The 124,949-nt window shown below is 56.8% G+C and overlaps 8 protein-coding genes, 1 long non-coding RNA gene and 6 other non-coding genes across 23 annotated transcripts; 8 read left to right on the top strand and 7 right to left on the bottom strand.

Annotated features, from left to right (window-relative positions):
- Positions 1-30,822: 30,822 nt before the first annotated feature.
- On the bottom strand, positions 30,823-34,358 carry LOC119712301. The gene is made up of 2 exons (XR_005259808.1): positions 34,068-34,358; positions 30,823-33,346 (listed from the first exon to the last, which is right to left on the bottom strand). It is a non-coding gene; the product is annotated as an uncharacterized LOC119712301 (long non-coding RNA).
- Positions 30,856-30,927, top strand: TRNAC-GCA. The gene has a single exon. It is a non-coding gene; the product is annotated as a tRNA-Cys (tRNA).
- TRNAC-GCA lies at positions 31,135-31,206 on the top strand. The gene has a single exon. It is a non-coding gene; the product is annotated as a tRNA-Cys (tRNA).
- On the top strand, positions 31,650-31,721 carry TRNAC-GCA. Its single transcript has one exon. It is a non-coding gene; the product is annotated as a tRNA-Cys (tRNA).
- TRNAC-GCA lies at positions 32,620-32,692 on the top strand. Its single transcript has one exon. It is a non-coding gene; the product is annotated as a tRNA-Cys (tRNA).
- Positions 33,082-33,152, top strand: TRNAC-GCA. Its single transcript has one exon. It is a non-coding gene; the product is annotated as a tRNA-Cys (tRNA).
- A 78-nt stretch (positions 34,359-34,436) lies between the features above and the next one.
- CWC25 (CWC25 spliceosome associated protein homolog) lies at positions 34,437-42,490 on the top strand. Its single transcript, XM_038163322.1, is given in 14 exon segments — positions 34,437-34,524; positions 35,006-35,178; positions 35,962-36,170; positions 36,173-36,191; positions 36,722-36,791; positions 37,313-37,440; positions 37,660-37,733; positions 38,134-38,278; positions 39,631-39,732; positions 40,856-40,910; positions 40,912-41,018; positions 41,780-41,843; positions 41,845-41,868; positions 41,870-42,490. Coding segments are annotated over 14 exon segments (1,215 nt in total). The 5' UTR covers positions 34,437-34,506; the 3' UTR covers positions 41,897-42,490.
- A 714-nt stretch (positions 42,491-43,204) lies between these two features.
- PIP4K2B (phosphatidylinositol-5-phosphate 4-kinase type 2 beta) lies at positions 43,205-66,006 on the top strand. Of its 2 annotated transcripts, none has more exons than XM_038163041.1 (10): positions 43,205-43,491; positions 51,762-51,859; positions 53,236-53,332; positions 55,736-55,888; positions 56,698-56,844; positions 57,594-57,632; positions 57,813-57,926; positions 59,447-59,705; positions 60,226-60,329; positions 61,235-66,006. In XM_038163041.1, exons 1-10 carry the CDS (start codon positions 43,312-43,314, stop codon positions 61,313-61,315), a joined length of 1,272 nt encoding a protein of 423 aa, XP_038018969.1. In that variant the 5' UTR covers positions 43,205-43,311; the 3' UTR covers positions 61,316-66,006. The 2 variants fall into 2 exon arrangements, with proteins under 2 accessions (XP_038018969.1, XP_038018970.1); XM_038163042.1 differs by lacking the exon at positions 43,205-43,491 and adding an exon at positions 49,623-49,673.
- A 277-nt stretch (positions 66,007-66,283) lies between these two features.
- PSMB3 (proteasome 20S subunit beta 3) lies at positions 66,284-69,718 on the bottom strand. Its single transcript, XM_038163149.1, has 6 exons — positions 69,536-69,718; positions 69,145-69,329; positions 68,521-68,628; positions 67,795-67,972; positions 67,396-67,490; positions 66,284-66,755 (listed from the first exon to the last, which is right to left on the bottom strand). The coding sequence occupies exons 1-6, from the start codon at positions 69,701-69,703 to the stop codon at positions 66,707-66,709; spliced, it is 783 nt and encodes a 260-aa protein (XP_038019077.1). The 5' UTR covers positions 69,704-69,718; the 3' UTR covers positions 66,284-66,706.
- Positions 69,719-71,317: 1,599 nt separating this feature from the next.
- Positions 71,318-71,391, bottom strand: TRNAN-GUU. Its single transcript has one exon. It is a non-coding gene; the product is annotated as a tRNA-Asn (tRNA).
- A 2,307-nt stretch (positions 71,392-73,698) lies between these two features.
- PCGF2 (polycomb group ring finger 2) lies at positions 73,699-80,680 on the top strand. 7 transcript variants are annotated; one of them, XM_038163143.1, is made up of 10 exons: positions 73,699-73,753; positions 76,070-76,263; positions 76,469-76,565; positions 77,697-77,752; positions 78,208-78,258; positions 78,341-78,449; positions 78,923-78,971; positions 79,138-79,254; positions 79,484-79,564; positions 80,036-80,680. In XM_038163143.1, exons 2-10 carry the CDS (start codon positions 76,152-76,154, stop codon positions 80,363-80,365), a joined length of 1,002 nt encoding a protein of 333 aa, XP_038019071.1. In that variant the 5' UTR covers positions 73,699-73,753; positions 76,070-76,151; the 3' UTR covers positions 80,366-80,680. The 7 variants fall into 7 exon arrangements, with proteins under 7 accessions (XP_038019071.1, XP_038019072.1, XP_038019074.1 ...); XM_038163144.1 differs by having other exon boundaries at positions 73,701-73,753; positions 76,124-76,263; XM_038163146.1 differs by lacking the exon at positions 73,699-73,753 and adding an exon at positions 73,991-74,178 and having other exon boundaries at positions 76,124-76,263.
- A 1,051-nt stretch (positions 80,681-81,731) lies between these two features.
- On the bottom strand, positions 81,732-83,082 carry CISD3 (CDGSH iron sulfur domain 3). The gene is given in 3 exon segments (XM_038163148.1): positions 81,732-82,458; positions 82,854-83,009; positions 83,011-83,082. Coding segments are annotated over 3 exon segments (393 nt in total). The 5' UTR covers positions 83,068-83,082; the 3' UTR covers positions 81,732-82,278.
- A 1,008-nt stretch (positions 83,083-84,090) lies between these two features.
- Positions 84,091-106,255, bottom strand: MLLT6 (MLLT6, PHD finger containing). 2 transcript variants are annotated; one of them, XM_038163080.1, is made up of 20 exons: positions 106,077-106,255; positions 103,355-103,434; positions 101,474-101,528; positions 100,392-100,501; positions 99,590-99,693; positions 99,119-99,212; positions 98,431-98,538; positions 97,919-98,017; positions 96,524-96,698; positions 95,592-96,182; positions 94,620-94,801; positions 94,200-94,317; positions 91,944-92,010; positions 91,372-91,514; positions 90,907-91,095; positions 90,681-90,769; positions 90,007-90,344; positions 89,467-89,575; positions 87,618-87,935; positions 84,091-87,365 (listed from the first exon to the last, which is right to left on the bottom strand). In XM_038163080.1, the coding sequence occupies exons 1-20, from the start codon at positions 106,183-106,185 to the stop codon at positions 87,321-87,323; spliced, it is 3,123 nt and encodes a 1,040-aa protein (XP_038019008.1). In that variant the 5' UTR covers positions 106,186-106,255; the 3' UTR covers positions 84,091-87,320. The 2 variants fall into 2 exon arrangements, with proteins under 2 accessions (XP_038019008.1, XP_038019007.1); XM_038163079.1 differs by having other exon boundaries at positions 84,093-87,365; positions 98,431-98,535; positions 106,077-106,253.
- LOC119712169 lies at positions 104,147-105,828 on the bottom strand. Its single transcript, XM_038163081.1, has 2 exons — positions 104,705-105,828; positions 104,147-104,664 (listed from the first exon to the last, which is right to left on the bottom strand). The coding sequence occupies exons 1-2, from the start codon at positions 105,464-105,466 to the stop codon at positions 104,506-104,508; spliced, it is 921 nt and encodes a 306-aa protein (XP_038019009.1). The 5' UTR covers positions 105,467-105,828; the 3' UTR covers positions 104,147-104,505.
- Positions 106,256-113,166: 6,911 nt separating the features above from the next.
- LOC119712300 (elongin BC and polycomb repressive complex 2 associated protein) lies at positions 113,167-116,355 on the bottom strand. The gene is made up of 2 exons (XM_038163330.1): positions 115,926-116,355; positions 113,167-115,601 (listed from the first exon to the last, which is right to left on the bottom strand). The coding sequence occupies exon 2, from the start codon at positions 115,279-115,281 to the stop codon at positions 113,308-113,310; it is 1,974 nt and encodes a 657-aa protein (XP_038019258.1). The 5' UTR covers positions 115,282-115,601; positions 115,926-116,355; the 3' UTR covers positions 113,167-113,307.
- Positions 116,356-124,949: the final 8,594 nt, after the last annotated feature.

Below are 124,949 nucleotides of genomic sequence, written 5' to 3'. Positions count from 1 at the left end.
GTTGGCACAGGTGGCAGCTTGTCCCTGGGCGGCATCTTCGGATTCGCGGAAATCCAGCAGGCAGCCGGCCCCTAAGGGCCGAGGGCCTACCTGGTACACAAAAAGGCTTCTGCTCCGGTAAGCAAAACTTACCAGCCCATGTTCCTGGTCTCAGTTTGCAGAGCTCCATGGGCACTCTCAAAGCAGCCCGAGTTGGCACAGGTGGCAGCTTGTCCCTGGGCGGCATCTTCGGATTCGCGGAAATCCAGCAGGCAGCCGGCCCCTAAGGGCCGAGGGCCTACCTGGTACACAAAAAGGCTTCTGCTCCGGTAAGCAAAACTTACCACCCCATGTTCCTGGTCTCAGTTTGCAGAGCTCCATGGGCACTCTCAAAGCAGCCCGAGTTGGCACAGGTGGCAGCTTGTCCCTGGGCGGCATCTTCAGATTCGCGGAAATCCAGCAGCCAGCAGGCCCCTAAGGGCCGAGGGCCTACCTGGTACTGAAGAAGGCTTCTGCCCCGGTAAGCAAAACTTACCACCCCATGTTCCTGGTCTCAGTTTGCAGAGCTCCATGGGCACTCTCAAAGCAGCCCGAGTTGGCACAGGTGGCAGCTTGTCCCTGGGCGGCATCTTGGGATTCGCGGAGATCCAGCAGGCAGCCGGCCCCTAAGGGCCGAGGGCCTACCTGGTACACAAAAAGGCTTCTGCCCCGGTAAGCAAAACTCACCAGCCCACGTTCCTGGTCTCAGTTTGCAGAGCTCCATGGGCACTCTCAAAGCAGCCCGAGTTGGCACAGGTGGCAGCTTGTCCCTGGGCAGAATCTTCGGATTCGCAGGAAATCCAGCAGGCCCCTAAGGGCCAAGGGCCTACCTGGTACACAAAAAGGCTTCTGCCCCGGTAAGCAAAACTCACCAGCCCATGTTCCTGGTCTCAGTTTGCAGAGCTCCATGGGCACTCTCAAAGCAGCCCGAGTTGGCACAGGTGGCAGCTTCTCCCTGGGCGGCATCTTCAGATTCGCGGAGATCCAGCAGGCAGCCGGCCCCTAAGGGCCGAGGGCCTACCTGGTACACAAAAAGGCTTCTGCCCCGGTAAGCAAAACTTACCACCCCATGTTCCTGGTCTCAGTTTGCAGAGCTGCATGGGCACTCTCAAAGCAGCCCGAGTTGGCACAGGTGGCAGCTTGTCCCTGGGCTGCATCTTCGGATTCGCGGAGATCCAGCAGGCCCCTAAGGGCCAAGGGCCTACCTGGTACACAAAAAGGCTTCTGCCCCGGTAAGCAAAACTCACCAGCCCACGTTCCTGGTCTCAGTTTGCAGAGCTGCATGGGCACTCTCAAAGCAGCCCGAGTTGGCACAGGTGGCAGCTTGTCCCTGGGCGGCATCTTCGGATTCGTGGAAATCCAGCAGGCAGCCGGCCCCTAAGGGCCGAGGGCCTACCTGGTACACAAAAAGGCTTCTGCCCCGGTAGGCAAAACTCACCAGCCCACGTTCCTGGTCTCAGTTTGCAGAGCTCCATGGGCACTCTCAAAGCAGCCCGAGTTGGCACAGGTGGCAGCTTGTCCCTGGGCGGCATCTTCAGATTCGCGGAGATCCAGCAGGCAGCCGGCCCCTAAGGGCCGAGGGCCTACCTGGTACACAAAAAGGCTTCTGCTCCGGTAAGCAAAACTTACCACCCCATGTTCCTGGTCTCAGTTTGCAGAGCTGCATGGGCACTCTCAAAGCAGCCCGAGTTGGCACAGGTGGCAGCTTGTCCCTGGGCGGAATCTTCGGATTCGCGGAGATCCAGCAGGCCCCTAAGGGCCAAGGGCCTACCTGGTACACAAAAAGGCTTCTGCCCCGGTAAGCAAAACTCACCAGCCCACGTTCCTGGTCTCAGTTTGCAGAGCTCCATGGGCACTCTCAAAGCAGCCCGAGTTGGCACAGGTGGCAGCTTGTCCCTGGGCGGAATCTTCGGATTCGCAGGAAATCCAGCAGGCATCCGGCCCCTAAGGGCCGAGGGCCTACCTGGTACACAAAAAGGCTTCTGCTCCGGTAAGCAAAACTTACCAGCCCATGTTCCTGGTCTCAGTTTGCAGAGCTCCATGGGCACTCTCAAAGCAGCCCGAGTTGGCACAGGTGGCAGCTTCTCCCTGGGCGGCATCTTCGGATTCGCAGGAAATCCAGCAGGCATCCGGCCCCTAAGGGCCAAGGGCCTACCTGGTACACAAAAAAGGCTTCTGCTCCGGTAAGCAAAACTTACCACCCCATGTTCCTGGTCTCAGTTTGCAGAGCTGCATGGGCACTCTCAAAGCAGCCCAAATTGGTACAGGTGGCAGCTTGTCCCTGGGCGGAATCTTCGGATTCGCAGGAAATCCAGCAGGCAGCCGGCCCCTAAGGGCCAAGGGCCCAAAGGTAATATGCAGGCTTCTCCCCAGGGAAAGAAAACTCACCAGCCCATGTTCCTGGTCTCAGTTTGCACAGCTCCATGGGCACGCTCAAAGCAGCCCGAGTTGGCACAGGTGGCAGCTTGTCCCTGGGCAGAATCTTCGGATTCGCAGGAAATCCAGCAGGCAGCCGGCCCCTAAGGGCCGAGGGCCTACCTGGTACTGAAGAAGGCTTCTGCCCCGGTAAACAAAACTCACCACCCCATGTTCCTGGTCTCAGTTTGCAGAGCTGCATGGGCACTCTCAAAGCAGCCCGAGTTGGCACAGGTGGCAGCTTGTCCCTGGGCGGAATCTTCGGATTCGCAGGAAATCCAGCAGGCAGCCGGCCCCTAAGGGCCGAGGGCCTACCTGGTACTGAAGAAGGCTTCTGCCCCGGTAGGCAAAACTCACCAGCCCACGTTCCTGGTCTCAGTTTGCAGAGCTGCATGGGCACTCTCAAAGCAGCCCGAGTTGGCACAGGTGGCAGCTTCTCCCTGGGCGGCATCTTCAGATTCGCGGAGATCCAGCAGGCAGCCGGCCCCTAAGGGCCGAGGGCCTACGTGGTACACAAAAAGGCTTCTGCCCCGGTAAGCAAAACTTACCACCCCATGTTCCTGGTCTCAGTTTGCAGAGCTGCATGGGCACTCTCAAAGCAGCCCGAGTTGGCACAGGTGGCAGCTTGTCCCTGGGCTGCATCTTCGGATTCGCGGAGATCCAGCAGGCCCCTAAGGGCCAAGGGCCTACCTGGTACTGAAGAAGGCTTCTGCCCCGGTAAGCAAAACTCACCAGCCCACGTTCCTGGTCTCAGTTTGCAGAGCTGCATGGGCACTCTCAAAGCAGCCCGAGTTGGCACAGGTGGCAGCTTGTCCCTGGGCGGCATCTTCGGATTCGTGGAAATCCAGCAGGCAGCCGGCCCCTAAGGGCCGAGGGCCTACCTGGTACACAAAAAGGCTTCTGCCCCGGTAGGCAAAACTCACCAGCCCACGTTCCTGGTCTCAGTTTGCAGAGCTCCATGGGCACTCTCAAAGCAGCCCGAGTTGGCACAGGTGGCAGCTTGTCCCTGGGCGGCATCTTCAGATTCGCGGAGATCCAGCAGGCAGCCGGCCCCTAAGGGCCGAGGACCTACCTGGTACACAAAAAGGCTTCTGCTCCGGTAAGCAAAACTTACCACCCCATGTTCCTGGTCTCAGTTTGCAGAGCTGCATGGGCACTCTCAAAGCAGCCCGAGTTGGCACAGGTGGCAGCTTGTCCCTGGGCGGAATCTTCGGATTCGCGGAGATCCAGCAGGCCCCTAAGGGCCAAGGGCCTACCTGGTACACAAAAAGGCTTCTGCCCCGGTAAGCAAAACTCACCAGCCCACGTTCCTGGTCTCAGTTTGCAGAGCTCCATGGGCACTCTCAAAGCAGCCCGAGTTGGCACAGGTGGCAGCTTGTCCCTGGGCGGAATCTTCGGATTCGCAGGAAATCCAGCAGGCATCCGGCCCCTAAGGGCCGAGGGCCTACCTGGTACACAAAAAGGCTTCTGCTCCGGTAAGCAAAACTTACCAGCCCATGTTCCTGGTCTCAGTTTGCAGAGCTCCATGGGCACTCTCAAAGCAGCCCGAGTTGGCACAGGTGGCAGCTTCTCCCTGGGCGGCATCTTCGGATTCGCAGGAAATCCAGCAGGCATCCGGCCCCTAAGGGCCAAGGGCCTACCTGGTACACAAAAAGGCTTCTGCTCCGGTAAGCAAAACTTACCACCCCATGTTCCTGGTCTCAGTTTGCAGAGCTGCATGGGCACTCTCAAAGCAGCCCAAATTGGTACAGGTGGCAGCTTGTCCCTTGGCGCGGAATCTTCGGATTCGCAGGAAATCCAGCAGGCAGCCGGCCCCTAAGGGCCAAGGGCCCAAAGGTACATATGCAGGCTTCTCCCCAGGAAAGAAAACTCACCCGCCCATGTTCCTGGTCTCAGTTTGCACAGCTCCATGGGCACGCTCAAAGCAGCCCGAGTTGGCACAGGTGGCAGCTTGTCCCTGGGCAGAATCTTCGGATTCGCAGGAAATCCAGCAGGCAGCCGGCCCCTAAGGGCCGAGGGCCTACCTGGTACACAAAAAGGCTTCTGCCCCAGTAAGCAAAACTCACCAGCCCACGTTCCTGGTCTCAGTTTGCACAGCTCCATGGGCACTCTCAAAGCAGCCCGAGTTGGCACAGGTGGCAGCTTGTCCCTGGGCGGCATCTTCGGATTCGCGGAAATCCAGCAGGCAGCAGGCTCCTAAGGCCGAGGGGCCTACCTGGTACACAAAAAGGCTTCTGCCCCGGTAGGCAAAACTCACCAGCACACGTTCCTGGTCTCAGTTTGCAGAGCTGCATGGGCACTCTCAAAGCAGCCCGAGTTGGCACAGGTGGCAGCTTGTCCCTGGGCTGCATCTTCAGATTCGCGGAGATCCAGCAGGCCCCTAAGGGCCAAGGGCCTACCTGGTACACAAAAAGGCTTCTGCTCCGGTAAGCAAAACTTACCAGCCCATGTTCCTGGTCTCAGTTTGCAGAGCTGCATGGGCACTCTCAAAGCAGCCCGAGTTGGCACAGGTGGCAGCTTCTCCCTGGGCGGCATCTTTGGATTCGCAGGAAATCCAGCAGGCATCCGGCCCCTAAGGGCCAAGGGCCTACCTGGTACACAAAAAGGCTTCTGCCCCGGTAAGCAAAACTTACCACCCCATGTTCCTGGTCTCAGTTTGCAGAGCTGCATGGGCACTCTCAAAGCAGCCCGAGTTGGCACAGGTGGCAGCTTGTCCCTGGGCGGCATCTTCGGATTCGTGGAAATCCAGCAGGCAGCCGGCTCCTAAGGGCCGAGGGCCTACCTGGTACACAAAAAGGCTTCTGCCCCGGTAAGCAAAACTCACCAGCCCACGTTCCTGGTCTCAGTTTGCACAGCTCCATGGGCACTCTCAAAGCAGCCCGAGTTGGCACAGGTGGCAGCTTCTCCCTGGGCGGCATCTTTGGATTCGCAGGAAATCCAGCAGGCATCCGGCCCCTAAGGGCCAAGGGCCTACCTGGTACACAAAAAGGCTTCTGCTCCGGTAAGCAAAACTTACCACCCCATGTTCCTGGTCTCAGTTTGCAGAGCTGCATGGGCACTCTCAAAGCAGCCCGAGTTGGCACAGGTGGCAGCTTGTCCCTGGGCGGCATCTTCTGATTCACGGAGATCCAGCAGGCAGCCGGCCCCTAAGGGCTGAGGGCCTACCTGGTACACAAAAAGGCTTCTGCCCCGGTAAGCAAAACTTACCACCCCACGTTCCTGGTCTCAGTTTGCAGAGCTCCATGGGCACTCTCAAAGCAGCCCGAGTTGGCACAGGTGGCAGCTTCTCCCTGGGTGGCATCTTCAGATTCGCGGAGATCCAGCTGCCAGCCGGCCCCTAAGGGCCGAGGGCCTACCTGGTACACAAAAAGGCTTCTGCTCCGGTAAGCAAAACTCACCAGCCCACGTTCCTGGTCTCAGTTTGCAGAGCTGCATGGGCACTCTCAAAGCAGCCCGAGTTGGCACAGGTGGCGGCTTGTCCCTGGGCGACATCTTCAGATTCGCGGAGATCCAGCAGGCAGCCGGCCCCTAAGGGCCGAGGGCCTACCTGGTACTGAAGAAGGCTTCTGCCCCGGTAAGCAAAACTTACCACCCCATGTTCCTGGTCTCAGTTTGCAGAGCTGCATGGGCACTCTCAAAGCAGCCCGAGTTGGCACAGGTGGCAGCTTGTCCCTGGGCGGCATCTTCGGATTCGCGGAAATCCAGCAGGCAGCCGGCTCCTAAGGGCCGAGGGCCTACCTGGTACACAAAAAGGCTTCTGCCCCGGTAAGCAAAACTCACCAGCCCACGTTCCTGGTCTCAGTTTGCAGAGCTCCATGGGCACTCTCAAAGCAGCCCGAGTTGGCACAGGTGGCAGCTTCTCCCTGGGCGGCATCTTTGGATTCGCAGGAAATCCAGCAGGCAGCCGGCCCCTAAGGGCCAAGGGCCTACCTGGTACACAAAAAGGCTTCTGCTCCGGTAAGCAAAACTTACCACCCCATGTTCCTGGTCTCAGTTTGCAGAGCTGCATGGGCACTCTCAAAGCAGCCCGAGTTGGCACAGGTGGCAGCTTGTCCCTGGGCGGCATCTTCAGATTCACGGAGATCCAGCAGGCAGCCGGCCCCTAAGGCTGAGGGCCTACCTGGTACACAAAAAGGCTTCTGCCCCGGTAAGCAAAACTTACCACCCCACGTTCCTGGTCTCAGTTTGCACAGCTCCATGGGCACGCTCAAAGCAGCCCGAGTTGGCACAGGTGGCAGCTTCTCCCTGGGTGGCATCTTCAGATTCGCGGAGATCCAGCAGGCAGCCGGCCCCTAAGGGCCGAGGGCCTACCTGGTACACAAAAAGGCTTCTGCCCCGGAAAACAAAACTCACCAGCCCACGTTCCTGGTCTCAGTTTGCAGAGCTGCATGGGCACTCTCAAAGCAGCCGAGTTGGCACAGGTGGCAGCTTGTCCCTGGCGAATCTTCGGATTCGCGGAGATCCAGCAGGCCCCTAAGGGCCAAGGGCCTACCTGGTACACAAAAAGGCTTCTGCCCCGGTAAGCAAAACTCACCAGCCCACGTTCCTGGTCTCAGTTTGCAGAGCTGCATGGGCACTCTCAAAGCAGCCCGAGTTGGCACAGGTGGCAGCTTGTCCCTGGGCGGCATCTTCGGATTCGTGGAAATCCAGCAGGCAGCCGGCCCCTAAGGGCCGAGGGCCTACCTGGTACACAAAAAGGCTTCTGCCCCGGTAGGCAAAACTCACCAGCCCACGTTCCGGGTCTCAGTTTGCAGAGCTCCATGGGCACTCTCAAAGCAGCCCGAGTTGGCACAGGTGGCAGCTTGTCCCTGGGCGGCATCTTCAGATTCGCGGAAATCCAGCTGCCAGCCGGCCCCTAAGGGCCGAGGGCCTACCTGGTACACAAAAAGGCTTCTGCTCCGGTAAGCAAAACTTACCACCCCATGTTCCTGGTCTCAGTTTGCAGAGCTGCATGGGCACTCTCAAAGCAGCCCGAGTTGGCACAGGTGGCAGCTTGTCCCTGGGCGGAATCTTCGGATTCGCGGAGATCCAGCAGGCCCCTAAGGGCCAAGGGCCTACCTGGTACACAAAAAGGCTTCTGCCCCGGTAAGCAAAACTCACCAGCCCACGTTCCTGGTCTCAGTTTGCAGAGCTCCATGGGCACTCTCAAAGCAGCCCGAGTTGGCACAGGTGGCAGCTTGTCCCTGGGCTGCATCTTCGGATTCGCAGGAAATCCAGCAGGCATCCGGCCCCTAAGGGCCGAGGGCCTACCTGGTACACAAAAAGGCTTCTGCTCCGGTAAGCAAAACTTACCAGCCCATGTTCCTGGTCTCAGTTTGCAGAGCTCCATGGGCACTCTCAAAGCAGCCCGAGTTGGCACAGGTGGCAGCTTCTCCCTGGGCGGCATCTTCGGATTCGCAGGAAATCCAGCAGGCATCCGGCCCCTAAGGGCCAAGGGCCTACCTGGTACACAAAAAGGCTTCTGCTCCGGTAAGCAAAACTTACCACCCCATGTTCCTGGTCTCAGTTTGCAGAGCTGCATGGGCACTCTCAAAGCAGCCCAAATTGGTACAGGTGGCAGCTTGTCCCTGGGCGGAATCTTCGGATTCGCAGGAAATCCAGCAGGCAGCCGGCCCCTAAGGGCCAAGGGCCCAAAGGTAATATGCAGGCTTCTCCCCAGGGAAAGAAAACTCACCAGCCCATGTTCCTGGTCTCAGTTTGCACAGCTCCATGGGCACGCTCAAAGCAGCCCGAGTTGGCACAGGTGGCAGCTTGTCCCTGGGCAGAATCTTCGGATTCGCAGGAAATCCAGCTGCCAGCCGGCCCCTAAGGGCCGAGGGCCTACCTGGTACACAAAAAGGCTTCTGCCCCAGTAAGCAAAACTCACCACCCCATGTTCCTGGTCTCAGTTTGCAGAGCTGCATGGGCACTCTCAAAGCAGCCCGAGTTGGCACAGGTGGCAGCTTGTCCCTGGGCGGCATCTTCGGATTCGCAGGAAATCCAGCAGGCAGCCGGCCCCTAAGGGCCGAGGGCCTACCTGGTACACATAAAGGCTTCTGCCCCGGTAAGCAAAACTCACCAGCCCACGTTCCTGGTCTCAGTTTGCAGAGCTCCATGGGCACTCTCAAAGCAGCCCGAGTTGGCACAGGTGGCGCTTGTCCCTGGGCGGCATCTTCTGATTCACGGAGATCCAGCAGCCAGCCGGCCCCTAAGGGCCGAGGGCCTACCTGGTACTGAAGAAGGCTTCTGCCCCGGTAAGCAAAACTTACCACCCCATGTTCCTGGTCTCAGTTTGCAGAGCTGCATGGGCACTCTCAAAGCAGCCCGAGTTGGCACAGGTGGCAGCTTGTCCCTGGGCGGCATCTTCGGATTCGCGGAAATCCAGCAGGCAGCCGGCTCCTAAGGGCCGAGGGCCTACCTGGTACACAAAAAGGCTTCTGCCCCGGTAAGCAAAACTCACCAGCCCACGTTCCTGGTCTCAGTTTGCACAGCTCCATGGGCACTCTCAAAGCAGCCCGAGTTGGCACAGGTGGCAGCTTCTCCCTGGGCGGCATCTTTGGATTCGCAGGAAATCCAGCAGGCATCCGGCCCCTAAGGGCCAAGGGCCTACCTGGTACACAAAAAGGCTTCTGCTCCGGTAAGCAAAACTTACCACCCCATGTTCCTGGTCTCAGTTTGCAGAGCTGCATGGGCACTCTCAAAGCAGCCCGAGTTGGCACAGGTGGCAGCTTGTCCCTGGGCGGCATCTTCTGATTCACGGAGATCCAGCAGGCAGCCGGCCCCTAAGGGCTGAGGGCCTACCTGGTACACAAAAAGGCTTCTGCCCCGGTATGCAAAACTTACCACCCCACGTTCCTGGTCTCAGTTTGCACAGCTCCATGGGCACTCTCAAAGCAGCCCGAGTTGGCACAGGTGGCAGCTTCTCCCTGGGTGGCATCTTCAGATTCGCGGAGATCCAGCTGCCAGCCGGCCCCTAAGGGCCGAGGGCCTACCTGGTACACAAAAAGGCTTCTGCCCCGGAAAACAAAACTCACCAGCCCACGTTCCTGGTCTCAGTTTGCAGAGCTGCATGGGCACTCTCAAAGCAGCCCGAGTTGGCACAGGTGGCGGCTTGTCCCTGGGCGGCATCTTCAGATTCGCGGAGATCCAGCAGGCAGCCGGCCCTAAGGGCCGAGGGCCTACCTGGTACTGAAGAAGGCTTTCTGCCCCGGTAAGCAAAACTTACCACCCCATGTTCCTGGTCTCAGTTTGCAGAGCTGCATGGGCACTCTCAAAGCAGCCCGAGTTGGCACAGGTGGCAGCTTGTCCCTGGGCGGCATCTTCGGATTCGCGGAAATCCAGCAGGCAGCCGGCTCCTAAGGGCCGAGGGCCTACCTGGTACACAAAAAGGCTTCTGCCCCGGTAAGCAAAACTCACCAGCCCACGTTCCTGGTCTCAGTTTGCACAGCTCCATGGGCACTCTCAAAGCAGCCCGAGTTGGCACAGGTGGCAGCTTCTCCCTGGGCGGCATCTTTGGATTCGCAGGAAATCCAGCAGGCATCCGGCCCCTAAGGGCCAAGGGCCTACCTGGTACACAAAAAGGCTTCTGCTCCGGTAAGCAAAACTTACCACCCCATGTTCCTGGTCTCAGTTTGCAGAGCTGCATGGGCACTCTCAAAGCAGCCCGAGTTGGCACAGGTGGCAGCTTGTCCCTGGGCGGCATCTTCTGATTCACGGAGATCCAGCAGGCAGCCGGCCCCTAAGGGCCGAGGGCCTACCTGGTACACAAAAAGGCTTCTGCCCCGGTAAGCAAAACTTACCACCCCATGTTCCTGGTCTCAGTTTGCAGAGCTGCATGGGCACTCTCAAAGCAGCCCGAGTTGGCACAGGTGGCAGCTTGTCCCTGGGCGGCATCTTCGGATTCGCGGAGATCCAGCAGGCAGCCGGCCCCTAAGGGCCGAGGGCCTACCTGGTACACAAAAAGGCTTCTGCCCCGGTAAGCAAAACTCACCAGCCCACGTTCCTGGTCTCAGTTTGCAGAGCTCCATGGGCACTCTCAAAGCAGCCCGAGTTGGCACAGGTGGCAGCTTGTCCCTGGGCGGAATCTTCGGATTCGCGGAAATCCAGCTGCCAGCCGGCCCCTAAGGGCCGAGGGCCTACCTGGTACACAAAAAGGCTTCTGCCCCGGAAAACAAAACTCACCAGCCCACGTTCCTGGTCTCAGTTTGCAGAGCTGCATGGGCACTCACCAAGCCGCCCGAGTTGGCACAGGTGGCAGCTTGTCCCTGGGCGGAATCTTCGGATTCGCAGGAAATCCAGCAGGCAGCCGGCCCCTAAGGGCCAAGGGCCCAAAGGTAATATGCAGGCTTCTCCCCAGGGAAAGAAAACTCACCAGCCCATGTTCCTGGTCTCAGTTTGCACAGCTCCATGGGCACGCTCAAAGCAGCCCGAGTTGGCACAGGTGGCAGCTTGTCCCTGGGCAGAATCTTCGGATTCGCAGGAAATCCAGCAGGCAGCCGGCCCCTAAGGGCCGAGGGCCTACCTGGTACACAAAAAGGCTTTTGCCCCAGTAAGCAAAACTCACCAGCCCACGTTCCTGGTCTCAGTTTGCAGAGCTCCATGGGCACTCTCAAAGCAGCCCGAGTTGGCACAGGTGCCAGCTTGTCCCTGGGCGGCATCTTCAGATTCACGGAGATCCAGCAGGCAGCCGGCCCCTAAGGGCCGAGGGCCTACCTGGTACTGAAGAAGGCTTCTGCCCCGGTAAGCAAAACTCACCAGCCCACGTTCCTGGTCTCAGTTTGCACAGCTCCATGGGCACTCTCAAAGCAGCCCGAGTTGGCACAGGCGGCAGCTTGTCCCTGGGCGGCATCTTCGGATTCGCGGAAATCCAGAAGGCAGCCGGCCCCTAAGGGCCGAGGGCCAACCTGGTACACAAAAAGGCTTCTGCTCCGGTAAGCAAAACTTACCAGCCCATGTTCCTGGTCTCAGTTTGCAGAGCTCCATGGGCACTCTCAAAGCAGCCCGAGTTGGCACAGGTGGCAGCTTGTCCCTGGGCGGGCATCTTCAGATTCGCGGAATCCAGCAGGCAGCCGGCCCCCTAAGGGCCGAGGGCCTACCTGGTACACAAAAAGGCTTCTGCTCCGGTAAGCAAAACTCACCAGCCCATGTTCCTGGTCTCAGTTTGCAGAGCTGCATGGGCACTCTCAAAGCAGCCCGAGTTGGCACAGGTGGCAGCTTGTCCCTGGGCGGCATCTTCAGATTCGCGGAAATCCAGCAGCCCACGCAGGCTCCTAAGGGCCGAGGGCCTACCTGGTACACAAAAAGGCTTCTGCCCCGGTAAGCAAAACTTACCACCCCCACGTTCCTGGTCTCAGTTTGCAGAGCTGCATGGGCACTCTCAAAGCAGCCCGAGTTGGCACAGGTGGGCAGCTTCTCCCTGGGCGGCATCTTCAGATTCGCGGAGATCCAGCAGCCAGCAGGGCCCCTAAGGGCCGAGGGCCTACCTGGTACACAAAAAGGCTTCTGCCCCGGTAAGCAAAACTCACCAGCCCACGTTTCTGGTCTCAGTTTGCAGAGCTCCATGGGCACTCTCAAAGCAGCCCGAGTTGGCACAGGTGGCAGCTTGTCCCTGGGCAGAATTCTTCGGATTCGCAGGAAATCCAGCAGGCCCCTAAGGGCCAAGGGCCTACCTGGTACACAAAAAGGCTTCTGCCCCCGGTAAGCAAAACTCACCAGCCCCACGTTTCTGGTCTCAGTTTGCAGAGCTCCATGGGCACTCTCAAAGCAGCCCGAGTTGGCACAGGTGGCAGCTTGTCCCTGGGCGGCATCTCTTCAGATTCGCGGAGATCCAGCAGGCAGCCGGCCCCTAAGGGCCGAGGGGCCTACGTGGTACACAAAAAGGCTTCTGCCCGGTAAGCAAAACTTACCACCCCCCATGTTCCTGGTCTCAGTTTGCAGAGCCTGCATGGGCACTCTCAAAGCAGCCCGAGTTGGCACAGGTGGCAGCTTGTCCCTGGGCTGCATCTTCAGATTCGCGGAGATCCAGCAGGCCCCTAAGGGCCAAGGGCCTACCTGGTACACAAAACGGCTTCTGCCCCGGTAAGCAAAACTCACCAGCCCACGTTCCTGGTCTCAGTTTGCAGAGCTGCATGGGCACTCTCAAAGCAGCCCGAGTTGGCACAGGTGGCAGCTTGTCCCTGGGCGGCATCTTCGGATTCGTGGAAATCCAGCAGGCAGCCGGCCCCTAAGGGCCGAGGGCCTACCTGGTACTGAAGAAGGCTTCTGCCCCCGGTAGGCAAAACTCAACCAGCCCACGTTCCTGGTCTCAGTTTGCAGAGCTGCATGGGCACTCTCAAAGCAGCCCGAGTTGGCACAGGTGGCAGCTTGTCCCTGGGCTGCATCTTCAGATTCGCGGAGATCCAGCAGGCAGCCGGCCCCTAAGGGCCGAGGGCCTACCTGGTACACAAAAAGGCTTCTGCCCCGGTAAGCAAAACTCACCAGCCCACGTTCCTGGTCTCAGTTTGCAGAGCTCCATGGGCACTCTCAAAGCAGCCCGAGTTGGCACAGGTGGCAGCTTGTCCCTGGGCAGAATCTTCGGATTCGCAGGAAATCCAGCAGGCTCCTAAGGGCCGAGGGCCTACCTGGTACTGAAAAAGGCTTCTGCCCCGGTAGGCAAAACTCACCAGCCCACGTTCCTGGTCTCAGTTTGCAGAGCTGCATGGGCACTCTCAAAGCAGCCCGAGTTGGCACAGGTGGCAGCTTCTCCCTCGGCGGCATCTTCGGATTCGCAGGAAATCCAGCAGGCAGCCGGCCCCTAAGGGCCGAGGCCTACCTGGTACACAAAAGGCTTCTGCCCCGGTAAGCAAAACTCACCAGCCCATGTTCCTGGTCTCAGTTTGCAGAGCTGCATGGGCACTCTCAAAGCAGCCCGAGTTGGCACAGGTGGCAGCTTGTCCCTGGGCGGCATCTTCAGATTCGCGGAGATCCAGCTGCCAGCCGGCCCCTAAGGGCCGAGGGCCTACCTGGTACTGAAGAAGGCTTCTGCCCCGGTAAGCAAAACTTACCAGCCCATGTTCCTGGTCTCAGTTTGCAGAGCTCCATGGGCACTCTCAAAGCAGCCCGAGTTGGCACAGGTGGCAGCTTCTCCCTGGGCGGCATCTTCGGATTCGCAGGAAATCCAGCAGGCATCCGGCCCCTAAGGGCCAAGGGCCTACCTGGTACACAAAAAGGCTTCTGCTCCGGTAAGCAAAACTTACCACCCAATGTTCCTGGTCTCAGTTTGCAGAGCTGCATGGGCACTCTCAAAGCAGCCCAAATTGGCACAGGTGGCAGCTTGTCCCTGGGCGGAATCTTCGGATTCGCAGGAAATCCAGCAGGCAGCCGGCCCCTAAAGGCCAAGGGCCCAAAGGTAATATGCAGGCTTCTCCCCAGGGAAAGAAAACTCACCAGCCCATGTTCCTGGTCTCAGTTTGCACAGCTCCATGGGCACGCTCAAAGCAGCCCGAGTTGGCACAGGTGGCAGCTTGTCCCTGGGCAGAATCTTCGGATTCGCAGGAAATCCAGCAGGCAGCCGGCCCCTAAGGGCCGAGGGCCTACCTGGTACACAAAAAGGCTTCTGCCCCAGTATGCAAAACTCACCAGCCCACGTTCCTGGTCTCAGTTTGCAGAGCTCCATGGGCACTCTCAATGCAGCCCGAGTTGGCACAGGTGCCAGCTTGTCCCTGGGCGGCATCTTCGGATTCGCGGAAATCCAGCTGCCAGCAGGCTCCTAAGGGCCGAGGGCCTACCTGGTACTGAAGAAGGCTTCTGCCCCGGTAGGCAAAACTCACCAGCACACGTTCCTGGTCTCAGTTTGCAGAGCTGCATGGGCACTCTCAAAGCAGCCTGAGTTGGCAGAGGTGGCAGCTTGTCCCTGGGCTGCATCTTCAGATTCGCGGAGATCCAGCAGGCCCCTAAGGGCCAAGGGCCTACCTGGTACACAAAAAGGCTTCTGCCCCGGTAAGCAAAACTCACCAGCCCACGTTCCTGGTCTCAGTTTGCAGTGCTGCATGGGCACTCTCAAAGCAGCCCGAGTTGGCACAGGTGGCAGCTTCTCCCTGGGCGGCATCTTTGGCTTCGCAGGAAATCCAGCAGGCATCCGGCCCCTAAGGGCCAAGGGCCTACCTGGTACACAAAAAGGCTTCTGCCCCGGTAAGCAAAACTTACCACCCCATGTTCCTGGTCTCAGTTTGCAGAGCTGCATGGGCACTCTCAAAGCAGCCCGAGTTGGCACAGGTGGCAGCTTGTCCCTGGGCGGCATCTTCAGATTCACGGAGATCCAGCAGGCAGCCGGCCCCTAAGGGCCGAGGGCCTACCTGGTACTGAAGAAGGCTTCTGCCCCGGTAAGCAAAACTTACCACCCCATGTTCCTGGTCTCAGTTTGCAGAGCTGCATGGGCACTCTCAAAGCAGCCCGAGTTGGCACAGGTGGCAGCTTCTCCCTGGGCGGCATCTTCGGATTCGCGGAAATCCAGCAGGCAGCCGGCTCCTAAGGGCTGAGGGCCTACCTGGTACACAAAAAGGCTTCTGCCCCGGTAAGCAAAACTCACCAGCCCATGTTCCTGGTCTCAGTTTGCAGAGCTCCATGGGCACTCTCAAAGCAGCCCGAGTTGGCACAGGTGGCAGCTTGTCCCTGGGCGGAATCTTCGGATTCGCAGGAAATCCAGCAGGCATCCGGCCCCTAAGGGCCGAGGGCCTACCTGGTACACAAAAAGGCTTCTGCTCCGGTAAGCAAAACTTACCAGCCCATGTTCCTGGTCTCAGTTTGCAGAGCTGCATGGGCACTCTCAAAGCAGCCCGAGTTGGCACAGGTGGCAGCTTGTCCCTGGGCTGCATCTTCAGATTCGCGGAAATCCAGCAGCCAGCCGGCCCCTAAGGGCCGAGGGCCTACCTGGTACTGAAGAAGGCTTCTGCCCCAGTAAACAAAACTCACCACCCCATGTTCCTGGTCTCAGTTTGCAGAGCTGCATGGGCACTCTCAAAGCAGCCCGAGTTGGCACAGGTGGCAGCTTGTCCCTGGGCGACATCTTCGGATTCGCAGGAAATCCAGCAGACAGCCGGCCCCTAAGGGCCGAGGGCCTACCTGGTACTGAAGAAGGCTTCTGCCCCAGTAAGCAAAACTCACCAGCCCACGTTCCTGGTCTCAGTTTGCAGAGCTGCATGGGCACTCTCAAAGCAGCCCGAGTTGGCACAGGTGGCAGCTTGTCCCTGGGCGGCATCTTCGGATTCGCAGGAAATCCAGCAGGCAGCCGGCCCCTAAGGGCCGAGGGCCTACCTGGTACACAAAAAGGCTTCTGCCCCGGAAAACAAAACTCACCAGCCCACGTTCCTGGTCTCAGTTTGCAGAGCTGCATGGGCACTCTCAAAGCAGCCCGAGTTGGCACAGGTGGCAGCTTGTCCCTGGGCGGCATCTTCAGATTCGCGGAAATCCAGCTGCCAGCCGGCCCCTAAGGGCCGAGGGCCTACCTGGTACACAAAAAGGCTTCTGCCCCGGAAAACAAAACTCACCAGCCCACGTTCCTGGTCTCAGTTTGCAGAGCTGCATGGGCACTCTCAAAGCAGCCCAAGTTGGCACAGGTGGCAGCTTGTCCCTGGGCGGCATCTTCAGATTCGCGGAAATCCAGCTGCCAGCCGGCCCCTAAGGGCCGAGGGCCTACCTGGTACACAAAAAGGCTTCTGCCCCGGAAAACAAAACTCACCAGCAAACGTTCCTGGTCTCAGTTTGCAGAGCTGCATGGGCACTCACCAAGCCGCCCGAGTTGGCACAGGTGGCAGCTTGTCCCTGGGCGGAATCTTCGGATTCGCAGGAAATCCAGCAGGCAGCCGGCCCCTAAGGGCCAAGGGCCCAAAGGTAATATGCAGGCTTCTCCCCAGGGAAAGAAAACTCACCAGCCCATGTTCCTGGTCTCAGTTTGCACAGCTCCATGGGCACGCTCAAAGCAGCCCGAGTTGGCACAGGTGGCAGCTTGTCCCTGGGCAGAATCTTCGGATTCGCAGGAAATCCAGCAGGCAGCCGGCCCCTAAGGGCCGAGGGCCTACCTGGTTCACAAAAAGGCTTTTGCCCCAGTAAGCAAAACTCACCAGCCCACGTTCCTGGTCTCAGTTTGCAGAGCTGCATGGGCACTCTCAAAGCAGCCCGAGTTGGCACAGGTGGCAGCTTGTCCCTGGGCGGCATCTTCAGATTCACGGAGATCCAGCAGGCAGCCGGCCCCTAAGGGCCGAGGGCCTACCTGGTACTGAAGAAGGCTTCTGCCCCGGTAAGCAAAACTCACCAGCCCACGTTCCTGGTCTCAGTTTGCAGAGCTGCATGGGCACTCTCAAAGCAGCCCGAGTTGGCACAGGTGGCAGCTTGTCCCTGGGCGGCATCTTCGGATTCGCGGAAATCCAGCAGGCAGCCGGCCCCTAAGGGCCGAGGGCCTACCTGGTACACAAAAAGGCTTCTGCTCGGTAAGCAAAACTTACCAGCCCATGTTCCTGGTCTCAGTTTGCAGAGCTCCATGGGCACTCTCAAAGCAGCCCGAGTTGGCACAGGTGGCAGCTTGTCCCTGGGCGGCATCTTCGGATTCGCGGAAATCCAGCAGGCAGCCGGCCCCTAAGGGCCGAGGGCCTACCTGGTACACAAAAAGGCTTCTGCTCCGGTAAGCAAAACTCACCAGCCCATGTTCCTGGTCTCAGTTTGCAGAGCTCCATGGGCACTCTCAAAGCAGCCCGAGTTGGCACAGGTGGCAGCTTGTCCCTGGGCGGCATCTTCAGATTCGCGGAAATCCAGCAGGCAGCAGGCTCCTAAGGGCCGAGGGCCTACCTGGTACACAAAAAGGCTTCTGCCCCGGTAAGCAAAACTTACCACCCCATGTTCCTGGTCTCAGTTTGCAGAGCTGCATGGGCACTCTCAAAGCAGCCCGAGTTGGCACAGGTGGCAGCTTCTCCCTGGGCGGCATCTTCAGATTCGCGGAGATCCAGCAGCCAGCAGGCCCCTAAGGGCCAAGGGCCTACCTGGTACACAAAAAGGCTTCTGCCCCGGTAAGCAAAACTCACCAGCCCACGTTTCTGGTCTCAGTTTGCAGAGCTCCATGGGCACTCTCAAAGCAGCCCGAGTTGGCACAGGTGGCAGCTTGTCCCTGGGCAGAATCTTCGGATTCGCAGGAAATCCAGCAGGCCCCTAAGGGCCAAGGGCCTACCTGGTACACAAAAAGGCTTCTGCCCCGGTAAGCAAAACTCACCAGCCCATGTTCCTGGTCTCAGTTTGCAGAGCTCCATGGGCACTCTCAAAGCAGCCCGAGTTGGCACAGGTGGCAGCTTGTCCCTGGGCGGCATCTTCAGATTCGCAGGAAATCCAGCAGGCAGCCGGCCCCTAAGGGCCGAGGGCCTACGTGGTACACAAAAAGGCTTCTGCCCCGGTAAGCAAAACTTACCACCCCATGTTCCTGGTCTCAGTTTGCAGAGCTGCATGGGCACTCTCAAAGCAGCCCGAGTTGGCACAGGTGGCAGCTTGTCCCTGGGCTGCATCTTCAGATTCGCGGAGATCCAGCAGGCCCCTAAGGGCCAAGGGCCTACCTGGTACACAAAAAGGCTTCTGCCCCGGTAAGCAAAACTCACCAGCCCACGTTCCTGGTCTCAGTTTGCAGAGCTGCATGGGCACTCTCAAAGCAGCCCGAGTTGGCACAGGTGGCAGCTTGTCCCTGGGCGGCATCTTCGGATTCGTGGAAATCCAGCTGCCAGCCGGCCCCTAAGGGCCGAGGGCCTACCTGGTACTGAAGAAGGCTTCTGCCCCGGTAGGCAAAACTCACCAGCCCACGTTCCTGGTCTCAGTTTGCAGAGCTGCATGGGCACTCTCAAAGCAGCCCGAGTTGGCACAGGTGGCAGCTTGTCCCTGGGCTGCATCTTCAGATTCGCGGAGATCCAGCAGGCAGCCGGCCCCTAAGGGCCCAGGGCCTACCTGGTACACAAAAAGGCTTCTGCCCCGGTAAGCAAAACTTACCACCCCATGTTCCTGGTCTCAGTTTGCAGAGCTGCATGGGCACTCTCAAAGCAGCCCGAGTTGGCACAGGTGGCAGCTTCTCCCTGGGCGGCATCTTCGGATTCGCGGAAATCCAGCTGCCAGCAGGCCCCTAAGGGCCGAGGGCCTACCTGGTACTGAAAAGGCTTCTGCCCCGGTAAGCAAAACTCACCAGCCCATGTTCCTGGTCTCAGTTTGCAGAGCTCCATGGGCACTCTCAAAGCAGCCCGAGTTGGCACAGGTGGCAGCTTGTCCCTGGGCGGAATCTTCGGATTCGCAGGAAATCCAGCAGGCATCCGGCCCCTAAGGGCCGAGGGCCTACCTGGTACACAAAAAGGCTTCTGCTCCGGTAAGCAAAACTTACCAGCCCATGTTCCTGGTCTCAGTTTTGCAGAGCTGCATTGGGCACTCTCAAAGCAGCCCGAGTTGGCACAGGTGGCAGCTTCTCCCTGGGCTGCATCTTCCAGATTCGCGGAAATCCAGCAGGCAGCCGGCCCCTAAGGGCCGAGGGCCTACCAGGTACTGAAGAAGGCTTCTGCCCCGGTAAGCAAAACTTACCAGCCCATGTTCCTGGTCTCAGTTTGCAGAGCTGCATGGGCACTCTCAAAGCAGCCCGAGTTGGCACAGGTGGCAGCTTGTCCCTGGGCGGAATCTTCGGATTCGCAGGAAATCCAGCAGGCAGCCGGCCCCTAAGGCCGAGGGCCTACCTGGTACTGAAGAAGGCTTCTGCCCCGGTAAGCAAAACTCACCAGCCCACGTTCCTGGTCTCAGTTTGCAGAGCTGCATGGGCACTCTCAAGCAGCCCGAGTTGGCACAGGTGGCAGCTTGTCCCTGGGCGGCATCTTCGGATTCGCAGGAAATCCAGCAGGCATCCGGCCCCTAAGGGCCGAGGGCCTACCTGGTACACAAAAAGGCTTCTGCCCCGGTAAGCAAAACTCACCAGCCCATGTTCCTGGTCTCAGTTTGCAGAGCTCCATGGGCACTCTCAAAGCAGCCCGAGTTGGCACAGGTGGCAGCTTGTCCCTGGGCGGCATCTTCCGATTCGCGGAGATCCAGCAGGCAGCCGGCCCCTAAGGGCCGAGGGCCTACCTGGTACTGAAGAAGGCTTCTGCCCCGGTAAGCAAAAACTTACCACCCCCATGTTCCTGGTCTCAGTTTGCAGAGCTCCATGGGGCACTCTCAAAGCAGCCCGAGTTGGCACAGGTGGCAGCTTGTCCCTGGGCGGCATCTTCGGATTCGCGGAAATCCAGCAGGCAGCCGGCTCCTAAGGGCCGAGGGCCTACCTGCTACACAAAAAGGCTTCTGCCCCGGTAAGCAAAACTCACCAGCCCACGTTCCTGGTCTCAGTTTGCAGAGCTCCATGGGCACTCTCAAAGCAGCCCGAGTTGGCACAGGTGGCAGCTTCTCCCTGGGCGGCATCTTTGGATTCGCAGGAAATCCAGCTGCCAGCCGGCCCCTAAGGGCCGAGGGCCTACCTGGTACACAAAAAGGCTTCTGCCCCGGAAAACAAAACTCACCAGCCCACGTTCCTGGTCTCAGTTTGCAGAGCTCCATGGGCACTCTCAAAGCAGCCCGAGTTGGCACAGGTGGCAGCTTGTCCCTGGGCGGCATCTTCGGATTCGCAGGAAATCCAGCAGGCATCCGGCCCCTAAGGGCCGAGGGCCTACCTGGTACACAAAAAGGCTTCTGCTCCGGTAAGCAAAACTCGCCAGCCCACGTTCCTGGTCTCAGTTTGCAGAGCTGCATGGGCACTCACCAAGCCGCCCGAGTTGGCACAGGTGGCAGCTTGTCCCTGGGCGGAATCTTCGGATTCGCAGGAAATCCAGCAGGCAGCCGGCCCCTAAGGGCCAAGGGCCCAAAGGTAATATGCAGGCTTCTCCCCAGGGAAAGAAAACTCACCAGCCCATGTTCCTGGTCTCAGTTTGCACAGCTCCATGGGCACGCTCAAAGCAGCCCGAGTTGGCACAGGTGGCAGCTTGTCCCTGGGCGGCATCTTCGGATTCGCAGGAAATCCAGCAGGCAGCCAGCCCCTAAGGGCCGAGGGCCTACCTGGTACACAAAAAGGCTTCTTCTCCGGTAAGCGAAACTTACCACCCCATGTTCCTGGTCTCAGTTTGCAGAGCTGCATGGGCACTCTCAAAGCAGCCCGAGTTGGCACAGGTGGCAGCTTGTCCCTGGGCGGCATCTTCGGATTCGCGGAAATCCAGCAGCCAGCAGGCTCCTAAGGGCCGAGGGCCTACCTGGTACTGAAGAAGGCTTCTGCCCCGGTAAGCAAAACTCACCAGCCCACGTTCCTGGTCTCAGTTTGCACAGCTCCATGGGCACTCTCAAAGCAGCCCGAGTTGGCACAGGTGGCAGCTTCTCCCTGGGCGGCATCTTCGGATTCGCAGGAAATCCAGCTGCCAGCCGGCCCCTAAGGGCCGAGGGCCTACCTGGTACACAAAAAGGCTTCTGCTCCGGGAAGCAAAACTCACCAGCCCATGTTCCTGGTCTCAGTTTGCAGAGCTGCATGGGCCTCTCAAAGCAGCCCGAGTTGGCACAGGTGGCAGCTTGTCCCTGGGCGGAATCTTCGGATTCGCAGGAAATCCAGCAGGCAGCCGGCCCCTAAGGGCCAAGGGCCCAAAGGTAATATGCAGGCTTCTCCCCAGGGAAAGAAAACTCACCAGCCCATGTTCCTGGTCTCAGTTTGCAGAGCTGCATGGGCACTCTCCAAAGCAGCCCGAGTTGGCACAGGTGGCAGCTTGTCCCTGGGCGGCATCTTCGGATTCGCGGAAATCCAGCAGGCAGCCGGCTCCTAAGGGCCGAGGGCCTACCTGCTACACAAAAAGGCTTCTGCCCCAGTAAGCAAAACTCACCAGCCCACGTTCCTGGTCTCAGTTTGCAGAGCTGCATGGGCACTCTCAAAGCAGCCCGAGTTGGCACAGGTGGCAGCTTGTCCCTGGGCGGCATCTTCAGATTCACGGAGATCCAGCAGGCAGCCGGCCCCTAAGGGCCGAGGGCCTACCTGGTACTGAAGAAGGCTTCTGCCCCGGTAAGCAAAACTCACCAGCCCACGTTCCTGGTCTCAGTTTGCACAGCTCCATGGGCACTCTCAAAGCAGCCCGAGTTGGCACAGGTGGCAGCTTGTCCCTGGGCGGCATCTTCGGATTCGCTGAAATCCAGAAGGCAGCTGGCCCCTAAGGGCCGAGGGCCTACCTGGTACACAAAAAGGCTTCTGCTCCGGTAAGCAAAACTTACCAGCCCATGTTCCTGGTCTCAGTTTGCAGAGCTCCATGGGCACTCTCAAAGCAGCCCGAGTTGGCACAGGTGGCAGCTTGTCCCTGGGCGGCATCTTCGGATTCGCGGAAATCCAGCAGGCAGCCGGCCCCTAAGGGCCGAGGGCCTACCTGGTACACAAAAAGGCTTCTGCTCCGGTAAGCAAAACTCACCAGCCCATGTTCCTGGTCTCAGTTTGCAGAGCTCCATGGGCACTCTCAAAGCAGCCCGAGTTGGCACAGGTGGCAGCTTGTCCCTGGGCGGCATCTTCAGATTCGCGGAAATCCAGCAGCCAGCAGGCTCCTAAGGGCCGAGGGCCTACCTGGTACACAAAAAGGCTTCTGCCCCGGTAAGCAAAACTTACCACCCCATGTTCCTGGTCTCAGTTTGCAGAGCTGCATGGGCACTCTCAAAGCAGCCCGAGTTGGCACAGGTGGCAGCTTCTCCCTGGGCGGCATCTTCAGATTCGCGGAGATCCAGCAGCCAGCAGGCCCCTAAGGGCCAAGGGCCTACCTGGTACACAAAAAGGCTTCTGCCCCGGTAAGCAAAACTCACCAGCCCACGTTTCTGGTCTCAGTTTGCAGAGCTCCATGGGCACTCTCAAAGCAGCCCGAGTTGGCACAGGTGGCAGCTTGTCCCTGGGCAGAATCTTCGGATTCGCAGGAAATTCAGCAGGCCCCTAAGGGCCAAGGGCCTACCTGGTACTGAAGAAGGCTTCTGCCCCGGTAAGCAAAACTCACCAGCCCACGTTCCTGGTCTCAGTTTGCAGAGCTGCATGGGCACTCTCAAAGCAGCCCGAGTTGGCACAGGTGGCAGCTTGTCCCCTGGGGGCGGCATCTTCGGATTCGTGGAAATCCAGCTGCCAGCCGGCCCCTAAGGGCCGAGGGCCTACCTGGTACTGAAGAAGGCTTCTGCCCCGGTAGGCAAAACTCACCAGCCCACGTTCCTGGTCTCAGTTTGCAGAGCTGCATGGGCACTCTCAAAGCAGCCCGAGTTGGCACAGGTGGCAGCTTGTCCCTGGGCTGCATCTTCAGATTCGCGGAGATCCAGCAGGCAGCCGGCCCCTAAGGGCCGAGGGCCTACCTGGTACTGAAGAAGGCTTCTGCCCCGGTAAGCAAAACTCACCAGCCCACGTTCCTGGTCTCAGTTTGCACAGCTCCATGGGCACTCTCAAAGCAGCCCGAGTTGGCACAGGTGGCAGCTTGTCCCTGGGCAGAATCTTCGGATTCGCAGGAAATCCAGCAGGCCCCTAAGGGCCGAGGGCCTACCTGGTACACAAAAAGGCTTCTGCCCCGGTAAGCAAAACTTACCAGCCCCCATGTTCCTGGTCTCAGTTTGCAGAGCTGCATGGGCACTCTCAAAGCAGCCCGAGTTGGCACAGGTGGCAGCTTCTCCCTGGGCGGCATCTTCGGATTCGCGGAAATCCAGCTGCCAGCAGGCTCCTAAGGGCCGAGGGCCTACCTGGTACTGAAGAAGGCTTCTGCCCCGGTAAGCAAAACTCACCAGCCCATGTTCCTGGTCTCAGTTTGCAGAGCTCCATGGGCACTCTCAAAGCAGCCCGAGTTGGCACAGGTGGCAGCTTGTCCCTGGGCGGAATCTTCGGATTCGCAGGAAATCCAGCAGGCATCCGGCCCCTAAGGGCCGAGGGCCTACCTGGTACACAAAAAGGCTTCTCCTCCGGTAAGCAAAACTTACCAGCCCATGTTCCTGGTCTCAGTTTGCAGAGCTCCATGGGCACTCTCAAAGCAGCCCGAGTTGGCACAGGTGGCAGCTTGTCCCTGGGCTGCATCTTCAGATTCGCGGAAATCCAGCAGGCAGCCGGCCCCTAAGGGCCGAGGGCCTACCTGGTACTGAAAAAGGCTTCTGCCCCGGTAAGCAAAACTTACCAGCCCATGTTCCTGGTCTCAGTTTGCAGAGCTGCATGGGCACTCTCAAAGCAGCCCGAGTTGGCACAGGTGGCAGCTTGTCCCTGGGCGGAATCTTCGGATTCGCAGGAAATCCAGCAGGCAGCCGGCCCCTAAGGGCCGAGGGCCTACCTGGTACTGAAGAAGGCTTCTGCCCCGGTAAGCAAAACTCACCAGCCCACGTTCCTGGTCTCAGTTTGCAGAGCTGCATGGGCACTCTCAAAGCAGCCCGAGTTGGCACAGGTGGCAGCTTGTCCCTGGGCGGCATCTTCGGATTCGCAGGAAATCCAGCCGGCCCCTAAGGGCCGAGGGCCTACCTGGTACACAAAAAGGCTTCTGCCCCGGTAAGCAAAACTCACCAGCCCATGTTCCTGGTCTCAGTTTGCAGAGCTCCATGGGCACTCTCAAAGCAGCCCGAGTTGGCACAGGTGGCAGCTTGTCCCTGGGCGGCATCTTCCGATTCGCGGAGATCCAGCAGGCAGCCGGCCCCTAAGGGCCGAGGGCCTACCTGGTACTGAAGAAGGCTTCTGCCCCGGTAAGCAAAACTTACCACCCCATGTTCCTGGTCTCAGTTTGCAGAGCTCCATGGGCACTCTCAAAGCAGCCCGAGTTGGCACAGGTGGCAGCTTGTCCCTGGGCGGCATCTTCGGATTCGCGGAAATCCAGCAGGCAGCCGGCTCCTAAGGGCCAAGGGCCTACCTGGTACACAAAAAGGCTTCTGCCCCGGTAAGCAAAACTTACCACCCCACGTTCCTGGTCTCAGTTTGCAGAGCTCCATGGGCACTCTCAAAGCAGCCCGAGTTGGCACAGGTGGCAGCTTCTCCCTGGGCGGCATCTTTGGATTCGCAGGAAATCCAGCAGGCATCCGGCCCCTAAGGGCCGAGGGCCTACCTGGTACACAAAAAGGCTTCTGCTCCGGTAAGCAAAACTCACCAGCCCACGTTCCTGGTCTCAGTTTGCAGAGCTGCATGGGCACTCACCAAGCCGCCCGAGTTGGCACAGGTGGCAGCTTGTCCCTGGGCGGATTCTTCGGATTCGCAGGAAATCCAGCAGGCAGCCGGCCCCTAAGGGCCAAGGGCCCAAAGGTAATATGCAGGCTTCTCCCCAGGGAAAGAAAACTCACCAGCCCATGTTCCTGGTCTCAGTTTGCACAGCTCCATGGGCACGCTCAAAGCAGCCCGAGTTGGCACAGGTGGCAGCTTGTCCCTGGGCAGAATCTTCGGATTCGCAGGAAATCCAGCAGGCAGCCAGCCCCTAAGGGCCGAGGGCCTACCTGGTACACAAAAAGGCTTCTTCTCCGGTAAGCGAAACTTACCACCCCATGTTCCTGGTCTCAGTTTGCAGAGCTGCATGGGCACTCTCAAAGCAGCCCGAGTTGGCACAGGTGGCAGCTTGTCCCTGGGCGGCATCTTCGGATTCGCGGAAATCCAGCAGCCAGCAGGCTCCTAAGGGCCGAGGGCCTACCTGGTACACAAAAAGGCTTCTGCCCCGGTAAGCAAAACTCACCAGCCCACGTTCCTGGTCTCAGTTTGCACAGCTCCATGGGCACTCTCAAAGCAGCCCGAGTTGGCACAGGTGGCAGCTTCTCCCTGGGCGGCATCTTCGGATTCGCAGGAAATCCAGCTGCCAGCCGGCCCCTAAGGGCCGAGGGCCTACCTGGTACACAAAAAGGCTTCTGCTCCGGGAAGCAAAACTCACCAGCCCATGTTCCTGGTCTCAGTTTGCAGAGCTGCATGGGCACTCTCAAAGCAGCCCGAGTTGGCACAGGTGGCAGCTTGTCCCTGGGCGGAATCTTCGGATTCGCAGGAAATCCAGCAGGCAGCCGGCCCCTAAGGGCCTAGGGCCCAAAGGTAATATGCAGGCTTCTCCCCAGGGAAAGAAAACTCACCAGCCCATGTTCCTGGTCTCAGTTTGCAGAGCTGCATGGGCACTCTCAAAGCAGCCCGAGTTGGCACAGGTGGCAGCTTGTCCCTGGGCAGAATCTTCGGATTCGCAGGAAATCCAGCAGGCAGCCGGCCCCTAAGGCCGAGGGCCTACCTGGTACACAAAAAGGCTTCTGCCCCGGTAAGCAAAACTCACCAGCCCACGTTCCTGGTCTCAGTTTGCAGAGCTCCATGGGCACTCTCAAAGCAGCCCGAGTTGGCACAGGTGGCAGCTTGTCCCTGGGCGGCATCTTCGGATTCGCGGAAATCCAGCTGCCAGCAGGCTCCTAAGGGCCGAGGGCCTACCTGGTACTGAAGAAGGCTTCTGCCCCGGTAGGCAAAACTTACCAGCCCACGTTCCTGGTCTCAGTTTGCAGAGCTCCATGGGCACTCTCAAAGCAGCCCGAGTTGGCACAGGTGGCAGCTTGTCCCTGGGCTGCATCTTCAGATTCACGGAGATCCAGCAGGCCCCTAAGGGCCAAGGGCCTACCTGGTACACAAAAAGGCTTCTGCCCCGGTAAGCAAAACTCACCAGCCCATGTTCCTGGTCTCAGTTTGCAGAGCTGCATGGGCGCTCTCAAAGCAGCCCGAGTTGGCACAGGTGGCAGCTTCTCCCTGGGCGGCATCTTCGGATTCGCAGGAAATCCAGCAGGCATCCGGCTCCTATGGGCCGAGGGCCTACCTGGTACACAAAAAGGCTTCTGCCCCGGTAAGCAAAACTCACCAGCCCACGTTCCTGGTCTCAGTTTGCAGAGCTGCATGGGCACTCTCAAAGCAGCCCGAGTTGGCACAGGTGGCAGCTTCTCCCTGGGCGGCATCTTTGGATTCGCAGGAAATCCAGCAGGCATCCGGCCCCTAAGGGCCAAGGGCCTACCTGGTACACAAAAAGGCTTCTGCTCCGCTAAGCAAAACTTACCACCCCATGTTCCTGGTCTCAGTTTGCAGAGCTCCATGGGCACTCTGAAAGCAGCCCGAGTTGGCACAGGTGGCAGCTTGTCCCTGGGCGGCATCTTCGGATTCACGGAGATCCAGCAGGCAGCCGGCCCCTAAGGGCCGAGGGCCTACCTGGTACTGAAGAAGGCTTCTGCCCCGGTAAGCAAAACTTACCAGCCCATGTTCCTGGTCTCAGTTTGCAGAGCTGCATGGGCACTCTCAAAGCAGCCCGAGTTGGCACAGGTGGCAGCTTCTCCCTGGGCGGCATGTTCGGATTCGCGGAAATCCAGCTGCCAGCCGGCTCCTAAGGGCTGAGGGCCTACCTGGTACACAAAAAGGCTTCTGCCCCGGTAAGCAAAACTCACCAGCCCATGTTCCTGGTCTCAGTTTGCAGAGCTCCATGGGCACTCTCAAAGCAGCCCGAGTTGGCACAGGTGGCAGCTTGTCCCTGGGCGGAATCTTCGGATTCGCAGGAAATCCAGCAGGCATCCGGCCCCTAAGGGCCGAGGGCCTACCTGGTACACAAAAAGGCTTCTGCCCCGGTAAGCAAAACTTACCACCCCATGTTCCTGGTCTCAGTTTGCAGAGCTCCATGGGCACTCTCAAAGCAGCCCGAGTTGGCACAGGTGGCAGCTTGTCCCTGGGCTGCATCTTCAGATTCGCGGAAATCCAGCAGGCAGCCGGCCCCTAAGGGCCGAGGGCCTACCTGGTACTGAAGAAGGCTTCTGCCCCGGTAAACAAAACTCACCACCCCATGTTCCTGGTCTCAGTTTGCAGAGCTGCATGGGCACTCTCAAAGCAGCCCGAGTTGGCACAGGTGGCAGCTTGTCCCTGGGCGGAATCTTCGGATTCGCAGGAAATCCAGCAGCAGCCGGCCCCTAAGGGCCGAGGGCCTACCTGGTACACAAAAAGGCTTCTGCCCCGGTAAGCAAAACTTACCACCCCATGTTCCTGGTCTCAGTTTGCAGAGCTCCATGGGCACTCTCAAAGCAGCCCGAGTTGGCACAGGTGGCAGCTTGTCCCTGGGCTGCATCTTCAGATTCGCGGAAATCCAGCTGCCAGCAGGCTCCTAAGGGCCGAGGGCCTACCTGGTACTGAAGAAGGCTTCTGCCCCGGTAGGCAAAACTCACCAGCCCACGTTCCTGGTCTCAGTTTGCAGAGCTGCATGGGCACTCTCAAAGCAGCCCGAGTTGGCACAGGTGGCAGCTTCTCCCTGGGCGGCATCTTCGGATTCGCAGGAAATCCAGCTGCCAGCCGGCCCCTAAGGGCCGAGGGCCTACCTGGTACACAAAAAGGCTTCTGCCCCGGTAAGCAAAACTCACCAGCCCACGTTCCTGGTCTCAGTTTGCACAGCTCCATGGGCACTCACAAAGCAGCCCGAGTTGGCACAGGTGGCAGCTTGTCCCTGGGCGGCATCTTCAGATTCGCGGAGATCCAGCAGGCATCCGGCCCCTAAGGGCCGAGGGCCTACCTGGTACACAAAAAGGCTTCTGTCCCGGTAGGCATAACTTACCACCCCACGTTCCTGGTCTCAGTTTGCAGAGCTGCATGGGCACTCTCAAAGCAGCCCGAGTTGGCACAGGTGGCAGCTTGTCCCTGGGCGGCATCTTCGGATTCGCGGAAATCCAGCTGCCAGCCGGCCCCTAAGGGCCGAGGGCCTACCTGGTACTGAAGAAGGCTTCTGCCCCGGTAGGCTAAACTCACAAGCCCACGTTCCTGGTCTCAGTTTGCACAGCTCCATGGGCACTCTCAAAGCAGCCCGAGTTGGCACAGGTGGCAGCTTGTCCCTGGGCGGCACCTTCAGATTCGCGGAAATCCAGCTGCCAGCCGGCCCCTAAGGGCCGAGGGCCTACCTGGTACACAAAAAGGCTTCTGCCCCGGAAAACAAAACTCACCAGCCTACGTTCCTGGTCTCTGTTTGCACAGCTCCATGGGCACTCTCAAAGCAGCCCGAGTTGGCACAGGTGGCAGCTTGTTCCTGGGCGGCATCTTCAGATTCGTGGAAATCCAGCAGTCAGCTGCCTGCCCCAGGTCTCAGGGCCCCCAGGCCACTGTGCTGGTCTTGTCCGTGGGAAAGAAATCGCACCACTCGAGCTGCCTGGTCTCCATTTTCCCGTGGGATGCTGCTCTGTTGAGTTGATGTCCAAGATTTCTCCCCCTGCAATGCTGCCAGCATCTGACCCTGGCCACAATGACTCCACTGTGCCCAGCAGTCACAGCCTGTGTCCCAGCCTTGTCTTACCCAAGCCTCTCTTTCACCACCGGCCCTTTTCAAACCCTCTCCGCTGCTGTTCTAAAACTCTGCATTTTCATCGAGCATCTCCTCTGATCCTGACCCTGAAAATACTCTCAGATGTCCTGAAATAGCACTGAGAAACCCCTGACAAATCTCTAAAAAACAAAATAAAACTCATGAGAAACCTTTTAGAATCCCCTATATATCCTTAGAAGTTTTGGAAAAACCCTGGAAAAAAAACTGCTCAGCCTCCCAGCCCCACCTGCTGCTCTCTAACCCTCAGACGCCTTCCCTACCTTTGTGCAGTGGCTCTGTTGTCCCCTGAGGGTTCTGTCCTTGTCCCGGTGTCAGGGCTGCTGTCCTGTCCCCCTGGGAGGGTTCCGCTGCGCTCTCGCTGTTGGGGTTGCTGTGTTGTGCTGCTCTTGGGGGCACAGGCTGTTGTTGGGGGGGCTGCTTAGGGAGAGGTGAGGGCTGGGGGGACAGCTGGGGCACCTGTGCCCTAACTTGCCTCCGAAGCTGTCCCCTGTAGCCCCGATCTCCACTGGACTGCCCGGCCCTCAAGCCCTCTCCCTCTGCCCCCCAGCCCTCAGGCTCCGTGTGTCACCCTGAATGCCTCTCCTGCGCCCCTCAAGCCCCCCCTCAGGCTCTGTGTGTCACCCTGAATGCCTCTCCTGTGCCCCTCGAGCCCCCCCTCCGGCTCTGTGTGTCACCTGAATGCCTCTCCTGTGCCCCTCGAGCCCCCCCTCAGCGACCCCCAGCTCCTGTGTGTGACCCTCACGCCCTCTCCTTTGCCCCTCAGCCCCCAGCTCCTCTGTGTCACCCCCCAGCTGCCCCTGCCACCCTCAGCCTCTCCGTGTGTCACCCACTGTCCCCTCTCCCTGCCTCCTCTGTCACCCTTGAGCCCCCACAGTGCCCCTCAAGCCCCCCTCAGCCTCTGTCGGGCCCTGGAAGGACCCTGAAAAGCCCTCTGAAGTCCCTAGAAAAGCTGATTTTTAAAACTTCCTAAAAACCCCATGAAAACCTAAACAGCCTCAGAGCACCCTTAAAATCACCAAAAACACCCTTTTAATTGTTGGGTTCTAGCCCCCGGATTGTGGTGACTCCGAAAGATGGAAAGGTTTCTTCTTTAATCCGTGCCTTCGAAGAAAGACTCAGTAGTCTTCTGTTGTCTGTTCTCAAGGTTGTTATTTGTTTGGTTATCCTGGGAAGGTTCTGGACTGTCCCAGGGAAGGTTCTGGAGCTGTCCCACCATCAGGGTGATCGCCTGCACCTGCAGGGAAGGTTCTGGGGCCTGTCCCAGGAAGGGTCCCGGGGCTGTCCCCCATCAGGGTCGCTGCCTTGTGCTGCTGTTGGGGGAACACTGGTGTTCTAGGGGTGCTGTTTAGGGTGAGCTCAGGGCTGGGGTGAGGGCTGCTGCCCCTGCACCCTAACTCCCCGGTACCCAGTGTCCTTTGTCCCCCTAACCCTCGGTGTCAGCTCTCCACCTGCCCCCCAGCCTGCAATGTCTGTGTTTCGCCCCTCAGCCTCTGTCATGCCCTGAAAGGACCCTAAAAACCCCTCTGAATTCCCTAAAAAGGCCCTAGTTTTCAAAAAGTCCTAAGACCCCACAAAAACCTAAAAATAGCCTCAGAATACCCTTAAAATACACTAAAAATACCCTAGTTATAAAAAAACCCCTGAAATACCCCTAAAAATCCCCAAGGAACCTTTAAGAAGGTCCTAAAATACCCTAAGTCGTCTTAAAGGAGCTCTAAAAAATACCCAAAAAATCCTTAAAATGCCCTCATAAGACCCTAAAAAACTTTGAAATCCCCTCAAAAACCCTAAAAGTATATATTGGATCTGGGCTGGAATCCAGAGTGGGGGAAAACCGGGACTGGATCAGGATGGGATATGGTAGGGGAGAACACCCAGACTGGATTTTAGCCAGCATACAGAATGGGAGGAAACCTGAACTGGATCAGCCAGGACATGAACGAGGGAATCCCAGACTGGATCAGGAATGGGAAATGGAATGAAAGGAACCATATTTTCCATCTTTTATCCCATTTAACTCCCTGTACCTTCAGCAGGGACATTGAGCTGCACGGGAGCTGCCAAGGACAGGGATCCATCCCACAGAGGGAAAAACTCTCTTTGCTGAGAAATGTTTTTAAATGTGCCTGGTGCAGGCACTGTGGCAGGGGGTATAGCTCAGTGGCAGAGCATTTGACTGCAGATCAAGAGGTCCCTGGTTCAACTCCAGGTGCCCCCTCTTTTGCTGCTTTTCCACCCTTTTTTATGTACTACGCATTTCTAGAAGTCACTTTGGAGTAATTAACCTTAATTTGCACACTGAATGATGTGTTTAACACTGCTGCTCCATGGATTCTGCAGCAGGAGCCAAATCCTCAGGAACAGAAAACTTGGGGATTTGGGAAAAAACATCTTTGAAATGTTTTATATTGCCACAGACAGAACAGGGGGAATAGCTCAGTGGTAGAGCATTTGACTGCAGATCAAGAGGTCTCTGGTTCAACTCCAGGTACCCCCTCATTTCTTTCTTCTTTCCACCTTCCTTTTGCCAAAAATCTGCCACAGGAGAAATCCATGGAGAGCTCTGAGCTCGTGGGGTGCTGGTTTGAGCTCCAGCACGCAAGGAACAGAGACTCTGCTGGAAAAGTTTTGGGGTTGTGCTCTAACCACTGACTGTCTGTGTGTGCTCTTCCCTGTGCTTAATTCTCTGTAATCACCACCAGAGTGTCTTTTTTTATCTTATTTATTGAATTATTTGATTGATTCTATTTCTTAATTCTTTATTTTCTTTATTGAATTGTATTTAAAATTTCATTTTTACCATCATTTATCATGTTTAACCCCTGTAGCTTTCCCAGGCACTCCCTGGAGCTGTCAAGGAAAGAAATCCAGCCCCTGGACAGCAAAACTTTTTCTTTGCTGAGAAATGTTTTTAAGTGTGCCTGGTGCAGGTGCTGTGGCAGGGGTATAGCTCAGTGGTAGAGCATTTGACTGCAGATCAAGAGGTCCCTGGTTCAACTCCAGGTGCCCCCTCTTTTGCTGCTTTTCCCCGGGGGTTTTGGGGGGGTTCGTCACTGGGATGGCAGCTCAGCCTCTTCCCCTGCTCATTCTTTTTCCAGTTGCAGACGCAGATGGAAGCTGGGGGGAAATGTCAGAGACTCCAGGGAGGTTCAGAGCGTTCATGGGACAGACTGGGACTGGGAAGGGATGGGAATAAACCACCCAGGACTCCATTTTCTTCAAGATGGAAAAAGCCCATTCTTCATTCACATAACTAATAACGTTATGTTTTATACATTTTATATAATTTTATACATTTAATACTATTTTTATACAGTTTTACAGACCTCGTGTGTGACTCCAGCTGGTCAGCAGCTTTCCTGACAATTATTGGTTAGTAACAAGCTGTTACTTGGTATTGACTGGTCACTTAAACTCCCAGTGGGTACATGCAGGAAAAGTCATTTGTGAGACATAACTTTCATTTTTCTAACACTGTAAAACCAGTTTATACGGGTGAAGGTTGTTTTTTCACTCAGGAATAGATTGGTATGGTGACCTACTGCTCGCAGAGCATTGCTTTCATATGGCAGCCTGCAAGGTGCTAGCTTCCCTTAGAAGAAATGACAAGATAACAGAGCAGTCCTGATTTTATGAGGCCTTTCTCTTATAACTTGTCCACTTTTTTCCACTTCTAATAATCTTTCCACTTACATTTTTTTTTTATAATTTCCATTTTTTCTTATATTTTTTCCCAGGAAGGAAAGGAGCTGGGGAGGAACTGGGCCAAGGCCTCGTGTGGGAGTGCAGTGAGTCTGTGGCTGCTGCTGCCCCACGGATTCTGCAGCAGGAGCCAAATCCTCAGGAACAGAAAACTGGGGATTTGGGAAAAAACATCCTTGAAATGTTTTATATTGTCACAGACAGAACAGGGGGTATAGCTCAGTGGTTAGAGCATTTGACTGCAGATCAAGAGGTCCCTGGTTCAACTCCAGGTGCCCCCTCTTTTTTTTCCACTTTCCACCTTCCTTTTGCTCAAATCTTTCCCAGAACACGCGTGGAGAGCTCTTGCAGGAGCTGCCAGCTGGCTCTGTGCACTCAGCATTGGTTCTGAGCTCCAGAATGCAACCCCTGAGTGCTGGGGAAGCGCAGGGGTTGTGCTGTGTGTGAGAAGCACTCCCTGTCTGTGGAGCTTTTTTGTGTTTTAAATTGACTGCAGGCATCAGATCGACCAGAATTTCTCCTTTTCAGCACCATTTATCACATTTAATTCCCTGTAGCTTTCCCAGGCACTCCCTGGAGCTGTCAAGGAAAGAAATCCAGCCCCCGGACAGCAAAACTTCTTCTTTGCTGAGACATGTTTTTAAACGTACCTGGTGGAGGTGCTGTGGCAGGGGGTATAGCTCAGTGGTAGAGCATTTGACTGCAGATCAAGAGTCCCTGGTTCAACTCCAGGTGCCCCCTCTTTTGCTGCTTTTCCACCCTTTTTTCCTCCACAAATTCCTGACACACAATCCACGGAGAGCCTTTCTTGCCCCTCTGAGGTGTTGGAAATCACTTGGTGATGTTTTGCCAAGCCTGAACTGCCATTTTGCCACTCTGTTCTCCTGAGTTTTGCAGGAAACACACAAACTTGACAGCTGCAGCTCGAGTTTTTCCTGTTGGAGTAATTACCCTTAATTTATACAGCGAGTTTTATTGTACTACGCATTTCTAGAAGTCACTTTGGAGTAATTAACCTTAATTTGCACACTGAATGATGTGTTTAACGCGTGCTGAGCTGCTTCCTCCAGGCTCTGAGTCCAGGCCAGTCCGGTTGGGTGGCTGCAATGCCACAGCTCATGGTCTGGGCAGCCCCGGGGCTCGAACCCGTGACCCACGGCCCCGCAGGCGGCGGCGCTGCCCCTGAGCCACGCCCCGGCCGCGGGGAATGGGGGGGCGCGGGGGGCGCGGCGGGAGGGTGGCGCAGGGGCAGCGCGCTGGGCTGGGAACCGCGAGGACACGGGTTCGAAGCCGGCCTGGCTTCAGAGGGGAGTAGCCAGATTCTGTCCTGGGAGATCACAAGCTCCAAACTGGGAGATCAGGGCAGTTATCCCGCGACATCAGTGCCGGTATGCCGGGAGATCACCGGCTCTATTCCCAGAGGTTCGCCAGTTCTGTCCCGGGAAATCTCCAGCTCCGACCCGCCCCGGCACAGATCGTTTGTTCTGCCCCCCCACGGACTGGGAGGTCAAAGGTTCTGACCCAGCCCGGGCACCGCCGGAGGTGACGGCCGGAGGGCAGGCCGTGTGTCGCTGCCCGCCCCCTCCACGCGTCGCTGTGACGGGCACAGCCTGACAGACTCGTCCCGTGGCTTTGGGTGCTTTTGGAATTACTCACTTCATCATTTCCAGGCGTTTCTTTGGCATTGCTGCAACTAGCCTCATTTGAAGCAGGCTCGCATCTTGTCTGAATTCCCCGGCAGCGCCCAAGCCCAGGCTGGACGGGGCTACCTGGCACAGTGGAAGGCGTCCCTAGCCATGGCAGGGGTGGGAATGGAGAGCTTTGGGGTCCCTTCCCATCCAAACTATTCTGGATCCCATGAAAACACCCCCCCACCCCCCCCGGCCCGGTACCGAGGGGCCTCCCCGCCGGTTCTTTCTCTTCCTCCTCTTCCCGCACCGGCCCTACTGCGCGCCGCCATCTTTCCCGCCGCCTCAGGGCGAGCCGGAAGTGACGCACTGAGGAGGAAGACGCGCAGACCCCGAGCGGCGGCGCACGGTGGTGACGTATTTCCTGTCCCGGTAGCGGCGAGGGACGCGCTCGCCCGGCGGCCGCGATGGGGGGGGGAGACCTGGTGAGGGGAACGAGGGAACCGGGGGGAACGAGGGAACCGGGGGGGGCTGCGAGGGGCCGGGGAAGCGTGAAGGAGGTTGGGGGGCTGACAGGAGGCGGGCGGTGAGAGGGCACTGAGGAGTCTGAGGGGGCCGGCAGGGCTGGGTGGGACCGGGAGGGGGCTCAGAGGGTTCGGCTGGTCTGTGGGGGCGAGAGGGGCCGGGAGGGGAAATGGAGGGGGCTGAGCGGGGTCTGAGGGCAGACAGAGGCGCCAGTGGGGGCTGTGGGAGGGGGCTGAGCGGGGGGTTCGGAGGGGTCCTGGGGGGCTGAGAAGGGGCTGAGAGCCGCAGGGCCGGGAAGTGCGGCTGCCCCGGGACTGAGGCCGCTCCCGGGGCCCGCGGGAACCGCGGGTCCGTTCTCTGGGCCCGGCTGCCGGCATTGCTGGGCTGCCCAGGCCCCTCGGTGCCGGTGCCTGTCCCAGTGCCAATCCCCTCTTTCCGCAGAACCTGAAGAAGAGCTGGCACCCGCAGACGCTGCGCAATGTGGAGAAGGTGTGGAAGGCAGAGCAGAAGCATGAGGCCGAGAGGAGGAAGATCGAGGAGCTGCAGCGGGAGCTGCAGGAGGAGCGGGCGCGGGAGGAGATGCAGCGCTACGCCGAGGACATGGGCACCGTGCGGTGAGGGCACGGGGACACGGGCACAGGGACACGGGCACCGTGCGGTGAGGGCACGGGGACACGGGCACCGTGCGGTGAGGGCACAGGGACACGGGTACAGGGACACGGGCACCGTGCGGTGAGGGCACAGGGACACGGGTACAGGGAAATGGGCACCGTGCGATGAGGGCACAGGGACACGGGTACAGGGAAATGGGCACCATGTGGTGAGGGCGCGGGGACACGGGCACAGGGAAATGGGCACCGTGCGCTGAGGGGACAGAGACATGGGGACCATGTGTCACAGCACAGGGACATGGCCACCATGCAGTGAGGGCACGGGGACGCAGGCACTGTGCAGTGAGCAGGGACACGAGGACATTGGCACAGGGACACCTCCCACTGTCCCAGTGCTCCCAGTGTCCAGCCCGGCCTGGGGCACTGCCAGGGATCCAGGGGCAGCCACAGCTGCTCTAGGGTTTCTGCTCCATCCCCTCCCCTCCTTGCCAGGGAGGAATTCCTTCCCAAAATGCCATCCCACCCTGCCCTTTGTCAATTCAAACTCATTCCCTGTGTCCTGTCCCTCCAGCCCTTGTCCAAACCCCTCTCCAGCTCTCCTGGTGCCCCAGTCAGGCACTGAATGACCCCAAGCGGGTCACCCCAAAACTTTTCCAGGCTGGACAGTGCCATGCCTGTGATCCCAGCCTTGGGGCCGTGTCCCCCAGCTCCAGCCCCAGGCCGCCCCTGCTCACCCTCCAGCACGGCCCTGCAGCAGCAGGGTCAGTCGCGGGTTTTTTGGCACAGGAAGCGCGAGGAGAAGCTGGAGTGGATGTACCAGGGCCCCGGGGGCATGGTGAACAGGGACGAGTACCTGCTGGGGCGCCCCGTGGACAAGTTCATCCTGGACAAGGTTGGGGACAGGGACAGCGCTGGGGACACGGGGCTGCTGCCCGGCTCCATCTTCGCCAGGGCCGGGGCCAGCTCCGTGCTGGACATGGCCACCAAGATCCGCGAGGACCGCTCTTCATGATCAGGTGGGGAGAAACAAGGGCCCTGCAAAGACTGCCACTGAGCCTGGATCAGAAACAGCTACATTGGTTAGAAATTAACTTGCATCAAAAGCACTTAAACTGACTAGAAATATTACATTATACTGTCAATATATATCCTCTAATATGTATATCTCTCCTATAAATGTCCTAATATATATATACTCTATGTCCTTTAAATATATTTACATTATCCTCTACCAAAAACAGTTCAATTGATTATAAATATTATATTATCCTATAAACAAATATCCTAGAATCTACAAATATCCTATAAATATATCCTACAAATAGATATATTATCCTGTATCAATAGCAGTTGAATTGATTAGAAATGATCCTGTATCAAAAGCAGTTGAATTGATTATAAGAAAAGGGGGAACTCCTCCTCAGTTTTGCTGAATACACAAGATTTCTCTTTATTCCTGCTTTCTCTGTTTTTAGAGCTTGCACTGCTGGATCCTCTCTGTGCAAATGTGATTGAAAAAAACTGATTTTTTTTCCCCTTGCTTTAGGAAGAGGGAGGAGGAAAAGAAAAGAGAAGTTTTGAACAATCCAGTGAAAATGAAGAAAATCAAAGCCTTGGTAGGTGTGAGGCAGGGGAGGAGCAAAAATCAGACTTTTTATTGTCCGGGACAAGGAACCAAGCTCTGTTTGCTCCTTAAACTCCTCAATTTTGAGAGAAAATCTCATTAAACGAGATTTTACATGCCTATAAATTTAAATTTTTATATCTATACATTTAAGTTTATGTATCTATGCATAGCAATTTATAAACGGCTATAAATAGGCGCTTCCCCTTTTCTTGTAATCAAAAATTCCCATTTATAAATTGCTATAAATTTATATATCTCCTTAAATGAGATTTTCTGGCTTGAAATTTATAAATGGCTGTAAATTTTTATAAGTATCTCTACATTTTTATAAAGATATTTCTCTGGTAAGCACTGCAAAGACATTTTTTACACCTTTAAATAGGAAAATCATACAAATGTCTTTAATTAAAAAAACAAATTTAGAGATTTTTTTGGCTTCAGCTTTTGTGCTTTTCCATGTGGAATTCTGGTGTTTTCCCTGTGGTGCTGAGGGAATTTTTTGCTTTGCAGCTGCAGAACAGTTTGGATAAAAAGGAGAGGAAGAGGAAGAAGGAGAAGAAGAAGAAGCACAAGAAGCACCGGCGGCACAGCTCCAGCAGCTCCAGCTCCAGCTCTGAGGAGGAGAGGCCCAGAAATAAGTGAGTTTTACTTTTTTTTTTTTGCCAAAACTACCTCCGTTCCTGCTTGTTTTTCACCTGCTCTCTCTCAGCTTTTTCTTTCTAATTAATGCTTTTAATTGAGTGTTTCATTAAATTCTTCCTTCATTGGTTTTGCATCGTTAATGTGTGCTAAAAATTGTAAAAATTGATTTATTCTTGCAATTTGCTTTCTTCAAAAGGAGTTTATTTTCTTTCTAGGTCTCAGAAGAAGGTGGATGATTCTTCCTGGAAGTCTGCTCCTTCCAAAATCCCAGGATATGGATTGCAGGTACACCCTGGAAGGGAGAAAACAGGAGTTTTGGGAATTGCTGCAGCAGCTGGAACAGGAATGAATAAATTTTAGATTCAATTTGGAGCCATCTAAGCCTTGAAATTCAAATTATTCCAGATTTTTGCTCAGAATTTGGGATAAGGTTGTTCAGATGCTCCTCATTGTTCATGGAAAGGGTGGGAAGGGACATCAAAGCCCATCCTGTCCCGTGGGCTCCCACTGTGCCAGGCTGCTCCAGCCTGTCCTGGGACGCTTGCAGGCATCCCGGAGCAGCCACAGCTCCTCTGGGAATGCCACCCCGGGGAGGGATTCCCTCCCTCAGCCGTGCCAGCCCCAGAGCTGCGGGCTGTGCCCTGTGTGGGGCTCTCCCAGCCCTGAGCTCCCTCTGCTTCGCAGGGCAGGGACCCCGCGGCGGGGCCGCGCTCCCCGGGACTCCCCGGGCCCGCACAGGGAGCGCTCCCGGAGCCCGTCCCGCTCGCCCCAGAGGCATTCCAGCAGGAGGAACCCCCAGAGGAGCTCAGCATCTCCCTCCCGGCACGGCAAACTGTGAGTGGAGGAAGGCATGGGAGTTCCCTGCAGTCCCGTGGGGTCTCTGCTTCCCGTTTCTGCCTCTGTCGGGGTCGGGATTGAAGGCACTGGAGAGGATAGCTCGTGTTCAGACTCAGGTGTTTGTTGTTTATTATCAATGTTACAGTCTCACAGCAATGAGTTCTGCAGTCTGTCATCAGCAAGGCACAAAATGGCCAACCAGCTGCTCTTAAAAGTCTTTTAAGGCTAAACTATCCAATTAAGAAATGACACCTAGATTATTTTCACTTCTAACCCAATAACTGATTGCGTGAAGCCTGCAATGTGGACTTTCCTGTCCAGTTACAAACCATATACCCATGAAGAAGGAAGAAATAAGAAGGTGAAGAACAACCTGCTTCTGCCCTAGAACTTCCATCTTGCTTCATATTTATTACTATATTCTAGAACCCAAACTCTGATTTTCCACTCTGTGATGTTACACACTTCTAACCAACTCCACACCACAGTCCCAGTGTGGGATCCATTTTGGAAGCCTTTTCCACAGCCGCAGGTCAAATGCAGTGTTCTCTTGTCTGTGCCTTTCAGTTTAAAATTTAAAAGTTTGAAATTCTCAGCAGCCAGGGCTGCAACACAATGCCATCCCCGCTGTCCCATTTCTGCCCTGGAGCTGTCTGGGTGCTCCCAGGAGGGGACAATCCCAGTTTGGACTGGAGACACCCTCTCCAGTCACACCCCTGAGGTGTTGCTGTGAATAGGGCTTGCTTGGGCTCTCAACTCCCTTCAAACTGCTCATTCAGCAGTGTTAAATTACTTAATACAGACAGTTATAAAAACAGGTATTAATTGTTGATAGAATCCCTGTTCTCTTCAAACTGATCATTCAGAGCTGTTAAATTGCTTTTATTTAATACAGATATTTTTACAGATATTTGTTGTCTTTATTTAAGGCAGATAATTTATCATTCAGAGCTGTTATTTATCATTCAGATTATTTATTTATTTATTATTCAGATTATTTATCATTCGGAGCTGTTAGATTGCCTTTATTTAGTGCAGGTATTTGTTGATAGAATCCCAGTTCTCTTCAAATGGATCACTGGGCTGTTAAATTATCTTTATTTATACAAATAAAATTATAAAAGCAGGTAATTTATTTGCTGATGAAATAATTAAGAAGAAAATTCAGAGTTTATTCAGTTTAGGATTGTTCCTAGAGTGGCCAGATAACAGCCCTGCAGCTGTGGGAGCCACCTCAGCCTCAGGATGTGTTATAACACCCAGTAATGCTTATAAATGTTTATAAATTTGATCAAGATGGAATCAAATGTGAATTTTGGTGCTAATGAGGCGCGATTTTGGGGTTGCAGGCACAGCAGCCGGGAGGAGAAGGGCAGAGCCAGGAGCCCTTCCCCCAAAAAGAGCTTCCGGCGCCAGCACCCCCCCGGGCTACACCAGGTCAGTGGGACCCTGTCCTGTCCCTGTGCTGGGGGGGCACCTGGGCACCAGAATTTCCTCTGGTGGCTGGAGTGGGACAGGTGGAATACCCAGGAAATCACACACAGGGGCCTCAAGGCTCGCCTGGTGCTGCTGGCTGGTGGGTGGCACCTTCCCACAGCAATGCTCGTGGTGCTGCTTCTCCTGCAGGGCAGGAATGGGAACTCTGGGACTCCTGGAGGGTTAATTTGGGGGGGATCACCATCCCTGGGTGTGCTTAACAAAGCCTGGGGGGTTAATTGGGGGGGATCAGCATCCCTGGGTGTGCTTAACAAAGCCTGGGCTGGCACTGGGTGCCAGGGTTTATTGAGGGGGTTGGGGCTGGGCTGGACTCGATGGTCTTGGAGGTCTCTTCCGAGCCAGTGATTCTGTGAATTCTGTGATTAGGTGGTTCTGTTCCATCAGGAAAAAAAAAAAAAGGATCCTGAGAGCGTGATCTTGGAATTTAAACCAATTAGGAGATCAATTAAATCTGAGAGAGATTAAAATTAAATTCAAGAGGGAGAAAAGAGCCTCCTCCTGGGATGTGGGGAGGTGGAATATTTTTAAATGGTGGACACTTCAAAATGTCCTCACAAGCCTGGCTGCCAAAGACAAACCTGTGTTAAACCCCCCTCATCTGGGGGATTGTGAATCAGCTTTGGGTGATCTGAACCTTTTCCAACCTGAACAATTCTACCATCCCAGAGTGAGGAAGGTGAGGGGCTTGGGGTGCTGCTGGTTCACAGAAAAATCTCTCCACAAGTGTTTTCCTGTATAGATTATGTCCTATGGGCCTTTGACCTCTCTTGTGGCTACCCTCAATTACTCTTATTTTGATACTTGCATCAAAATAAATCCTGTTCTCATTAGAGATATTAAAGGCTGGTGGAAGTTCTCTAAGTGCTGGTTCTGTTCCCTCTCAGAATCTGACTAAACAATCACTGATTTTGCTTTTTTAATTAATCTCACTCCAGCAGGTGCTTCACTTCAGTTTATAACTGGGCAGAATTTTGTCTCTGCCAGACTCTGGATGTTGTGAAAATGGTTTCATGGACTGTGTGTCTCTTTCATGGACTGTGTGTCTCTTTCATGGACTGTGTTTTTCTCTCCAAACAGGAAGCTCTCTCCTGAGGAGCTGGAGCGAAAACGTCAGGAAATGATGGAAAATGCCCAAGTGGAGGGAAGAGGAGAGAGCCAACAACCTCAGGAAGCACCGCAGGGAGGAGGAGCTGGAGAGGGAGCTGGAGAAACTCGACTCCAGGGATGGGAAATTCTTCCAGTGAGTCTTTTACCCCCCTCCTCATCCAAGGGGAATTCAGCTTCTGAGGGATGGCCTTGGTGTCTGGGGTGCTTCAGATGCTGGGATTGCACATCTCCCCTGTGCCTGGCAGAGCTGCTGTTCCCAAATTTTCCCCTCAACCCAAAAAAAATGTTTCTTGCTGATTGGGAGTCAGACCCAAGCTGGGCATTGCTGATGTTTTGCCACTCTGGGAGTGTTTTGTATGCAGATAATAGTTTAGAAATAATTTTATAAATTATATATTATATTTATTTTAATTTATTTATTTTTATTCTAATTAATATTAATGTATTTATTTATTATATTTATAAATATTTATCATATTCTAAATTATTAAGAATAATTTAGAAAATCCTCTGGTTTTGGGAGCATGGGAGATTGAGGCCTGCAAGTCCCTGTGAATCCGTGGGACTGCATTCTGTGTTTGGCAATAAAACCTCTGAGCACAGGTAGGAGTTTAATTCCTTGTGCTCGTGGCAGCAAAGCCCTGAAGCTGCCCAGAGCTGGGATCACAAAATTACAGAATCCTGGAATGGTTTGGGTGGGAAGGGACCTGAAATCCCATCCAGTGGACAGGCCACCTCCCCCTGCGCCAGGCTGCTCCTGGGACACTGCCCCCGGGATCCAGGGGCAGCCCCAGCTGCTCTGGGAATTCCATCCCATTGTCCAGTCCTCTAGCCCAAAGCTGCTTCTCCTGCAGCCAGGGTTGTGATTGGTGTCTCTGCTCCCGTTCCCTGCAGCCGTTTGAAGCTGGAGAGTGCCTCCACCTCCAGCCTGGAGGATCGGGTCAAGCGCAACATCCACCTCCCTGCAGAGGACTCCTGCAGCCCCTGGAGAAGAACTTTATGCAGAGGTGAAGCCTGTGCTGGCCCTGCCCTGGGCAGAGCTCAGTGGATGTTTGTTCCCAGAGGTGAGAGCTCTCCAGGAACAATTGCAGCTCCCAGAGGGGATCCTGGAGCTGAGCCCTCGGAGCGCTCTGCACTTGGGGCCTTTGTGTTCCATTTCTAACCTGTTGCCAGAGCTTCTCCTCCTCTCCCCACCTGACTGGTGTCGCTTTTGTACATTATTACCGAGCTCTGCTTCCTCCTGTGCCAGAGCTGAAGATCTGTTTTTGTTAATCCTTAAAATCCAGAGCAGAGCCCATCCACACGTGAGGTAACCCCATGGAATTGGGACAGAACTGCACCAAGTCTGTTGCACAGTGTCACCCTTTGCACCCACACCTCACAGTGGGGTGTCTGTGGCTGGCGTTTGGTGGCGTTTGGTGAGATTCATTTCATTGATCTCTGACCCAAAGGAAGCAGTTTCTGAGGGGGAAAAAAGGGAATGAGCAGAGCCTAGCTGACACAGCAAACATTTCTCTGGGATTTTGTAATGTAAGTAATGTGTATATGTACAGCAGTGTAGATTTATTTTATCTTTTTAATTAAGAAACTTCTCTGTCGTTTGTTAAATGTCCTTCGTGGTGTGGCGGCATGGGAGGGGCAGGGCTGTGGGCGGTAAGGGTCGGTGATGGGTTCGGGAGGCCGCAGCAGCCCCTCCCGGGTGTGTCCAGCCCGCAGGCCCGCGCCCCGGGGCCGGGGGGGGTCCCCGTTGTCCCCCGGGGGTCCCGGCGGGGGTCCCCAAGCGGCCGCGGGCCCTTTAAGCGACGGCGCGTGACGTTTGTAACAGTCCATTCATAATTCCAGCCGCCTCGCCGCTGATTGGTCCGTTACCAGCGGGGCGTGGCCCTGGCACCGCGTCACACCAATTGGGCGAGACCATCTCCGGGAGGAGAGAGGAGGAGGGAACGGGGCTTTTTTCCCCTCTGTCTCTTTCTCTCTCCGTTATCCGTCTCCCTTGTTCCCTCTCACAGCCCAGTGCGTGCCGCGGCTCTCCCGTTCCTGCCGCAGCCCGAGCCGCGGCTCTCCCGCCGCCAGCGCCCACCGCTCCCCCGGCTCGGGCGGGACATGGCACCTCCCGCTCCCCACCCCCCTCAGCCCGCCGCCATCTTGGCGCCTCCTCGGCGCGGGCCGGAGGGGGCTTGGCCGGCCGCGCCGGAGCGAACCACCGCGGGGGCGGCGGGGGGGGGGGGGGGGAACAGGGACCGAACCACCGCGGCGGCGGCGGGGGGGGACGGGGGGCAGAGCCGGCGAGGGGAAAGCTTCACGGGGCCGGGGCTGCCGGGCCCGGGCGGTACCACTCTGCGGGAGGGGGGGGCGAGCCAGGCCGGGCGGAACCATGCGGAGGCGCTGGTAGGGGGGCGCGGGGAGGGGGGTCGGTCGGGTCCGCCATGGCCGCGAACTGCGCGGGGGCCGCGGGCACGGCGGCGGGAGCCGTGGCCGCCGTGGGCTCGGCCCTGAGCGCCAGCAAGACCAAGACCAAGAAGAAACACTTCGTGTGCCAGAAGGTGAAGCTCTTCCGGGCCTCGGAGCCGCTGCTCAGCGTCCTTATGTGGGGGGCGAACCACACGGTGAGAGCGGGCGGCGCGGCCCCCCCCACCACACCCCAGACCCCCCGCCCCTCAGAGCCGGGAGCGGGGGCTTCGTCCCCTCATCCCCCTCAGCAATGCCCGGCCCCCCTCAGATCCGACCCTTCCCGCTCCCCCTCAGGCTGGGCCTTTTCCTTCCCCTGCAGAGCAGCTTTTTCCCCTCATCCCTCCGCTGAACCGCAGCCTTCCCTCCCCCGTCCATCCCCCCTGATCCAGCCCCTCCCTGGGCTCTGTGGTCCCTTTTCTGCTGGCCCTGTGTCCCCAGAGCTGTCCATTTTCGCGGGACTGGGCAGGGGGGACTGGTGCCTTTTCGGGTGATGTTGCTGTGGCACAATCCCCCCTCTGGCACTGGGGGTGGACGCGAATTTGGCACCCCACAGCCCTGTCCCCTGTGCCAGCCCCCCGGGTGTCCACCAGGACTGTCCCTATGGCTGTCCCAGTGAGGGTTCACCTGTGTCACAGCCCGGAGGGGGACACTGCTGTACCTCGCTTGGTCAATGTGTCTCCCATCTCCATCCCCCAAAAATGAGGGGTTTGGCCCAGGTTTGTCCCCTATGATTGCAGGACTCTGGCCATGCGTGTCCTTTTGGCTTCAGTTCCTCTGGGACCAGGTTGTGAGAGGGTCCCTTGGGAATGTACGTGATGGCTCAGCTCTGATCCACCTCCTTTGGGAATTCCTTAGACCATCCTGTGTTTTCTCTGGAAACTTCTCCTGGGTTTGTGATGGCAGGCATGAGGATCGATCTTTGGATGTGGCTGCTGGGTGTTGTTCTTGGTGGCCAAAGAAGCCAGAAGCCTCATTCCTTCCTCAGTTAATCCACTTTTAGCACTTAGACACACCTATTTCTCCAGTGGATTAGTGGATGTTTCCTAGAGAGTGAAAGGGATTCGGGCTCAATTTTTTCCCAAAACAAATAACACATCAAGAATTAAAAAAAAAAAAAAAAAAAAATCCTCCTTGCATTCCTGGCCTGCCTGGCTGGAGCGAAAGCTTCCAAATGTGGTTCAGCACTGTTCTGGCTTTGGATGGCACAAAGGCAAAGGATGGCACAAAGGCAAAGGATGTTCCAAGTGCTCCCAGCCTTGCCCAGGAAGCAGGATAATGACTTTATTCAGCCTTTGATCAGTGGTGCCGTTAGCAGCCCTGAAGAAATGGAAATTGTGGGATTTTTCCAAGTTTCAATCGTGGCCTCATAGTGATGGTTTACTTGCTGGCAATTGGCCTTTTTTGGGGTTTTTTTTTGTGTTGTTTTTGTTGTAGCTGTCTGGGCAGAAGGAGCCTGGCATGAATTTGAGGCCCTGGATGAGGACAGAGTAACTTTGGGAGCACTTGGCTGTGAGGTATTTGGGCAAAGGGAGGAAGGCGAGCTGACACTAAGCTGGTAATGAGATTATATCGGATGTGTATTAGGAAGAAATTGCTGCCAGGAAGGAGCTGAGGGCCTGGGAAAGGGGGTGAGAAGAGTTCAACTGTGGCCTTCCTGACCTTTGGAAAGGCGTTTAGGATTTCCCAGTAAATCCCTCTACCTCTCTGCCACACTGGGGTGAGGGTTTGGTGGCAGCTGTGGCTGGGAGATGATCCCAGTGCCTTGCTTAGGTGGGAATTGGAATTAGGTGCCTCCAGCTGAGGGGTTTGGAAATCATTTTGGGAATACCTCTATGCTTTGTTGGAAATCCTTTAATTTGTTTAATATTTGCTGCTTTGGATGAGGAGGGGTGAGTGAGGAGGCTCTGGGCTGTGTCCCATGGAGTGGGAGGAGAGGAAAACAGCTTCAGCACAGGCCCGGGGCTGTGCCAGGAAGATCCTGTCAGATTTGTTTGGATCTGGGGTGAACTTTTTCACGGAGAAATCAAACAAACAACCATTTTGTGCAACATGCTGCAGAAATCCCCGTGGGCCCCCTCTCCCAGTCTGGAACAGCCTTAAGGAGGCTGCTGAGCACAGGCAGGGCTGGCTCTGGAGAGCATCAGGAGCACCCCAAGAGCAGGAGCTGCCTTCTGGAACGCCCCTTTGGAGCGTTTCAATAACGGGTCCTGGTGGTCCCAGCTGGGGGTGGGATTGGGCTTGGGGTGGGGCTGCTGTGAGCGGGGCCAAACGGGGGTGGTATGACTCAAACAATTTGAATTTTGGACCAGAAAACCACGGAGGGGAGGGGAGAACTGCTGTGAAAGTGGAGCCACGGTGGCTCAGCCTCGATTTCTGAGTTTTCTGTCAGACTCTGAATCCAGCAGACGTGGGGATGGTTCCTGGGGAAGCTTCTCCTGCTGTTGTCATGGCATTGGGAGAGGAGCTGCAGCTCCTGGGGGTTGGGTCTGTGTGTGGTGCTCCAGGTGTGTTTTCCCATGCCCTGGATGGATCCACGTGCACGGGATGGGAAGGTTGGGACGGTTCTGGAAGGGAGCAGCCACCTCCCAGCCAGAGAGATGAACAGAGTGCTGTGTGATGCTCTGGGAGCCATGGAAACAGTTGTAAGGTGCTGCTGATGGAAGGCTCTGGGATCCTAGGGAGGGGATTTGTATCCTGTCTGTAGGGGTGGAAGGCTCTGGGATCCCAGGGAGGGGATACGGATCCTGTCTGTAGGGCTGTGATGCTGCTGCCAGTTCCTCAGCTGGAGAAGATTCCAGTGGCTCTGGCTGCTGGCCGGGGAAAGGCACGAACATCCCGTTCTTGTGGGAATGGGGAGATCTGTTGGCTGCAGGGATCTGGCCCGAGGCAGCTCCAGAGGCTCCAGTTCCTGGCTGGAGCAGCAGCCATCTCCCAGGCCCTCAGGAGCACTGCCAGCAGGAGCAGAGCTCGTTAGTATTCCAGGGAAACAGCAGTGCTGGGAGGGGAGCACGGCGCTCCCTGCTCTGCAGCCTTGCCTTCCGTGCTGCCAGAGCAGCATCTGCCACATATCAAACACTCAGATCCCAGAAATTGCTCCTGGCACGGTGGGAACAGCCTGGATCTGTCCCTTCCCAGCCCGCTTCTAATTGACCTCTGGAGAGAGCAGCATATGGCCAGGGCTGTGCCAACCCCTGGAATGACCCAGGGCCTGGCTGCCAACTGCTCACCCTGAAAAGGAGCCCTTTTCAGTTCAGATCCCCATTGCAGGAGCCCTTTTCCTTTTTTGGGGTACAAAGGGGTGTTTTCCTGGGTGGTTCAGTGAGGGGAACAGGGCTCATTTCCCTGCTCATTTCTGCTGACTGCCATGACCATGGGCTGGTTGTTGAATATTCCCATTCCTCAGCTTTTTTTGGGCCGAGGGACGCATCAGCTCTGCCCACCTGTGAGAGGACTGGGGGCATGGATGCTTCCCAGTGACCCTGAGGCTGACAGGCCTGGGGACAGGAGGGTGGCACTGCCTGATCCCTGTCATGCAGCCAGGAATCCTTTCCAGCAGCTTTCCAAGCACTTTTTTTTTTCTGGAATAGATGTGTTTGCTCTCACCAGGGGATGCTTTTTTTTTTTTCCGTCTTAAAGCATCCTGGTGTCCCCAGAGGAATTATTGACTGCAAGATTCACTCTTCCCTCACTTTGCATGGGGGGTTGTTAGCGTGGATACTGATTAATCATGCTCTAATTCATGGAAAACAGGGTTTTTCCCTCAAACCATCACCCAGTTGCTGCTCTGTGCTAAGCAGCAGCGAAGTTTTGCCACAGCTGTGGGTTTGTCTCCATGCTAAAATGATTTTCCCATGTGTCTTTCATCTCCTTCCCCAGTGCATAATAAAGTTTAACTAATACTCACTGAGATGCCTGATTGGAAAGCTTTGAGGGGAACAAAGTATCTTTATTTTCCTGATCAAATTCCTGTCGCAGAGAATCCCTGAGAGTGGGCTCACACACTCCATCAGCTGCATCTTGTTAGTAAACAAATTGCATTTTCCCATCAATTTACTAATGCTAATTGCCACTTTGAGGCTACAGTCAGGTTTTGAAACAAAATTATGCCTGGCCCGTTCATCCCAACAGCTGTCCCTGAATGACATGGAATATTGATATTGATGTGGCTTTTATTGGGAAAGGAATTTGCTTTGGTGGCGAAGAGAAATCTTCAGAACCAGAGTCCTGCGTGGTGCTGCTGGAGAATTCCAGTGACCAGGAAGTAAAAACTTGGCAGAGACAGAGGGAGGAGATGTTTTTGCAGCCCTGCAAAGCTGGATTGTGCTGAGGATGAAGGGTCTGTGCAGTGGAAGAGGTTTTCCCTCCCTCACCTCCTGCTTTTGACCCCTGATCCTTGTTGGCGTCCAGCTGCTTTTCCCTCTGCTCCTCTGGGATTGGGCTGCTCTGATCCCTCTGTCCTTGTGGGGTGGCTCTGCACATAGGGAATTGCTCCTTTGTTCTCCGGACTTGGCGGAACCAGGGAAGAACGGGCAGGGTGTCTGTCCCAGCGGGTTTGTCTGGGTTGTGCCTGGGTCGGAAATGCTGAGAGCCCCCGGGGCGTGTCCGAGCCCTTTGTGGGGCCCGGGCGCTGCCACCCCCCCGCTGTGGCTGAGCGGGAGGGGCAGGAGCCCTGCCCTGTCTCTGCCGAAGGAGCTGGCACGGGCAGAAAGCACCTCTGCATGGGGCTCTCGGCCTGGGCTCGTCCCTCTCAGGGGTCTCTGCTGGGGAGGTGGAGAATTCTGGGCAGGACAGGAGTGAGCAAAATCGGGTTGATTTTCCAGGGGATTCGGGGGCAGATCTGGGCCACAAAGTGAAGTGGGTTTGAGGGCAGATCAGCGTTGAAAAATGAAGTGGATTTGAGGGCAGATCAGGGCTAAAAAGCTGGAAGCCTCAAGGGAACCCAGCATCGCTCTGGGTGTGGCAGCAAATCCCTGAGCCGTTCTGTCCCCACTTTGGGGACCTCTGATGTGGCAGAGGTGTGGCGCAGCCTGCTGCTCCTGTGCCTTGCGGTGGCTGTGATGCCCAAAATAGCCCGTCAGGGCCTAGGTGTGTTTGTGGTGCTGCTGCACCTCTGCCCTCTCTCCCTGCCTCCTCCAGAACCACACCCAGCATCTCCCTGGTACCCACAGCCCCAGAGATCCTGCTCCAGGCAGAGTTTTCGGGTTTTGTCCTTTTTGGGCACAGATCCCTGGAAATGTGCTCCCCAGGAGCTGAGCACCTCTCTGCCATGCACCTTGCTGTGACCTTGCATAAATACCCCGGGACACACGCTTACACACACTCTGCTATATTTAATTTGCTGCTCCACGCCTCTCCCCGGGGAGAAGGCAAGAGAGCAAACATGTGCCAGGCATTTGCCACGTTGCTCCCTCCAGGAGGCTGCTCAGATTCCCCAGGGATGAGCCCGAGGAGAGGATCCCTCCAGAGAGGTGATGGGTGCTGCTGGCCAGGCTTTCCTTTGGGAAGGACTGCTGGTGTTTCAGGATTTGGCTGGATAATCCTTGGGAAGGGGGTTGGATGCTGAGGGTTGTGCTGTGAGAAGGGTGGGGTTGGGATATCCCTTTCCCGAGGTGTGTGGGGGCTTTTTGATCCTCTCCTTTGGGAAAGTGTCAGGCATGGGTGTTGCTGTGGGAGCACACGGTGCTGAAACAACAAAAAATTAAATTTCAAAAACCTGACGTAGCAACAAAACTAAACTAAACAAATCCGTGTTTTCTTCCAGACTGGTGCCAGGAGCGGAGGCCCAGTGGCCACTGCCCCAGAGCTGCCTTGGGGGTGGGCAGTGCTGGGTCTAAAAATGACCAGTCCAGCCCTTCATCCACATCCTGGTGCCCAGCACAACCCCATTCCTTCTCCAGAGCCAGAATCTCAATTCCAGCCCTTCATCCACATCCTGGTGCTCAGCACACCCTCCTTCCTTTTCCCTGTCTCCTCCAAAGCCGAATCCCAAAGCATCCAGCCAGCCCTGCTGGAAGGGGGGAAAGGCTTCCACCGGGAGGATTTTTTGGGCTCTTTTATCTTGTGAGGAGTGGTGGCAGCTCTGAAACGATCCAGAGCTATCCCGATGCACCGTTTCTGCCACTCAGGAGCCTCGCAACAGGTCCCGCACTCGCTTTGAGGTTTGTGCCGTGGCAGAAACCAGGGCACCCAGCGAGGCCTCGGAACATTTGTGTCTGAATTGCTGCCAGCGAGGAGGCAGCCTCCGAATCGCTGTTCCCTCTCAGCCGTCAGCACGCTTCCTCCGCTCGGCAAGGAGCTGATAATGGCTTGTTTGTGCCTTCCCCACGGCGGGAAGAGGGCTGGGAGCAGGCTGGGATGGGAGCAGGCGTGAGGCAGGAGCTGTCAGGCTTCCCCTCCTGGCAGACAGCAATAATTAGTGGCTGGAGGCAGCGCCTCTGTCTCGGTGCAGAATGAGCTGTTTTCTCCTCGCCCCGAGGGGAAATCTCTGCGTGGGACTCTGATGCAGCTCCCTGCAGTGGCTGCGAGCTGGGAGATCCCTTCCTCAGCTAGAGTCTGTTCCCTTTTCCCTTCCCTCTGGCTCCAGGGTTGGCTCCGTGCAGGATCGAGCCCAGCCCGGGGGCCATCGGCCTCTCCCTGCTCGGGGATGCTGCCGGTGGGGATGTGTGCCATTATTTATTCATTCATTCCTTTGTGCAGCGTTTTCCATGCATCCCACAGGGTTTGTGGCAGCACTGTGATGCCTTGGGCCGGATACCTAGAACAGAGGCTAGACAGTTGGAGAATAAAGTAGGTATTCATTAAAGGCTTTAACAGATAACCTTGGGCAGTGCAGAGGCTACACCTGAGATGGATGACAGTCACGAGTTTCTCGGGATATCAGGGATTAATTGTCCAATTACAGCTTCCGGTAATGAAGTCACAGTCCCCCAGTTTGCTCTCCCCCTCTTGCACCCATTAATTTTTGTTCGTACTTTTCAGGCCTGAGGCTGTGCTGGTGACTTTGGTTCTCAGGCCTGGAAGGATTGTTTTGCCTGATCAAACTGTGATGAGAGCTTACCAACACTCTGTATGGAGTTCAGAGTTATACCCTAATCCAGTGCAGGATCTGAAAAATGTAAAAGCTAAAATTTAAGGCATCAGCTGGGTGCTGCAGAGCAGAGCTTTGCAGAGCTCCAGCTCCGCTCCCTCCCAGAGCCGCGGCCGCTTCGCTTCCCGCTTCTGTCTGTTGTGTGGGATGGCTGGCTCTGAAAATAGCCACCTTCCCTCCTGGCACTGGGATATGTCTTTCTTCCCAATCTGACGTGTGTTAAATCTGGTATGGATTTTCTTGGTAACGATGGAGAAAGGCGGGATAAACACGGGCTGCATGGAATTGGCTCCTGGCACGTCCCTGGGGCTGAATCCTGCGGAGCCCAGCAGGGATGTGGCAGCGCTTTGGGCAGGGCTGTGTGTCCTGCTGCACGCAGGGAACGGGGAATCCCAGAGCTGCATCCCTTTCCTGAGCCAGCAGGGAAGTTTTCCAGCAGCTTTCCCAGTGTGCTGGGAGTCACTTGACCTGCTGGAGGTTTTGGTGCTGGGAACAGCCCACAGAGCTGACTCGCAGCCAAACCCTGCTGGTGCCAGCGTTGTCTGCCTCCCTCTCCTGCACTACCTGCTTGGCACAGCAAGTCATGGGAACAGAGCTGGGATGGAATTGCTTCCTGAATCCAGGCTGTTACCGGGTTTCAGTGAGACGGGGCTGTGGGAGTCCCTGGGAGGGGATGCCACTGTGACTGTCCTCAGAAAAGGCAGCTCAGAAACCTCTTGATTCTGGCACAGCCTTGTCAGTGACTGGAGCAGGGCAGCCAGACACAGTCCAGAGGGGGATCTTTATTGGTATCATTATATTATTATTATTATTAATAATGCTGGCACTGCTGGGTGCTGCAGCACGAGCCCACCTGTACAATAGTAGCTGAACATTCATTCTTCTGCTTCTCAGTGTTCCTGTGGCTGCCACACATGACTAAGGAGCAAAAACAATCTAGTGAGTGACTCATCCTTCCAGAGGAGGTGGGATGGGAGCAACAGGAGACAGCCAGCATGGAAACAGCATCCACGGGGAGCTGTGCTGGGCTGCAGCAGAGGCTTTGGTCATCCTTTGTAGCATTTTATGTTAAAACATAAAATCTGCTGGTTCTTGGCCTGTGGTTTTGTCTGGGTTCTCAGCTGTGTCTTGGATGCTCAGTGGAAGGGGAAAGGTTGTCTCAGGAGGATTCACCACATCGTGGAACAAGGTGCTGCTGGCCTGTCACCACAGTGTTCCCCAGCTGCTTCTGTCTGATGGGTCACGGTGCCCCAAACCGTCCCCTGGGTGTTGGGCATCCCTGCAGGTCCCCAGGGCAGTGGGACCTGGGTTTGAGTCTCCCTTTCCTCTCTCTTGCAGATCAATGAGCTCAGCAATGTTCCCGTCCCTGTCATGTTAATGCCCGATGACTTTAAAGCCTACAGTAAGATTAAGGTGGACAATCATCTATTCAACAAGTAAGTAGGAGCTTCCCAATCTCTCTGTGGTCAGAGCTCTGTGCTGTGAGGCAAACTGGCCTGGGGGAGACTTCTGGGTTGTTCCCAGCTGTACTGCCAGGAGGATCCATGCCCTGTGTCCTGCCTGGACCCTGGAGAGGCCACAGTGTGGTCAGTCTGTCACTGAGATACTCTGTGGTGGTTGGTTTCCATCCTCTGAGGGATTAAACAGTTGACAGGAGGCAGATCTGCAGCTGTGCTGTGCTCATGGAGTCTCTCTGGAGTTACCCCTGTCTCCTTTTCCCAAAAAATCCATTTTTGGAAGATATTTTGAAGTCATGGTTGTGGCTGGTGCTCAGATCTGTGTTCTTCACGTTGGCTCTGCAGGGCTGCAGTGCTCCCTCATTAATCCTTTGTTTCCCCCAAGTTTCACAGGGATCAGCTTTGCAGAGTGGGAGGGGATTGGGAAGTTTGTCTCTCCTGGCAGGTCCAACGTGCAGGATCTGCTCTCCCCCTTCTCCTCCAGAGAAGGTCTGAGCTCCCCACATGTCACTGCCAGGGTTTCTCATTGAGAAGGAGCTGCCAGATTCTCCCACTGTGTCCAGGACCAAACTCTGCTTCTCTCCCTGGGCAGGATCAGGGCTGTGGGAGGAGCAGATGCAGCTCCCTCAGTGACAGGGAATGCTGTCAATGTCCCCTGTCCCGTGCCTGGGAGCGGCAGAGCCAGGCTGGAGCCGATCCCCCTCTGCTGGGTGCTGTGGCTGAGCTGCTCTGTGGGGCCTTGACCCTTCTGGTGCTGTGATGGGAGCTGAACCCAGAGCCCCTCTGCTCCTGCAGCTCTGCCTGCTGTGCAGGGACAGCGTGTGCAGGGACAGCTGTGCGACAGCTGTGTGACAGCATGTGCAGTGACAGCATGTGCGGGGACAGTGGTGGCAGCATGTGCAGTGACAGCTGTGTGACTGCATGTGGGGGGCAGCTGTGTGCAGGGACAGCTGTGCGACAGCTGTGTGACAGCATGTGCAGTGACAGCATGTGCGGGGACAGTGGTGGCAGCATGTGCAGTGACAGCTGTGTGACTGCATGTGGGGGGCAGCTGTGTGCAGGGACAGCCGTGTGCCAGTGTGCCAGTGCCACCGAGGAGGGCACAGGCAGGACGGCTCCCTCAGAGTGGCCTGTGACAGGGTTGCCCTGGCAGCCTCACAAGCTCCATGCTCCCATCCCATCCCCGTTAGCCAGGATCCTGCCGAGTTCCCCGGCAGAGATGGGTTTTGTGGGCATCCAAAGCAAGGAGCTGCCCTGCCAGGGGTACAGCAGGGCTGGGATGTCCTGGGGGCTGGCAGGGAGGGGGAGCCAGCGTGGCACGGGGTGGCACTGCTGATATCTCTGCCCTGCCCTAGGGAGAACCTGCCAAGCCGCTTCAAATTCAAGGAGTATTGTCCCCTGGTGTTCCGGAACCTCCGGGAGAGATTTGGGATCGATGACCAGGACTACCAGGTACCCTTCTCTTCTCTTCTAGGACAGAGCAGCCACCCTGGCAGAGAAACCATGCTGCAAACGTTGCTGCCGGCAGCTTTTCTGGGTTTATATCCAGGTTTGAGTGGTTCCACCATAACCACAGCAGTGGAGGGGATCTTGCTGTGCCAGGCACAGGGCAGTAGGAGGAGAAGGTGATCCCTGCTCCCAAGGCATGAAACGGGGGCACAGGTGGCTGTGGACAGGCAGGAGCTGGAGGATAGTGGAGGATAGTGTGGAATATCTGCAAGGAAAATGAGTGTGTAGTGTTTGTACAGATCCAGGTGAATCTGCTGCTTTCAGCCAAGTGTGTGTTGTTGAATTGGGTGTATCAAAGTGGCTCCTGCTTTGGGATCCATCCCCTAATGCCAGAGGGGCTGATTTTCTTGGAGAGGAGTCTGCTGTTAACACTGCTGGGCTCAGCTCTGGGGACAGGGAGATGTCACAGCTCTGGCTGCTGCAGCAGGGCCGCCCTTCCTCAGCCAGCTCTGAGCCCTGGGCACGAGGAGCTGAGCAGAGGCAGCTCAGGGCTGGGAGATCACACGGAGCAGGGCCAGGGAGGCCATGGTGGCCACGTGGCCCCAGGCAGGCTGGGTGTCACGGAGCTGGAGTGTCCCCAGCACATGATGACAGAGCGGGCACGGCGCCACGGGCATCCCCTGGAACACTCTGACTGCAGAGGCACGTGGGGGAGTGCTGCAGCCTCCCTGCTCCTTCCACGTGCTCCCTGCCTGGTGGGGAGAGCAGCTGGAGCAGGGCTGGTCCCACACTGCCTCCTCTTGTGCCCGTGTCACACCCCATTGTGATGACACCCTCCCCAGGTGTGACCCACACTCTCTGTAGTTCATAATTTACACTCCCCCTCGTGTTCTGAGGGATTGCTTCCCCCTTCTCAAAGCTTTCAAAAAGCTTTGGCTTTTTTTAAAGTGCCCAGCTAGAACAGAAAACGTTAATTGAGCTAAACTCCTCTGGGTAAAGTGTGATGGCTCGAGTGGGAACGGAGCCAGGAGGCTGAATTTAACACCCCAACTGTGGGAGAGGTGGGAGTGACAGGAAGGGAGCTGAGTGCTGGGAGTTTGGTAATGCTCTGTGTGGTCACGATTTCTGCTTCCCAGCTCCAGAAGAAAAGCTCAGTGGTTTTGAGGTGAGGGCTGATTAAACTGCCTGGCACCGACCCCTTTGCAAATGTCAGCGAGCAGCAAAGGGGATTTTTCTGTTTGCCTTTATTTTCCTGATGCTCTCTAAAGCCGTTGGCAGCAGCAGAGTTTTTCCCCTGCTTCATTAAAGTTTTAAAAGCTTTAAATGCTTCATTCTGAAAGGAAACCTCTGGGCACACTTGCAGCATGACGTGGTAAATCTCTCTCTCAGAGCAGGCTCAGCTGCAGGCTCCCTCTGCTGCCAGAGCTGAGCGAGGGGGGCACAGCAGTGCCACTGCCACCTAAAAAAAAGCCAAATAATCCAGCCTGAAACACAATGTCCAGCCCAGAAATGCTGGGAAACTTAAGGATCACTGTTGCTGCTGCTGTGTTTCATAGCCCTCCCTATCTGTGATAAAGAAACACTGGTGAGAGGTTGTTGGTTGACAAAATGACTTGTGAGCAGGTGGAGGGGACAGGTGACAGCTTGAGGTGTGAGCAGCAGTGGCTGGGGCTGAGGGAGGAGCTCACAGCAGGCCCTGCTGCCTGGGGAGAGGCAGCAGAACAAGGAGCTGGTGTTGTGGCTCAGGGAATTGATCCCTGCTCTGCAGTTTTCCTGGGATTTTCCACCCCTGCTGCACTGTCTGGTTGCTAAGGGTGGAGACAGGGATCTAAAGGCAGATGCTGCTGGTTGTCAGAAGAACAACCAAGCTATTTATACTCATCTTGTACGTCCAGGAGTAAGAATAGAAGAGCCTGAAGGTGGCTTTTGGTGGACGATGACCTGTGAATATTCCCCAAACACTGAGATTTTGGCCAGACTAAGCTGCTTTTTGATGGAAAAGCCAACAGGCCATTTCAGATGTTTTGGTCTAGTTTTCCTTAAGCCTTAGGAATATCCTGACTGTTCTTAAATCCCTGAGAGGAAATGCTGAGAGCTCTTGGCCTGTGTATCCTACACCTCTAAAAACACTTCAGTAAAAAACACCTTCCAAAAACACACCCCAGGTGTTGGAGGTAAAACCTGCCAGCAAATCACAGAGCCAGCTGGAAACCCTAAAAACACGTCCGGACTTTTTTACCCTCAGCAGCCCCAAAGCCAGAGTTCACAGCCAGAGTGGTTGGCTGAGCTGTCCTGTGGGGCTGGCCCTAATTCCCAGAGCTGCTCAGGGGTTCCTGTGGGGCCAGCCCTGCTGCTGAGGGAGGTGGCAGCTCCTGGCCCCGTCCCCACGCCGTGTCTGTCCCCCAGAACTCGGTGACACGCAGCGCCCCGGTGAACAGCGACAGCCAGGGCCGCTGCGGCGCGCGCTTCCTCACCACCTACGACAGGAGGTTCGTCATCAAGGCGGTGTCCAGCGAGGACGTGGCAGAGATGCACAACATCCTCAAGAAGTACCACCAGGTACGGTGAGTCTGGAGCCCCCCGTGCACACCTGGGGATCTGCTGGGGTCTGGAGCTTGGATTCACAGCTGGCAGAGCTTGCACGGAGGTTTTGTGGGAAAAAATGGTCCTTAGGGTCTGAGGGACAAAAATCTGAGGGACAAATGTCTGAGGAACAACCCAGCAGCTGTTTGTGGTGCTGAGCCCCTTCCCAGCTCATCCTGGCCCTTGTGTCAATAAATGATGGATCCCCTGGTAGATCAGAGCTGCAAACAGGCTCCTCATTCCCTGCCTCAGACCTTCCAGAGGAGCTGGAGGGGAGCTGGGAAGTGGGGTCACAGTGGGACAGCTGGAAATGTCCTGGTCCATGTGCTGGTTCCAGCCCATCTGCTCTGCAGGGGTTCTGAGCAGGGGGTGTTTAGCAGGCCCTGAGCTCCAGGCACAGCGAGGTAACCACGAGAAGTGAAGCTGGGCAGTGCCAGTGCTCCAGCTCCAGGCTGGACACACGCAGGGTCACAGGATCCCGGGACTGGGAGGAGCCTTGGGGATCTCCCAGCTCCACACACAGAGAATCACAGAATCCCAGGACTGGGAAGAACCTTGGAGATGTCCCCAGCTCCCTGTCCTGGGCAGGATGGCACTCCCTGGGCCAGCTTGCTCCGGGCATGGGACTCTCCCCATCCTCACTCCTTTCCTGGAGACCCCAGGAGCTGTTCCAATCCTCCTTTCCTTTCCCATGGGTGCTTTGGCTGCAGCACCTCGCCGAGTTTGTGTCCTGTCAGAGCTGGGCTTTGTGTGACACAGCTCTGTCCCTCCCTGCTGTCCCCCAGTTCATCGTGGAGTGCCACGGGAACACGCTGCTGCCCCAGTTCCTGGGCATGTACCGGCTCACCGTGGACGGGGTGGAGACCTACATGGTGGTCACCAGGAACGTCTTCAGCCACAGGCTGACCGTGCACAGGAAGTACGACCTGAAGGTGAGGCCCTGGGGGCTGGGGTGAGGCCTTCTCCAGCCTGACCCAGAGCAGAGGCTGGGCAGAGTCACAGAATAAAGCAGGGATTTATTCAAAGGATCTCCTCCATGGATCCACCTTGGGCAGCACAGGAGCCCAGCCCGGGCTGGACCCAAGGTGAACCAAAATGGTCCCAAAATGCACGAGCACTCCCAGGGTCTCTCCCTTGGCTCAGTTCTGCTCCGTTTGCACCTTGCAGTTCATTGCCCAGTTCCAGCTGGACATGCGCTCCCATCCCTCTTGTTTTTCTCTCTCCAGCCCACGCTGTTTGTGCTCCTGGGCTGAGGTTTGGCTCACTGGTCCTTGGTCCCAGCTGGAGCAGGAATTGTTTTGTCTCCCTGCTCTGTGCAGAGCTCCCCATCCCATAGTATGTAGCCCATACCCACACACTAAAGCAGCGCAGATTCTGAAAAACATAAAAACTAAAACCTGAGGCATCGCAAGTTCTGGGGGTTGGGCCTGGAACCCCCCTTGGCAGGGTCCTGGGCTTTGGGGTCTGCTTAGGGGATCAGGTTTTGGGAGACTGTGCGTGGAGGTTCAGTGTTGGTTCATTCCCCCATCCCAGGAGATCATCAAAAGGGGGTTGAGCACTGATTTTAAAAATGTTTTGATTGTTTTCCTGCATGGAGAAATTAAATTATGTCAGTTAATTCATTGGGAATGTGACCCAGAGTGCAGTAGTGATATTTTCTTTTTTTTTTTTTCTTTATTAGGGCTCAACAGTATCCAGGGAAGCAAGTGATAAAGAGAAGGTATGGAGCCATCCCTGGCTAGCCTTTCCTTTCTTCTGCTCTGCCTGATGCCCTTTGCATCCTCAGTGAATTTGGGCACCCCAAAAGCCCAGATGAGCAGAGGCTGTTGCACCCACACCCGTGTGCCAGCCCTCCCCTGGCAGCAGGCTGGGCAATTTCACCTCAGGCTTCTTGTTGCAGGCCAAGGATCTCCCAACGTTCAAGGACAACGACTTCTTGAATGAGGGTCAGAAGCTGCATGTTGGAGAAGAGAGTAAAAAGCACTTCCTTGAGAAGCTGAAGAGGGATGTGGAGGTAATTTCCTGGGAGAGCTCTGCTCTGTCTCCCCTCACTGTGTCTGCCACAGTAGCAGGCCCCCAGCCTGATGGGTTTTTATTGGAGCTCTTAGAGAACCTATCACACTTGAGATAGCTCTGCTGCTTGGAATGGCATAAAATTACCAGGATGGCTTTTGAGGTATGTTGGAAACAGAAAAAGTTTTAATAAAAGGCAAAATAACAAAGTTCCTTCAGAGAAAAACTGAGTTAGGGGCAAGAGATTCTTGCTCTTGATAAACATGGTAGCCCTAGGTTTGAGGTGAAGTCTCAAAGGTCCTATGAGGTGTCTTTTTACTAAATGGAGGAGAGAAATTTCTGGGCTTTTTTCCTTTTTAAGCAGACAAAGAATAATTTAGTTACTCTGTCAACAGGGGGCACATTCCTACACCAGCCAGGTAATAATTAGCATTGGCTCCATGACTCACAGAAGGCTGATCAATTTCTTTATTATATTCTATTATTATTGCTTTTATAGACAGTTAAAATACAGGTAGACCTAATTGGTCCTCCTGTCCAAACTCCATCACCATTGCCTAATTAAGAAACCACCCTTTGGGAAACAAATCTCCTTAACACATTCCACACGTTCACAATTGTGGGAATCTTTAAAACCAGAGGGTTTTGGGAAAGCTGCAAAAGGCAGGCCTTAGAGACAGCAGAACTGCAATTAGAGCTAAGCAGTAACTATAAGATTTATTAGCAGAAAAATTATACAAGGATTAGAAAAGTAAGGCCAAACAGAACAATGGTCTGTGTATTAAAGCTTGGCTAGAAAAACTCCCTAAGCTACAGGAAAGTAAATCTAGAGAGGTATTAGGAAGTTCTAAGGTTAGTAGTGGAGCTCTGTGCATTGGATCCTAAGGCTTACAAGCAGGTATTGTATTGGAAATAAGCAAGCATTGCTTTAACCTAAGGTACGTGTGCTTGTAGTGCTTGGATAGAACCACTGTCAACGTTCTTTTGCTTTGTGTGATTGTCAAAGAACTTTTAAAGTAAGTTGTTACATTGAGTTCTTTGTCTCCTACCAAAAATGTGAGCTGCTGGCATCTTCCCATTGTCATAACCATGCAGTGAGACTGATACTGAAAAATAAACGGCTGGAGATGTGTTCCTCAGCAGTCTCATCCCATTTGTGATTTGTACATAGCCCCCAGCCAACAATACACAACAACAGGTGGAACAAGTGAAGATAAGTGTTATTTACCATTCTTTCCCCTAATCTTCTCACAGCCTTTCCCCAGAAAGGCCTGGGAAAGTTGTCTGTTGCTCTCTGAGCCAGAGAGCTGCTGCCACAGGCATCCTCCCTGCTGGCTCCGGGGCTGCAGACAGACTCCTCCTGCACAGCCTGGTGCTGCTGGGGGCAGGGAGCCTGTGCAGCTCCTCGGGAGTCTCAGGAGGGTTCAGCTCCCAATGGCAGCCCCTAGGGAGGCACTGCAGGGTAGGGCTGAGCCTTCCCACCCTGGCTGGCTGCCAGGTCTCACTGCTGCCTCTCCCCAGTTTTTAGCCCAGCTGAAGATCATGGATTACAGCCTGCTGGTGGGCATCCACGACGTGGACCGGGCCGAGCAGGAGGAGATGGAGGTGGAGGAGCGGGCAGAGGACGAGGAGTGCGAGAATGACGGGCTGGGGGGGAACCCCATCTCCTCGTACGGGACCCCCCCCGACAGCCCCGGCAACCTCCTCAACTACCCCCGCTTCTTCGGGCCCGGGGAGTTCGACCCCTCCGTGGATGTGTACGCCATGAAGAGCCACGAGAGTGAGTGGGGGGAGCTGTGGGGGAACTGTGGGGAGCTATGGAGGAAGGATGGAGGGCAGGGAAAGGGAAGGTGTCCCCAGCTCAATAGGGTGGCTCAGTCCTGGCAGCCAGGGTGACACCCCTGGGGTCACCTCTGTGTCGTGGCAGCCAGGGTGGCACCCCTGAGGCCACTCCTGTGTCCTGGCAGCCAGGGTGGCACCCCTGAGGCCATTCCTGTGTCCTGGCAAACACTCTGAGCTTCCCAGCAGGGCTTGGGAAAAGCCCAGCCTAGCAGGATGTGGAATCAGGGTGTTGCTGAGGTTGGAAAAGACCTTAAAGGTGGAGTCCAGGAGGCAGGAGGGCTGTCCCTGCTTTGCTGGGTAGTCCCTGGTGGTGGCTGGAAGGGGGTGTCTTTGGAGGACGGGGATGAAGCTTGGTGTGCCCGGGGGTTTTTTGGAGGGGGGGGGGGTGCAGTTGGCTCTGCCCAGGGGGACTGAGCCCCTCTGTTGCCCTGCTGGACTGAGCCCTGCTGTGCCCCCAGGTGCCCCCAGGAAGGAGGTTTATTTCATGGCCATCATCGACATCCTCACGCCCTACGACACCAAGAAGAAAGCTGCACACGCTGCCAAGACAGTGAAACACGGGGTGAGCCTGCCTGGGGGTGTGGGCTCTGGGGCTTCTGCTCTGCAGCATCTCCGGGGGTGGAAGGTGTCCCCTGACACTGATTTTCCTGCCAGGGTGGGAATTCTCCAGTCCCTGTGCTCAGCACTGCCCTCCGTGTCTCCTCAGGGTTAGGTTTTCCCTCTGCTTGCTTGGGATAATTTGTATTTCCACCCCAGTTTGGGAGGTGCTGGAGGGATGGACTGGATGAAGGGTCATTCCTGGGTCCTGACACACCTGGGTCGCTGCTGTGGTCCTGGCAGCCAGGGTGACACTCCTGGTGTCACTGCTGTGTGCTGGCAGCCAGGGTGACAGCCCTGGGTCACTGCTGTGTCCTGGCAGCCCCCCTGAGCTCCCGGCACCGCTTGGGAAAGCCCAGCTCAGCAGGACATGGAATCAGGGCATTGCTGAGGTTGGAATTGCCTTTAAGGTGGAGTCCAGCCCAGCCTACACCCCGGGGAGTTTGTGTGGAATCCTGGGATGTGCTGGGGTGGAGGGGACCCATCACAGACCCCAAATCCCACCCTGGCAGCCCTGAGGCCTGACCATTCCCTGGGGAGCTGTTGCAGAGCTCACATCCCCTCTGGCTGAAAAACCTTTTCCTGAAATCCATCCTCACCCTCCCTGACCCTGCTCTGGGAGCTCTTTGTGCTCCTAAACCTGTGAGCCACGAAGGTTCACAGTGCCCTGACCGCACGTGCAGCTGGAGCTAATGTCGTTTTCCTTGGGGATCTCTCCAGACCTGCTGGGTTTTCCCTTAGCCATGGATCCTCCCCAGCAGAGGGGCTGTGCCCCTGCCCCTCCCTGCCCTCCCTGACCCCTCTGACCTCCGTGACCCATTCCTGACCCCTCCCTGTCCCCCGTGCCCCTGACGCGCTGTCTCTCCTCAGGCCGGGGCCGAGATCTCCACGGTGAACCCCGAGCAGTACTCGAAGCGCTTCAACGAGTTCATCTCCAGCATCCTGGCATAGGGGCCCTCCTGCTGCGGGGCTGCGGGCGGCCTGGGGGCTGCTCCCGCGGCCGGGGACAGCGCAGACGCTGCAGCAGCACCGGGGCACGCCCGTGTGACAAAACCCATCCTCATCCTCGCTGCGCCCGCTGCGCCTCTGGATTTGGCCTTCCCGAAGTGCCCAGATCTCAGATTTGAGGGCTTTTCCAAACTAGCCAAGTGCATTGTTCCGGCACTGCTCTTTCTGCCCAGTGACGTTTTCTCCTCTCTGCTGAGGGGCTGGGACAGTGTGGCACTGTCCCCAAGGTGTGGCACTGTCCCCAAGGGGTCACGTTCAGCAGTGCCTGACTCACAAACCACTCCTTGTTTTTTGTGTTGTTGTTGTTGTTGTTTTATTGGACTGGCTTGGCCAGAAAAAGGAAAAAAAAAATACCCTTTTATTTCCCTCTCGGTAGGAATTGGAAGGAAAATAGCTCACCATTTCAAGGATGGAAAATATAACTGATAAAAAGCAGGAGTCACTGAACTTAAGGTAAATTCAGACTGGGACACTTTATATTTTTTTGGTTAATTTAAGTAACGAAAAAAAAGGAAGAAAAACAAACAAACCACTTTTTTGTAACTGCACTTGATTTACAAGAAGGATGAGGGAAATGAACATCTACCAAAGATGATGTGTGAAAAAATAAAAAGCTATCACTCCTAAAAGCTAAAAACAAGCAGAGAACTGAGAGAGGCATTGACCAACCTCAGCTCATTACGTGCTCGGACCTGGGGTGATTTTAATTGGCCAGCTCTGAAGATTTCCGTAAAAGAAAAGGAAAAACAACATTTTAAAAAAGGCATTTTTGTACCTGTAGATCCAGGCTAAGATTTTGGGCCACTTCCTCAGCCAGGAATGGCTCCGAGGTCACCATCGCCATCCTGCCAGTGTTAATTAGCTAATTAATTATTCAGTCTTCCTTCCCCACCTCACCTGCAACAGGTACTTGAATCTGTGTCCTGACAGAGGTTGCTGGGTTGGTTTTCTTGTGTTTTATTTTTTTAAAATGTGACTTGCACAGAAGGAATTGGCCTGGCTGCCAGGGGGGAGTGCTGGGAGCTGGGCTCATCCTGCTCCAAACCCCCTGAGCGACCCTCCAGGAGTGGAAATGGTTGAACTCTCACACCAGATTTCTTTTCCAGCCCCCGCTGAAGGATTTTGGGACTGATTGGAGTGACTGACATCATCCTGTTTTGTCTCCTTTAACCCTTTCACAGCCAAGCTCGGCAGCCTGGCTGTGGGTTTCATTGCTCTGCTGCACAACAGAACTTTTGGTTCTTTATTTTGGGATTTGTTGTTTGGTTTTTTGGTTTTTGGTTTTTTTTTATTTTAATTTCCTTTCTCTTTTTGAGCAGGATTTAGAGTTTTGAACAAACCTCTTTGCAGTTGAAACATGTTGCTTAATCTGCCTTGGAACTGTTTTTCACACATGCCTTTGTTCGGGGAATAAGCTGTTGGGAGTGTCTGTCCTGTGCTGTAACAGTTCTTGCTGTGTGGAATTTTGGTCCTTTTTGAGACATAACTGGTGCTCATCACGTCCTGGTAATTCCCCTAAAGTAACCCTGCCTCTGGGCTGGATTCTGAATGTGGGGTTTGGGGTTTTTTTGGTTTTATTTCCTCTTCATCCCCTCCCATTTCCCCTTCCTGACGTGAATCTCCCCACAGGTCTCACCTTGGCAGGGGCTGAAATTGAAGCCCCTGAGGGTGCACTGTAAATAGAATTTTGGAGAAATGAAAAATTAGGGGTCCTGATGGGATTTGAGGATTTTTGGTCGTTCCCTTTGGCGTGGCACAAATTCCTGCTGCCCCTTTGGTGTGGGAGGCTGGAGGGGTCTGAAGGCGTGGAGCTGGAAAAGCCACGACCCAAATGCAGCTAAAAATACTTTAAAAAAGAAAAAAAGGGAGGACTTAGAGGGCATCATCAGCTTCGTTTTGTGGGCATTATATTGGTTGCTTCTCTCTTAATAAGCACTTAAGTTTACTGCTAATTAGGAATTAAACACCAATCACTTTTTATTCCTGACAGTTTAAAAAAAAAAAAATCTGCATTGAATCTGCAACTTTGACCTGGTAAGTTTGCCCTTCTCCTTTTGGGAGTTGTTTTATCTTGAAATCATCTGTTAAAAAAAAAACATAAATAGATAAAGAGGAGAAAAAAGGGGGAGGAAGAGAGCAGGAGGTGGATGAACACCACAGAGCAAACCCAGAGAAAGGGGAGTGAAAATGGCAAAAAAATTCCTTCATTGAATTCCAGAATAATGAATAAGGAATCAAATCAAAAAACAGGGAATTCCTGCAGAAATCCTTACAGAGCTCTGACAAAAATTGAGAGCAGGGAATATTTTCTTATTCCAGACTCCTGCTGGGATTAAATTTGGCTGTTCCCGTGAATCTGGGGGGTCCCACAAAGATTCTGCCCCTTCTGTCCAGTTGCCATATTGTGTATTAAAGTGATTAAATGCAATTTTCTCACCTAATGATGTATTAACCAGGTATGTAACTTTGTTTAACAGAAGCATTTTTGTATATTGTTTACATTTGGAGAAGTAGCATTACCTTTAAAATGCTAATTTTTGTTTCTAGACAGTATTTTTTATTACCAGAACAAGAAGTGAAGCTGCAAATATTTTGATTTGTTTTTAAAAGGGACTTTTTCTTTGTTTGTTTTCTTTTCTTTTTGTTTTGCTTTGTTCTGTTTTGTTTGGTTGGCTTTTTTTTCCCTTTTAAATCTTGTTTTAGGTCACTTTTTTAACTCAAGTATTAAAAAAAAAAAGAAAAAAAAAGGAAAACCCAGCCCTTTCAATTCTGGTTTTACAGCTGCTTGTGCTATTTTGTCGTCTGGTTTTGGTGTGGATTTAGTTCTAGTTTTTGCTGAATGTAGATATTCCTGTCCTTAGCATGAACCCTGCAGAACACATTTAACTGACAGGATTTGCAGCAGAATTCAGGAATTTTTTTTGGCCAAAAAAACCCAAAATTTGGTCCAGTGGAGCTCCAGATCATCAGTGAGCAGCATCTCCCCCTCTGCAGTGCCTGAGGCAGGAGGAGCTGCAGGATCCACATTCCTGAGGGAGTTAAAAACCCCAAAATCTGCTTTGAGCTGGGAATTCCTACCTTCCCTGCTGGGAGAGGGGAGGCAGAGCCAGCTCTGCTGCAGAAGTGCAGTAAATGCACTGCAGGGCTGGCTCTGCTGCAGAAGTGCAGTAAATGCACTGCAGGGCTGGCTCTGCTGCAGATGTGCAGTAAATGCACTGCAGGGCCGGCTCTGCTGCAGAAGTGCAGTAAATGCACTGCAGGGCTGTCTCTGCTGCAGATGTGCAGTAAATGCACTGCAGGGCCAGCTCTGCTGCAGACGTGCAGTAAATGCACTGCAGGGCCAGCTCTGCTCTGGAAGTGGAGTAAATGCACTGCAGGGCCAGCTCTGCTGCAGACGTGCAGTAAATGCACTGTAGAGCTACTGGGGTGGGAACTTCAGGGCTCCCCAGGGCTGGGATTTGGGGACAGCCCCAGGAGCTGGGGGAGCCTTCCCTCGGTCCCTCCTCAGCCCTGCCTGGCCTGGGCTCCATCCTGAGCCACAATCATGGAATTGATTGGGAATTCACGCCATGGAATTGATTGGGGATTCACCCCGTGGGGACAAAATTCATCCTGTAGGGACAAAATTTACCCCACTGGTCACAGAATTCATCCCATGGGGACAGAATTCACCATGTGGGGTTGGAATTCCTTCAATCCCATGGGGATGGAATTCACCCCACTGGGGGCAGAATTCACCCCTTGGGGCAGCAGGGGGAGGCCACATTCTCACAGTCCCAGCTTGGAACCTGGATCAGCACAATCAGCAAGGAAATCTGAACTACTTTGAGTCTTATTTCCTTTTTTTGGTTTGTTTTGTTTGTTTGATTGATTGTTTTGGTTTTTTGGGTTTTTGTTTTTTTGTTGTTGTTGTTGTTGTTTTTTGGGAGGCAATCCCTGCTTTCCCAGCCGGGGCAGGCTCAGGGTGGTGAGGAGGTTGTGGTGGTGGATATTCCCAATCCATGACTACTATGCAGTCCTTTTCCAGGCCTCCCTTCAAGCTGCACCTGGAATTTCACCCCCAGCTGAAGGATTTTCCCCCAAAACCAGGGGCGTGTCCCCAGCATGGCCACAGCCCCGAATTCCCAAATGTCCCCTTCCTGCAGAGCCCCTCCCAGTGTCCCCCTCTGCCCCTGCCCCCTGTCCTGGCTCTGTGGGATGGATCCCATGGATAACTGGGATGGCAGAGCTCTGGACGCATTTTTAGTGGAAACCACTCCAAATTTCTGCTGCCCAAGCAGCTGGATGGGAGTGGAGAGAGCAGATTCCACACACAGGTCACGAGGGTGGGCAGGGCTAATCAGTGCAACTGAATTGAAAAGAAAAAAAATGTGAATAAATTAAGTTTAATCTAAAAACTAAACAAAATAAAAACCTAAAAAAACTTTAAAAAATTAAAAAGTAAAAAAAAAAAAAAAAGAACATTCTAGGTTTTTTCACTGCTGTTTTTTAAATAGGAATTTGAAGTCCTCTGTGCTTGTCTGTTTGCTAGGAGCAGTTTGAGACACTGTTACTGTTTTGAAATGCATGCATGTTACAAGATGAGTCTCCAACCAGAGAAAAAAAAAAGAAATAAAATTAAACCTTTGTGTACATCTGGGCCCTCCCTGCTCTGCTCTTTGAGGGGTCACCCTCAGCTGCTCCTCCAGCATGGGGAGTCCTGGGGGGGGACAGAATGGGGGAAAACTGGGAAAGGGGCAGGGTTTAAATGGGATTTTGGGAAGGAATTCCCTGTGGCTGATCCATCCCTGGAAATGTCCCAGGCCAGGCTGGAGCACCCTGGGACAGTCACAGTGTCACTGTCACTGGATGGGCTTTGAGGTCCCTTCCCACCCCAACGATTCCATGATTCCACAAACCACACCAGCAGAAGCCTCTTTAAATGAGATTTTACCCAGTGCTGGCTGCCAGAACAACCAGGCCTGGCAGGAAAAGCCGCCCCATGCAGTTCAGGGGGAAGGGAAGCTCTGCTGCCACCTCAGACCTCCTCCTGAGGCTCCAGGGGTGGGAACTCAGCCCTCAGGGTGGGAATTCTCCAGCCCCTGTGCTCAGCACTGCCCTCCGTGTCTCCTCAGGGTTAGGTTTTCCCTCTGCTTGCTTGGGATAATTTGTATTTCCACCCCAGTTTGGGAGGTGCTGGAGGGATGGACTGGATGAAGGGTGACAGCCCTGGGTCACCGCTGTGTCCTGGCAGCCAGGGTGACACCCTGACCCTGCTCAGAGGCACCAAAAGGGAAGTTCAGGGCAGAGTTTTATTTTAAAAAGTCCCGAGGGGCACAGAGCAGCTGGGCTGGGCTAATCCATGCGAGCCTTCAGGGTCCTGGTGGTGATCTTGTCTTTCTCTCTGGAGGGAGAAAAAGAGGATTTTATTTACTGCTAAACCCAGGTTTAAACCCTTCCTAGAGCTCATCCTGCCTTGGGAAGTCCCAGGTGCAGGTGCAGGACCTCAGGAGGTTGTGACAATAAATAGACCCTTCATTGGGGGAGCTCCCAGGCTTGGGGTGCTGCAGGGGCAAAATGGGATCTTCCAAAGGCAGCTGGTGACAGAGGTGGGAGTTGGGTTAATGCTGCATCCATGGGGACACAGCTCCTCATTCCCCTGGGAATGCTGGGAGTTAATGCTGCATCCATGGGGGACACAGCTCCTCATTCCACTGGGAATGCAGCCTCGGAATCCCTGAGCAGCAGGACTCAAAATTCCAGGATTGCATCCTCAATCCCACAGGAATACAGCCAGGGAATTGAGCAGAGGGACTCAAACTCCAGGAGTAATTTCTTGGTTCCAGCAAGGAACTGCACCAGCAAAATCAAACCCTGGGAAGGGACAGAGCCTGGCTGAGGAGGGGAAGGGCAGGCGGTGCCCAGCCCCTGGATTTGGGGAGCCCCGAGGGAAGGAAGGGCAGGCAGTGCCCAGCCCCTGGATTTGGGGAGCCCCGAGGGAAGGAAGGGCAGGCGGTGCCCAGCCCCGGGCTCCCGGCACTCACATGACGTGCACCACCACGCCCATCCCGGAGATGGCGTCTCTGTCCACGGCGTTGAGCATGGCCTGCGAGATGGTCTCGAAGAGGTGCTCTGGCTCCTGGGGCACACAGGGGGAGCACAGGGCTTCACCCGGGCTGCAGATCCCCCGAAAAATTCCCCCAAACCACCCAAAACCCTGCCAGCTTCCCCTCTCAGGCTGTGGAAGGCACAACTGGAATGAAGCCCCTTCCCAGCTCAGCGACTCCAGCGAGCACGGGAGGGAGAACTCCAGAATCCACGGATCCCAGGAGATCCCAGGTGACCCCAGGAGATCCCAAGTAGGGGATCCCAGGTAACCCCAGGCTATCCCTGATGACCCCAGAAGATCCCAGGCTGTCCCAGGAGGTCCCAGCCCCACTGACCATGTCGGGCTCCCACAGGGACTCGCACATCCCGTACATCTGCTCGGAGCAGGTGCCGCTGACCACGAAGTCGTCGGTGACCATGGGGCAGCCGATGAGGTCCAGCGAGCAGATGAAGGGCTCGTGGCTGAGCGGGTCCAGCCCCGCGATCACTGGCTCCGTGTAGTAGGGACCAAACCTGGGGACACAGCTGGGCTCAGCACAGCCCTGGGGACAGGGACAGCCCCGGAGGGACCACAGGGACATCCCAGCCCAGGACAATCCCCAAAATCCCAGCCTGTGCCCGGCAGCGGTGTCTGAATGCTCTTGGAGCTCTGGCAGCTCTGGGGTCGTGACCATTCCCAGAGCTCACCCTCCCTTCCCTGAATTTCCAACCCAGCCATTCCCTCCTCCTGGCCCAGTCCCCACAGCTGGCCCCATTCCGAGCCCTGATGCAGTCCCACATCCCTCAGAAATGTTTTCCAGGCACAGAATCCATCCCACAGCTCCCTTCAGGGAGAGCCCTGCCATGGTTTTGGCACAGCAGACCGCCCTGAAGCAGCAGGAGTTCGTTCTGCTTTGACTGCTGATTCTGTTTGAGACAATTTGGGGAGCAAACGTCACCCCAAGAGAACAAAAATCTGCTCAGGGAGGGGGTGGTGACAGCAGGAAATGATCCAGACTCCTCTGGCCACCCCAGCACGCTCAGCCCTCCCTGGCAGCACACAGAAATTTCTGCAGTTTTACCTCCGCTCGTAGAGCAGGTTGGACACCATGCTCATGAAGGTCTGGGGCTTGATCTGCCTCCCTTCCTTCAGCTCGTAGAGGTTCAGCCTAAACTTCAGCCTCTGGGCCCTGCAAGAGATCAGAGCTGGGCTTAGAGCACCGCAGGGCCCGGCAGCTCCCCTCAGCCCGGCCTGGACCGACAGCAGCCCGAGGGCTGCACACGCAGCCCAGCTGAAACCGTGTGAGCAGAAGTGGAATTTCAGGGGTGAAAGCTGAATTTTAGCAGTGAGAGTTCAGCTTCAGGAGTTAAAGTTGAATTTTAGCAGTGAAAGGTGAATTTTAGTAGTGAAAGGTGAATTTTAGTAGTAAAAGCTGCATTTTACCAGTAAGAATTCAATTTTAGCAGTCGAAGTTCAATTTCAGCAGCGCAAGTTGCATTTTAGCAGTGAAATCTCAACTCTAGCAGTGAAATTCCAATTCAAGCAGCGAGATCCCAGCTCCAGCAGCGATGTGATCCCAAACCACATCAGGCCGCTTCACTCCCGACCCTCTCCCAGCAGCAGAGCCGGGCCCGGCGGCAGCGGCGCCGCTCCTTCCCAGCGGCCACCGCCCCACATCCCCCGCCCGCGCCGGGCCCTCACTCACACGGTCTGCACGTCCGTGGCCAGCCCGGCCAGGCCGATGTAGAGCCTCTGGCCCATGGGGAAAATCTTCTGGAAGTCGGTGGTCACGGTCTGCGCCTGCACGCCGAAGCGCCGGTCCGCGGCGATGGCCACGCAGCCGCGGCCCCGCATGGCCATGACGGCCCCGCCGTTGTAGGACATGATGGACTGCAAGAGCGGCGGCTCAGCGACACCGGAGCGGCGCCGGGGTGCCCCGGTACCGCCGCCCCGCCCTGGGATTCAGCCCCGCCGCTCCCCAGGGCCTCCCCTCGCGGAGCGGCCTCGGGGCACGCCCGGTACCGCCGCCCCGCGCTGGGATTCAGCCCCGGCCGCTCCCCAAGGCCTCCCCTCGGCGGTGCCGTCCCGGCTCTCACCATGGCTGCGGCTGTTCGGTCGCCGCTCGGTCGCCGCTGTGTCACCGCTCCGCTCCCGGCCCGCGCTCCGCCGCCGCCGCTCCGGCCCCGCCGCGCCGCCGCCGCTCCCGCCCCCAGCGCTCCCCATTGGTCACTGACACCGCCTGTCCCGCTCCCACCGCTTCCCATTGGCTGCGACCACCGCTGGTCCCACCCTCACCGCCTCCCATTGGTGGCCGCTGCCGGAGGTTTCGCCTTCCGCGCTCGCCATTGGTCGCCGCCGGCGCCTGGAGCAGGAGCGCTGCTGGGGATTGGCGGGAGCCGCCGGGGCGCGCGCAGTGATTGGCTGAGGCAGGGGAGGGTGGGCGGGGCGGGAAAGTGACGAGTCACAGTGAGCGCGCGAGGCATGACGGGAGTGCGGGGGGGAAACAGCTGGAAATGGGAACGGCTGGAAAATGGGAACAGCTGGAAATGGGAAAAACTGGAAAAATGGGGACGGCTGGAAAAATGGGAAAAGCTGGGAAAATGGGGGAAAACTGGGGAAATGGGGGAAAAACTGGGAAAATGGGAAAAAAACTGGAAAAATTGGAACAGCTGGAAAAATGGGGGAAAAAGCTGGGAAAATGGGGGGAAAACTGGAAAATGGGGGGAAAGCTGGAAAAATGGGGAAAAACTGGGAAAATGGGAACATCTGGAAAAATGGGAACAGCTGGAAAATGGGGGGAACAGCTGGGAAAATGGGAACAGCTGGAAAAATGGGGGGAAAACTGGAAAAATGGGGGAAAGCTGGAAAAATGGGGAAGAAGCTGGAAAATGGGAACGGCTGGGAAAATGGGAATGGCTGGAGCAATGTGGGAGCAGCAGGGAAAAGGGGGAGCAGCTGGAGAAATGGGGGCACAGCTGGATCGGGGCCGGGCTGAGTAAATGGGGGCACAGCTGGATCCGGGGGGGCACAGCTGGATCCAGGGGGCACAGCTGGATCTCCGGGGGTGGGACACAGCCCCGAGCTCGCCGATCCAAAGGGGATTCTCCCAAAAATGTCCTCGGGAAGCGCCGGCACAGAGTGGGGGGTTGGGGTCACTCTGGGGCGCGGGCAGAGCCCGGCCCGTGCCGGGTGTTAAACCCCATTTCAACCCCGAGTTTAAACCCTGTCTTAAACCCTGTTTTAAACCCTATCTTTAAACCCTGTCTTCAAATCCCGTTGTCAAAGTGCATTCCTGAGGGGTTTTCCGACGCAGAAGGTTCCTGGCAGGAGCCGGAGCCCGGCGGGAGCAGAGCCGGGGGGGATCCCCGGGATGGATCCAGCGCGGCCTCGAGCCCGGGGTGGAACGGCAGTTCCGGCCTTTTGGGAATTCCAGCGGTTCGGGAATTCCGGCCTTTTGGGAATTCCGGCAGCTCGGGAATTCCGGCCTTTCAGGAATTCCGGCAGCTCGGGAATTCCGGCCTTTCAGGAATTCCATCATCTCAGGGAAGAGGAAGGGAATTTGCAGGAGTTTTCAGGGAGGGGACGCTCGCTCTGGCAGCCTCGGGGGCCCCTTCAGCTGAATTTTGGGGCAAAATGCGGGATTTGGATGGAAACGGGAATTGGGGCGCGATTTTAATATCTCCGAACGCCCTCGAGGGAGCAGAGCGGGGGCGGCCTGGGGACACCGGGAGCTGCTTCTCCAGCCCGGAGGGAGCCCCGGGAGCGGATCACTGCCTCCGGAACGTTCTCCGGGTCCGGTTCCGTCCATCCCGGGCCGCTCGCCGGGGCTGGCACCGGGAAAAAAGGGACGAGGAGCGGCGGCGGCAAAAGAGCGGCCCCGTCCCTGGGTGGGCTCGAACCACCAACCTTTCGGTTAACAGCCGAACGCGCTAACCGATTGCGCCACAGAGACCGCGCTGCCAGCGCCCCGCGCCAGCCGTACTCGGGGTGGGGACGGAGCGGGACACCGGGAATACCGGGAATACTGGGAATACCGGGAATGAGACACCGGGAACACCGGGAATGAGACATCGGGAATACCAGGAATGAGATACCGGCAATACCGGGACACCGGGAATACCAGGAATACCAGGAATGAGACACCGGGAACACCGGGAATACCGGGAATACTGGGAATACCGGGAATGAGACACCGGCAATACCGGGACACCGGCCATACCGGGAATACCGGGAATACTGGGAATACCGGGCATGAGACACCGGGACACCGGGAATACTGGGAATACCGGGAATGAGACACCGGGAATACCGAGGACACCGGGAATACTGGGAATACCGGGAATGAGACACCGGGAATACTGGGAATGGGACACCGGGAATACCGGGACACCGGGAATACTGGGCATGAGACACCAGCGACACCGGAAATACCGGGAATACCGGGAATGAGACACCGGGAATACCGGGAATACTGGGAATGAGACACCGGGAATACCGGGAATGAGACAACGGCAATACCGGGAATACCGGGAATGAGACACCGGCAATACCGGGAATACTGGGAATACTGGGAATGAGACACCGGGAATACCGGGACACCGGGAATGGGACACTAGGAATACCGGGAATACCGGGACACCGGGAACGGAAACGGAATACCGGGAATGGGAACGGGACACCAGGAATAGGAACGGGACAGCGGGAATACCGGGAAAGGGACCGGGACACCAGGAACGAGAGCGGGAACAGGATACGGGGAATGGGAGACCGGGAATGGGAACGGGACACCGGGAACGGGATACGGGGATAGGATACCGGGAACAGGACAGCGGGAATAGGGAACGGGGACAGGACACCGGACACCGGCCCCAAGCACAGGGACACGCGACACCGGCACCGACCGGAGCCAGCACCGGGACACCGGAACCGGGGCGACCGAGCACTGAGACCGGCTCCGGCTCCGGCAGGCACCGGCCCCGCCGTCCCGGGAACCGAGACAGAGGCACGGACAGCGGCTCACCAGGAAACCCCGGGCACGGGGCCGCCGGGACGGGCCCGGGCTGCGAGCGCCGGCGGCGGGCGGGGCGGGAGCGCCGGTAACCCCGGGCGTGCGGGAGCCGCGCTCGCTCCTCCTCCTGCCCCTTTCCCCCTCCTTTATTTCCTTCCCGGCTTTTCCTTTTTTTTTTTTTTTTTTTTTTTTTTCACTCTTCTCTTTTCCTGCCTTTTTTCTCTCTCCCCTTCCTGTTCCTCTCTCTTTCTTCCTTTCCTTTTCTCCTGCTCTTTTTTCTTCCTTTTCCATTTTATTTATTTTTTCTCTCATCTTCCCGGTTTTCTTCCCTTCCTTCCCCTCGTCGTTTTCCATCTTTCTCTCCATCTTTCCATCTCTTATTTCCCTCCATTTTTTCTTACTTTCCTTTTTTCCTTCCTTTCCCCCTGATTTTCCCGTTCTCCCTTACTTTCCCTAATTGTTATTTTCCTTGGTTTTTCACCTTCCTTTTCCCCCCTTCTTGTCCATTTCCCCCATGTTTCTAATTTCCCTCTGCTTTTCTTCTTTTTCCCTCCTTCTTTTCCATTTTTTCCTTTTCTCTAATCTCCCTCTGTTTTTCCTCCCTTTCTTTTATTTCCTCCCTTCCCCTCTCTCATTTTCCCTTTTCCTTTTTTTTCTTTCATTTCCCCCCTATTTTTCCTATTTTTCCCTTTTTTTTTAATCCCCCCCTCTCCAATTTTCCATTTTCCCTCTTGAAATTCCTTTTATTTTTTTTTTTTTCTTCCTTTTTTCCCCCTCTTCCCTTTCCTTCCCCCGAGGGTCTCGCTTGTCCCGGGTCACAATTTGGGGCCAAAACGGGGTCCCCAAGTCGGGGGGACACCGCGCCTGGAGCTTCCCCCGGGCACCGCATTTTGGGGCCATTCCAGCGGTTTTTGGGGCTCTCTCGTTTCTCCCCCCGGGGGTCTCCGCGATCACCGGGGCTGGGGGTTCCGGGGGTCCCCCCAACCTCGGCCCCTCGCTCCCCTCCTCCGCAGCCCCCCAAAGGAATGAGGTCACGTGAGGCGGGCGGGGCCTGGCGGCGGCTGGAGGTGGGAAAAAATAAAATAAAATAAAATAAAATAAAATAAAAAGAGGAAAAAATAATAAAAAAGAGGAGGAAGGAGGAAAAAAAAAAAAAAGAAGGAGAAAAAAAAAAAAAAAAGGGAGAGAGAGTGGAGGGAAAAAAAAAATAAAAAAGGGCCGCGGCCGCAGCGCCGCCCGAGCCGAGCCGAGCCGAGCCGCGGGAGCGGAGGGGCGGCCGCGGGGCCGCCGCTGCCGCCGCCACCAGGTAGGGACGCGGCCCCGGTGTCCCCCCCCGGCCCGGGCCCCGCCGCGGCCCCCCCGTCCCGCCGGCCCCCAAGATGGCGATGGGCGCCGCCGCCCCCGCCCGGTGCCCCGGGACCCCCCCGGCCGCACCGGCAGCGCCCGCGGAGCCCCCGCAGCGCCGGGGGGCCCCGCCGCGCCCCCGCACCGCGCCCGGCGCGCCGGGACCCCCCCGGGGCGGGCGGAGGGGCCGGGCCGTGCTGACAGCCGGCCCCGAGCACAACGGGGACGCCCCGGGGCCACCGGGGCCGCCCCACCCCCGGCCCCACCGCGCCCGGGCGGCCCCGGAGGCGGCGGGAGCTGCCGGGGGCGCGGCCGGGCACCCCAGGGCACAGCGCGGGGCCGAGGCCGCCCCGGTGTCCGTGTCCCCCCCGTGTCCGTGTGACCCCCGTATGTGTCCGTGTGTCCCCCGTGTCCGTGTGTCCCCCGTGTGTGTCCGTGTGTTCCCCGTGTCCGTGTGTCCCCCGGCTGTCACGCCCCTCGGTCCCGTCCCGCCGCCGCTCCCGGTGCCGCGTGCGCGTGTCCTTGTCCCCGCACGCTTGGTGGTCGCTCGTGTCCAGCGGGGCTCCCTCCCCGTCCCCGCAGCTCCGGTGCCGCGTCCCCCACGCCGGGGGCGGCCGGGGGGTCCCGGCGGGAGCTGCCGGGGGTGGCGGGGCCGCGCTCCGGGGCTGTCCCCTCGCGTTCCCGACGCTGTCCCCTTGCGTTCCCGGCGCCCCGGGCCCCGTGGGCGCCGTGCGAGGCCCGGGCCGTGCCGGGGGAGCCGTCCGGGGGCATTTCCCGAGCCCCGCGCTCGCCGCCGCCGCTGGGGGTCCCGCGGGGGGGGGGGGGGGGGGCGAGTTGGCGGTGACTTTGAAACGCCCTTCCCCGCCCGTGCCCGGCCCGGGGGGCTCCGAGGAGGGGGGCACCGCGCCGGGCCACCGCCCACGGAGACAAAAGAGCCCGAAATTCTCGGCCGGGGGTGCGGGAGCCACCGGCGGGACCGGACGGCCCGGGGGCTACGGCGGGGCCGGGGTTCCGGGGGGCTCGGGGGGCCGGGGATTTGTTCCCCCTCTCCCCGGCGCGGGAAGCCGCTGCCGATGTCGCCCGGGTTATTAGAACCGGTTCGCGCCGGTGGCTCTGGCTCCCCCCTCCCGCCGAGCCCCTGGGGCCGCCATCGGCGGCTGCGAGCCCCGAAAGCGGCGGAATCCTCCCCAAAACGCAGCCCTGGCTCCCCGGTGCCCGGCGGGGCTGCCCGGTCCCGCGCGGGGGGGACGGGGACAGGGCACCGCGGGACCCCCGACACGGGGAGGGGCTGGCAGGGCCCCCCTCCCTCCCCTGGGCCTGGGGCAGCGCCCGGGGGAGGGCGCTGGGCTGGGAGGGGGGTCTGGGGCTCCCCAACCCCCCCGGGGCTCCTGAGCCCCCTTGGCTGCTGCCCCTCCAGCGCAGCGGTGTCCCCATCCCGCTCCCAGCGATGTCCCCATCCCTGTGGTGTCCCCATCCCGGTCCCAGCGATGTCCCCATCCCTGTGGCACCTCCATCCCAGTCCCAGTGGTGTCCCTGTCCCTTTGGCATCCCAATCCCGGTCCCAGTGACATCCTGTCCCTGAAACATCCCAGCAGTGTCCCCACCCTTGGTGCGGGTGTTCTGTAGCCCGTACGCGTCCCTGGGTGTCACTCTGTGTCCCTGCGTGTCACACGTGTGTCGCTGTGTGTCCCTGTCTGTGTCCCCGTCTGTCACACGTGTGTCCCCGCCGCCGTGCGGGGCCGCCGCCGTGCCCCGCTCATCTCCGTGACCCCGGGGCTCCTCGTCGCCTGTCGCCTGGCCTCGGGTGGCGGTGACAGTATCCCGGCCGCTCTCCGAGTGTCGGGGTTGCCACGGAAACAGCGGCGATCCCGCTGGAACCGGGGAAGCGCCGGTGCTCCCGGTGTCACGCGCGCCCGCCGTGCCCACCGGGCCCCGCTGGCTGTCCCTGCCCGCGGGAGGTGGCCGACACCGGCCTGGGGGGTTTTCTGTAGGAAACCCCATGGAATTGTGGTGGAGGTGCCTTTTCCCTGGGTCCAACCCAAAATGCACTTTTTTTGGGGTGTGTGTGCACAGCCACAGGTGGGGGTCTGCTGACAGGGGGGATTTGTCTCTGCTCGGAGGTGTCCCGGCGTGTTGGGGACCCACTTGGGGACACCCAGGGACCCCCAGGGGTGAGGCAGAGGGGGCTGGGCAGCTCCTGGAGCCGGGGGTGGCAGGGGAGAGGGGTGGCTGCAGGGCCGGGAGTGACAAGTGACAGTCCCCACCGTGTCCCCTCCAGCGGTCCCTGCAGGTGCCATCCGCGCTCTGAGGGGACCGCGGGGGTTTCCCGCAGGGAGGGTCCGCCCTGGGGCAGCTCCAAGATGCACAGGACCACCCGGATAAAGATCACGGAGCTGAACCCACACCTGATGTGCGCCCTGTGCGGCGGCTACTTCATCGACGCCACCACCATCGTGGAGTGCCTGCACTCCTGTGAGTGTCCCGCGTGTCCCCAGGGGTCCCCTGGGTGTCCCAAAACCCCCCGGTGACCCCTCCCACCGTGCCCACCCTGTGCCAGGCCCCGTGGAGCTGCGGGGGGCTGCGCTGGGCAGGGGTCTTGTCCCCAAGCTGGTGCGGGGGTCCCAGGGGCTCTGTCCCCTTGTCCCCCCGCTCACAGAGGGTCCCTGTGTCCCCACAGTCTGTAAAACCTGCATCGTTCGCTACCTGGAGACCAACAAGTACTGCCCCATGTGTGACGTGCAGGTGCACAAAACCCGGCCCCTGCTCAGCATCCGGTGAGCCTGGGGGGCTCGGGGGGCTCCTCTGGGGGGGCTCCTCTGGGGGGGCTCAGGGGGCTCCTCTGGGCCGGCTCGGGGGGCTTGGGGGGCCCCTCATGCCCTGTCCCTGCTCCAGGGAACAGCCCCAAGCACCTGGAGCAGGGAGACCCTGGGGCAGGAGCAGCTCCATCCCAGTCCCACTGGTGTCCCAGCCCTGCATTGCCCAGCTCTGTTCCTGACCCTAAATCCTGCAGCAGAGGGCATTTGAGGAGCTCTCCAGGTGGGAGGGGGAGATGCCACCACAGAGGGAACAGCACTTGGGGACATCTGTGTGGCAGCGGGAAGATGGTGGGACGGGTGCCCTGTGACCATTGCTGCAGGTCCTGGAGCCCATCGGCCCATCCATCCATCCATCCATCCATCCATCCATCCATCCATCCATCCATCCATCCATCCATCCATCCATCCATCTATCCCTCCATCTATCCATCCCGTGTCCCAGGGGTGGCCCTGGTGGCACTGCCAGGTCCCCACAGGTGACACGGTGCCCGTGTGCAACTCCAGCTCCAGGGAAATCCATCCCAGCTGTGAAATCGGTTGCCATGGAAACCACGCCCGGCTCCGATCCATGCCCAGCACGTTTCCATCCCGGGTTTTTTTTCACCTTTCCCTGTTTCTGTAGTAACACTTTTTGCCGCCCTTTTTTCCCGTTTTTTCCCGTGTTTTCTGGCTCGCTTTGAAATATTTACACTCCCAGGCTCCTCCCGAGTCTCCAGCTCTGCCTGCGGGGACGGAGCCACTGCTGTCCCCGAGCCCTGGGGGTGCTGGCACCTCCATGTGGTCCCAATGTGGGGAAAAATGTTGGAAAAACTGGAGAAAACTGGGAAAGCAGGGAAAAACCTGGAAAAACTTGGAGATTTGAGGCTTTGGGATGAGGAAGTGGGGATTTGGGATGGGGAGCTGGGGATTTGGGGATTTGGGATGGAGGGTTGGAGATTTGAGGCTTTTGGGTGGAGAATTGGGGATTTGGGGTTTGGGATGGGAATTTTCCGGAGGGGAGCTGGGGGAAGCAGAGGCCCCGAGGTGCAAGGCACAAACTGCTCCCAAATCCCGCTGATTTCTCCCACTTTTCCTGTTTCCCGCCTCCAGGTCAGACAAAACCCTCCAGGACATCGTGTACAAGCTGGTCCCAGGGCTCTTCAAAGGTGCAGCCAAGGATTGGGAATTTGGGAATTTGGGGTGTTTGTAACGCTCTCCCATCCCCCTGAATTCCCGGGATCTTCCCAGGGATTTCCCATTCCCACAGGGACAGCAGGACACATGGACAAGGCACCCATCCCAAACTTTGGGACAATCCGGGATCAGGAGCTGTGGATTTGCTCCAAGTGCCTCAGGAATGGGGAGAAGTTCAGGATTTGGGCTGTGGGGACCCAAAACACCTCAGGATTGGGTGCCACCCCGGGATTTATGGGATATCTCCTGCTGCAGCTCCCACGGGAATTCTCTGGGCATTTAGGGGTGTCCCCTTGCTGTCACTCCCCAAGCTGTGATGCTGTCCCCACTCATGTCCCTGTCCCTGTCCCCATCCCTGTCCCTGTCCCCATCCCTGTCCCCATCCCTGTCCCTGTCCCCATCCCTGTCCCTGTCCCTGTCCCCACAGATGAGATGAAGAGGAGGCGCAATTTCTACGCTGCGTACCCAGTGGCTGAGGGTGAGTGTCACATGTCACAGGGTCGGTGTCAGTGCCACACTGTCAGTGTCCCGGTGTCCCAGCCCGTGTCCCTGTCCCGCAGTTCCCCTGGGCTCGCACGAGGAGCGTGGCGAGGTGGCCGAGCGGGACCAGGGCGCGGGGCCCGAGGATGAGATCGTCAGTCTGTCCATCGAGTTCCACCGGGACTGCAGGTACGGCCCGGGGCTCCCGGTGCCACCCTGGGCCCTGGAACCAGCTACGGCTCCCTGTCCCCATCTGGAATCCCAGCAGTGCCATCCCTGATCCCGGATCCCAGCGTGATCCCAGATCACAGCCCTGTCATCCCTGATCCCTATCCCTGATCCCAGCGTGATCCCAGATCACAGCCCTGTCACCCTGATCCCTATCCCTGATCCCAGTGTGATCTCAGACCCTGCCACTGTGTGATCCCTGCTTCTGCTGCTGGCGGCCTTGGGGATGTCCCTGGCTCTTAGGGCAGCATTCCAGAGAGATCCAGAGGGATCCAGGGGAGTCCAGAGGGATCCAGGGGGATCCAGAGCCCTGGCAATGCCCAAGATGTGCCGGGGTGAAGCCCTGGGTGTCCCCCATGTCACCCTCCGTGGGCCCTTCCCGGGGTTTTTCCCTCTCCCCCTTTCCCCAATCCCTGTCCCGTGTCCCTCCGCAGGGAGGAGCAGAAAGGCGCCGTGGAGAACGGGGACCTGGACAAGGACAAGGTGAGCAAGGGGTGGCACCATGCTGGCACAGAGCCCTCTGTGCTCAGCTGCCTTGGGGGGTCCTGTGGGGCACAGGGGACACCCCAAACCCGGGACACCCCAAACCCGGCTCCCCCCAAGGCCGGGTCCCCCCAAGGCCGGGTCCCCCAGAGCCGTCCCTCCCCAGGCGCCGCCGTGCCCGCCGAGCCCGGGGCTGCGGTTCCTGCGCTGCCCCGCGGCCATGACCGTGCTGCACCTGGCCAAGTTCCTGCGCAACAAGATGGACGTGCCCAGCAAGTACCGGGTGAGCAGCGCCCCGGAAACTTCCGGAAGGCTTGTTTGGGAACGGTCGGGAATGTTCCGGAATGTTCAGGAATGGTTGGGAACGTTCGGGAACATTCAGGAATGGTTGGGGCTGGAGCCTTCCTTTCCTGGGGTTTGGATCCCTCCTTTCCCGGGGTTTGGATCCCTCCTTTCCCTGGGTTTGGATCCCTCCTTTCCCGGGGTTTGGATCCCTCCTCTCCCGTCTCCAGGTGGAGGTGCTGTACGAGGACGAGCCCCTGAAGGAATATTACACCCTGATGGACATCGCCTACATCTACCCCTGGAGGAGGGTGAGGAAACGGGGAAAACCGGGAAAAGCTGTGCTGGGAATACTGGGAAAACCTGTCCTGGGGAAACAGGGAATATCTGTGCTGGGAATACTGGGAAAATCTGTTTTGGGGGAGGGATAAACCAGGGAATATCTGTCCTGGAAAAATCCATCCTCGGGGAAAAGTGGTGAAATTGGTCCTGGGGGAGCTTTTCCCATCACAAATCCCAGAGCGGGGGGATTTTCCTGACAGGGGCGTTCGCTCCCCGGTGGGGGGGGGGGGGGCGGTGGGCGGTGGCAGTGCCGGTGTCCCCACGGTGTCCCTGATGGGATGGGAGGTGGCAGTGCCGGTGTCCCTGCGGTGCCCCTGATGGGGTTGGGGGGTGGCAGTGCCGGTGTCCCCGCGCTGCCCCCGCGGTGCCCCCGCGGTGCTGGCAGTGCCGGTGTCCCCGCGGCGTCCCCGCGCGCTGCCAGCCGTGCCCCGTGTCCCCAGAGCGGTCCCCTGGCACTCAAGTACCGCGTCCAGCCCTCCTGCAAGCGGCTCAAGCTGCGCCCGGCGCTGCCCTCCGAGGGCACCAACACCAGCGGCGCCTCCGAGTGCGAGTCGGGCAGCGACAAAGCGCAGAGCCCCGGGCTGGCATCGCCCCCCGCCCTGCCCGGCCCCGGCCACGGCCCCCCCGGGCCCGCCCTCAATGGCTCCGCCGCGAACTGTCACCCGCTGCCACCCAGCTGCCACCCGCTGCCACCCAGCTGCCACCCGCTGCCCCCCGCCCGCGGCCGCAAAAGCGCCCTGAACGGCAGCGCGGGCTCGGCCCTGAGCTAAAAACCTCCGGGGGCTGCTGAAAACCCCCCTGGGACTCTGGAAAATCATCCTGGGACTCCAGAAAATCCTTCTGAGACTCTGATAACCCTCCTGGGACTCTGGAAAATCCTCCAAGGACTCCGAAAAACCCTGCAGGGGCTGCTGAAAATCCTCCTGGAACTCCTGCAGACCCTCCAGGAATGCTCAAAACCCCCCAGGGATTCCTAAAAATCCTCCAGGGATTCCTAAAACCCCTCCAGGGATTCCTGAAAGCCCTCCAGGGATTCCTGAAAGCCCTTGCAGACCTCTATAAATGTGGGTGTACATAGGGACAGAGCAGAGTTCTACGGAATTATTTTCTAATTTAAAAATGTGGAGAAGATGCAGAAATGGCGGCAGATATTTTTTAATGTGTTTTGGGTTGGTTTTGTTTGGTTTTTTTGTTTGGTTTTCGTTTGGTTTTGGGGTTTTTTGTGGGGCTTGAGGTTTGGGTTAGACTCGTGGAAGCTGCATGCCCCCCCTCTCCCCATCCCACCCCTGGAGCTGGGAGCTGCCACATCTCCAAATTCCCAAATTCCCACATTCCCAAATTCATAAATTCCCACATTCCCAAATTCCCACATCCCCATGTTCCCAAATTCCCACATTCCCACATTTCTGCTTTTCCCGGAGATTTTTCCCTCTCCTCCTCCTCCCTCCCCGCTGGGGCTGTGGCCGCACAGGTGAGGGCCAAGCACAGAACCCAAAACCCCCCTCAGCCTCCCCGGGCTCTGCTGTGGGGTTTCATTTCCCATTTTTGGGGTTTCTTTGGGTTTTTTTCCAGGTTTCACACCCCAGCCCAGAGATGCCAGCTCCAGCAGCTCCAGCTGTTCCCAGATCTCATCCTGGGCATTTTTGGGGGGATTTTTTTCCTTTCCCTGTGGGCTCTGCCCTTCTGCACAGTAAATTTGGGGGGTTTTGGGGGTATTTTCCTCCAGCTTGGTAGTAGCAGCACAAATCCCCCGGAATATTTTCTCTTTCCGAGGTCCTGATGGCTCCAGGGAAATTTAGGGGCACCCAAAGGTTGGGATGGAGCTGCTCCCTGCTTCCCATGATCCTGATTTTTTTTTTTTTTTTGGTGTCTCGCCCTTCCCAGCCTCTCCTCCTGCCCTCACGGTGCATTTGTAATAAAAGAAAATAAAAATAAAAATCAGATTTCGGCGCCTTTGGCCAGGAGGCTCCGGAGAGGGGCGAGCGTGGGAAGGGAGCAGAATCCTGCAGGGAATGAAACAATTCCTGAATGGAATCAGCCCTTCCACTGCCCGGCCTGGGGACACTGCAGGGGCATGATTTGGGCTCGGGGTGTTTTGGTGTCGGGTTTCCCTCTCAGTACATCCCAGACCACTCAGTGTGTTCAGATCACGTTTATTGTCCTGGGAATGATCCCAATCCTGGGAATGATCCCAATCCCTGAGAATAATCCCAATCCCTGGGAACGATCCCAATCTCCAGGGCTTGTCCTTGGTTCAGCCTTTGCAAACCTCGGGTCCAGCTTTGGAAAAGAACAAACAGCACAGGGGCAGCTGCCCAGAGCCTCCTGAGAGATCCCGCAGATCCCACAGAGCCTCCTGCCAAACCCCACTGGCCTCTGCATCCCAAATCCCACAGATCCCACACAGCCTCCTGCCAAACCCCACTGGCCTCTGCATCCCAAATCCCACAGATCCCACACAGCCTCCTGCCGATTTGGGGTCATTCCCACCAATCCCACTGTCCAGGGGCCGATTTGGGGTCGGCAGGTGAATCCCTGCAGCCGGGGCGGCTCCCGGTGCTCCGGAATTAGGATTTCATTGGGGTTTGGAGCCTCTCTTCCCCCCGAGTGGCTGCGCAGGGGTCGGGAAGGGGATCCCGGTGCTCCCGGTGCTGCCAGTACTCCCGGTGCCCCCGAGCCCCGCTCAGGCTCGGGGGGGCAGCGGCGCCGCCTGCACCTCGTCCCCGCGGTGGGAGCCGTCGCAGTACGGGGGGCTCCGGGTGCGTTTGCAGCCGCAGAGCAGCGCGGGGCCGCTTTGCGCAGGGGTGAAGCGCAGCGGGGACAGCCCCGGGGCCTCCTTCTTGTGGGCACCGTCACAGAAGGGCTGCGGACAAACGGGGACGGCGTCAAGGAGGGGTTTGGGGCGGCCGGATGCTCCCCCGGGGCCACCGTGACCCTCCAGAGCCCCCCGGGGGCTCCCAGTCCCAGATCCCCCGGAGCCCCCCGGGAGCCACGGCGGAACCCCCGACCCAGGAACCCCCGGACCCTCCCGGGCCCCCCGGTTCTCCCGGGGCTCCAGTTCTCCCGGCCCCCCCACTGCTCCCGGGACCCCGGTTGTCCCGGCCCCCCCGGTTGTCCCGGGACCGCGGTTCTCCTGCCCCCCCCGGTTCTCCCGGGCCCCCCGGTTCTGCCGGGACCCCAGTTCTCCCGGGCCCCCCGGTTGTCCTGGCCCCCCCGGTTGTCGCGGCACCCCCGGTTGTCCCGGGCCCCCAGCCCGACCTGGCGCTTGCTGTGCCCGCAGGCGCACCAGCCGTAGGTTTTCCCCGCCTGCAGCTCCACCGGGAACGGCTCCTTGGCGGCGATCACCGGCTGCGGGGGGGGCGCGGAGCAGAGCGACGGGACCCGCGCCCCCCCCGAGGGCTCCCGGCACCGGCGGCCGCCCCCCCGCCGCCCTCATCAGCGGAACGAGCGCGGCCGGTCTGGGCCGCAGCATGGTCCCGGTGCTGCCGCTCCCGGTGCCGCTCCCGGTGACCTTCCCCGCGGCTCCTCCTCCTCCCGGCGCGGCCGGAAGAGCCGGGCGGGCTCGGCGGGAGCGCGGCTGCTCCGTGCGGGGCCGTTCCCCCGCGCACCGGGGCCGTTCCCCCGCGTACCGGGACCGTTCCCGCTGCTCGATCTCAGTGCCGGTTCCCAGTGCCGGTCCCGGTTCCGCTCCCAGTCACGATACCCGATCCCACTCCGGTACTCGCTCCCTGTTAGAGATCCTGGCTCCACTCCCGGCACTGGTTCCGGTCCCGGTGCTCCATCCCAGTGCCGATCCCGGTTCCCGGTCCCGGTTCCAGTCCCGATGCCCGATCCCACGGCACGGTTCCGGTCCCCGGTCCCGGTGCCCAGTCTTGTTACCCGCTGCCAGGGCCCCAGTCCCGGCCCAGGTCCCGATCCCAGAGCAGGGTCCTGGCTCCCAGTCCCAGTTCAAGTTCCCATTCCCGGTGCCCACTCCCACTGCCCCACATCCCACCCTGTCCTGATCCCGGTGCCGCTCCCTTTCCCGGGCAGAACACCTGGCTCAGGAGCACATCCCCCCTCTCTGTGCCTCAGTTCCCCCCCTGGAGCCCCCCGGGCTTCAGCCTCGGCCCTGGGAATTCCCAGAATCCTGGCTGGGAGCGGCTTTTCCAGTGGGAATTCCAGGAATCCCAGCTGGGAGGGCTTTTCCAATGGGAATTCCAGGAATCCTGACATGGGAGTGGCTTTTCCCACGGCTCCAGACCCGATTTTGGGCAGGAAAGGGGCCAAAGCAGGGGCTGCACGAGCCCGTGGATTTGGAGCTGCCAGTGAATAAATCCTCGGAAAAAAGGAGGATTCAGGAGCTGCTCACCAGCACAGCAAGAGAATTTGGGATTTAATGGGGACCATCACCGGGGTTTTTTTGGGAAAACTCCTCCTTTTCCCACTCATTCTCACCTCCTGCATCCTGAGACCGTCCCTGGCTTGGGATTCCTCCACACATTCCCAGCACCGGCAGGGAATTCCCATTCCCATTTAAATTTGCCCCCCTTATCTTTATTAAAAACCTCTTCACAATTAATATCAATATTATTTATTATAATAAAGACCAGTCAAGCAGCGTGAAAAAAATATATCTTAGCTACATTACCTTAAATTGCCAAAAATATACACATTTGTCTCTTTCATTTAATATTAAAAAAAAACAAAAACTAAAAACAAATAAAATAAAGAAAAAACACAAAAGGACACATGCAACGATCCTAAATGAGAGCATCAAAACGGGTAAAGAAACGTACCCCAGTGCAACTGAAACACGGATCATCTTTAGCTTTTCCTTGTTCTCCTTGCCCTTCCCCTGCTCTCCCGGTTTTGTTTTGTTTCCACAGGGATTCACCGGGAATTTCCCAGCTCCCCCTCCTCGCTCTGCCCAAGGGACATTTGGGGCGGCTGGAGGCGACAATTCCCGGGGCTGGGAGCCTTTGGAAGGTTGGGCACAGGGAGAGGTGTAAGTGCTTTCTGTCTCTGATCCCCAAACTCTGGAATTCCTGGGGAGCTGGAGGGATCCAGATCTGGGAATTCCTGGATCCAGCTCTCAGAATTCCCAGAGGTCCAGAGGGATCCAGCTCCCCTGGTCATGATCCTGCCTAAAAACCCCCAAATTCCCAGATTTCCTTCCTCTTCCAAAGCCTGGGCTCCCCAAACACTCCCACAGGAGCCAATTCCAGCATTTCCAGCCTCTGGGCTCACCCCTAAGTGCCTCTCACTGACCCCTTTGGTGTCCTGGGCTTGTCCCGGGATTTGGGCACCGACCCCAAATCGGGGGACGATCCAAACTCGGATTTTGGGTGTCCCGGGGGATCAATTCCCTTCCCAGCCTCCCTCCCTGCTCCTCGCACCGTCCAGATCCCCCAGGGTTGGATTTTGGAAGAACTGGGACATTTGGGCACAACTCTGGGGTCTTTGGGGGTGCAGACAGGGCTGGAGGCCACAGGCAGCACCGCGGGGATTTGGGATCCCAGGACAACGCGGGGATTTGGGATTTGCAATAAAAAGCAAAAAATAAAATAAAATAAAATAAAATAAAATAAAATAAAATAAAATAAAATAAAATAAAATAAAATAAAATAAAATAAAATAAAATAAAATAAAATAAAATAAAATAAAATAAACCCAAACCCTGGCCACGCCCAGCTGGCAGAGCCCCCTGCCCATCCTCCTGCTGGCCCAAACTGGGATTTGGCTGTTCCCAAATCCCGAGGATCTGCGGGATGGCTGGTGCAGCCACCCCACACCAAAACAGGCTGGGGGACAGCCCCGGAATTCCGCACTTTAGCCCAAATTTGGGACTAAATTTGCTTTCACCATCACTGCCAAGCCCGAGGCTCCTCAGGAGGGAGGCGGGGGGACCTGGGGTCCCGTGCCAGGGGTGTCCCCGTGCCAGGAGGATTTTGGGTGGCACCTCCAGGGGTGCCGACAGAGGGGGAATGATCCAGCTCGGGGTGGGGGGAAAAAGAGAAAAATCCAAAGGAATTTCAAAGTGCAAGAAGGGAATTGTGCTGGAGCAGGTTTGGGGACGGGGATCCCAAAGGATGGGGCTCCCCAACAGCTTCCTAAGCTCGTTATAACCTCTGGATAGATAAATCCCATTATATATTTAATATATATTTCTATTTCTGAGCAGCCAGCGGCTCCGCCCAGTTCAGAGCTCCAAGCTGGGAGCAGAAGGGGTTTGGTATTATTATTTTCTTTTTTTTTTAACAACCCTCGTGGTGTGACTCTTAGGAAAAAACAAATAAAAATAAAATTAACTTTAAAAAAAGGAAATTCAGGGGAGGATTTCACCTGGGCCGAGCTTTGCCAGCACGATCAGCGCAGCCCCACTGCTGATAACGGGAATAGTGCAAAGCAGGAGGGGCAGTGGGGCTGCGCTGAACGCGGCACGAAGGTCCCAAAATTTGGGATTTGGGGCTCTTCCAAAGGAGTTTCCATCAGCTGGAGCATTCCCAGGAGCTCTGGATTTACCCAGGGACGAGGGAAGGAGCGGCATTGGTGCGTTTGGTGTTGGTGTTCCCCTTCCCAGAGCTGCTCTGACTGTCCTTCCTTCCTTCCTTCCTTCCTTCCTTCCTTCCTTCCTTCCTTCCTTCCTTCCTTCCTTCCTTCCTTCCATCCATCCCAGCTCAGAGGAAGCCGATTCCTGGTGGATATTCCAGGCTGCAGATGGAATCAAGGGCAGAAGGTGGGGAGCGATGGAAGCTCTGCCATCCCAGGCTCAGGACTGCGGTCACTGTCCCGTTCCTTGGAGATCACTCTTCCCAGGACCAGCGGAGGAACGTGGTTTTGTGGGAATGATTCGTGGTGGGTGGGAAAACGCAGGGACCGGATTTGGGATTCTCCTCCCCACAAAGGTTTTCATCTCCAAACACTGGTCCAGGAATCCTCTCCCAGGTCCAGGAGCTCCCCGTGACCTTGGACAAGCCCGGCTGTGGCCCCTTTTCCAGCTGAGACGTCGGCCTTTGGGAATTCCAGGAGGGAAGGACAGCCCCGCCCCTCCGGCAGCTGGCACAGGTGACAACGTCCTCCCAGGTGGTGCCACCTCCTGCCCACCTCTGTCCATCCTCATCCGTCTGTCCTTCCAGGCTGGATCGGCCTCCAGCTGGAGCAAAGCCCAGTGGGAAAAGCAGGGAAACCTCAGCTTGGGAATTCCTCTGCATGTCCCCACCTGGGCACGGCCACCACGTCCTCCCCTGGCAGTGCCACATCCAAGGTCACATCCTTGGACACCGCCAGGTGACATCACATCCATGCCCAGCAGTGCCACGTCCAGTGCTGGCTCTTGGGACACTGCCAGGTGCCACCCTGTCCCTTCTCCAGCAGTGCCACATCCACGGTCACATCTCAGGCACCTCCAGGTGCCACCACGTCCTCCCTGGCAGTGCCACATCCAAGGTCACATCCTTGGACACCTCCAGGTGCCACCACGTCCTTCCCCAAGGCTGTGGGGGGCTCTGGTGCCCCGGGGGCTCCCCACGCTCCTGCAGGATCCGCTGGAGTTCCCTCCGGCACGTGGAGCAGGGGACAGGTGACCCCACCTTCGCTCCTGGTGGCACCGGGGCTCGGTGACGGCCGCTGTGGCTCCCGAGGCTCCTCCCGGGCTGCTCCTTGGGAGCGCCGGTGCCGCTGGTGCCGCGGGGAAGCCGCGGTCCCCGGGAGAGGATTGGCTGCGGGCTCGGGGCCGGGGGGCTCCTAGCCCTTGTCCTGCGCCAGGGGAGCACCCTTGTCACCCAGGGGCTGTGGGGACAAACGGGGACACGGCTGGATCAGCAGGGACACGGGCTGGGGGGACGGGGATTGGGGGACAGGGACTGGAGGAAGAAGGAATTGCATCCTTCCCCAGCTGTCCCCAAGCTGTCCCCATGCTGTCCCCAAGCTGTCCCCAGACTATCCCCATGCTGTCCTCAAGCTCTCCCCAGCCTGTCCCACCCTGTCCCAACCCTGTCCCAGCCTGTCCCCAGCCCCGGCCCGTGCCAGCCCAGTACCCACCGCTCCTTTTGGGGCGCTGCCGTCGGGCTGCAGGCTCAGGAAGGGGTTGGGGGCCATGGCCGGCCCCGAGCCCAGCGGGGGGGTGGCCTGGGGGGCCAGCAGGGCCCCGCCGGGGTTCAGCTGCTGCGGGGACAGCGAGGCCAGCAGAGAGCCACCGCTGGGCGCGGCCGAGGTCAGCAGCGCGCTGGGGCTGGCGTGCAGCGGGGCCGAGGTGGCGGCCAGCAGGGACAGCTGCGACGAGCCCGACATCTGCAGCCGCTGCAGCTCCCGCTTCTGCTGGATCTGCTGCATCATCTGGAACACCAGCGCCTGCTGCTCCTGCGGGAACGGCCGGGACACGGCTCAGAGCGGGGACAGAGCGGGGACAGAGCGGGGACAGAGCAGGGACAGAGCGGGGGCAGAGTGGGGACAGAGCAGGGACAGAGCGGGGACAATGCCCTCTGCAGGACGGGACAGAGAGGGCACAAAGAGCTCTGACCCAAATCCCCCACAGTTCCAACACATCAATGCAGCAATTTCAAATCTGTGGAATTTGCCCTCCCAAAATCCCAAATTGGCTCTGAATTCCTTCCTGAATCCCAGGTGAGCGGGCCCCGGGGGGAGCAGGCTCAGGGCTCACCTGCATCCCGAGGGATGCCCTGAAATCCGGGGAAACCTCCCTGAAATCCAGGAAAATCTCCCTGAAATACGGGAAAACCGCAAGAATCGCTATGGCAACCATCGACCCGCGCGGCAGCCGGAGCTGCCATTGTCCTGTCCCCGCGGGTGACACGGTGACATCAGCTGCCCTCGGAAATTGGCTTTTCCCGGGATATAAAAATAGCCTGACCCAGAAATGCACCCAGAGAGCGGGCTGGGCTCCTGGGTGGAACGGGCACGGCTCAGCCCTGCCGACAGCGCTGGTGGCACTCCCGTGTCACCCCAGGCGGGGTGGGGACAGCGCCGAGGTCTCTGCAGGGCCAGGGGCTGGGGTTTGTCACCTCAGGGACCTGTTTGCCACCTCTCCACCTCCATTCCCGGGACAGGGGGTGCAGGCAGGGAGCCAAGAACCCCGGAGCAGCCGCCTGGGCCTCTTGGTGACCCCAAAACCCTGAGCCACGCTTGGAGCCCCCCGGCACCTCCCGCTCTCCATGTGGACGTGCCCAGACAGGGCTGAGCCGCCTGGGATTGAAACAACTCAGGTTTTATCTCTCTCTAAACCTCAGCAGGGTCCTTGGCACGTTCTGCCTCTCCCCTGGGCCCAGGACACCTGGGAGCCTGGGGCCAGCCCGGGATCCAGCAGGATTTGCATCCTGGGATCAGTCAGGATTTGTATCCCGGGATCCAGCAGGATTTGTATCCTGGGATCCAGCAGGATTTGTATCCCGGGATCCAGCAGGATTTGCATCCTGGGATCCAGCAGGATTTGTATCTCAGGATCCATCAGGATTTGCATCCTGGGATCCGGCAGGAGTTGCATCCCGGGATGACTCCAGGAGGGAACGGCTCTCCTGGTTTCCCCCTCCCGATTTCCTGGAGCTCCCACCTTCTGGCCCCCTCAGGATGTGGCAAACTCAGATTAAGCTCAGATTAAACTTCTTTCCTTTGGCACAAAAAGAGTCCAAATCCCAACTCGCCTCCCTGGGAGCTGCCACACCCCTGCCTGGAGCTTTGCTCCTCGGAATTTGGGATGCTCCCCCATCCCAAATTCCCAAACCAGCTCTGAATTCCCTCGCCCAGCCCACGGTGGGTTCAGCCTCAAAAGGCTCAGAGGATTCGGGGACAGGAGGGAACCTCTGGTTTTAATTTCAGATTTTCCTCTCTGCTCTGAGCTCGCCCCAGCACCAGCAGCCTCCCCTCCCTCCCTTACCGGGTTAAGGGGCTGGGAAGTCAGGAGCTGCTGCAGCTGCTGCAGCTGCTGCTCGTGCTGCTGCAGGACGTGCCGCTGCTGCTCCGTCAGGGGACTCAGGCTGGCCACGCTGCGGGAACACACAGACACACGGGCGCTAAAAAGATTTCCTCCCATGCCCAGCAGCGTCCCAGGCGCAGGAGTGAGGGAGGGACACGTTTGTGAGAAGCACATTTGGCAGGAGCTGGGAAATGCCTTGGCTGAGCTCTCCAGCTCTCTGCGGGAACACGCTGCAGGTAAGTTCACCAGGAACACAGGGATAATTCCACAGTTTGTGAAGGACCAGGGGTCCAGTTTAGTGGCTGCTAAAATTCCTGCTGGTCCCCTCCCTGTGGATACAACACCTGGGATCACCTAGGAACCCTGGCCACTAAGCCAGGCTCCCCCAAGCCTGGCCTGGGGACAGCTCTCCAGAGCGGTCAGCGCGGCCAGAGCCGCTCCCTCCCTCCCTCCCTCCCGGAGCTCAGCTGGGCTGGGGCGGGCAGGGCCGCCCATCCTCACCTGCTCAGGCCGCTGGAGAGCTGCAGCGCCGGGGGCGCGCTCGGAGGCGGGGCGGGCTGCGCTCCGTTCAGGCTCCCCAGGATCCCGTTGAGGGGCATCTGCTGGGCTCCGGCCAGGCTGCCCAGCAGGCCGTCCACCATGGGCACCGCCGAGAGGCCGTGGCTGGCCCCCGAGGCTCCGGCCAGCCCCCCGCCTGCCACCCTGGCCAGGCCGTTCACCTGCTGCGCCCCGGGCAGGGGCAGCGAGGCGGGGCTGGGCTGCAGCATGGGCAGGGGTGGGGGCGTGCTGTGGAAGGACAGGGAGGAGCTGCTCCTGCTGGGACAGCCCGAGTGAGGGTCCTGGGGGAGAAACGGACACAGAGCATCGGGCTGGGGCGGCTGCCCCGGGCAGCTGGGGTGGGAAGGGGGGGCTCGGGTGGCTCGAGCCTGAGGGGTCCCAGAAATCAGAGGGGTCCCAGAGCTCGGGTCCAGCCCTGCTGGATGTCCAGGATCACCTGGAAGAGCTCTCACCTGGCGCTCCCGCTCTCAGCTACTCTACCCAGCCCTGGGCGCTGCAGGGAGAACCTGATCTCTGAGCCTGGGCTGGCAGGCTGTCCCAGCTGGCTACCGAGCCCTGGGGCTGCTGCGCCGCCCCTGCCCGAGGCCCTGCCCGGCCGCTGGTGGCCCCTGCTGTACCTCGGAGGACGTGGAGAGCGAGTTCTCGATGCCGAAGCTGTTCTTGCACGGGGGGCTCTTGCTGATGCTCAGGGAGTCACCGGTGCAGACTGGGAGGGGAGAGGGGTGAGGGAGCAGAGTCAGGGCTGGACCCTGAGGTGGCCGTGGGACAGATCCCCCTCGCTGTGACCCCTCGGCCACCCCCGGGGCACAGGGACGCGTCAGCCCTCAGCCCCGGTGCCCTCACCATTGGCGGGCAGGATGTACTGGGCCTGGCTGCCCGGGCCGTTGCTGCTGGTGACCACGGGGAAGGGGACGGACAGCTGGACATTGAGCAGCTGCAGCCGCTCCTTCTTGGCCGTCAGCGTCATGATCTGCTCCTGCAGCCGCTGGTTCTCCTTCTGCAGCGAGTGCAGCGCCTTCAGCATCTCCACAACTGCGGGGGGGCGAGGGGGGCAGGGACAAGATGGGGGAAAAAAGGGAGGAGAGAGGAAGGGGGATCACAGGATTCACAATCAAACCCCAGAGCGGGAGGGACCGGCCCCACAGCGCTGCCCCAGCTCCTCCCCCTGACACACACTGGGGCTTTGTCCCTGCCCGGCTCCGCTGCCCGCGGGCACAATCCCGAAATCCCAGCGGCTCCCACGCCGAGAGCCCGGGAGCTGCCCCCGAGAGCCCGGGAGCTGCCCCGCCGCCCCCCGGCCGCACTCACTGTTCACCCCGGCCTCGCCGTTGCCCTGCTTCTCCAGGAGCTGCTCGATGTTGGGGGTGGCCTGCGGGACATTGTCCAGCTGCCCGCTGCTGCTGCACGACACGGTCTGGTCGAAGAGGGTCGGCAGGCTGCTGATGGGGGACCTGGGGGGGCCGGGGGCGTCAGGGGGGCCCTGCTCTGCTCGTGGTGCCATTCCCTGCTCCATCCCTGCTCCCACAGCTCCTCTGCCAGGTCCCGAGCGGCCGCAGCCCCCCAGGCTGAGCCTCCTGCACTGCGCTTCAGGTGAGCCCCAGGTGAGCTCAGTCCTGGCTGGATCCGGGTCCTCCCCTCCCATCCCATCCTATCCCATCCCATCCCCTCCCCTCCCATCCCATCCCATCCCATCCCATCCCATCCCATCCCATCCCATCCCATCCCATCCCATCCCATCCCATCCCATCCCATCCCATCCCATCCCACCCCACACCCCGAGGAGCGGGGCAGGAGCTGTTTCTGTCCCCGCCAGGCTGTGCCCCTGTCCCCGCTGTCCCCGTGGTGTCCCCGCTGTCCCCGCTGTCCCCGGGGGCACTCACATGGAGGACAGGCTCTCCTGCGGGGACGTCCCTCGGCAGCCGAAGCCGCAATCCTCCAGGTCGGGCTCTGCGCGGGGACAGGGACAGAGGGCCCGGGGTCAGCGGCGCCCGGCACGGCCGGAGCCCGGTGAGTGCCCGGTGTGCGCCCGGTGAGCGGCTGCTGGGGGGCACCGGGTGGTACCGGGCGGCACCAGAACCGAGCGGTACCGGGAAGTACCGAACCGCACCGAACCGCGCCGAGCAGCACCAGTGCCGAGCCTCACCGAGCAGCGCCGAGGGGCACCGAGAGGCCCCGGGCAGCACCGGACGGGACCGGGCAGCACCGGACGGGACCGGGCAGCACCGCACCGAGCCGCACCGGCCCCGCGCTGCGCACGGCGGCCCCGCCGGCGCCTCCCCCGGGGCGGAGCCGCTGGCACCGCCTGGCACCTCGGCACGGTCGGGGCGGTCACCGCGGCAAGGTCACCCCGGCCGCTCTGCCGCCGGGCCAGGCGGAGCTCTGCAAAGCCCGGAGCCGGTTTTCCCGGAGCCGCCGGGGGATGGGGCCGCAGGGAGGGAGGGACAAAGCCCGTGCCAGGCGCTGCCCCCGGCCCCGGCTGGATCCAGTAACCCGGGGGATCGGCTGTCACCCTGCGGGCAGCGACAGAATCCGGTTGGAGCAGAGCTTTACGGTCAGCTGGGATTGAGGATCCTTCCCCCAAAGCCAGCCCGGGTCCCTGGAGATTTCCAGGTGCTCCCCAAGGAGCTTCAAGGGAATCATGGAATGGTTCGGGTTGGAAAAGCCCTCCAAGGTCAGGAGGGCAATCATTAACCCAGCCCGGCCCCTCTCAGCTCTGCCGTGTCCCCAAGTGCCACACCCACGTGGTTTGGAACACTTCAGGGATGGGGACTTGTTCCAGTGCCTGACCACCCTTTCCACGAGGAAATTTCCCCAAATGTCCAACCCAAACCTCCCCTGGCCCAGCCTGAGGCCGTTCCCTCTCCTCCTGTCCCCATTCCCTGGGAGCAGAGGCCAACCCCCCCGGCTGTCGCCTCCTGGCAGGAGTTGTGCAGAGCCACAGGGTCCCTCCTGATCCCCCTTTTCTCCAGGATAAACATTCCCAGCTCCCTCAGCCGCTCCTGGCACTCCAAACCCTTCCCTGGCCACGCTCCAGCCCCTCCATGTCCCTCTTGGGAAGATCCCAGAACTGCCCCCAGGATCTGAGGCGTGCCCTCAGCAGTGCCCAGCTCAGCTCTGGCATCCAGAACCTTCCTCCAGAGCCATCCCTGTGCCCCAGGAAATCTGGGATGGGGCTGCTGTGCACATGTGCAGGATATCTGCCATTCCAGGGATAATCCAGATAAATCCCATATTTATCTTCCCCTCCCTGGAACGCTCGCTCCCCTCGCCCTGGGCCCTGTCAGATGTGGTGGCTCCAGCCCCAGCTGCCTCCCTGCCCCTCCTCTCCTTCCCCACACATTCCCACGGGCAGGAATCCCGGGAATCTCCTGCAGGGAATGCCGGGATTCCCAGCAGGATGGGAGCCCGGAACAGGGATTTCCTGCTGCTGGGAATGAGCAAACCCAGCTGGGGCTCGGCAGCTCCTCCAGACAGGGCTGGGGGATCCTGGCTCCCTCATCCCCTCGGGAATGTCCTGCTGGGACACTCTTCCAGGCAGGAATAATCCATGTTACATATCCATAGTTCCTGGATGTGGCCGGAATCTCCCAGTACAAGATCCTGGAGCCGCTTCCAGGGCTGGAGTTGGCTCCAGGAGAGCTGGAGAGGGGCTTGGGACAATGGGTGGAGGGACAGGACATGGGGAATGGGTTTAAACTGGGATAGGGCAGGGATAGATCCCAGAGAAGCTATGGCTGATCCATCCCTGGAAGTGTCCAAGGCCAGCTTGGAGCACCCTGGGATAATGGGAGGTGTCCCTGCCCACCTGAAGGATGATCTTCAGGGTCCCTCCCAACCCAAACCACGGGCACACATTCCCCAGGAACACCCAATTCTCCAGGAACACCCATTCTCCAGGGGCACTTGTTATCCAGGGACAGTCATTCTCCTGGAACACCCAATCATCCAGGGATATCCATTCTCCAGGGACACCCCGGAGGTGCTGCTGGCAAACACGCCATCCCTGTCCCCACGTGGCAGCCCTGGCTGTCACCCCGAGGGACAGCAGCTGGAAAATCCGGGAGTGCAGCGGTGGCCTGTCCTGGCGGGAGAGCCCTCAGGAATGCCACCTCGGAAATACCTGGCAGCTCACGTACCTGCCCGGCTGCTCTCCGGCTGGCTCAGGAGGGGGTTCAGGGACAGCCCGGACGTCAGCGGGCTCCCGAAAATGTGCGAGGAAGGGAGGCTGAAGGTGGAACCCGCCAGGGAAAACACCTGCACGGGAAACAGGGAAATATCCTCGTTACTGCAGCTCTTCCCGGCTCCTGCGTTAAAAATACCTCCTGGATGTCTGGCGAGAGGCTCGGCACGTTCCCAGCACTGGCTGGGAGCCAGGAGCCCTGGGAATGGCGTGGATCCAATGGCTCTTCCCGGTGGAAGTGCTCCCAATGCCGAGCGTTCCCAGTCCCAAGTGTTCCCATTCCTGAGTGTCCCCAGTCCCGACTGTCCCCTGTCCCCGTGTCCCAGTTCCTGTCCCCATTCCCTGTCCCCAGTCCCGAGCCCCGGGCCGGGCTCACCTGCGTGGTGGAGCCGGCGGCGGAGGAGGCGGCGGGGATGGAGCTGGCGAAGGGCGAGCGGCTGAGCTGGGGCAGGGCGGCCGAGCCCTGGTGCGGGAGCAGCCCCGAGGGCAGCGGCGTGCTGCAGACCGCCCGCAGCGCCGCGCCCAGCGGGATCGGGTCCTTGTTGCTCGTGTAGATCCCTGCGGGAGAGACATTCCAGTTCATCCCGCTAATCCCCGGGGGGAGAAGATTCCAGTTTATCCCACCTCTTCCAAGGGAGAGGAGATTCCTTCTGATCCCACCTTTTCCAAGGGTTATTGGAGCCACCACTCCCTCCCCTTTTCCCCCCTCCCTCCCTTCCTTCCTGTCACCCTTCTCCAACGGGTTACGGAACCACCATTCCCTCCCCTCTTCCCTCTCCCAAGGGTCAGGGAGCCAGGATTCCATCCTGTCCCTTCTGCCAAGGGTCAGGGAGCCACAACTCCCTCCTCAGGTCCTGCTCCAAAGGGTCCCTCCTCACCCTTCCCCTCCGGAAGCAGCGGGAAGGGATTGGGAACAATCGGGACTGGGAACACTCAGGATTGGGAACACTCGGGATTGGGAACACTGGGATGAGAAATTTTGTTTTTATAAAAGAAGGGTTAAATTGAACTGCTCCGGAGAGTCCCTAATTTGGGGTCATGGAATATTCTCCTTTATCCAGCTGGGAATTCCGCTCTGGCTGGACGAGTTGGAGCAAACAGGGTTTGGGATGTTCAGATCTGCACCCCAAATTTCAGGAAGCTGATCCAGGGGAGATTCCAGGGTGAAGGAATGGCATGTGGACTTTTATGGATTCGAGGGACAGACCCCTGTGCAGGCAGGTCTGGACATAGCTAAATGTGCTGGAAAAGGCTGGAAAAGCTGAAAACGGCTGGAAAATTCTGGAAAAGGCTGGAGAATTCTGCTCAAAGGACCTGAGCACACCTGAGTCCCTCAAGGGGGACCCACCTGAGCCCAGCAGCGGCGACTCCATGCTGAGGCTCGGCAGACTCCCGGGGTGGCTGAAGCTCCGGGAAGAATTCCCGACGCTGGAGCTGACGAGGGATCCCCCGGAGAAGGGAGAGGAGGAGGTAGAGGTGGACCCAGCCAGCTGGGCCCCCAAAACCTCTTTGCCTTTGCCCGCCTTGGGCCTGCCGGGGCCGTGCTTGTTCTTCTTGTTGCCCTTGTGCTTCTTCTCCTTGAGCACCTCTCCCTCCTCGGCGCCCAGCGACGGCATCCGCTTGTGGCCGCTCCCGGCGGCGCCCGCGGTGCCACCCGCGCCACCCGCGGGGCCACCAAGGCTGCTGGAGGCTTTGTAGTCCACGGGGGAGGCGTCGCGGGCCCGCGGCTGGCCCACGGCCGAGGTGGAGAAGCGCATGATGGAGCCGAAGCCGGAGAAGATGACCTTCTGCTCGAAGACGTCGGCCTTGGGGCCCTCGGAGAGCGGCGAGCAGTGCGAGGACGAGCTGGAGCTGGCGGCCTTGCGGAACTTCTCGTCCTCCTGCTCCAGCTTGGGGAAGGGAGCGAAGTCCTGGGAGCCGGGCAGGCCGCAGGAGGAGCCTGGGGACACGCGGGGTCAGCGGGGGCGGCCCGAGGGGCAGGGGAGGGGTCCCGGTGCTTCATCGCCCTCCTCCTCCTCCTTCATCTCGCTCCTTTTCTCCTTCATCCCTTGCCTCTGCTACTTCATCACCCTCCTCTTCCTCCTCTTTAATCCCTCTCCTCTTCCCTGTCCTTCATCACCCTCCTCTTCCTCCTCCTTCATTGCTCTCCTTTCTCCTCTCTCCTCCTCCTTCCTCTTCCTCCTCCTTCATTCCTCCCCTTTCCTCCCTCATCCCTCTCCTCTTCCTCCTCCTCCGTCCCCCTCCTTCCTCCCTCTCCCTCCTCCTCCTCCTGCCCCTCACCAGACGTCTGGAAGGTTCCTCCGGCCGGGGCCGTTCCGAAGCCTCCGGAGCTTTTCCCGCTTCCCGTCTTTTTCCCCTTGTGGCTGCTGCCGTGGCTGGAGGATTTCCTGCCCTTGGCCTCTGCCCGGGCCACCTCTGAGCTGTCCTTGGTGGCCTCGTGGTGGCCACCGGAGCCCTGGGAGGGGACAGACGGGGGGTGACCCCAGGGAGCAGAGCTGGCTGCAGCCAGGGATCCTTTTCCCGATTTTCCTAATTTTCTCCCTCCGGAGTGGGAATTTCCTCATCCTTTGGATGGGACTGGAGATTCCCCATGAGAATTTCCAGGGAATTTCTTCATCCTTGGGATGGGATCAGAGATTCCCTGAGGGAATTTCCTCATCCTCAGGATGGGACAGAAGATTCCCTGCGATCCCTGCAGCCATCCCAAAGCTCCGGCTGGGAATATTCCCAGGGGCTGGAGCAGCACCAGATGTTCCCAAATTCCAGCTGAGCTGCAGGAGCCAGGGGAGACAGGAGGGGGTAGAACCCGGGCAGATGCCAGGAAATCCAGGATTTTGGGATGAGAGGGAGAACTGTGGGAATTCAGCCAGCGGGGAGAGAGGGATGAACCCAAACCCAGATCCCTCAAATCCCAAATCCCATCAAATCCAGAGCCAAGGGATCCGAATTCACTGGTTTTAGGTAACATTACAACCAAAATTAAAAATACTCCTGTAATTATGGGATGGCCCAAAATGTGGGACCTTCCTGACATCCCTGACCCTGGCCGAGCCCTCCTTGGGATAAATCCTGGGATCCAAATCCATCCCTGGATTTAATCCCCCGACAGCTGCAGGCACCAGATGTGCCCGGAATTTGAAGGGATGGGACCGGGGGAATTCCAGGGGGAGAGCAGCAGGAATTGGGATTTTCTCCTGCCAGCCCCAGATGTGGGAATTAAACCCTCCTGGATTTATGGGCTCAGCGGGAGAAATTGTCCTGATTTTTCCTCAGGAAGGGAAGGGAAGGGAAGGGGAGCGGGGCCTGGGGGTGGGAATGGCCTGGTGAAAATGCCCTTTTCCCTGTTTCCTGTGTGGATTTTCCTTCCCCTTTTCCCAGTTTTCTGTGTGGATTTTCCTGCCCCTTTCCCAGTTTTTTTTTTTGGCTGGATTTCCTGGGTGGATTTTTCAGTCCCTTTTCCCAGTTTCCTGGGTAGATTTCCCCACCCTTTCCCATTTTCCTGGATGGATTTTCCTGCCCCTTTTCCCAGGTTTTTTTGGCTGGATTTTCTGGGTGGATTTCCCTACCCTTTCCCATTTTCCTGGATGGATTTTCCCACCCTTTCCCATTTTCCCGATGGATTTTCCTGCCGTTTCCCATTTCCCAGAGGATTTTCCCGTCCCAGGGCCCCGGTACCTTCTCGGCAGCCACGGCCACGGGCGCTGGGGGGAGGCTGCTGGGGGACTCCGGACGCTTCTTGTGCTTCTGCTTCGGCCTCTCCTTGTCCTTGCGGCTCTGGAAAAAAACAGGAACCTCTGGAATGCCGGAATTCCCAGCACTGGGAAGGGCAGCGCCAGATCCCATTAAGAAATTTAAATAAATCCCCATTCCGGCAGTTTTCCAGGAGCAGATCCCATAAACAAATCCCTATTCCCATTGTTTTCCAGTGGCAGATCTCATTTAAAAAATCCAGATAAATCCCCAATCCCACAGTTCTCCAGTGGCAGATCCCATAAAGGAATCCCATTGGTTTCCAGAGGCAGATCCCGTGCAGAAATCCAAATGAATCCCCATTCCCACAGTTCTCCAGTGGCAGATCCTGTGAGCAAGTCCAAATAAATCCATATTCCCATTGTTTTCCAGCACCAAATCCCATAAAGAAATCCCAGGGATTTGGGGAATTTGGGGAATTTTGGGGATTTTCTCACCTTTTTGGGCCGCTCGTGGTGGGACAGGTGCTTTTCCTGGGCCGGGGACGCCGAGCGGCTCCTCCTGCCCGGGAGGAAGGAGCTGCTCCCGGAATGGCGCGAGGTCTTCTGGGGGAAAACGGGAGGGAAATGGGAAAAAAGGGGGAGAACAGGAAAAAAAAACAGAGGGAAAGGGAAAGGAAAGTGGGGAAAAGGGGGAAAAAAAGAGGGAAAAGGGAAAAAAATGGAAAATGGGGAAAAAATGGAAAGGGGAATAAAAAGGAAAAGGGAAAAGAAAAGGGAAAGGGGAAAAAGGAGGAGAAAAGGTAATAAAAAAGAGGGAAAAGGGGAAAGAAAAGAGGGAAAGGGGAAAAAAAAGAAGGAAAAGGGGAAGAAAAGGGGAAAGGGGAAGAAAAAGAAATTAAAATAAGCCCCTAAATAAATGCAAAGTCCCCAAATAAATAAAAAGTCCCAAAATAAATGAAAGTTCCCTAAATAAATCAAATTCCCTGAAAAAAATCAAATACACCAAATTGAATAAAAATTCCTGAAATAAATGAAAATTTCCAAAATAAATAAATAATTCTCTAAAGAAATAAAAATTGCCCTCAAGAAATGAAATTCCCGAAACAAATGAAATTCCCTGAATAAATGAAAATTCCCTAAATAACTGTGAATTCCCAGAAGCCCTGGAATTCCCGGATCTCACCATTTTGTTGAAGTGGTATTTGCAGTAGCCGCAGTATTTGACATTGTCGACCTCCAGCACCTCCTCCTCGCACAGGAGCCCGGCCATCTGAGCACTGATCCCGGGAAAATGGGGAAAATCCAGGAAAATATGGGAAAATGGGCGGGAAAGCAGGGAAAAATTGGAGGGAAAACAGGGGAAAAGCACCGTGAAAATCAGTGGGAAAACAAAACAAAAAAAAACCCCCAGGAAAATCCGTCAGATTCCACAGGTTCCAGCGGAATTCCCTAACTTTGGGAACACCCTGGAAAAACCCAGAAACACCCGGAAAAACCTCCTGGGTGAGGAGGAAGAAGAGGCAGCTCCAGCCCTAAATAACCCCGTGGGGGGATCAACCCCAAGCCCACAGCCCTCGGGGACCGAGACCCCAGACCCGGGGCGGGGCGGGAGCAGTTGGGGCCCATTCCAGAGGGGAATTCCCGGGAAGCTCACCAAGTGACGTGGAAGGCCTGGCGGCAGCCGTGGCGGTTGCAGGCCATGCAGGCCCCGGAGGCCGCCTTGCTCTCCCGCCCTTGCTCCTCGCAGATGTAGCAGGTCTGGGATGGGGGGACAGAAAAGTGGGAAGAGCCGTTTTTCCCAAGAGGAAAAGCCTGCAGGGATTCCCAAATCTCATGGAATGTGTTGGGCCGGGGGCGTTTTGGAGCTTGGCGGGTTCCAGCCCTGCGCCCCACGTTCCACTCTCCCGGGGTGTCCCGCTCCTCGGAAGGGATTTCTGGGGTCTCAGGGAAATTTTGAGGGATTTCTGTGAAAATTCCGGGGTATTCCTCGGTGGGATGCACAAAACTTCTCCTTTTTCCCCCGAAACCCCAACTGTCCCATGGAATTCCACGGATCCAGTTGGCTCCAGTTGATCCACCATGAAATTCCTCAGATTCCCATTTTCTCCCCCAAAAACCTATCCAAATGGGGAGGATCCAACAAGGAATTCCATGGATCCAGCTGGCTCCAGTCATTTCACCATTAAATTCCGGAAATTCCCATTTCCTCCCCCCAAAAATATGGAGGATCCAACACGGAATTCCGTGGATCCAACCAGTTCCCGTCGTTCCGCCAAGAAATTCCTCAAATTCCATTGATTTGGGGGGGACAGACCGGGCAGAGCAAAAATGTCCTGGCAAATCCAGGGATTCCCTTGGTTTTTAACAGAATTTGAGCAGCTGTGGGGTTGGGATAACCCGGGAAGGAGCCGTGGGGGGACGGGATGATCCCGAAATCCCGAAATCCCGGATTTCACCTTGTTGAAGCGGTCGTGGGGGACGTACTGGAGCACGATGGGCTCCATGGTGAGCACGTTGGCAAACTGCACCTCGGGGATGTACAGGGCACACACCACGTGGGCCCAGCCTGGGAAAGGAAGGGAAAACGGGAATTCAGTCCAGGAATCCCAAAAAAAAGTTCCATGCCAAAAAATCTTCTGTCCCAAAAACCCCATGCCAAAAAAACGACACGTCAGGAACATCTCCATTGCAAAAAAACCTTCATCCGAAAAATATTTCCATGCCAAAACAGCCTCCATTCCCCCCCAAAAGATCTTCTTTGTCCCCAAAAGATCTCCATCCTTAAAAGCTTGTGTCTAAAAAGCCTCCATCCCAAAACCCCTCAATCCCAAAAAACCTCCATCCCAAAAATACCTGTGTCAAGAAAACCTCCATCCCAAAAAACCCCATCCCAAAAAACCTCCATCCCAAAAAACCCTTAATCCCAAAAAACCTCCATGCCAAAAAAACCTCAGTGTCCAGAAAACCTCCATCCCAAAAAACCCCATCCCAAAAAACCTCCATCCCAAAAAACCCTTAATCCCAAAAAACCTCCATGCCAAAAAAACCTCAGTGTCCAGAAAACCTCCATCCCAAAAAACCTTCCATCCCAAAAAAACCCATCCCAAAAAACCCTCCATCCCCAAAAACCCCTTAATTCCAAAAAAAACTCAATGCCAAGAAGACCTCTGTCTCAAAAAAACCTCCATCCCAAAAAACCCTCAATCCCAAAAAAACTCCATCCCAAAAAACCCTCAATCCCAAAAAACTCCATCCCAAAAAACCTTCATCCCAAAAAATTCCATCCCAAAAAACCCGCAGGAAAATCCCGCATGGAAACTCCTCTGGGATGGGGCCTGGATCCCACCGTGATCCCACTGGTTGGGAAATTCCTGTGGGATCACCCCCAAATTCCCACAGTTCTGGGTTTGTTTTGAGCCAATCCAAGCTCAGCCAGGGGGAAAAAAATCCCTTTCAGAGGAGAATCCATAAAGGGAATTTTCTGGGAAAAAGAGGGAGGGTGGAATTTGGGGTTTTCCAGGTGGGAATTCCTGCTCACCCCCGTTGTCCGTGCGCTTCAGGGCTCCGTCCTTGTGGGGACACAGCTCGCACCTCTGGAAGGAAGAAAAAACACCAAAATTACCCAATTTAATCGATAAAATTCAAATCTAATAAATAAAATCCATCCAATTGCTGCTATAAAATTCAGATTTCCTCAGATTTGATTAGGTTTAATTGATGGCATTGAAATTTTACCAATAAAATTCAAATCTCATGGATAAAGTTGAAATTTAACCAATAAAATTTGAATTTCAATTCAAATTTAATCAGTAAAACTGAAATGTAATTGAATTTAATGGATTAAATTGAAAATTAATCAATAAAATTGAAATAGGATCCCAAAAATGTAAATTTCATTGATAAAATTAAAATTAAATAAAATTTAATCTGTAAAATTCGAATTTAATCTATAAATTTCAAATTTAATCAAATTTAATCAATAAAATTCAAATTTCATCCATTTAATTTGGGGTTTAGGACCAGAAAATCCCCGATTCTGCCCCAAAAAGGAGCTGCTGCCAGAACAGGGCTGTGGGATGTGGACCGAGGAGATTTTGGGGGAAAAAAACACCTCAAAAAAGCCCTAAAAATGGATTTAAATGCCTGGGAAAAGTTTTGCTTTCGGGGCTTTTTTAGGGCCGGTTTTAGGGGCTGTGGCTGAGGAGCAAAACCGAAAGTGGTGACTCAAAGTAAAAAAAAAATGGAGTTTTTCTCTCTCTCTGCTGCTTCCTTCCGCTTCTCGCGAGGCTTTTCCCCTCCAGCTCTGGGGGGAAATTTTGGTTGTGGGGTCGTGGTTGGGTTTGGTGCCACCCCAAATCCAGGCTGAGAGGGTCTGGGGTGTTTTAGGGGTGCCCCAAAATGGGGTGCAGGAAAATCTCCCCTGTGGCTTCATTTTTTGGGGTGTTTTTGGATTTTTAAAAAGGGCCCCAAACCCGTGAGGTTTCCAGCTCGTCCTTTACAGGAACGGCTGAGTTGGTCAAATAAACCCAACCTCAATAAAAATGGGATTTTTGGGGGGAAAATCCGGCTTCTGCTGGAAGCTTTGGGATGAGGGGGCCAGGACAGGGCAGGGCATCCCAAAAACCCCAAATAACCAAGGAAAACCCCAAGGACTGTGGGATGGGTGCGCTTGGAAGGAGATTAAAGCTCATCCAGGGGAAATTTCCGTGATCCCAAGCTGGCTCCAACTCGGATTTGGGAAATTCCAGGAGATGGAATTGATAAATCAGGGACTGGGGGACAAAATCGGCCCCATTTTCCAGGAAACCCAGAGAAAATTCCCTTAAAATTGCAGGAAAACCCCACGAAAATTCCATGAAAACCCCATAGGAACGCGAGGAAAATCCCAAAGAGAATTCCATGAAAATTCCATGGAAACCCCAGGAAATCTCCATGGAAACCCCATGAGAACCCAAGGAAAACCCAAGGAAAATTCCACGAAAACCCCACGAGCCCTGATCCGTTCCCCCCGCCCCTCCTCCACCATTTTCCAGCCCAGGAGAACTTTGGATTCTCCAGGTGAGGAACCTCAAGGATTTCAGATCCTCTTAAATACCCATAAATGCTTTAAAACCTCCTTTCCACCCCAAAAATACCACAAAAAATCCCACAAAAATCCCACAAAAATCCAACAAAAATCCCGCAGTTTTGACAGCTCAACATCATCTCAGCCAATCCCAATTTTCCCTTTTCCCAAAAATTCCCGCGGATCTGGGCCAGGAAAACACCTTTGAGGGAAAGCCCCATTCCATCTTTGTGGGAAAATGGCATTTTTTGGGAAAATAACTTTTTTTGGGGAAAATTGAGATCTTTAATCCCAAAAATCTCAGAAAAACCCAAAAATCTTGGAGAAGCCCAGGCAGGATCTCTCCCGACTCACCACCCGGGCGGCTCTTTCCTGGGATTCGCATTTCCGGCAGAACCAGGGGCCCGTGGGAACCTGGACAATTCCATAGCAAGCTGGGAAAAAAGGCAAAAAAACCCAAATTAAACCATTTAAAATCCATTTATTTCTGATTTCTCGGGGGTTTAAAAATGTTTGGAGCAGGCTGGAAACAAACAGGAGGAAAATCAGGGAGAAAAACGGGATCAGCACCGAGAAACTGTGCAAAAAATGCAAAATAAATAAAATTAAAAAATTTTTTTAAAAGTAAAATATCAAGGAAACATGGGTGGTAGATGGAGCCTCCCAAAAAGGGTCAAGGGCATTTATAAATTGTATTTTCTGCTCTTTTTCTCCTCTTTGGGACGCAATTTTTGCATTAAAAATCCAGGATATTCACGGAACCATCTGATGGGAAACAAGGGCTCGGTAAAGGAGTTAAGGACATTAATAATTTCTATTTTCAGCTCATATTCCACATTTTTTCCTGGTTTTTTCCCTGTTTTTCCCTGGCAGCCCCCGCTGGCTCCAGCTGAGCTCGCTCTTGGCGCTCAGCCCAGGCTAAAGATGGACCCGGGGCTTCCCGGGAATTTCACTCTCCCTGTTTACTTCCCACTTTTCTTCCCTGTTTTACCCCATTTTCCCCTGATTTCCCCATTTTCCCTGCTTTTCCCCCATTTTTTCCCTGTTTTACCCCATTTTTCCCTGTTTCGCCCATTTCCCCCTTTTTTTTCCCTGTTTTCCCCTCTTTTTTCTCCCTGTTTATTTCTTGTTTTCTTCCCTGTTTTCCTCTGTGTTTTCCCTGTTTACTTCCTGGTTTTCCCCCTGTTTTCCCTGGGCTTTTCCTCTATTCCTCCCTATTTTTCTCCCTGTTCTCGCTGTTTATTTCCTGTTTTTTCCCTTGTGCAGGATGAGCCCCAGGGCTCCTTTTTGGGGTTTGAGCTATTTTGGGAATAAAAACCTCCCCAAAGCCGCAGGGGCTGGGCCGGGCTCCAAAAGGGGAATCACCACAGCCCGCAGGGCCCCCAGAAACCCCAAATGAGCTCCTTGAGCTCCCCGCAGGCACAGGCCGAGGCTCCAGCGGGGCTCGGAGACCTCTCCTGACCCTCTGGAGCTGCTCCCGCACCTCCAAAACTCTCCTGGAAAGTTCACAGCTCTTCCCGATGCCCTGGGACCGGTCTTGAAAATCTGGAACTGCTCCTGACCCCTAAAAGCTGTTCCTGACCCTCTGGAGCTGCTCCTGCGCTTCTAAAGCTCTTCTGGGAATCTGGAACTGCTCCCGGCCCTCTGAACCTGTTCTCGAGTATCTGAGACTGTTCTCGAGTATCTGAGACTGTTCTCGAGTATCTGAGACTGCTCCTGCCCCTCTGGATCTGGTTTTGAAAATCCCAAACTCTTCCTGACGCTCTGGAGCTGCTCTTGAAAATCTGGAACTGTTCTTGAACATCTGGAACTCAATCCAACCCTCTGGAACTGTTCCTGACCCCCTGAAAACTCTTCCTGAATATTTGGAACTCTTCCTGCACCTCTGGAATTGTTCCTGCCCTTCCGAAACTGTTCTGGAATATTTGAGACCGTTCCTGCCCCTCTGGATCTGGCTTGGAAAATCCGAAACTCTTCCTGGGACTCTGGGACAGCTCTTGCCTCCCTCAAACTGTTCCTGACCCTCTGGAACTGTTCCTGGCCCTTCAAAACTGTTCTGGACACAGGGACAGGGACAGGGACAGGGACAGGGACAGGGACAGGGACAGGGATGGACACACAGACAGGGACAGGGATGGATCGTGGACAGGGCCAGAGCCAAACCCACAGACAGAGCTGGAGCCACGGACACCCAGAGCCAGGAGCGAGCACCGGGAACGGACACGGGAGAGAGAGCAGGAGGAGCTGGAGATGCACCGGGACAGGGACGGGATAAAAACAACAACCGGGAAACTGATGGGATAAAACAACAACCGGGAAACTGATGGGATAAAACAACAACCTGGAAACTGATGGGATAAAACAACAACCGTGAAACTGATGGGTAAAACAACAACCGGGACAGGAACGGGCTAACAGCAGCCGGGAAAACAGCGCGGCCCGAGCAGCCCGGAGCCCTGGGCGCATTCCAAACAAACCGAGCCGGGATCGGCGCCTCCGCTGCCTCGAACACCGATTTTAATCCGGATTTGTTTTGTCCAGCGAGCCGAGGACAAACTTTGCGGCCCGCTACCGAGCGCTGGGGGCGGGCTCGGGGTCATTTAAAATGCAAATCGCCCGTGTCGCCGGGAGCAGCGGGCGGAGGAGGCGGAGGAGGCGGAGGAGGAGGAGGAGGGCTGCCTTCCTCCCTCCCTACCCTCGCAGGAGGCAGCTCCGGGCCCCGCCGCCCCCTCCGCCGCTCCCCGCGGCCCCCCCGACACCCCCGGGCCGGGCTGGGGGCGGCAGCGCCTCTTCCCCCCCTCCCCTCCCCGCCAAACCGGGGGGGCACCGGAGAGATCCCCCCGGCCGCCACCCCCGGGGGGCTCCGCTGCTGCCCCGGCGCCTCCCCCGCCGTGTCCCCGCCGCGTCCCCCCCGCGGCCGCGCCGCACCGGCGGCGACACCGTTATTTGGAACAATAGCGCTAAAACAAAGCGCGCCCCCCCCGCCGCCGCCGCCGCCCCCATCCTCACCCCGCCCCGCGCCCGGGGGGTTTCGGGGGGCTCGGGGAGGGGCTCGGGGGGGCCGTGCCGGGCTCACCTTGGTGCACGGCCACATTGCAGCCGTGGCCGTCGCAGTAGACGAGCGGGTTCTCCGCCCAGCCGCGCTCGTCGGAACACACACAGCAGCCTCCCACCATCTCCTTCATACTTCCAGGAGGGTTTCCTGCCCCCCCGCCTCCCTCTGCGCGCTCCTCCTCCTCCTCCTCCTCCTCCTCCTCCTCCTCCTCCTCCTCCTCCTCCTCCGTGCTGCCCCCTCCCCGCCTCTCCCGGGGGGACCGCCGGGGGGGACAGCGGCGACAGCGAGAAGCCACAAGCGGGCGGGGCGAGACGCTGATGAAGGGACCGGGGACAGCGCGGGGACAGCGCGGGGACAGCGGGGGGTGGCGGATGTGGCCCCGCGACACGCAGGTCCCCCCCTTTCTGTCCCCCCCTTTATCCCCGTCCCCCCCTTTATCCCAGTCCCCCCGGTTTGTCCCCGTCCCCCCGGTTTGTCCCAGCCCCCCCGGTTTGTCCCCGTGTCCCCGTCCCCCCCCCCCGGTACAATCATGGCGGCGCCGCCCGCACGCTCCGGTAAAATTTGCGGTTCACGGATCTCGGCGCAGCCGGGCGGGCGGGTTTGCGCGCGGTGATGTTTTGGATTTTTTGGGTTTTTTTTTTTTTAACAATTCCCCAACGCTTTGGGATGAGGGTTTTGGGGTTTTTCCCCCCTCCAGCCTCCCGTGCCCGGCTGGCATCGCGCTGTGGGTGCGTTCCCCACGGAGCGCTCCGCAGGGATGAGCCGGCAGCGCTCCGTAAATCCCATTATCCCGAGATTCCCGGATCCCGGCTCCGCCAGCGCCACCGGCTGTCCTGGCCCGAGACTCCTCTGGAAAAGGGATTTAACCCGTTGGCGCCTTGGGAAGGAGGAAAAATGTTCCTTCCTCCCCTGGGGGTTTGTGCGCGGCAGGAGGAGCGGTGGGAATCAGCGGGAAAACAGGGAAATGATCCTGGAATATCGGGAATATTTATTTTTGGGATTGCGTCTGCAGGGAATGAGTGAAGGGGAATTACCCTGAAATATTTGGAATATTTATGGGATTGCAGCTGTCGGAAACCAGTGAAGAGAAGTGATCCTGAAATATTTATGGGAATATTTATTCATGGGGTTGCACCTGCAGGAAAGGAGTAGAGAGAAATTATCCTGAAATACTGGGAATATTTATGGATGGGATTACACCTGCTGGCAATGAGTGAGATCCCAATATCCTGAGCCTCCTTTTCCTCATCCCAAAAACCTTTGGAATCTCAGCCTGCCCCATCCTGGGATATCTTTCAACACAAGCCCCAAAATTCTGATTTTCTGACCCTTTTTGACCATCCCTCAAGCATTCCATCCATGATTTCCCCTTTATCCCAATCCCTGAAAATCCCTGCAGGGGCGGGAATTCACTCAGCCTCAACTCCCTTTTTTCCAAGGATTCCCCCCCACCACCACCTTTTTCCCCCCTTTTCCCCCTTTTTTGCCCCTTTTCCTTTTATCTTTTGTATTTAAGGAATTCTGGCTTTTGTATCCGGGAGATTTGGGATTGTCCCGGGATCAGATTCGGGATTTCCTCCCACCCCTGGTCCGTGGACTTGAACTTTGAAAGGAATAAATTCCTGTTTAACGGAGTTTAAATTCCAATAGATTCCATTTAAATTCCATTTAAATTCCAGGGCCTGATGTCTGTCCCCTGCCCAGTGCCCAGTGTCCAGTCCCGCTGCCCAGCACCCTGTCCCCAGCACCCTGTCCCCAGCACCCTGTCCCCGGTGGGGCCCGGGGCGGGCGAGCTCCGCAGCGCGGGCAGGAAGCGCCCGCGGCCCCTCGGGCTCGGAGCCGCATCCGGCCCGGGACTGCGGGGGCGCAGGAAACGCGGGGGGAGCGCGGGGAGAGGGGAGAGGGAGAGGCAGGGAGGGAGAGGGCAGAGGGGGGAGATGGGACAGAGGAGAGGGGGAGCGGCCCTGGACAGTGGAGGCCCAGGGGCACGTCTGGATCCTCACCTGTCCCTCCATCCATCCCTCTATCCATCCATCATCCATCCATCATCCATCCATCCCTCTATCCATCCATCATCCATCATCCATCCATCCCTCTATCCATCCATCATCCATCATCCATCCATCCCTCCATCCATCCATCATCCATCATCCATCCATCATCCATCCATCCCTCCATCCATCCATCCATCCATCATCCATCCATCCCTCCCTCCATCCATCCATCCTTCCATCCATCCATCCATCCATCCATCCATCCATCCATCCATCATCCATCCATCCATCCCTCTATCCATCCATCATCCATCATCCATCCATCCATCCCTCCATCCATCCATCCATCCATCCCTCTATCCATCCATCCTTCCATCCATCCATCCATCCTTCCATCCATCCATCCCTCCATCCATCCATCATCCATCATCCATCCATCATCCATCCCTCCCTCCATCCATCCATCCATCCATCCATCCATCATCCATCCATCCCTCCCTCCATCCATCCATCCATCCTTCCATCCATCCATCCATCCATCCATCCATCCATCCATCCATCCATCCATCATCCATCATCCATCCATTCCTCCATCCATGGATTCCATCCATCCATCCCTCCATCCATCCGTCCATCATCCATCATCCATCATCCATCTGTCCATCCATCCATCATCCATCATCCATCATCCATCCATCCATCCATCCATCCATCCATCCATTCCTCCATCCATGGATTCCATCCCTCCATCCCTCCATCCCTCCATGGATTCTGTCCCTCCTCTCTCGGGCCAGGCTGGAGATTTGGGATTCTCCAACCTGGCAAGGAGAAGCTCCATGGACACCCCAGAGCCAGATTCCCCAGGGGTGCTGAAACCAGCTCTAATTAAGCTTCACATTAATTTAATTAGAGGATAAATTAAAGCCTGAGCAGGGTGGGGAGCGGCTGTGGCTCTGCTCTGCAGATTTTGGGGCGATTTCCTAATTTAGACAAACCCTGCCCGCTCTCGCCTTCCTCCGCTCCGCCCTGCCTCGGTGACAGCGGCGACACCAAAAGAGCGACGGGACCCGAAACCGAAACCGAGACTGGCGGCGCCAAAGCTCGGCTTGGAGGGATTTGCCAAGGGTCCGCTCTGCCGGGATGGATTTGGGGTTTTTGGGGCGTTTTCTCCTTTTCTGCTGCCGAGCTGCCGTGTCGGGGAGGGCGCGCTTCCCCTGCGGGGGTTCCACCCCCTCGGTCACTTCAGGCGTCTTCTACAAATTTTAAAATTAAAAAAAAAAAAAAATTGTTTTCTTTCATTTCCTTCCCAAATAAAAGATGTGGAGTGGCGAATCCCCGAATCCCGGGACAGGGAATGTTTACATATGGGGCTGCACCTGCAGGAAAGGAGTAGAGAGAAATTATCCTGAAATACTGGGAATATTTATTGATGGGATTACACCTGCAGGGAATGAGTGAAGAGCAATAATTCCTGGGAATATTCCTGTTTGGGATTGCACCTGCAAATCCCAAAATCTGCATCGTGACACCTTCGGGATATGCCAGGAAACTCACCTGGCCTTGGACTCGCAACAAAACCCAGGAGCGGTTTCCCAGCCGCCTTCCTCTTTTTCTCGGGAATAAATTTATGGGGAAAATTCGAATTTATCGGGAATTAGGAGCAGAACCCCCCCCCCGGGAATTCCGTTCCAGCCCCAGGGGCCGGAGGGTTGGGCAGGCAGCCGGGGACCTCTGCTGGGAAAAGACCAAAAATGCCCTTTTCCCCCCAAAACCGCGGCCGGGCAGGGCAGGGAGGGAGCCTGCGGAGGGCGCCAGCGGCTCGTGGTGCCCTCAGCCCGGCGGCCCCGGGGCACCGGAGAGCGGCCCCCGGATCCTACAGCTCATCCCAGCGGGATCCTGATCCTACAGCTCATCCCAGCGGGATCCTGATCCTACAGCTCATCCCAGCGGGATCCTTCAGCTCATCCCAGCGGGATCCCAGTCCTACAGCTCATCCCAGGAAAATCCCCATCCTACAGCTCATCCCTTTGGGATCCTGCAGCTCATCCCAATGGGATCCTGCAGCTCATCCCTTTGGGATCATCAATCCCGCAGCTCTTCCCAGATTCCTATTCCCAGCTGCATCCCATTGGGATTCCCATCCTGGAGCTCACCCCAATGGGATCCTGCAGTTCATCCCATTGGGATCACCATTACCAGCTCATCGTTTTGGGATCATCATTCCTGGAGCTCATCCCTTTGGGATCACCATTACCAGCTCATCGTTTTGGGATCATCATTCCTGGAGCTCATCCCTTTGGGATCACCATTCCCAGCTCATCGTTTTGGGATCACCATTCCCAGCTCACCCCATATTCCCACTCTCCAGCTCATCCCGATCCCTGCCGGCACCCCGGGCTGGAGCTGGGAATGCGCTCAAAAAAGGGGAATTTTTAATTTAAAAATCAGGAATTTTTAACCCAGAGCAATGGGAATTTTAAACTCAAACAGGGGAATTTTACCCCAAAGGAATGGGAATTTGTAATGCAAAGGAATGAGGTCTTTACCCCAAAGGAATGGGAATTTCCACTCCAGAGGAGCAAAGTTGGGATTTTCCATTATTTTTCCCATCTTTGTTTCGCTTTCCTCCCACCCCAACCAAAAATGAACACAAGAATGGATTTTATGACCCAAAAATTCCAATTTTTTGCTCCTTTCCCCCCCTTAAGGGAATCCCCTCCCTTTGGGCCCCCTGGAATTGAAATTTCACTCCAAACCACCCCAGATTTGCTGATTTTCACCCCAGACCAAGCGATTCCAGCCCAGGATTTGTCTTTACTTTTATTTTTTTAATTTGCATTTCTTTTATTCAGTTTAATTCCGCTGCAGCTCCACCCCCCTCACTCTATTTCTTATTTAAAGTTTTTTTTTATTATTCTTTGGTAGCTTGAATTTCCTCAAACACCTCAAACCCAAAGCGAGAATTATCGTAATTAACATCAGGATGACAATTCTTATTTTAATGATTTAAATTTTGGGCAGTTCTGCCGCTCCAGGCTCCTTTTTAATGACAATTTTGAGGTATTTTGAATTTTTTTTCCCGATGTCCCCAAATATTTACAGAACATTTACAGAGAATTTATTGAGATTTACAGAATATTTACAAATATTCACAAATATCCACAATTATTTACACCCCAACCCCACGCACGAGCGGAGAAATGAACAAAATCTCTGCCCAAAATGTGAATTTTTAATAGGAAAAGTGAATTTTCAGCCGTATTTACACCGGGATAAAAATCTGGGCCACTGCCCCCACAATTCCCGAGGTGATCTCATCCCTTGGAAAATATTCCTGAGTTTTTTGGGGGGAGCTGTGGGGTCTGGAGGTTGCTGGATTTAAATATTTATATTTATATGTTTATATTTATACTCATATAGGATTTTTAATATATTTCTATGATTTAATATATATTTCTATGCTTTTATATAGGATTATAAATATAAATATTAATTCCCAGCGTGCATCCCGGGATTTTTTTTTTCCAACCCCACCTGCAAATTATTTAAAATTCAATTTTTTAAAATAGAAAATGCGTTTTCCACCCCGCCCGGAATTCCATGGGAATTCCATGGAAAACCTCCCCTAAAATCCGCTTTTCTCGCCGCGTTTTGGGGTTGTTTGAGGGAGCTTTTTTGGGAACAACTGCTCGAAAATCCCAATATTTTGCCGAGGGAATTTCCCGCTGCTCTGCTCAGCGGGAGGGGGCGAAATCAACAACAACAAAAAAAGCGATTTAACCCCAAAAATCCGCTAAAAACCAAACCGAAAATAAACAAACCCCGAGCAATTCGGCACTTCCAGGGAAAACGGCGCCCAGCAGACCCCAAACATCCCCGGCCTTTGAAATCCCTTTTTCCTCCCCTTTCCCCTTATTTTCCTTACTTTTTAAGGCGCCGATGGAATTTAGGAATGGGATTAAAAATCGGAATAAATCCAGCAGGCCGTGTGTGAGGATTTCCCTGTCAATTCTTCCTTTTTCCCTCCCAGCATTTTTAAGTTTTAATTTTTTGGGGGTTTTTTTTTGTTTGTTTTTGGTTTTGTTTTGTTTTCGGGCCTAAATTTTGCAGGGAAAATTCAGGATTTTCCAAGCGGGATTCCCGAGGAGTGCCGGGAACTCTTTTCTCCTAAAAAAAAAAAAAAAAAAAAAAAAAGAGCCCGAGAAAAAACCCCAAAGAACCCCAAAATAGCTTTGATATTTTTTTTTTAAGTTCCCAAAGCAGAGATTCGGCGGCTTTGATGGGATGGAAATCCCATCGGGAATTTCCAAAGGTTTGGAAAAGTTCAAGCAGGGGAGGGAGGCAAATTCCGGCCGGGATCAAATCCTCCACTCCCGACTTTCCCGCTTTTTTTCCCGGGATCCAAACCCGTCCAGGGATGATTGTCCCACAAATTCCTCCTTTTTTTCCCTTTTCCACCACTTTTAAAAAACATCCTTTAGATTTCCATGGAGCAGCCTCAAGCCGCTTCCTTTCCTCCCGACCTCCCAAAATTCCCGATTTTTTAAACAGCTGGAGTTTCTCCACCAGGAAAACCCCGCTGGAACACCGGGATTTCCCGGATTTCCCAGATTTTCCCCGGGATCCACTCGGCCCGGAAAGGAACGGGATTCTCCCCTTTGCTGCGCGGGATTTTTATTGTTTTAATCCATTTTTTATGGAGGAAAAAGGAGAAATGAGGTGTGGGTTTGGTGGGTTTTTTTTTTTCGAGCAGGGTCGGGAGGTCAGGGCGGCAGGAGCTCCTTCCCAGCTCGTTCCCAGTTTGCCCGGTTCATTCCCAGTTTGCCCAGCTCGTTCCCAGTTCTCCCAGTAGCCGCTACATCCCTAAATCCCTTTCCTGGGAATCACCCCCTCCCTTCCAGCAGCGCACGCAGTTTTTGGGGAATTATTTGGGTTCCATGGCTTCAACCTCACCCTAAAACTCCTCCAAACATCCCGCAGCACGCGCGGCCCCAAATCGGCTCCGATCAGCCCCAAATGAGCCCCAAACCCGAAATCAGGCAAAAATCATCCCCGAATGAGCCCCAAGTCGGACCCAAATCCGCCCCAAATCAGCTCCAAATAGGCCCCAAATCAGCCCCAAAACAGCTCCAAATCGGCCCCAAATCGGCCCCAAATCAGCCCCACACCGGCCCCGGTCCCCGCGCGGCTCCGGGCAGCCCGTTCCCCACGCGGGGCTGCGGCGACCCCGCTCCGCTCCCAGGCGCCTCCCGCGCTCCTCAGGGCTCCTCCGGGCCGCCGCAGCCGCGGAATTTGAGGCTGGGGGGCACGGGGATGGCGCTGCCCCCCAGGTGCCACCGCCACAGCGGGTGCGTCTTGGACAGCGCCCAGGAGTTCTTGCCGCCCAGCGACGAGGCCGGGCACAGGTCCCCGTCCTCGCCCACCACCAGCGAGGGCGTGCAGGGGAAGTTGCCCATCAGGCTGAAGGAATTCCGAAGCGGGCCGGCTTTGCAGGGAGCGTTTCCCTTCCTGGAATTCCTCCGGGGGGCTTTGGGCGGCCTGGCTTTGGCGGGGCCGCGCTGCCTCTCGGTGACCCTGGCCAGGCGCCGCCGTTTGGCGCTGCCGTCCTGGCGGCCCCGCAGCGCCGCGGGGCTCTCGGTCGCTCCGCGGGGCTGGAAGCGCAGCTCCGCTCCCCGCCAGGGCTCCGGGCCCCCCCGGCCGTGCCGCAAACCTTTCCCGTCCACGTTGAACCCCTTGGCGTAGCACCACAGCTTGGACTGGCGGATCAAGCGGTCGAAATGCTCCGGCCGGGGCTCGCCGGGGGCGGCGGGGCTCGCCCGCAGCTCCGGGGCCGGCTCGGGAGAAGGCGCCGGCCCCGGGGAGGCTCCGCCGGGCCGCTCTGACGAGGAGCTTTTGTTCGAGGCATCTTTGTGCAAATCCTTCCCGCCGGCGTCCCCGAAGCCGCGCTCCTTTTGCGGCGGGGCCCCCCCGGGGGTGCTGCGGCTCGGGGAGGGAGGGGGCGAGGAGGAGGAGGAGGAGGAGGAGGAGGAGGAGGAGGAGGAGGAGGAGGAGGCAGGGGAGGCCTCGTGCCTCGCGTACAGCCCCGGCTGAGCCCCCGGCGCTGCGGCCGCGCTCAAACTTTCCGAAGTTGACGCTCGCAGGGTGCGGGCCCAGAGGTGCTGCGAGAGGAAGAGCAGCTCGGGGTCGGGGCGCGGCGCTTTGCTCGGGGGGGGCTCCTCCCCGAGCGGCTCCCGGGGGGGCTGGAAGCGGGGCAGGGCCGCCTGCCGGTACCGCGTGCTCTGCACCGAGTCCCCGCTGCACAGCGAGCTGCTCTCCGACTCCGAGGAGCTGCCCTCCTCGCTGCTGCACGAGCTGTCCCCTTCCTCCTCCTCCTCCTCCTCCTCCTCTTCCTCCTCCTCCGAGGAGTCGCTGGAGGTGGCGGGGCTGGACGCGGCGAGGTCCAGGCTGGAGTCCGAGTCGCTGGAGTAGCCGGCGGACGTTCCCTGGCGCTTGGAGGCGGGGAAGCCGCGGCACCGGCCCTTCCTGGCGGCCGCGGGCCCCGCTGCGGGCGGGAGGAGCCCCCGGGGCCAGCCCGGGCCCCGCCGGTGCCGGCCCGCGGCGCCGAGCGCGGCCGGGAGCGCGCAGGGCTGCGCGGCCGCGGGGTGCAGCAGCGCCAGGTCCCGGGGGGAGCCGGCCAGGACGCCCGCAAAGAGCCCCCCCCGGGCGGGCTGGAGCGGCTGCGGGCCGGGGGGCGGCACGGCCCGGCCGGGGGCACCGCAGCAGCCGCCGGCTCTGCAGGGCGGGGGCCGCGGGCAGGGGAGGAACTCCCCGGGGCCCGGCAGCAGCAGCTGCTCCCTTCTCCTGCTCTTCCTCCTCCTCTTCCTCCGGCGGAGGCTCTTGCAGGAGGTGCAGAGAGCCTCCAGGTCCGCCTTGGAGATGAGCGAGCACTTCACGGCGCGCGTGGGCACCGAGTTGATGGCCTTGAGGGTCCGCAGCTCGGCCAGGTCGCAGCGGCGGCTCTTGATTTTTAAGGTCTCCATCTTCTTGCTGATGGTGGTCCTGGGGATGTCCTTGAACAGGTCGCTGAGCACCTGGGCCAGCGCGAACATCTGCGTGCCGTTGATCTGTAAGTAGCCCAAGTTGATGCCCTCGATCTGTTGGTAGCCGGCGTGGAAAGGGCCCGGCCGGGCTTGCACGGCGTAGTCCACGGCGGCCGGAACGACCCCCAAGGTCCCCTCGCAGGTCAGGAACATTTCGGCGAGGTTTGCTTTTTGGTTGGGTTTGGTTTGGTTTGTTGTTTTTTTTTTTACTTTGTCCCTTTCAAAGAGGGGCAGGAAAAATCTGGAAAATCAGGACATTTGTGTTTCCACTCGCTGATCACACACATCCCTCCGGAGAGGGGCCGGAGGGGGAGGGGAGGTGAAAAAAAAACATGGAAAAGAGGGGGGAAAAAACAACAACAAAAAAAAATCCCCCAAAAAGCCGATGTCGCTTTCAAACGCTCCGGCCGAGGCTTGGCAGCAGCTCCCGAACACCCAATTCCTGCTCCGGGGCTCGGCTCCTCGTCTGCCCCCTCCCCGGCCAGGAAAAAAAAGAGAGAAAAATCAAGAAGTCAAACATCTCTCATCGCCCGGGCCGGCCCCGCACCCACCTCCGCCTCCCGAATAATCCCTTTTTTGGGGGGATCGGTGTAAATCACCGAGCGGACAAAGCTCGGGGGGCGCGGGGGGCCCCGCATTCCCTCCGGGGACCCCCCGGGAACGCCCCCGGCCGCATCGGGAGTCCCCAAACCCCGAATTTCCCCCGCGCCCCCTCCCCAAAGCCCGCGCGCACAATGGGGCCCCCCCGCGCCGCTTTCCCCCCCCTCCGAAAAACCCCAAATAAAACCCCGAATCACCGAGGTTCCGAGGCGGCGGCAGCGCGGGCGCCTCCGCTTTGTTTCCGCGGTTTAAATGGATTTTTCGCCGGTTTTTTGGGTTGGTTGAAGAGGTCGCTGCGCCTTCCCAAATGTGGATTCCTCTGGGATGGGTGTGTGGAGGAATATTTCTAATAAAGCGTGAAAAATGTTCCTTCTAGGCGGCTTGTTCGAAGTCATCGCCTCGGCCACAATTCATCCTGCAGCTTTTTAATTAATTGCTAATTAATTGTATTTATTAGCTGGCGTCCACAGTAACAGCGGTGGAGAAAAAGAGAGTTAGGAGAGAGTTGTATTCTTCTTTTTTTCCCTTTTTTGTTTTACTCGCACATCGTCTTTATTCACTTCTTGTCCTTTTTTTGTTCGAATTCTTTGTTACAAGGGAAAAAAGGGGAAAATGGAAATAAAAAAGGAAAATAAAAGAAAGAAAAAAGGAAAAGAAAAAAATTAAAAGAAAAAAAAAAGAAAATAAAAAATTGGGAAAGTACCCCCCCCCCCAAAAAAAAAGGGAAAAAAGAAGAAAAAAAAAATAGGGAGGGGAAAAGAAAATTTTTAAAAAGAGAGAAATAATAGAGGGGGTAAAAAGGGAATTTTCTCGCACGCCTTGGAGCTGCTAAACTTTATTTCCAACTTTAAATCCCAAGGTTCCTTCGGTGTTCAGCAACTCTCCCGCGGTGCTTTCCAAAAAAAAAAAAAAAAAAAAAAAAAAAAAAACCACAAAAAAACCCGAAACGAAAAGAAACCCAAACAAAAATCCCTACAACAACCCCAGCTGCAGATTCCTCTCGGCAGAAGGGGGAAAATGGGGAAAAAGAATTAAAAATGTCCAGTTTGAAGCGCTGGGCTGTTTGTGGCGGCTCCCTCCGAACCTGAGGCCGCTGCAGCGGGGTCTGAGCTCCTGCTCAGGAGGCGAATTTTGGGGAAACTGTTCCCAGGGAAACCTTCCTGGGGGCAGGGAAGCGGCGGCTCCGCTCCCTCCCCAGCCCCTTTTTTGTCTCCGCATGGAAAGTTGGGGTTGTTCTTCTCCTGCTGGGTTTTTTTGGGGGGGTTGTTTGGGGTTTATTTTTAATTTTAATCTGAATTTTGGTGATAATGATTTGTTGGAGCACGAGAGATCCCAAATTAGCAACGATCCCAGAGGAGGAGGAGGAGGAGGAGGAAAAGAGGAGGAGGAGGAAAAGAGGAGGAGGAGGAAGCGCATTCCTGAGCGAGCGTGTAAAACAAGAAAATTCAAAAAAAAATTCGAAATTACTCCAATCCGCCACGGGGATCACCTGATCGCTTCTCCCGCTGATCCCAAAGGGGTCCCTGTGGGATCCCCCCTTTCCCCAGCACCCACGGGTGCTCCCCCGCACCAAAACATTCCCGATTTTCCAGCCCAATCCCCCCCATTCCCCCCCTGGTTTCGCACGGCAGAGAATTTCCTGAGGGGAATTTTCCCAACAAAAAGCCCCGAATCCCTCTCTGTTGGGGAAAAGGGGTTTGGGGGCCACCAAAATGAAGAATTCCCGAAATTTTCGGCGGCGCTGGAGCTTTTCTGGGAATCCTGGGGTTAAATTCCCTCTTCCACACCGAGCCAGAGCCATTTTACCTTGGGCTGAGCTCGGCGGGGAGGAGGAGCAGAGCGGAGAGGAAAATTCGGGAATTCTGCCCCGCCCGGGGCATCCCGCAGGGCTCTGGGCAAACCCCAAATCCCGGGAATTCCCCCCAAACTCCCCAGGGGGGGTCTGGGGGAGCAGCCGGAGCCCCCCGAGCGGAAGGGGGCTGGGGGATGAGTGGAGACGTCATTTCCCAGGAAAGCTGGCAGCGCCAGGAGGGGATTTTTTGGGAAAAGGGTGAAATTCCAGCCGGGATTCCACGTGGGGTGTGACTGGGGACGCGGTGTGGGACACGGAAATGCTTTCTATCTCTGAATTTATTTATTTGTAATTTATGTGTTCTGTTTATATAGCGGTGGGCCGGGCGCGGGCGGGAGCTGCTTCCCGAATAAACTCAATTTTATCCCAAATAAACTCAATTTTATCCCAAATAAACTCGTTTTAATCCCAAATAAACTCGTTTTATCTCGAATTCCCGGCGTTCCTGCCCGTGTCCCCTCCGTGTCCCCCTCACCTCCCGCCGTCAATGCACGGCTCGCTCTTGGCTGGGGTTTTTTACTCTTTTAGGGGTTTTTTACAATTTTGGGGTTTTTTACTCATTTGGGGTTTTTTCAGGCTGGAGATGGGAACAGCCAAAGGTTGGGATGTCCCAGGGCCCCACTGAGGGATCCCTGGGGAGGATTTTTTTGGGAATTAGATGGGCCAGAAAACCTGGAAGTGTCTGTACTGGAAAATCCCAATATCTGAATATCCCAACATCTGAATATCCCAATATTGGAATATCCCAATATCTGAGTGTGGGAATATCTGAATATCGGAATATCCGGATATCTGAATATCCCAATACTGGAATATTGGATTATCCAAATATCCTGATATCCCAATATTGAAATATCTGAATTTCCAAATATCTGAATATCCCAGTGTCTGATTATGGGAATATCTGACTATTGGAATATCCGGATATCTGAATATCCCAGTACTGGATTATCCAAATATCCTGTAATCCCAACATTCAAATATTCAAATAGTCAAATATCCAAATATCTGAATATCCCAGTATCTGAATATGGGAATATTGGAATATCTGAATATCCGAATATCCGAATATCCAAATGCCTGAATATGGGAATATTGGAATATCTCAACATCAGAATATCCAAATGTCCGAATATCTGAATATCTGAATATTGAAATATCATAATATCCAAATATCCAAATATCCAAATGTCTGAATATCTGAATATCTAAATATCCGAATATTGACATATCACGATATACAAATATCCAAATGTCTGAATATCTAAATATCTGAATATTGAAATTTTGGAATATCCCAGTATTTTTGTTTATTAATGCGTTTAATTGGGTATTTATTGGTGTGTGCATCTGGGTATTTCTGCACTTATGTATTTGTATATTTGTTTGTATATTTATATGTAAGTTTATATATTTGTATATAATTTATTTTTATTTATTTTAAATTTTATATTTATATATTTATATGCAATTTATTTTATAGATACATGCTTTTGTACATTATTTATTTTTATATGTATTTTTTTAAATATATATTCATTTCCGTATTCACACATTCCCATCCCAATTGAATTATTCCCACTGCAGGGAATGGTTTTATCCACTCCCTTTCCTTGAGGGAAGCAAAAAAAATCATCCCAAAAAAAAATTTGGGGTAAAATAGAAAAGTTTGGGGTGAAATAGAAAAGTTTGGGATAAACCAGAAAATTTGGGATAAATTTAAAAATTAATTTAAAACCCCCTTGGAACATTTTGAACCCGCAGCGAGTTTGGGGTTACCAATCCCTAAAAGGGTGGGGGAAAATTCCCACTTTTTTAGGTGTTTTTAAGTTTTCCCGAGGGTTTCCGGTGGCCGAGGCGAATGGATTGCGCCGAGCTCCCGGGGTTTCGCGGGGATGGAGCGCGGAGCAGCTGCGCGGTGACCCGCGGAGACCCCGCTGACCCCGCGGCTCCCCCGGAGCCGGGCTGGAGCTCCCGGGAATTCGGGAAGAGCGGGAGCGGCGGGGGGAGGGGGGCTCTTCTCCAAAAAAGGGATTTTTGGGCATAAAAAAAGGAAAATCCCATTTGGAGAGACTCGGCCCCAAAAGGATCGCGGCTTCCCTTGGGATGGGGAGCCTTGGAAAGGTTTTGATCCCAAAAACCGACGGACTGGGGATGAAAAAACGGGAGTGGCTCTGCCTGGGGATGCTCAGGAGATTCATCCCAGAATTCCCGGACTTGCCCGAATTCCCCGTTCTCCTTTGGGGTGGAACGGGAATGCTGTGGGAAGATCCCTCCTTTTGGGGAAAACCTGGAAATCCTGGAAAGGCCCCTCCTTTTGGGGCAGAAAGATGGGAATCCTGGGAAAAGGGGTCTCATTCTGAGGGAAAACATGGGAATGCTGTGGAAAGGTCCCGCTTTTGGGGGAAAAATATGGGAATGCTGTGGAAAGGTCCCCTTTTTGGGGGGGAAACCAGGGAATTTAGGGTAATTTCTCTTCCTTTTGGGGAAAAACCTGAAATCCAATGGAAAGGCCTCTCATTTTAGGGAAAATGCGGGAATCCTGTGGAAAAGCTCATCTGTTCTTGTCCAAAGGGACATAAAACCTATAAAATCCCATCCCATCCCGTGGATCCCATCCCAGGCCTCATCCCGGGGTTCTTTTATCCTCAAATAATCCCAGTTTGGGAATTTTCTGCTCCCCGGCGCTGCCGCCCTGTCCCCACACGGTGGCAATGTCAGCCCGGCTGCTCCAGGAATTCCCAAAAAACTTGGGGAATTTTTCCTTGAAGCAGCTTCAGGCCGGGTTTTAGGGACAATTCCTCCCTTGGTGGGCGCTGGGAAGGCAGCGGGGAGGGAGAATTCCTGGGAATCTCAGGATGCGGCACCGGGGGCTTTTCCAAGGGAATCATTCCAGGGTTCCGGGATTCCATGGAGCCTTTCCTCCCTGGGAATCTCAGGATGTGGCACCGGGGGCTTTTCCAAGGGAATCATTCCAGGATTTCGGGATTCCTGGATGCTTTCACCCGAGGGAGGGAAGTGGCAGGGGGTGCCCCTGGGGGTCTCTCCCGCCCCATTCCCAATTCCAGCATTTGCTGCTGGATCCCCTTGGAATGAGCTGGACCCGGAGGGGATCCCGATCCCTTTCCCTTCTCACCCCAAACCCGTCCATGCCCCGCTCCTGACCCCAAACTCGGATCGGCCCTTTGGGCTGCGAACAAGGAATAAAATCCAGGAATAAAAACCGGGAATAAAAACCAGGAATAAAATCCGGGAATAAAAACCAGGAATAAAACCAGGGAATAAAATCCAGGAATAAAATCCGGGAATAAAAACCAGGAATAAAAACCGGGAATAAAAACCGCGAATAAACCCCGGGAATTCAGCCGAGGGGGAGCGAGGATGGCAGGAGCACCGGAGCTCCAAACCGCGTCTCCATGGCGACGCCGGCGCTGCCGCGGCTCTGCTCTCCCGGGCCTGGCCCGGCTCCTCCCGCGGCTCTCCCGGGCCTGGCCCGGCTCCTCCCGCGGCTCTCCCGGGGCTGGCCCGGCTCCTCCCGCGGCTCTCCCGGGCCTGGCCCGGCTCCTCCCTCCCGCGGCTCTCCCGGGCCTGGCCCGGCTCCTCCCTCCCGCGGCTCTCCCGGGGCTGGCCCGGCTCCTCCCTCCCGCGGCTCTCCCGGGCCTGGCCCGGCTCCTCCCGCGGCTCTCCCGGGCCTGGCCCGGCTCCTCCCGCGGCTCTCCCGGGCCTGGCCCGGCTCCTCCCGCGGCTCTCCCGGGGCTGGCCCGGCTCCTCCCGCCCGCGCCGCTCCCTTCCAGCCCCGTCCCCGCCTCTCATCCCCCTTTGCCCCGCTGGAATTCGCCTCGGTGACTCCGCGCGGGCAGAGGCAGCAGCGCCCTGGGTTTGTCCCCAGCGCTCTCCCAGATCCTGCCCGGAGCCGGTTCCCTCCCAGGATGGAATTTTGGGGAGCTCCAGGAAGGACCCTCAGCCCACGGCGGGCTCTGCTCCGCTCGCGGCTGCGGCTGGAACCCAAACGCGCCCTAAAAACCCCAATCCCACACAATTCCGGGCATGTGGAGAGATGGCTGTGGGAGCTGGAACCCAAATGTGCCCTAAAAACCCCAATCCCACAAGATCCAGGAGGGACCCCGGGGTCGGGAGGGATCCGAGCCGCTCTGTCGCTGTCCCGGTGCCAGCCGGGGCCCTCAGCCGCGGTGAGGAACGTTTCATCCCCGCCCGAGCGCTCCATCCTCCTCTTTTATCCTTTTTTCCCCTTTTTTTCCCTTTTTTCCGGCAGCGAGGTGTGAGCCGTGACTCAGCTCCCTCCCCCCGGCGCGGCTCCAGCTGCGCATCCCCGCCTCGGCCGGGCCCCGAAAATCCCCCGAAGCCTTCGCCCTTCCCCCTCCAGCCCCCAGCTCCCGCCATTCCCGAGCTGTCCCCGTCCCTGTCCCTCCTGGGGACATCCTTCCCCGCGCTCTGGGGACAGCCCTGCAGTGGCCAGGGGTCCCATGGAGCCGTGCCGAGGAGACCATGGAATTCTGGGGGGATTTAGGGATCGAAGTGCCACACGGAGCACAAAAAGGTGACAAATCCGGGGTGGGAAGGGACATTTGACCCTCCCGACCCCTTTCCTGTCCATCCTCTTCCTCCTTCATTGTGCGCCAACAATTCCCACGGCAGGGAAATGTTATTCCCAGAAAATTCCCCTAGAATTCCCATAAATTCCTTTCATTCCCATAAAACTCTTCCTCCTGAGCGTCTGGAGAAGGCCCAGGAATCTTCCAGGAATTTCTGCTCCCCAGACCCCTGGGGCTGGGGGGTGACAATGCATTGAAGCCATGCCCATGTCCCTGCCGTGTCCTTGTCACTGTCCCCGCTGTCACAGGGGTGTCCCATGCCACCATCCAGGTGCATTTTCCAACCTTTTGGCCTTTCCCGAAATGTCCTGAGGCTGTTTCAGGGGTTTTGGGGGGATCTGCTCCATGGAAGATGCCCCAATTCCCGCCTGCTCCTGGGGGAATCCTGGGAAGGAGAGGAAAGGAGGGATCCAGCCCAGCGCGGCCAGCCCCAGTTTGGGGTCAGCGCAGGATTTCCTGTGGGATCGTGGAAATCTCGGTCACCCCCCCAGAGCTGCTCCTTCCCCCGGGAAAATCCTCTTAGGGCCGCCAGGAGGAATCCCAAAGCCTTGGGAAGCAGCTGGGGTCCCTTCCCGGCTCTGTCCCCATTAATGCCCCGCTCTGTCCCCATTAGTGCCCAGTTCTGTCCCCATTATTGCCCCGCTCTGTCCCCGTTCATTCCCAGACCCTTGGGCCCACCCCTGGAGGGGCCATGGAGCCGTGCTGAGGAGATCGTGGAATCCTGTGGGGATTCAGGGATCAAAGTGTCACACCGAGCACAGAGAGGTGACAAATCCAGGGTGGAAAGGGACATTTGACCTTCCCGACCCCTTTTCCACCCCTTTCCTCTTCCCCTTTTCCCCCCTTTCCTGTCCACGCTCTTCCTCCTCCATCGTGCTCCAACCATTCCTTGCCCACAGCACGTTTTGGGATGAAAATCCCGGATTTTGGCTGCTGAAGGATAATTCCTCCCCCTTCATCCCAGCCCGGGAACACGACCTGGAAATCCGGGACGGCTCCCAGCCCAGCCTCCTCCTCGGGGGTTAAAAGCGGTAAAAACTCCCCTTTTTCCCGGGAAATTTGGGAATTCCCGGCCAAGGTCACCCCCCGAGGGGTGGCAGTGCCCGGCTCAGGGGACCCGAAGCTGCGGCTCCGGCTCCCGGTCCCTGTCCCGGCTGTCCCCGGTTGCCATGGAGATTTTCCCTCTTCCCGATGCCCGCAGGGAAGGGAGCGGCGGGGACAGGGAGGGGACACCGCGGAGCGCTGCCACCGCCGGGGCGCTGTCACCAGGGAGCTGCCACCACCGGGACACTGCCACCAGGGCACTGCCACCAGGGAGCTGCCACCACCAGGGCGCTGCCACCACCGGGACACTGCCACCACCGGGACACTGCCACCACCAGGGCACTGCCACTATCAGGGCACTGCCACCACCGGGGCACTGCCACTATCAGGGCACTGCCACCACCGGGGCACTGCCACCAGGGCGCTGCCACCTCCGGGGCACCCCAGAGATTCGCAGGGGCGGGGCTGGGGGGTGACACCACAGATTCAGGGGGCTGCCAGGAAATGTCCTGGCTTTTCCCAGGGTCCCAGGAGGGTTTTGGGAATAGGAGCAAGGAGTGGCAGGAATTTTGGAGATATGACCGCGGAACATGAGGAATTTTGGGAATTTGGGGATGGAAAAGGCTCATTCCCGGCCCAGCATCGCAGGCAGGACCCCACAGGAGCGGCTGGAGGGTGACACCCCAGGTTTAGGGGATCGTGAGGGGAATATTCCCTCGGGATTCCAGGCGGGTTCGGGGTTGGGCGAGGCGAGTTCCCGGGATGGGCTGCGAGGGCCGGAGCGTGACTGGGAGCGGTAAAAACGGGAGTGGGGGCGCGGGGCCGGGCCCGGCGGGGACGCGGAGCCGCTGCCGAGGGACAGATGGCGGTGGGAGGGATCCGTGAGGAGCTGCGGCAAAAATCCCAGCGAGGAGAGCTCGGGAGAGGATCGGGATTGGCTCGGGAAACTCCTCCCGGGAGAGGGAGGGTGAGGAGGGAGAGGAGGGGTGAGCTTGGGGAGCAAAAATCTTCTCCTGGCTGTGGGTTTGGGGTGGGATGGACAGGACTGCAGCCCTGGATTCCCATTCCCTGAGCCCGAATTCCCATTTACAGAGCCTGAATTCCCATTCCTTGAGCCCGAATTCCCATTCCCTGAGCCCGAATTCCCGTTCCCCGGGCCCTGTTCCAGGCTGAGGGGCTGGGGATGAGCCCGAGTGAGCAGAAATCCTCTCCTGGCTGTGGGTTCGGGGTTGGGTTGGACATGGGATGGATCCCAGCCCCAAATTCCCGTTTGGAGCCCGGGGCTTTCCCCGCTCTGGCTGAGGGGCTTGGATGGGGATGAAGATGAGGATGAGGAACAGGAACAGGATGAGGATGAAGGATGAGGAAGGGGATGATGATGAGGATGAGGGATGGAGCATGGAGGATGAGGAGGAGACTGAGGATGAGGATGAAGATGAAGGATGAAGATGAGGATGAGGATGAGGATGGGGACAAGGATGAGGATGGGGACAAGGATGAGGATGAAGATGATGATGAAGATGGGAGGTTGTAGGGAGCACTGGGAGGTTGTGGGGAGCACTGGGAGGTTGTGGGGGGCACTGGGAGGTTGTGGGGAGCACTGGGAGGTTGTGGGGAGCACTGGGAGGTTGTGGGGTCACCCAGGATCACCGGACGAGCCGCCCGTGCCCATCCCAGGGCAGGGACACGTGGCAGCAGGTGCTGTCCCCGTG

Source organism: Motacilla alba, chromosome 27 (genome assembly GCF_015832195.1).
Source record: "Motacilla alba alba isolate MOTALB_02 chromosome 27, Motacilla_alba_V1.0_pri, whole genome shotgun sequence".
Classification (NCBI taxonomy): domain Eukaryota; kingdom Metazoa; phylum Chordata; class Aves; order Passeriformes; family Motacillidae; genus Motacilla; species Motacilla alba.
This window is presented reverse-complemented; position numbering and strand designations above follow the sequence as displayed.

Excerpts from the sequence above, each read along its gene's own strand:
- LOC119712169 (XM_038163081.1), bottom strand. The coding sequence starts at position 105,466 with ATGCGCCCAGGGCTCCGGGCTGCTCGGGCCGCGCTGTTTTCCCGGCTG. Across the intron at positions 104,665-104,704 it reads AGGGGCAGGAGCAGTCTCAG|ATACTCGAGAACAGGTTCAG; the intron begins ATACTCGAGAAC and ends GAACAGTCTCAG.
- PIP4K2B (XM_038163041.1), top strand. The coding sequence starts at position 43,312 with ATGGCCGCGAACTGCGCGGGGGCCGCGGGCACGGCGGCGGGAGCCGTG. Across the intron at positions 56,845-57,593 it reads ACAGGAAGTACGACCTGAAG|GGCTCAACAGTATCCAGGGA; the intron begins GTGAGGCCCTGG and ends TTTCTTTATTAG. Across the intron at positions 60,330-61,234 it reads CCAAGACAGTGAAACACGGG|GCCGGGGCCGAGATCTCCAC; the intron begins GTGAGCCTGCCT and ends GTCTCTCCTCAG.
- PSMB3 (XM_038163149.1), bottom strand. The coding sequence starts at position 69,703 with ATGGGAAGCGGTGGGAGCGGGACAGGCGGTGTCAGTGACCAATGGGGA. Across the intron at positions 69,330-69,535 it reads ACCGAACAGCCGCAGCCATG|TCCATCATGTCCTACAACGG; the intron begins GTGAGAGCCGGG and ends CCGCTCTTGCAG. Across the intron at positions 67,973-68,520 it reads AACCTGCTCTACGAGCGGAG|GTTTGGTCCCTACTACACGG; the intron begins GTAAAACTGCAG and ends CTGTGTCCCCAG.
- MLLT6 (XM_038163080.1), bottom strand. The coding sequence starts at position 106,185 with ATGAAGGAGATGGTGGGAGGCTGCTGTGTGTGTTCCGACGAGCGCGGC. Across the intron at positions 98,539-99,118 it reads AATACCACTTCAACAAAATG|AAGACCTCGCGCCATTCCGG; the intron begins GTGAGATCCGGG and ends GTTTTCCCCCAG. Across the intron at positions 90,345-90,680 it reads CGCTCTCCACGTCCTCCGAG|GACCCTCACTCGGGCTGTCC; the intron begins GTACAGCAGGGG and ends TTTCTCCCCCAG.
- PCGF2 (XM_038163140.1), top strand. Across the intron at positions 76,566-77,696 it reads CGGCCCCTGCTCAGCATCCG|GTCAGACAAAACCCTCCAGG; the intron begins GTGAGCCTGGGG and ends TCCCGCCTCCAG. Across the intron at positions 79,255-79,483 it reads ACGTGCCCAGCAAGTACCGG|GTGGAGGTGCTGTACGAGGA; the intron begins GTGAGCAGCGCC and ends TCCCGTCTCCAG.
- LOC119712300 (XM_038163330.1), bottom strand. The coding sequence starts at position 115,281 with ATGTTCCTGACCTGCGAGGGGACCTTGGGGGTCGTTCCGGCCGCCGTG.